This window comes from Phacochoerus africanus, chromosome 1, assembly GCF_016906955.1.
Source record: "Phacochoerus africanus isolate WHEZ1 chromosome 1, ROS_Pafr_v1, whole genome shotgun sequence".
NCBI classification, from domain to species: Eukaryota; Metazoa; Chordata; class Mammalia; order Artiodactyla; family Suidae; genus Phacochoerus; species Phacochoerus africanus.
This window is the reverse complement of record NC_062544.1, coordinates 73,854,379-73,998,557: the sequence shown is the minus strand read 5'-3', so window position 1 is coordinate 73,998,557 and position 144,179 is coordinate 73,854,379. Positions and strand designations below refer to the sequence as shown.

Below are 144,179 nucleotides of genomic sequence, written 5' to 3'. Positions count from 1 at the left end.
GATGCACTGGGGGCTCTTTATCCCAGTGTCAGATCCCAACGCATGGGTGTTTGATGTGGGGCTCAGAACTCTCACTCCTGTAGGTGAGTATCTGTGAACCAGTTAGTTTCCAGTCTGTGGATCTTCCCATCCAGGAGGTATGGCATTGCTTATATCATGTAATCACTCCTTCTACCTCTTGATGTAGCCTCCTCTTTGTCTTCTGGAGTAGGATATCTTTTTGAAAGTTTCCAGTCCATTTGGTCGAAGATTGCTCAGCATTGGGTTGTAGATTTTGTTATTTTTAGGAGAGAAGTTGAGCTCCAGTCCTTCTATTCTGCCATTTTAATCCCATCTCCCTGTACCACATCTTCTTCTTCTTCTTCTTCTTTTTTTTTTTTTGTCTTTTTACCATTTTTGGGGCTGCTCCTGCAGCATATGGAGGTTCCCAGGCTAGAAGTCCAATCAGAGCTGTAGTCACCAGAGCCACAACAACGTGAGATCCAAGCTGCTTCTGTGACCTACACCACAGCTCATGGCAATGCCGGATCCTTAACCCACTGAGCAAGGCCAGGGATCGAACCTGCAACCTCATGGTTCCTAGTCGGATTCGTTAACTATTGAGCCATGATGGGAACTCCTGTACCACATCTTCTTAATCCCTTCATCTGTCGATGGACTTTTAGGTTGTTTCCATGTCTTGGCTGTTTTTAATAGTGCTGCTATGAACATAGAGGTGCATGTATATATATATTTTTTTGTATTGTAGTTTTGTCTGGATATATTCCCAGGAGTGGGATTGGTGGATCATATGATAGTTCTATATTTAGTTTTCTGAGGAACCTCCATACTGTTTTCCATAGTGGTTGTACAAATTTACATTCCCACCAACAGTGTAGGAGGGTTCCCTTCTTTCCATACCCTCTCCAGCATTTGTTATTTATAGACTTGTTAATGATAGCCACTCTGACCAGTGTGAAGCAGTACCTTGTAGTAGTTTTGATTTGCGTTTTCCTATTAGTGATGTTGAGCATTTTTTGATGTGCATATTGGCCGTTTGTATGCCTTTGGAGAAATTTAGATATTCTGCTAATTTTTAGATTGGGTTGTTTGGGTTTTTTGTTGTTGTTGAGTTGTATGAGTTGTTTCTGTCTTTTGGAGATTAAGCCCTTGTCAGTTGCATCATTTGCAACTATTTTCTCCCATTCCATAGGTTTTCTTTTCTTTTTTTTTATGGTTTCCTTTGCTGTGCAAAAGCTTGTAAGTTTGGTTAGGTCTATGGGAGTCTTCTTTTGATTGAAGTCCTCCTGGGCTGTGAATTTCAATTCTTACTTTTTAATTATATGGCAAGATAAAATATCATTTAAATGAAGTAAGTCAGAGATAGACAAATATCGCATAATATCACTTATGTGTGGAATCTAAAAAAATAATACAAACGAACCTATTTACAAAACAGAAACAGACTCACAGACTTTAAAAACAAACTTATAGTTTTTTACCAAAGGGAAAGGTGGGGAGGATAGATAAGTTAGGAGTTTGGTATTAACATATAAACACTGCTATATGTAAAATAGGTAATCAACAAGGACCTACTGTGTAGCACAGGGAAATATGCTCGATATTCTTTAATAATCTATATGAGAAAATAATCTGAAAAAGAACGGATATGTGTATGTATATATACACACACACACATAACTAAATCACTTTGCTGTACACTAGAAACTAACAAAACATTGTAAATCAAGTATATGCCAATAAAAAAATAAAAATTATTAATTTCTTTTGGTTTTTCAGGGCCGTGCTCACAGCAAATGGAGGTTCCCAGCCTAGAGGTCTAATCAGAGCTGTAGCCGCTGGCTTAGACCACAGCCACAGCAATGTGGGATCTGAGCTGCATCTGCCTACACCACAGCTCATGGCAAAACCGGATCCTTAACCCACTGAGCAAGGCTAGGAATGGAACCCTCAACCTCATAGTTCCTAGTCGGATTCATTTCTGCTGTGCCATGATAGGAACGCCAATGAAATTAAATTTAAAAGATATAATATCATTCACTGATGTAGTTTAAATCTTCCTATATGGACCAAAATGGTATATTCCTTTTATCCTTGCTACTGTCCCCATCCCTAAAGTGTACTGTTAGGATCAATGGTTTCCTAAGAGATAAGTGTGTCCTAAACCAACATAATCTAATCTGGCAGCTGCTGCTAACTACATGTGGCTATTGAGCCTGCAGCATCCTTAATTTAGATGTGCTGTGAGTACATGCAGAGTTGAAGGCTTACTATGAAAGAAAAAGTGTATAATATGTCATTGATATATTTTTATGGTTGATTACACACTATATTACCTTTGATATACTGGGTTAAAAAAAGCCTATTATTAAAATTAATTATATTTACTTTTTTTTGGTATTTTTAGGGCCACACCCATGGCATATGAAAGTCCCCAGTCTAGGGGGTTGAATCAGGGTTGTAGCTGCTGGCCTACAGCAATGTGGTATCTTAGCCACATCTGTGACTTACACCAAAGCTCACAGCAATGCTGGATACTCAACCCACTAAGCAAGGCCGGGAATCGAACCTACATCCTCATGGATACTAGTTGGGTTCATTATCACTGAGCCACAATGGGAACTCCAATTTTATTTACTTTTTATTTTCTTTAATGCGACTAGAAAATTTAACACTGTGTGTCTCATGTGTTATATCTGCTGGATAGTGACATCCTGTGAAGAAATGCAGGTCTATGGCAGTTAAGTAACTTGCTCAAAGTCATACTGTAAACCATTCACATAAAGTCCTCTGTTTATGCTTGTTTTCATTCCAATGACCATTGATTGGCTCTGGGTCAGTAACATGATTTTGTGTTAATTTTGTGAAGGCAAGAAGTCATTGTGATGGAACAGGTGGGAACTCTCCAAAGTCTTTTGGATGATGGGTTCCATTTCAAGATGCCATTAATGCTTCCCTTTTGTGCCTCCTGGATGCTCTGCCACACAGCAGCCTTGAGGAAACTTTGCCTCATATGTACCACTTGGTACAGATATGATTAGACTGCCTTCGATCTTCCATTCTTCTCCCAAGTCTCACATGAGTCCTGAAAGCAGAGGCTGTGTTTTAAACCAGTTTTGGAGTTTGTATTGTGTCCTAAGCATGTTTGGTCAAATTGGCTAACATTGATTCAGCAATAATGCCCAATGGTGTACCATGAATTATATTATTTAGTTCTCACAACAACCCAGTGAGTTACATATTAGCGTGGCTCCACTTCATAGATGAGGAAACTGAGGCTTAGAGAGATTATGTAAATTGCCCAAGATGTACAGGCTGAAAGGATGTACACCAAAATTCTAGTCTTTGCTAACTCTTGAAGCCCTGCTCTCGACCACTGTTACGTTTTGCTCTTTCAGTGGAAGACTCACTCTGAATATAGGAATGAGTCTTCTATGCACAAGAGAAATTTTATTCAAAGACCAAGTACTCATATTCTAAAATATTCCTGTATTCAAAGACCAAGTACTCATATTCTAAAATATTCCTGAAAAACTCACAAAGCATAACTGTTTATACACTTTACAGTAATCACACAACATACACCAGCTCTATGGTGTTAGAATCTATGTTAGACTCTATTTAGAATCCTACAGACTTTCCTTTCCTTCAATTCAGGGTGCATTCTTTTCAGGGGAAGTCGTTTGTGCCCGAGCCCTCCCAGAACAATTGTGAAGGGTTTTGCCATGTGAGTTCAAAGCCCTGAAGTTTCTTCATTCTTCTCTGTATTCACAAGCTTATTTAAAGTGATTTGTTTGTGTGGAAAACTGGTGTCCACAATCCACCATTGGTGTAAATGCCTTGGATATCTTGCTATATTCTAGGATGATCAAATATTGGAGCTGAAGAAGATGATTTTCTACTTTGGGGGTGAGCAAATGTTTCCTGTAATGTGCCAGATAGTAAACATTTGAGACTTTGCAGTCTTTGTTGCAAATGTTCAACTCTGCCATTGTGGAACAAAAGCAGCCATAGACAATATACAAACCAATGGGCATGGCTGTGTTCCAATAAACCTGTATTTACAAAAACAGAAGCCATGCTTTGCTGACCTCTGTTCTAGTGAAATGCTTTTACAGCTGAAGGAAGAGGTCTGGGTGGAGTAGCCTGATCAACTTCAAAGACTGGTTTGTTGCAGAACAGGGTCTAGAAATCAGACCCCCAGACTATCAGTATTTTTTTCCTTCTATTTCACTTATCCACCTTCACACAAATTTCCTTCCTCACTTCTTTAAAAATTATGTAAATTTCCAACAATCAATAATACAAGAGTAGTATAAAAATCAACTGCATACAACCATCACCAAGCCTAAGGAAAAAATTGCAAATATGATGGAAGCTTCCTGTGTCCCCTCCCCAATTCCTACTTCCCAGGTAACCATTATCTTGACTTTGGTGTTTGTTAGGCTCTTGATAGTCCTCCTCCTTTAATATATATATATCCTGAAACAATACAGATAAAAAAATCATTTTAGAGAAAAAACAGCAAAAGGTATTTCCCCCCCAAATAACAAGAGGTTATAAACCTATACTACCATTAGCAGAAAAATGGGTAAATTACATTTGGTAAATGATCCAACCCCCCCCCCCATTTCTTTATTATAAAAGGATTGTTTGTTTAGAAGAGAATTGGCAACAAGATACACACAAAATATTTTTTTTTTTTAGGGCCACATCAGCAGCATATGGAGGTTCTCAGAATATTATTTGAATCTAAAGCTACTTGTAAAGATGTGGGGCCAAATTTCCAGCTGAGTGGCCTTGGACAAATTATTCACCCTTCTTTGTGCTTCAATCTGTAACAGTGGAAGGAACAAGTCTACCTACCTCTTGGGGCTGAGAGAGGGGTAAAAATATATAACGTGCCTACAACAGTGCCCAGAATGCAGTGTTAGCTCTTATTCCTTTTAATATCCATCATTTAATGCTTCCACTTTTAAGCTTTCATATTGGGAATGAAGATTCTGGAAATATTCTGGCCCACACTGCAGATGTTACTTCCTTAGATGGAGTTGCTAATTTTCTAGACTGAGAGCCCGCATAATTTTGGAAATGACTTTAATAAATCAGGAGTATTTTTGAAGGAAATATTTGCCAAGGAACATGAATTTAGTACATAGCAAGGAAAAGACAGAATATTAATTACAATCCAAAGACAGACTCTGAGAAGGGAATACAGCACTGGAAATAGCTCAAGACTGGGAACCCAGAGATCCAGCTGCAGGATTCACCACTCAGGGTGGGATTATCTCTGGAAAGTTCCAGAACCTCTCCCAGCTCATGTCCTTTGCTGAAAAATGTAGGTAATGACTGACCTACTACTTTGGGCAGGGATAAGCCAATAGCAATGGGCAACAAAGTTAGATGTTGCTTCACTGATGCTGTTGTTGAGATTATTGCTGTTGGCAAGATGGCTTGGGTGGTGTGGACTCGATCTACGAAATGAATATTCCTCAGAAATGTTGTTGTTCTGTGGAAGAAAGCCATCAGGATGCTGAGATGGCAGAAGTAAAGCAGGAACAGTTTAGGGAAGGCTTTTTTGTGTGTTCTTCTTTTAAGTGTTTCACCTTAGTTCAAACTTTGCTAGAAAACACATTTTTGGGGGTTGGTTTGTTTCTGCTCTTAAAAAAGATGTGAAGAGACCCAAAAATGTTGTAAATGATGACAATTACTCCTGTGAATAAAGGTTGAAGGTCTTGGGGTTGTTTGGCCCGGAGAAAAGCAGGCTGAAGGAGGCTTAATGATGCTCTTTAGATAAATGAAAGGTTTGAGTGTGGGGAATGTGCCCATTTTTTGGTCAGTTTTGTGAAGGACCAAATTAGTGGACATGAAGTTAAATTAAAGAGGAGGGATTTCCCATCCCTAACCGTGATCAAAAGTCACAGCGACCAGCTCTTGTAGGGAGCTGCCAAGAGAGAATGAGAACTGGCCTCGAGAGTTCTGAAGAAAAGCAAAAACAAAAGCATACCATTAAGATGCTCTTTGAAAATCTCTTCCAGGCCAATAGGTCTGCTGTTCTTTGGATCTCACTGTAGGCAAAGAATGTACAAACTAGAGGAAAAAGTCATACCATTTTCTTGTTTGCAGTACAAACTGGTATTTTCTCACTGATATTTCTGGGATGTTTATCAAGTCTGTCTGTTCCTGGAGCCACTTTCTCCTGGCCTCTGTTCCTCTGGCTCCATCATAAGGCTGGGCTTGCCATTAAATCTGCCCCTGCCTGTTTATCTCTGCTTCTCTCCCCTCTGTTCTGTCCTCCTGGGACTCCTCCTCCTGTCTCCTGTCTCCTTCCCCCATTCTCTAAATTCTCCTAGGTGCATGTCTTTATTTTTTTCTTTTATTATTTCTATTTCCAGGGCTTAGAATCAAGAGATGGTTTGACTTACTGTCAGGAGCATTTACATTTTGTTATCCAGACCAGTATGATACACATTTACAAGATGTATTTTCTGTCTATGAAAATGGATAGGCTCAGCCCTCTCATTAAAATACAGTGAAACTTCCTTCTAAAATGAAAACGCTCCTAAGTATACCATAGCATAGTGCAGCATAATATACATGAGCATTTAGCAACCACTGCCGTGGACTGAATCTGGTCCTCTTCTTATTTTTGTACCACCTGTGGGCAAAGAATGGCTTTTACCTTTTTAAAAACATTTGCAGAGAGCACTAAGTAGGAAGCATCACTTACAGTTTTACCTTTGGTTCTCCTGCTCTTTAAAGTGATGCAACTTGAGTTTCTGTTGCAGCTCAGCAGTAACGAGCCTGACTAGTGTCCATGAGGACTCAGGTTTGATCCCTGGCCTTGCTCAGTGGGTTGGGGAGCCAGCATTGCTGTGGCTGTGGCATAAGGTGGTAGCTTCAGCTCCAACTTGACCCCTAGCCTTGGAACTTCCATATGCCCAGAGTGTGGCCCATAATAATAATAATAATAATAATAATAATAATAATAATAAGTGATGCAATCATATGGCAAAAGCAGAGGAAAAGCATATGAAGATGTGCAAGGAGGAAAGTGCTGCCTCATTTCTGCCAAGAAATTAAAATGTCCAGGGGTGGAAATTCACGTGCATGAGGATAGTTCTTACAATGCATTCATACAAATTTAATAAAGCATTTTCCTATGACATATATGCTCTCTGTGGCCGTCTGTGTGTGTGTCCATATTACAAGGCAGAATATATAAATGTGTGATTTGGGGGGGACCATGCCTGTGGCGTGCAGAAGTTCCAGGGACAGGATCAAACCCATGCCACAGCAGTTGCAACACCAGATCCTTAACCTACTAAGACACTAGGGAATTCCCAAATGTGTGATTTTTATAATGTGACTTATGGAACCATACAATGGACCTGGCTATTTAGTACATCACACAATGATCTTTTTCTAGGATTATAGTTCTATTGAGTTGGACAAAAATTTCCTGAGCTCCCATAGTGCCAGGCACTGTGTTGGGTGCTGAGTATGCAAAGGAAAGTGTAGCCTTGTTCCTGGCCTTGGGAGATTGCACACAAAGACTCTGTTTGCTTAGTGCACAGAGTGGGATCCTTCAGAGTTTTGTCTGTGCAAAACCTTAGAATGAAAGCCAGCAACAGGATGACTTCTATTTAGAGAGCGAAATAACAAGCAATAATGGGTTTACTAACCTTCCTAGAGTCAAATACAACTTAATGGTTCTAACCATAGCTTCCGAACATTCTAAGGCCTGCTCACCGTTCTTGTGTCTAAACTAGTAATTTCACTCTGTGGTAGAATATAAAAAAGGCCTCAGAGTGTGCCCTTGCAATGTGACGGTGAGGCCCCTCGCATCAAGAGAGGAAATGTATTTCTCTACGACTTGAATCTGGGCTGAACTTGTAACTTGGCTTTGATCAAGAGTATGCAGTGGAAACCATCTGTATTGGCTCCGAACCTAAGGCCCCAGAAGCAGATGACAACCAGGCATGTGATGAAGCCAGCGGAGAAGAACCAGCCTCCACAGACCCACTGACTGACCTCAAACCAGCAGCTGATCACAGATAGAAGAGTGAGGGTCACAGAGAAGACAGAAGAATCACCCTGCTGATCCCAAACCACATTACTAACCCACACCATTGTGAGCTAAAGAAAGAACTGGATTGGCTGGCACTATGTTCTGGGATAATTTGTTAGGTATCAAGAACTTAGCTAAACAGCTAATCATTGTTAATGATTTCTCTTTAATTTTCCTAATTAGATTAAAATGTCTTTCAATGCAACGCGTATGTAAGTTACCTTGTTTTATACTTTAAACTTGAAGTCTTTTGACTTTTAAATATTTTAACTCATGAACCTCACTGATGGGAATAGGCCTTGTTTTTGTTTTACTGTACTTCTCTTAGGAACCACATGGAGTTTCAAATGGCTTGTATTTTTAAGGGCCCAAAGCAAAGGAACTATGAAAGTAAAGCCTTGAAATTTCCATCAGTTGAGTAGACATTGTGACATCTGTTTTCTTGAAGTTCTTTTAATGAATATCAGTTTCAAATGCAGAGAAAAACTCAAAGCCACAAGAAAGAAGAAATAGACTTTATTCCACAGGGCCTCACTTATTACCTGTCCAAACATGTTACCTGAGAAATGGTTAAGTAGTTTAAAATTAAAAGTAGTTTTCCCTCATTCATCTAAAGAGAAATTATTCTAAACATTTTTTGTGTGTTTTGGACAATAGTAAAAAAGAGTATTTTAGGCTATTGTTCCCTATTTCAGGATATGAAAGTCAGAGTCATTCTATCATGTAGCGGTAATGGACATGAGTACACCACTTACTTTTTAAAATTTGTAGTAAATGAATAAATCGGAAAATCACAATTGCATTTCCCAAATGGCATGAGCAAAGCCTGTTAAGAATGCCAGGAAACTGGGGAGGGAGGAACAACTTTCTTTTAGGAAAAAACCCCCAAACAAAAAGCAGCTGTTTTTAAACATTTGACGTGCCGAAAGACGAATTCCACGCTAACCGTTGTTTCACAAAGTGCAAGAATTTCCCAAAGGGTTCTTTTCACTGGAAATGCTTTTGTCCCCATTATGAAATTGCAGTATCTGCTTATAAAGTATGATTTTAATTTTTATCAAACCTGGAGGCAAAAATGAAAAATATGTAACCCTCTTCTTTTGAATTTTAAAAATGATCATTTTGGCCAGTGTGGTGGGTATTTCCACATAACAGTATTATTTCCCTCATCATAAAACAACATGAAATGAGATGTACTTTGAAATGCCAACCAAAAAAACAGTTTTACAAGAAACACATGAAATACTTGTGCTAAGCTATTGCATAGTAATATGGGGCCAGCAATAAATGTGTGTGGGCAAGTGAGTGACCATGCGTGCATGAGTGTGTGTGCGTGTGTGTGTGCACGCGTGTGTGACCTTTTAATAAATATCCCAAGGCCTTCCATTGAGAAAACACACTTTTAAGCTGACACTTTAACAAGGGAATTGAGCAAAATCTTGCATCACAGTAGAGAAAGAGTTAATGAAATCATTAAACATAAACTGACAGATTAGCAAACTGATTTATGAGATGCTTATTTTCCTCATTTTTTGCTCTTTAGGTAAATGTTCTTCTAACCCTTGAGTTGTCATTCTTTTGAGACTGTTAAGTTATGACTAATGACTTTATCACTAAGCCTGACACCCAGGGAAATCTATGGCTTTATAGACACCTCTTGGGAATAAGATTAGTTTAACAAACAGCAATGGGAATAGTTTGCGTTTCATATCTGAGTGGAAGCGAAATGAAAATCATTTGCAGTCTACATGCATTTATGTCTTTTGGCTAATGGCTGCTTGCCAAAAGCCTATGGTCAGTATATATAAAATAGTCCTTATTCAAAGTAAAGAGAATCTCTTGTTACCCCCAACTTTAATTTCTCATAGTTTAGAGGAATTAAAGGAAGCAGATGATGGAATGCTTGTAATCGTTTCTGCATCATGACCTAATGATTGGGCAACACACTTTCTCCAGGACGTGTTTTACACCAAATTCATCACTTAGAATGACGCCTTCCTTCTCTGGGAGAAAAAGCCCCAGAAGCACAGGGTCAAGGGCCTCCTCTTCTTGTGATCTATGACCTATGACCAGTGCATATTGCAGATTTGTGTGGGAGTCTGCTATGGGTAATGGCATCTTCTAGTTCAAGGCTTTGAAAAACAAATAAGGCAACTTTGGGGTTTAGCCTTTTGTGAAAGTGAAGGGGCAGGATGTTAGTGCTGCTAATGTGACTGTTCATCTGGGGAGAATTTTCACAAAGCGTTTCCCCTGGGGACCCCGGGTCCCTACAGCTGAGAGAGGACTTCCATTTTGGCCACGAACAGGGAGTGCAGGATCCAGTGATTCAACACTCTTTTCAGATCTGCCTGTGTTTTCCCCATTTTAGTCTATTTTTAGTAGCTGGCTACAAGATCATATAAACATCCATGAAAGCCCAAGAATGACGTATGCAGTCACACTCATTTCAGGAAGCATTTATTGAGTGCCTACGGTGTGGAGGACTTTGTCCCGGGTTCTGAATGTAAATTGTGGGTCTTACTTTCTGTGCACAGAGCCCAAGCTCCCTTTGAGATGGGGCCTTCTGGCACGTACACGCAGATGCTCACCCTCAGGCCCCTAAGTGAATGCACTGCTGGCCTGTGATTCACAAAATCTACACACTGAGTTAAAAATCCCCTACTGGAAGATGCAAGTTATAATTTAGGGATGGCCTTGCTGCCCATGTACTCACACTTGACCTTCCAGACATGACAACATGAGATATACACAAGTGTGGGGACTGCTGTGGAATCCCTCTTGGGCTTTGTCTGCCCAGTTGCTCCAACTTACAGGGAGATAAGTTATTTATTTATCTTTTTAGGGCTATACTCATGGTACATGGAGGTTCCCAGGCTAGGGGTTGAATCAGACCTGCAGCCTCTGGCCTGCACCACAGCCATAGCAATGCAGGAGCCAAGCTGCACCTTTGAACCACACCACAGCTCATTGCAATGCTGGATCCTTAACCCACTGGTCGAGGCCAGGGATTGAACCTGCATCCTCATGGATGCTAGTCAGATTCATTTCCACTGAGTCACATGGGGAACTCTTTTTTTCTTTTCCTCTTTTTTTTTTTTTTTTTTGAGACAAGTTTGAGAACAGAGCTTTTGAGACAGAGTTATTACCTGTTTTGGTCTTTTGGCTTCTTCTACATATTTCAATTGTCATAGCAGATAGAAGTGAATTGAGGCAATCAGAGATTCCTCTGATTTAACATTGGTTTATTTTTCTTTTTTGTCCTTTTTTGGCCACACCTGTGGCATATGGAAGTTCCCAGGGCAGGAATCGAACCTGAGCTGCAGCTGCAACCTGCGCCACAGCTGCGACCACGCCAGATTGTTACCTCACTACGTCACAGTGGGAACGCCATAAAACTGGTTTCTGACTTTAGCATTCTTCTTTCAGTACTTTGAGTTGGTGGTAGATTTCTTAAGCTTCAGAGTAACTGGAAGAAAACCATGGATTTCCTTCTTGTGTCTACTCACTGGTATTACAAAACAGGGCAATCACAGGCTCACCACAACCTAGTCTAACATATGGACACTTGACTAAAGACCAGCTCATCACAGAAATTGGCAGTGGGGGTTGGGTAACTGGGACGGAGTAGCAGATTCCAGCCTTTCTGACTTCACTGGGGCAATAACTCTTGTTTCTCAATTGCATGCACTCCAAAGTTATTGTGCAATGTCTTACAGGTTGTATGTAAGGCTTCAGTGGGTTGGGTGACCAATTATCTTGGTTTGTCCAGAACTGTCCCAAGTTCAGTGCTAAAAGTTCATGTATCCTAGGAATGGCCCCCAGCCCTGAGAAAATCAGGATGGTCATCCCACCTTTATCTCTAAGAGGAATCCTGAGCACAGAATGGTTCTGTAGTCAAAAAATTTTAGAAATTGCTTCCTATGGTTTTCACCTTTTAGAGACATAAAAGATAATAATAAATGGAGGTGCTTAGTAAGTTCTCTGGCAAAGACACCTGTTACAACTTACTGTTTTCCAAACTTATTTGGCTGAAGAAACCTTGGACACCTCCTTAACACTGTTGAATATAACTTGGAAAATACAATTATAGTTACAATGATACTGTGATTTATAAGAAGAAATATATTTCTCACATGAATTTGGTCTTCATCCATGGTTCCTTTATCCATGGCTCACAGCTCCCAAAACTCTTGGAATTCCTGAGCAAAAAGAACAATGGGAGGGAGCTCCCATTGTGGCTCAGTGGTTAATGAATCCGACTAGGAACCATGAGGTTGTGGGTTCAGTCCCTGGCCTTGCTCAGTGGGTTAAGGATCCAGCGTTGCCATGAGCTGTGGAGTAGGTCGCATACACGGCTCGGATCCCGCGTTGCTGTGGCTCTGGTGTAGGCCGGCGGCTACAGCTCTGATTCGACCCCTAGCCTGGGAACCTCCATATGCCGAGGGAGCGGCCCAAGAAATGGCAAAAAGACAAAAAGACAAAAAAAAAAAAAGAACAATGGGAGCATCTTTTGTCATAATATTTTGTCTTGTCCTCAGTGTGGGAAATCACATCAGAGCCATAAGGATAAAATGGGTATCTTGTTATTCATAATTAGCCCCTTTGCAGCACAACTGGGTTCATATTAATGAGGTAACTTCTGGAGAACACCTAAGGATGGGGGCTGGTTACCAGGAAAACCGACTGTGAGTAGATGATTAGAACTCTCTGTCCTATCCTGATTCCTGGAGAGGGAAGAGGGGCTAGGTGTTGAATCCATCACCAATGGCCAATGATTTAATCAGTTGTGCTTATAAAGAAGGCTCCCTAAAAAATAAAAAAGATGGGATTCAGAGAGCTCCTGAGTTGATAAACACTTGAATATTTGGGGAAAATGGCCTCTTGAGGAGTTCCCATCCTGGCCGAGTGGTAGCAAACCCAACTAGTATCCATGAGGATATGTGTTTGATCCCTGGCCTCACTCAGTGGGTTAAGGATCTCATGTTGTTTTGAGCTGTAGGTCACAGACGTGGCTAGGATCTGGCATTGCTCTGGTTGTGGTGCAGGCCGGCAGCTACAGCTCTGATTTAGCCCCTAGCCTGGGAACTTCCATATGCCATGGGTGTGACCCTAAAGAGCAAAAAAAATAAAGAAAGAAAGAAAAGAAAATGGCCTCTTGAAAGAGTGTGGAAGCTCAGTACCCTTTCCCCATATTCTGCTCTATGCATCTCTTCCATCTGGCTCTTCCTGAATTATATCCGTTTATAATAAACCAGTGGTCTACTAAGGAAATGTTTCTCTGAGTTCTGTGAGCTGCTCTAGCAAATTAGTTGAACCCAAGGAGGGAGTCTTTGGAACCTCTGATCTATAGTCAGTTAGTTAGTCAGTAGCCCAGATGACAGTCTGGATTTGCTTTTGGTGCCTGAAATGGGAGAAGTCTTGGGGGACTGAGCCCTTAACTTGTGGGATCTGACACTGTCTCCGAGTAGTGTCAGGATCAAATTGAACTATAGGACACCCAGCTGGTGTTTGAGAATTGCTTGGGGATTGGAGGAAACAGCCCCCTCCCCAACCCCTACATAGAAATTGGATACAGAATTTTTAGTTGCCCTTTATAATCTTGTGCAGTGCTAAACATATTGGGCTATGTTTTCTATTAAGTCAGTTTCTGCTTTCTGGAAACATCTACCAACCTTCCCTAATTCTCTGCAAGAGTTGAAGAGAAATGTGTTTCTGGAGTTCCCGTCGTGGCTCAGTGGTTAACAAATCCGACTAGGAACCATGAGGTTGCGGGTTTGATCGCTGGCCTTGCTCAGTGGGTTAAGGATCCGGTGTTTCCTTGAGCTGTGGTGTAGGTCGCAGGCGAGGCTTGGATCCTGTGTTGCTATGGCTCTGCTGTAGGCCGGCATCTACAGCTCTGATTCGACCCCTACCTAGCCTGGGAACTTCCATATGCCAAGGGAGTGGCCCTAGAAAAGGCAAAAAGACAAAAAAAAAGAGAGAAATGTGTTTCTGATTTCCAAAGTTCTCACTAAGAAGGTGTTTTTTCTGTAATAACAAGGAGTTACAAGCCATGTTTAGAGGTCTCTAGAATCATTTATGAGTAGAGGAGTCTTCTGTGCTCTAACCTAGGAAACGCCCCACTGCAGACCTGCTGGTGTCTGGGGATTGACGTGTGATTGGCACACAAATATTTTTACAGAATGGCACTAAGCTTCTTCATTATACTCTTGATGCTATGCAGGAAACTGATTTTTTTTTTTTTTTTTGCTTTTTGCTTTTTAGGGCTGCACCCTAGACATATGGAAGTTCCCAGGCTAGGGGTCCAATAGGAGCTACAGCTGTGGGCCTACACCACAGCCACAGCAATACCAGATCTAAGCTTCGTCTGTGACCTACACTACAGCTCACACAGTGCTGGATCCTTAACCCACTAAGTGAGGCTGGGGATTAAACCCGAGTCCTCATGGATGCTAGTAGGTTTGTTTCTGCTGTGCCACAATGGGAACTCCCAAATGGATTTTGAATTACAAACATTTATAACAAATTTGTTTAAAAATTAGAGACAACCTGTATTTATATTTGAAGGCTGCCTATGGTTAAAAAAAAAGATTTTAAGAGTTGAAATTTTATAGTTTAAAATGTCTTTGTATTCCTCACCAAAATAGTTCCATTTGAGATGATGTTTCAATCATCTGAAGAATGTATGAACAATCTCTTAGAATATCAGGATATTAGAAGGTGTTATGGTCTAGAAAAATGGCAGCCGGTGTTATCTTGTTAGTTGGACCTGGTACCGCAGAGATTGTCTGTCTAGATGAAGAAATTGAGGCCCGAGAAGAGGAAGTTGTTTATCCTCATAAATGCCAGCATGGGGACTAGAATTTTAGTTGAATGAATTCTCATCCTACCTCATCTCAATATTCTTCAGATTATTTTTTCCTCTGAAAAAACACAACATGAGGATTAAATTCCAAGTCCATATGAATTAGTACAAGGCCTTTTCCCTCCCCCTTTGAATTTCTAACAAATGGCATTGTATTTTCTAGAAACCAGCATTTCGCTATCAAATCAGACTTTCTGAAGTTTTATTTTTTCAAGAGGCATGTCATTTGTGGCTCCTCAGAACTCCTGACAGAGATGACACAAAGGATGTTTATCAGGGAGTGTATTTGATAGGGACTTGTCAAAAAGAAAGGAAGGATGCAGGTTAAGCAAGGGAAGCTGAGCTGTGATGCAGTCTGACAAAGGCTTCAGTCCCTCCCACTAGGAGCTCTGAAGCCGAGGAGACCCTCAGAGTTGACTCCTCTTTGGGCAACAGTCATGGTCTTTGTAGCCCTGTGAATCAGTCACTGAATGTGGGCATCACAGGAAGGGGATGGGACTTTGAGTGAAGAGACTTTTTGCCATCACTGTCCTGGGCCCTGCAGCACTGCCAACAGCTGGGAAAGTGAGTTTTCATTCCTGAGGGGACTCTAAGCATGGCAGGGCCCACCATGGGACTCATTCCGTCATTCCAGGAGTCTCGTTTCCTCTCAGACAAGAGATTATTAGATTAAAATGTTCTAAACTAATTTCTGTGTTGCATCAAAGGACGTGGACGGAACCCAATACAGGAGTGGTTACATAGCAGATTCCTTTTCGAAACAAATTCTGGCATGATAATAATGATCCTTTGAATATCCTTTGCTAATTCCGTTTACTTTGATAGAGGAGAGGGTGGTAAAGATAAATTTATTTATTTATTTATTTATTTACTTACTTACTTACTTATTCTTTTTACAGCCGCACCTGTGACATACGGAGCTTCCCAGGCTAGGGGTCGAATCAGAGCTGCAGCTGACAGCCTTCGCCACAGCCGCCAACCTTCGCCACAGCCGCCAGCCTTCGCCACAGCCACGGCAACACTAGGTCCTTAACCCATTGAGAGAGGCCAGGGATCAAGCCCACATCATCACAGAGACTATGGCAGGTCCTTAACCCAGTGAGCCACAATCGGAACTCTGACACCTGAATTTAAAAAGAAGGAGTTCCCGTCGTGGTGCAGTGGTTGACGAATCCAACTAGGAACCATGAGGTTGCGGGTTCGATCCCTGGCCTTGCTCAGTGGGTTAAGGATCTGGCGTTGCCGTGAGCTGTGGTGTAGGTTGCAGACGTGACTCGGATCCCGAGTTGCTGTGGCTCTGGTGTAGGCCGGCGGCTACAGATTCGACCTCTAGCCTGGGAACCTCCATATGCCGCGAGAGCAGCCCTAGAAAAGGCAAAAAGACAAAAAAAGTAAAATAAAATAAAATAAAATAATAAAAAAATAATAAAAAGAAGAAGGAGAAGGAAAGGAGGAGGGAGAGGAGAGGGAGGAGGAGGAAGTGGTTATGGTGCCAGAGTATGAGCATGGGTTGTTTTGTTTTGTTTTACCTTTTCAGTACTTTGTGTATTTTCATGCAGTCATGTATTACTTATGATTTTTAAAAGTTTTGCATGATAGAAGTATAAATTCCTGCCTCCACCTTGGAGAGAATCTTTGGAGCCCATTTATATGTGGGATCTAAAAAATAATAATAATAATAACAGACTAGTGAATATAACAAAAAGAGACAGACTCTGATATAGAAAAGAAACTAGTGTCTACCAGTGGGAGTGAGAAGAGCGGAGGGCAACATAAGGCTGGGGGAGGGGAAGGTACAAACTATTGGGCATAAGATAGGCTACATGGATGCATTTTACAATACGGGGAATATAGCCACTATTTTATAATAACTATAAATGGAGTATAAATTTTAACAATTATGGCTCATTATATTGTATATGTATAATTTATATAATATCATAATCAACCATACTTCAATTTAAAAAAATGAATAAACCTGTAGATTCCAAACAAAAAATACACAGCCTCTAGTCACTGTTTCTCCCCTAATTGCATACCCTTCTCCGTTGACCTCCATTCTAAGCCTTTCAGTTGTGCATCCAGAACTTCCTGTTTTTTCTGTTGTCAAGACTTTCTTTGTACCTTTGGCCCTCCAAAGACTAATCTGTTGACCTCTTAGAGGGACACTGTTTTTCTTGAATTAGTGGAGGCTGCTCTTTCTTCTACAGTCTACATATCCTTAATCTGGGAGAGGGTGTCAATGCTGTCCTCAATCCCCTTTCCTGTGCCTGGATTTTATGCCATGTCCCTTGGGGAGAAATGCTCTTTGTTTTGGGTTGTGCCATCCACCTAACCCACCCTATACCCCTGTGGATCACTGTTATCCACTGGCCTTCTTATCTCCCTCCTACATTATGGAAAACCTTAGAACTTGGTTCATGGTCTCCTCTTGGTCACCATCTACAACATACAAAGTCCCTTTGATGTCTGAATGGATGATCCCAGACATGTGACCTCTAAGGCTTCTTGATCTCAGAACCAAGGAATTTACCTCCTTGGCGTTTTAGCATCCCTCTTTCACTAGCACACCCTGTTCTATTTTATGCCGAACAGTGTCACCTCTGAAACCTTCAACAGCAATAACTTAATGTTTTGGTTTGAGTATCCTAAGAGGCAAAACTTGAAGAAAGATTCCAGTACAGTGTATTGGAAGCTGATCCCACTACAGGCTGGGGGGCAACTAAGACAAGGATGAGAAGAAAGCAGAACATCCCTTAGAGTTAGCGAATCTGGGAGAAGATAAAAGGACCTGGACCATTATTCACTGATTCTCATTAGTCCTTGGCCAAGGGCTGCTTCTGGTGGAAGTTAACTGCTTGGTGTGGCTGAGCTGAAAAGGCGCTGAGCCAAAAGCAGTCTGGCTAGAGAAGGGGACATAGAAGGATGGGACACAGATAGCACCCACCAGTTCAGGTCTCTTAATGCTGCATTTCCCCTAAACATGACTTTTGTCTTTATTGAGATCCCTAACCCCTTAACTTCTTCATCTTCAGGACAGCGATCAGCTTCTTGGTACCAAAATTTCTTCCATAAGGAGCCTGGGATCAAGGACAATTTGAGCTTCTTTCTTGCAAGCCTCTCAAATCCATTGTCTCATTGCTGATGTTTTTTGGATTCTTCCTTTTTTTTCTTTTTCAACCACAATTTGGTATTTCCCAATGAAGTTCAAACTATAATAGCTGGAAAGACTTGCCCACCCAGGCACACTGGTGCCACCACAAATTAATGGAAGTCTGTCTCTCTAGTTTGCTACATATTTTTTTTACTTATTCTAGGTCAGTGATCTCTTTAGTAACTCTCAGGGGCTCAGCTAAACTTTCCCTCTCTCCTCAAGGCATCTTATTATTCTTTATTTATCTGGCTCAGTCTCTGTCGATGATTCAGCCAGATTTATTGGTAGAATTGTCTATATTATTGCCTCCATTTCCTTCTTTTCTCTCTCATTCCTCAACCTGCCCCAGTGTAATTTTCAGCTCCGTTATCACAAGAAAACAATTTTTGCTGTAATGCCAAACACTGTGTCAACTCAATGGACATTTTACTCTCATTTTTTTTCTTAGCACACGCTTGGATATTTTCTATCTCTGGAACTTTCTCATCCCTTGTTTTCTTTTCCTTCCTTCTTTCTTTCTTTCTTTTCTTTTTTGTCTTTTTAGGGCTGCATCCATGGCATATAGAGGTTCCCAGGCTAGGGGTCCAATTGAAGCTGTATCCTCCCACCTATGCCAGAGCCACAGCAATGCAGGATCTGAGCCGTGTCTGCAACCTACACCACAGCTCACGGCAACACCAGATCCTTAACCCAATGAGCAAGGCCAGGGATTGAACCCATGTCTTCAGGGATGCTAGTCGGGTTCATTAACTGCAGAGCCACAGTGGGAACTCCTCATCTCTTGTTTTCTGTGCCATGAAACTACCTTAATTTCTTATATTTCTGGCCAGCTCTTCTTTCTCTCAACAGTCTCATCATCTATGCATCCACGGAATATTTGAGCTCCTCAAAACATACTTATAGTTACCAAAGGGGAAAGGTAAGGGAGAAGGATAAATTGGGAGGATGGTATTAACGGACAAACTATTATATATAAGACAGATAAACAACAAGGACACACTCTATAGTATAGGGAACTATATTCAGTATCTTGTCATAACCTGTAATGGAAAATAATCTGAAAAAATACACATATAACTGAATCACTTTGCGGTACACCCCAAACCAACACGATATTATAAATCAATTATACCACAATATAAAGACAAATTTAAAAAATTCCGTGTTGAGCCCTCTCCTTTCTTATATCATCTTTCTATAAAGAATCTTACTTTTTTTTTAAGCAGAAAAACAAATAGAATTTTAATAACATCTATATACCTCCTATATATATGGGCAATATCCAGGAGAACAGAATAACTCCCTAAAATGGCTCAAGCCATCACCTTAAATATCATCTTCAGGAGTTCCCTGGTGGCCTAAAGGAATCTGGCATTGTCACTCACTGCTGCAGCTGACAATCTTTTTTTTTTTTTTTTTGGCTGCCCCATGGGGAGTGGAGTTCCAGGGCCAGGGATCAGATCTAAGCTGCAGCTACAGCAATGCTGGATCCTTAACCCACTGTCTCAGGCTGGGGATCAAACCTGCATCCCAGGGTCCCAGAGACACTGCCAATCCCCTTGTGCCACATCTGGAACTCCCTACCATTTTTACTCTTGATGCATACACTTTGAGCCACAGGTTAGTCTTTCCCTTTGGGACCCATGCTTGTATGTCCAGCGGTCTATTTTAATATCTCAAAGATGCAATAAAATCAACATCTAGAAGTAAATTATAATCTTTCCCCCAAACCCAGCCCACCTCCAGTGTACTTCATTTTAGCAATCCACTGAGTCTGTGCAGACTGGAAATTTAGGAGCCAGCCTCAACACTCTTTCACCTTATCTTATTGAATCTCACTTGAAATCATCTCTCTCTTTTTACCACGACTACCCCCCTTTTTACTTTCTTGGTTATACCCCTGGTATGCAGAAATTCCCAGGCTAGGGATCAAACCCCAGCCGAGGAGCAACCCGAGCCACAGCAGTGACAATGTCCACTTATGATGCCCATAATGATCCTTAGCCCACTATGCTCCCAGGGAACTACAACCACCATCTTTGTTGAGCTATAGTTATTTCTTCCTAGGATCATAAAAATGGGTCCATCTTGTCTTCTCCTGATTTTTCTAATCTATTCTCTGGGCTACAGCGAAAATCACCTTTATGAGCTCCAAATGTGATCATGTTAGCTTGGCCCCCAGCCCCTTTTTAAAATTCCTTCGTGCCTTCCTAGTACTTTCTGGATTGCCTTCCTGACATGTCCTAGAAGATCCTACCTGATCTGGTCCTATTTACATCCCCAACTTCACCTTTCTTCACACCCTACCTCACTCTCCGGCACACTGCCTATCTTTTCATCCTGGCTCTTCCAATGCTCCCCACTTTCATAGGACTTTTACTCCCCCCTATCTCTTCTCTAGTTGTGGATTGGAGTCAGGTCTCTTCATCAAGAGTCATGTCCTACTTGGGTTATCTTAGCCAAGAAAGCTTTGTTTATACTTTAGTAGGTCAGTTCCCTTTGCTATCAACTCTTATTGCACCATGTACATCTTTATAGCGTCCATCATTGTTGCAATTTTACATTTATTTGTATGAATTTTGATTATTGCCTGCTGCTCCAAAAGACTTTAAGCTCCAAGAAAACAAGGATGATGCTTATTGTGGTGCCAGGGTACCTAGCATGTGCTCAGAAAATATTTATTGAAGAAAAAAAGACAGTTAATGAATGACTAATTTTCTATTCCTAGAGAAGATCAAGTTTATAGATGCGAATGCCCTCATTTTCCAGCCTCTACCCTAATGAGCTTGTAGTTGCAAAAGTTGCAATAAAGATCTCTGTTCTAGATGAACCCCCTAGAAGGTTATCTTAATCATGTGCCTTCCCCAATCTGGTCCCATTTGTCTCATATTGAATCTTTCCTTCTTGCCTTTCTTGCATCCATTTATATTTTCAAGCCCCATCAGAAAAAAAAAATCCTTAAATTTTGTCTTTTTCCTTTACAATGCCCCCACATTAGCTCTCTCCTCTTCGCATTTCCATGTGCTGTCAGCATCTCTAACAACTTTAAAGTCAAATCCACATCTTCTTCTTGAACTCCAGACCCAAATTAGCAGCTGGAGACTTGATATATCTATCTGCATGTCTCAAGGGCTCTTCTCATCAACCTACTTCAACCCTTTCAAATCTGCCCTTCCTCTACTCTTTTAGAACTTTTAAAAAGTTCTGTCCTTCTCTCAGTTACCAAAGTCAGGATTCTGATAGTTATTCCAATCACCTTCAATTTACTCTATATTCTAATCAGTCAGTATCATTTGTCTGCTGCATTTTTTCCCCCTTTTATGGCTGCATCTGTGGCATGTGGAAGTTCCCATGCTAGAGGTTGAATCGGAGCTACACCTGAGGACTATGTCACAGCCTGTCAACACCAGATCATTAACCCACTGAGCAAGGCCAGGGATAATACCTGCATCCTCATAGATATTATGTTGTGTTAACCCACTGAGCCACAACAGGAACTCCATGTTGCATTTCTTTTAATTAATTAATTAATTAATTAATTAATTATTTTAGGGCTGCACCCTTGGCATATGGAGGTTCCCAGGCTAGGAGTCGAAGCAGAGCTTCAGCTGCCAGCCTATACCACAGCCATAGCAATGCCAGATCTGAGCTGCATCTGCGACCTACACCATAGCTTAGGGCAACACCAGATCTGTAACCCACTGAGTGAGGCCAGGGATCAAATCTGCCTCCTCATGTATACTAGTCAGGTTCTTAACCCACTGAGCCACAATGGGGAACTCCCCATATTGCTTTTCTTAAATGTTTCTGGAATCTCTGCACTTAATCAGTCTTGATATTCATCTTTAGCTCTTGGACTAAGGTGAGAGCTTCCAACTACTCTTGAAGGTCAGCTCAGCCCCGCTTTAGTCAGATATTTACACTACTATGTGATCTTTCCAGGGCACAAATATGATCCTGTGTTATCCTTTTCCCCCCAGCTCGCCATACTTTCAAATGTATTGGCGTAGCCTGCAAGTCCCCACCTGATTTTATCTCCAGCTTCACCTCCAGCTGTGTCTCCCATTATCCCCTCTGCTCTAGATATTTCCCATTCCTTGCTCATTTTGTCATGCTAAGATGTTGGACTGTTTTGTGCTTCTGTGCCTTTAATACACTGCTTTTTCTCCCTTCAACACTCTCTCCAGACCCTTGGAAGAATGGAGAACCCCTATTCATGCTTCCAAGTCCAGGTCAATGACTTGCTTTGAACAGATTTCATACTTGGCTATTTTAAATAGTGCTGAATCTTCCCAAATAGATATATGCTCTCAATATACCATGTCACATTCTGTTTAGAACTCATGTTGGCAGAGCTGCTGCCTAGCGTTGTTCAGGTTGTGGACTGCACATCTCTAGGTATCTTGTTCACAAAATCACCAGAGTCATACACACATCATGGCATTATCTTGGAGCTGTTTTTCCATTCATTGTTCTTAAGGATCATAGGAATGGGGAAGAAAGATAAAAAGAAAGTTAAGAATGTAGTATGTCGAAGGAAACCATAAGTAAAATGAAAAGACAACTTATGAAGTTAGAGAAAATATTTGCAAATGATGTAACTGACAAGGCCTTAATTTCCAAAATGTACAAAGAGCTCAGACAACTCAGTAACAACAACAAAAAATCAAATGACCCAATTAAAAAATGGGCAGCCTACCTAAACAGACATTTCTCTAAAGAAGGTATACTGATGGCCTATAGGCACATGAAAAGATGCTCAACATTGCTAGTTGTCAGAGAAATGCAAATCAAAACTACAATGAGATGTCACCTCACATCGGTCAGAATGGCCATCAGTAAAAAGTCTGATATATTAATAATTATTAATAAATGTTGGAGAGGGTGTGGAGAAAACAGAATCCTCCTATACTTTTGGTGGGGATGTAAATTGGAGATCAGTATGAAAGTTCCTTAAAAAATTAAAAGTAGAGTTAATATATGATGTAGCAATTCTACTTCTGGGCATATATTCAGAGAAAACTCTATTTCAAAAGGATACATGCACCCCAGTGTTCATAGCAGCACTATTTACAATAGCCAAGACATGGAAACAACCTAAATGCCCACAGACAGATGAAAATATAAAGAAAATGTGAGATGTGCACACACACACACACACACACACACACACATGCACACACACTAAAATATTTCTCAGCCATAAAAAAAGAATGAAATAATGCCACTTGCAGCAACCTGTGACCTAGAGATTATCATACTCAGTGAAGTAAGTCAGACAAAGACATGATGATGTTGTGGAATCTAAAATACGATACAAAGGAATTTATTTACAAAACAGAAATAGACTCACAGACATAGAAAATAAACTTATGGTGACCAAAGGGGAAAAGAGAGGGAGGAGGGATAAATTAGGAGTTTGAGATTAGCAGACACAAACTACTATATATAAAATAGATGAACAAAGAAAGTTAAAAAAAATTTTAAAAATCAAATAGATGAACAATACGGTTCTACTGTAGAGTGTGGGGAACTATATTCAATATCTTATAATAACCTATAATGGAAAAGAATATGAAGAGAATATACATATTCAGTGTATAACTGAATCATTTTGCTGTACACCAGAAGCTGGCACAACATTGTAAATCAACTATACATCAATTAAAAAAAAAAAGAAAAAAGGAATGTTGGAGTTCCCGTTGTGGCACAGCAGAAACAAATCCAACTGGGAACCATGAGGTTGAGGATTCAATCCCTGGCCTCATTCAGTGGGTTAAGGATCCGGCGTTGTTGTGAGCTGTGGTGTAGGTCCCAGGCACGGCTCATATCTGGCATTGCTATGGCTGTGGCATAGGATGGCAGCTGTGGCTCAGATTAAACCCCTAGCCTGGAAACCTCCATATGCCACAAGCACAGCCCTAAAAAAGCAAAAAAAAAAAAAAAAAAAAAAAGGAATGTCATATGCCGAATTTATATGTGCAGGATCACTATGTTAACTCAAGAGGTGCAAAGGATAAAGATGGGTACAAGTTGAGTTGGGATGCTTATATGTATAAGGCAGGAGATTAAGGAAGAAGAAGTTTGTTAGGCTTTGATGTACATACTTAAGTGGCAAGTTGTGCAAGAAATATGACAAGAAAGAGCTGGCTTAGGGTGGTGATGTTCGTGCAGAACACCAGAGCAGGAAGACCTAGAAGAACATAAACACACTCATTAAAAACGACCAAAAAGCAACTGGCTATTGAACAAGGAGCTGATGACTGGTGTTGGCAGGGGGGATTGCTCAACTGAATCTCCTCCCAGGGCTGCTTAAAAATTCAGTCATGGACAGACAAGGGTAATCACAGCTTGAAGGCTCGTTGGGTCATTTGTTTATATGCTTGACCCTCCCCTCTCTTAATAGATGGAGAGCTTCACTAAGCCAGGCTTTGAATCTTTTGATTTCAAATCACCAGTATCTTAGGTGGTGCCTGGCCCATGATGGGCCCTGCCACCCGCATCCCAGAAAGAGGAGAAGAGAGAGGGTTTCCTTTGTATTAAAGTATAGTTGATTTTCAATGTGCCAATTTCTGCTGTACAGCAAAGTGACTCAGTCACTTTTTTAGTATTAGTTTCCATCATGGTTTATCCCAGGAGACTGGATATAGTTCCCTGTGCTGTATGGTAAGACCTCATTGCTTATCCATTCTAAATGTAATAGTTTGCATCTACTAACCCCAAACTCCCAGTCCATCCCACTTCTTCCCCCTTCCCCCTTGGCACAAGGTTGAGGATTTTAAATAAGGTTTCTGGAGTTTCCTGGTGCCTCAGCAGGTTAAGGATCCTGCATTGTAACTGCTGTGGCTTGAGTCGCTGCTGTGGCTCAGGTTCAACCTCTGGCCAGGGAACTTCTGCATGTCACCAAACAATGGGCCAAAAAAATTTTTTTTAATGTAAAAATAAGTGAGATTTCTCTATAGCCTCAGGCTTTGTATCCCTGAGGTCTCATTACTTGTCTTATTTATTTACTCTTTTGTCTCTCATCCTTGGCAACCCCTATTTGTTAAACAAGTGTGGGCTTTCATGCACTTTCTTTTTTCTCTTAATAGTCCTGGGGGTAGGGGTGGGGGTTGGTGAGTCAGTGGTCTGAGAGGTTGAAACTCTTATTCCAGAGAGACATTGTACTTGGGTCCCCTGGGCTGTCTACCTGTTCCCTTAGGCTGCTTTCCTTTAAACTGTGGAGAAATTTGGGAGATTTTTCTCCCAACATTTTCCTCACTCATCTTTTCATTTTGGTGCTGTTTTCTGGGAAAAGGAGTCTAGGAGCCTCTTTCTCATCTTGGTAAACACGCTGGTTTTTCTGGGTGACACTTTTCAAGGATTTAACATGGGTTTTCCCGCCTCACCTGTTTAAGGACGGCTGATTTTATTTCTTTTTCTCTAGCTTATGCATGTCCTTATTTTCGTCATTGAGTGATTTTTTTTTTGGTCTTTCTCTCTCTCTTTTTTTTTTTTTTAGGGTTGCACCCACAGTACATGGACGTTCCCAAGCTAGGGGTCAAATTGGAGCTGTAGCCTCTGGCCTACACCATAGCCACAGCAATGCTGGATCCTGAACCCACTGAACAAGGCCAGGGATCAACCCATATCCTCATGGATACGAGTCAGGTTCATTACCACTGAGCCACAACGGCAACTCCTTCATTGAGCAATTTCATAATTTGGTTTCACTCTGTCATCTGATCCCAATATGAGATCTGTAAGTCTCAGGTTTTTTGTCTAAAGCCAAAAAAAGGTCACACCTGGCTTACATTTGATGAGGATTTCACATGTTCCATTATCTTCTGTGGCTCCCCACCAGGCTTTTAAACATATATATGTTATATTTCTGTGTGTGTATAGTAATCATTAAGAGCTTTGATTTTTCAGTTCTAGTTCTAAGGGAGAAAACAAGCATTGTGTTTAATCTTCACTGTATCAACAGCAAATGGACAGATGCCAATTCATTCCTTGATTTGGATCTTGAAAAGTATTTAGTTTGAAATACTCCCTTTCTACCCCTCTCCCTCAGTGCTTTCTAATTATGTGGTTGGTTGGCCTAAGAGTCTGCAAATGCTGGCCTAGCCATTTCCTTTATAGGATTTGTCTTCTTGAAGGCATTTGGGGTTCTTAGATTTCCTCTTGCCTAAAAATAGAACAGTATGTGCTTATAGTCATTTAGCCTACACTTATATGTTAAGAACAAAAAGTCCATGGATTTCTGCCCTTAATTCTCTCTAAATTACATTTGGTTTGGTTTTTAAATGGCGTCAAAATGATGCATAGTGGTAACACTTCAGTTTCAGAATTGGGATTTGGTACATTTCCAAGGGTGGTGATAGACCTCCCTTTTGTAAAGAATTGAGTAAAAGTTATTTTTCCAGGATTAAGTTATGTCCTGTTTGGAAGTGAGACTATGGATTAGGTATGGCTGGGTTTCAAATCTAGAGCATTCCAGTCAATTGATTCTATAAATCACTCATACTTGTCAGGCCACGTGCCCTCATTTTCAGTCAGGAAAATATGGTCCCTGTATTCATTTTCTAGGGCTGTCATAACAAAATACCACAGCCTAGTGGCTTAAAGTATAGAAATCGATTTTTTCACAGTCCTGGAGGCTCGAAGTCCAAGATCAGGGTGTTGGCAGGGTTGGTTTCTTCTGAGGCCTCGATGATTTCCTTAGAGATGGAAATCTCGCTGCGTTGTCACGTGGTTTTGCTCTGTGTTCACATAAGTTTGTGTCTTCATTTCCTCTTCTTGTAAGGACATCAGTTGTGTTGGATTAGGACCCACCCATATGACTTTGTTTCTTCTTTCTTTTTTCTTGTTTTTGCTTCTTAAGGCTGTATCTGCGGCATATGGAAGTTCCCAGCCTGGGGTTGAATGAGAGCTACAGCTGCCAGCCTATGCTGCAGCCACAGCAACACTGGATCTGAGCTGCATCCACGACCTACATCACAGCTCATGGCAACTCCAGATCCTTGAGCGAGGCCAGGGATGGAACCTTCATCCTCATGGATACTAGTCAGTTTCATAACCCACTGAGGCACGATGGGAACTCCACCTTGTTTCAACTTAATTACACCTTTTATGACCTTCTCTCCCCACATCACCTTATTCTGAGTTACTGGGAGTTAGGACATCAACGTATAAGTTTGGAGGGTGGGATGATGGGGATATAATTCACCCCCTGACCATCGCTGCATGGCTGGTCATCTTCTGATCCTTGCTAGGTCCTGGGGACCCAACCTTCTTCAGGATATTTATTATTACACTGAAGAATGATGATGTTCTCAGGGTACACTGCTTGGTGGTACCAAAGAAAACGGAATGTTTTAATCCCCCCAAAAAAGTTCGATAATACAAATGTAACAATATATTATTATTGTATGATAAATGTAAGAACCCGAAGTACCCTTAGATAGTAAATTGCTTAAGTTAGTGATCACAGAATCTGAGGCCACCAACTATGATAAATGATGAGTTGGTACTTACTTATTAGTTGAAATTTATAAAGTAAAGCATTAATATTCTTTCATAAGCTATTATGAAGCAGATGCTTTGTTCTGCTGGGAGAAAACAAATGCTTTACCTTCCTGTTCTTGAGAAGTTCCTAGCTTAGGATCCTAAAGTTTGCAGGCACACTGGGGTCACATATTTGAATAAATCAGGTATCAGTGTCTCCCCCCATCCCCCCATCCCACCCCTCTTAGATCTGGATCAGACCTGCTCTAACTCCTTGTCTACCAGGAAGTTCAATGCTGTTGCCAAAATTTCCATCATTCCTGGTGTCACACTGCCAGTCACCTCTGCTTTCAACTTCCAGCTTCTGCTGAATTTTTGTTCTCTACTCTATGTCTTGCAGCTGTTCCCTTATCCTTTTCTTGGAACCAACCCAAACATGGGACACAACCCTGGATTATTTGCTCGTTCCTTTAAAATACAATATCTGATGCAGCTGCCGTGCAGTAGATTTCTGTTGGCAATTTGATGATGAGGAAAATTACATTGCAAGGCTACAGAGCAATTAATTTAAAATGGAATAATCAAATTCCCTATTCTTCAAAACATTTCTTGGGCATTCCCATCAACTCTAATTCCACTCCTCCGCTATTTTGCTGAGATCTCTTTCTGTTCTCTGCCTTCCTTCTCCTTCCCTTCTCTCCTTCTCTGTAGTTGAGGTAGAATAGATATCATACCTGGGAGAGGGTCCATCCCAATCTCTCCTCTCTAATCTTCTTCCGTGGAGCTTTCCCCATCTCTATTTTTGGTGTTCTGTCTCTTTTGCTATGATAGGTGATATTCACTTAGTAATGTAGATATTTCTTTCCTCAATGTACCCCCTATGGTCAGTGCCTTTTTCTGTCATTACTTTGGGCAAGTCACAAAAGCAAATTTCAACCAAATATATGTTCTAGAAGAGTAACACAAATAACCTTCTACTTTATAATAGAATTATACACACACACACACACAAACACACACACACATATATATAGAATAGAATAGAATAGAATAGAATAGAATAGAATAGAAAATAGAAACTTCTGGAGTTCCTGTCATAGCTCAGTGAATTAAGGACCCGGCATTTTCTCTGTGAGGATGTGGGTTAGATTCTTGGCCTTGCTCAGTGGGTTAAGGATCAGTGTTGCTCTAAGCTGCAGCATAGGTCACAGATGTGGCTCAGATCTGGTCTTGCTGTGGCTATGGTGTAGGCCTCAGCTGCAGCTCCAATTCGACCCCTAGCCCAGGAACTTCCATATGCTATGGGTGTGGTTGTAAAAAAAAAAAAATAGAAACTTTTATTTTATAACACACTGTGATCCATACTCACTGTCAGTATTTCCATATCATCATGAAACTGGAGGTATAGTAATTATGAAATTAACAGACAAGATCTTCAACAATTTAAAAATTTTCCCATTATTTCTTTTACACGAGCAGACTGAAATAAGAATCCAAGTCACTGAATGTTGTGATCCTCCAATGGGGTGTGTGTACTCAGAAGATGCCAAAGGTAATCTAGTCAGAAGGGGGAATATATTAAAACTATTTGAGGAATTCCCATTGTGGCTCAATGGTAAACAAATCTGACTAGGAACCATGAGGTTGCAGGTTCAATCCCTGGCCTTGCTCAGTGGGTTAAGGATCCCGAGCTGCTGTGGCTGTGGCGTAGGCCAGCAGCTACAGCTCTGATTAGACCTCTAGCCTGGGAACCTCCATAGGCCATGGGTGCGGCTCTAGAAAAGACAAAAAGACAAAAAAAAATACCCCAAAAAACCCAGAACTATTTTGAGTTTTAGCTTATAATTTAATTAAAATTTAATTTTAAATGTATGTGCAGTTGTATTGAATTTTTTGAAATCTCTGGATTTCAACACACAAACACACATATATATTTGTGTAACCATTGATATAATCAGTACACAGGACAGTTTCATCACCGTGAAATATGACACAAAGATTGTCATATTTTTAAATTTATTTTCATGTGTGTATTATTTTGTAATGTGCACAATATATTATCATTGTAATACATGTTTGTAACTTATGACTGTCATCATATTTTATTTTACTTTATTTTATTATTTATGTATTTATTTATTGTCTTTTCGTATTTTTAGGACTTCACCTATGGCATAGGGATCCAATCAGAGCTGCTGCTGCCGGCCTATGCCAGAGCCACAGCAATGCACCAGATCCTAGCCATGTCTGTGACCTACACCACAGTTCATGGCAACACTGGATCCCCAACCCACTGAGCAAGACTAGGGATGGAACCTGCAACCTCAACGTTCCTAGTCAGATTTGTTTCCGCTGCGCCGCGACGGGAACTCCCAGTTATCATATGTTAGAGGTGTGTGCTCAAAAGTCCTTCCTAACAGAAGTACACGAATGAAAGTGTTTGAGGACAACCTCTATAGAGAGTAGTAAAGAGAACTGTTCATTGGGGAAAATGACATAAGGTGATTTAAAAAAAAAAAAAAAAAGGTAATTGGAGAGCTGTGCAGACACTGGTATGCAGAGAATCTGAAGTTGGGTGGACCAAACAAGACCATTTCGATTATTCAGACAAAAAAATGGCAAAGACCTGGATTAGTTAGTGGCAGAGGAAAAAGACAGCATTTAAGAGATTTCCCTGGAGTGAACTAAGGAGGTGTAGGGAAATGAACGTGGGATAAATTGAGCATGGATGAGGGTTTTGCTGCATGAGAGGCAGGGCTGATGGTAACACCTTTGACAGAGAACTTGACTACAAGAGGCAGAGTTGGTTCATGAGGTTCGAGGTTCTACTGAATTTAAGAGAAACTGATTGAAACCATGTGAATGATGTGGAACAGTGAAGATCTTGGAATACATGTCAGGATTAACTTTGGGATTTATAGCTTATAGTTACAGCCATTTGGAACCAGTTAGAAAATGCATGAGCCCATTTCCTATCTGTCATATAATAGAACTCACCTCACTCTCCAGGATTTAAAAAGACACATTATTTATAATATTTTATCATTATTTATATATTATTTTATTTATTATGATTTATATATTTTTAAATTGAGATATAATGACTTACAGCATTGTGTTTACTTAAAATAATGATTTTGCTATATGTATTATTGCAAAGTGATTTCCACATTTAGTTATCATACATCACTTTACGTATTTACACATTTTTTTTCTGTGATGAGAACTCTTAATATCTACTCTCTGAGAACTTTCAAATGTACACTACAGTGTTATTAACTAAAGTCACCCTGCTGTTCATTATTACAGCCTCAGGACTTATTTATCTCATAATTGGAAGTTTGTATCTTCTCTAAAAGGGACAAGTCTTAATCTTCCTGAAAAGTAGTTCAGACTTCTGGCCAATCAGACCTCAGGCGTGTTCTCAACGGGAAAACAATTTGGCATCTGGCAGTCAGGAACCACCGTCTTTTCTGTCTTAACTCCTTTGCTGCCAAATATTCAGCGGGACTGGAGCGGAGGGCTGGATGGAGGGATGGGGGTGGGGCATGAAGATGAGGGTGAGGGTCTGCTTATCTGAGCAGATACCTGCTAATCTTTAGAGCCAAGCTGGAGGCTATAAGGAGCCAAAAAGAAAATCCAGAAGGACCTTGGGTTTATTTTAAAGTAAAAGCTGACTATCCTATACTGTGAGACTTGAGAAAAGGTCTGATATCATTTCAGAAATTTTGCCCTGGTGGCTGTTGAACCATGTGCTCACAAGTTGCAGGGGAAGCTTATACGCTGAAAAGTATCCAAGAAAATATTGGAAGAAAATGGGTTGCAGATGTACTCTTTTGTTTGAAAAAAGAAGACCCTTTATGGATATTTAATACACTACTTCAGAGTCTTACACGTGTATAATTTATAAGTCAGTGCACACAGATTGGGAATGCCTGCTCAGAAATATTTTACTGAGGGGGATCCAATTACAGACTTTTGCTTTTACTTTAGCATAAACCTCAAAGCCCTTCCAGGTTTCCCTTTCTGTCCTGTACAGGATAGAAGAGAGGAGGGGATGAAGAAGTTGGGACAAAGAGGAAGAAGTAGAGGGGAATGTGGTAACTTAGGATTTGGTGACTGACGGCTTGTGGGTGAATCTTTGATAAAACCCTGGCCCTCCATGAAGAATGTATTGCCTTTCTAACACTTGTACACAATTGCCATCAGTTCTGCGATGACTTTGTAATCTACCTAGTTGTTTACCAGTCGTTTTCCTCTCTGTCTTTTGGAGAAGGATTCCTAGCGATTTAGTGGATGCTAAAAATGACTGTTGCCATGTGACCCTTACATTAAATGTTTTAATAGCGCAAAGACAGAGAGGCTCATATTTTTGAATGAGAGAGTATTCCATAGAATGGTAGGCACTCTTAGCCTTTTGCCTCAAGAAAACGAAACAAGAATGTGTTAGGCTATGTTACAGAATTAGGGTGGTTAACATTGGCCTTATGGGGAGTTCCTGTTGTGGCTCAGTGATAAAGAGCCTGACTAGTATCCATGAGGATGAGGATTTGATCCTGGCCTTGATCAGGATCTGGCATTGCAGTGAGCTGTGGTGTAGGTCACAGATGTGGCTTGGATCCCACGTTGCTGTGGTATAGACTGGCAGCTGCAGCTCCAATTCCACCCCTGGCCTGGGAAACTCCATACACCACAGATGTGGCCCTAAAAAGCAAAAAAAAAAAAAGATTAGCTTTATGATTTTGCATTGCAGGTTGGAAATTACTGGAGTTAGTCACTTGTTGGTGCCTTTGTCTAGAATTTACATGGTGATTAAGGACACCATTAAATATTTGCATTTTATAAACCACAAGCAAGAATAAGAGTCCAAATGAATCATAAAGGTTATTTTTTTCCTTACGAAAATGTAAGAGTCAAAATTAGCCATAAAAGTTATTTTCAAAGCATTTCCTTTCAGAGACGTAAGGAATGCTGACTATTCAACAAACAGTAGTTGCATAAAGAAGATTTTTGGTCCCATGATCTGGCTGAAGCTTTGCAGGAACAGCTGCTTATCTCATGAATGGAATTTCCTGTTAATATTCTTGCAGGCTAATTGTTCATCAAAAGTATAACAAATGTCAACAAATATCACAAATGTGTTACTTCTTAATATTTAAGAGACAGCAGAAATAGTTCAGATGTTTAACTTGGTTGTTCTTAAAAGGCAAGAGACCAATCTTTAGCTTTTGTCATAAACTACTCTTGATGAGATTAATGCTATTCAGAGAAACCATTTGGTTTAAATGCCCCTTTCCTTTAATTTATAGCAATGCATGGCTTAAGATAAGGCAGGCTAAGGGAAGAAACAAAACTGTAACTTCAAACATTGTTATTATAAACACCTTGTTTCAAATGAATTTCATACAGTTTTCATCCCAATGACATATGGATATAAATTTTCTTAGAACGAAAAAACTTCAAATGGACACTTAAATTTCTCGGCAGCAACTGCAAAGATATCTACTTTTTAATGTGAGACGCAAATTGCTTAGGATGGAGGTAACAGATTTTTCAAAAGCATTTCTTTTTTTTTTCTTTTTTCTTTTTTCCCCTTCCTGATAAAATTAGCTTGCACTCAAGAGCTGTTTCAGAAAGATGCTCCTGAGGAAATTTTAGCATAACTCACTGTCCTTCCTCAGACTATTAACCCTGCCCCTTTCTCTTTTCATCACACTCACAGTGCCCAAGAGCTGGGGGTGGGCTACAAGGCTATTTCCCTGCTCTTCCAAATCGTATGACTGTTTGTCCCACTTTCAGAAACAGATGAAGGTGGAGTCAGGTGTCTGAAAACCAGAGCCTCCTCTTAGCTTCCTGTGATCTTCTTTTTGGGAGGGGAGGTCACACCTTCACCGGCCCTGGGAGCTCCTTTAGGGTCACAAGGAAGGAAGCTAAATGACCCCCACCTCTGCTGTCTTGTCCATTCCGGTGCATTTGTAGCTGTGAGTTCTCCATCGTGGCTACTTGCCTGTAGTCCCAAGGACCTCCACATCCATGACAATCAGCACCCATGCATGGCCACCAGCCTCCCCTCACCCTCTGAAGAAGGCTTGGCAAGTGACTGAACACACAGGGCGGTACGGTCTGTAAGCAGCGGTCAATGTTTCTACATAACGTTTCCATAGTTCTGTACAGCTCAATTTTCTGGATTAATTCTTGGAAGGAAGCATTTTAATAATATTGTATATTCATGAATTTAGCAAACACTGAGGGAACCTCCCTTCCCGTGTGCTCTGCCATAGTGGATCATACAGAGATGAATAAGACTTTTCCTGCCCCCAAGATAATGCAGAATAAGAAGCTGACATAAGGAAGGTGTTGGCAAGACCCCAAGGGCATAGCCTGTTTTTGTCCATCATGCTAGGTGAGAATATGAAGTATTACAGACAAGAAGAAGAATATGTGATCGAGTGCCTGTGACTTGCAAAGCCTGCAATATCTACTATCTGGCCCCTCACAGCCAAAGTTTGCTGACCCTTGACATAAGGATGTAATGCAAGATAGAATTTTAAATATTTTATCTTTTAAAGTCCTATCAGGACTGGTTGAAAGGCTATAGGGCTTCAGAGAAGGTAGCTGCTATTTTTTTTTTTCTAGAATTCTATTCTTCGTACAACTGATCCCCCTTTTTTTTTCATTTTTTGAAGTTTTATTGAAGTAGAGTTGATTTAAAAAAAAGAACAAAATACCAGCATTTTTTTTCAACATGGATGGACCTAGAAACTATCATGCTAAGTGAAGTCAGCCGTACAATGAGACACCAACATCAAATGCTTTCACTGACATGTGGAATCTGATAAAAGGACAGACTGAACTTCTTTGCAGAGCAGATGCTGACTCACAGACATTGAAAAACTTATGGTCTCTGGAGGAGACAGTTTGGGGGGTGGGGGGATGTGCCTGGGCTGTGGGATGGAAATCCTGTGAAATCAGATTGTTATGATCATTATACAACTACAGATGTGATAAATTCATTTGAGTAATAAAAAATTAAAAAAAATAAAATTTTACATAGGCAAAAAAAAAATGTTTTGATAATTTCTGCTGTGCAACCAAGTGATTCAGTTATACATGTACACATATCCATTCTTTTTCAGATTATTTTCCCATACAGATTATCACAGAGTATTGAGTAGAGTTCTCTGTGCTGTATAGTAGGTCCCTGCTAGCCATCCATTCCATTTATAATAGTGTGAACATGCCCATCCCAAACCCCAATCCATCCCTGCTCCCACCTTTCCCCTTTGGTAACTATAAGTTTGTTTTTGAAGTCTGTGAGTCTGTTTCTGTTTGTTTTTTGGATTTTTGTTTGTTTGTTTTGCCCACACCTGCAGCATATTCTGGAAGTTCACCAGCCAGGGATACAACTGGAACCACAGTTGCAGTCTACTCCGCAGCTCTGGCAACACTGGATCCTTAGCCCCTGTGCCACACAGGAGTTCCTGTTTCTGTTTTATAAGTAAGTTCATTTGTATCATTTTTCAGATTTCACATATAAGTGATATCCTGTGATGTTTGTCTTTCTCTGTCTGACTTATTTCACTTGGTATGATAATCTCTAAGTCCATCCTTGTTGCTGCAAATGGCATTATTTCATTCTTTTTTATGGCTGAGTAGTATTCCACGGTATGTGTGTACCACATCTTCTTTATCCATCCCTCTGTCGATGGACATTTAGGTCGTTGTTTCCATGTCTTGGCTATTGTAATTAGTGCTGCTATGAACATTGGGGTGCATGTATCTTTTCAAATTATGGTTTCTCTGAACATATACACTTTGACTCTCCTTGACAAAAATAAAACTAAACAAAACATATTCTATACAGTTTTTTAACTTCACTGAAACCTTTGGAAATTAAAAATATGGCAATAGCTATTTTTAAATTTTTTGGCTGCACCCGAAGCATGTGCAAGTTCCCAGGCCAGGGATCAAATCTGAGCTACAGCAGTGACAACATCCAGGCAATAGTTAAGGATATTATTCTTTTGGGATAGAAATTTCTTTACCTCTGAGAGCAGCTGCGGAAACAGTGAAACAAAAGAGAATTTCTTTTTGTCCTCTTGGGGTTTCCTAAAGCATCCTCAGATTTAATTAATCAACTTGTTGAGTCATTTCTTCTAGCACCTGCTGAGTGATCAGTTGTCTTCAATTCCCTATCCATAGCTGCCATGGGAGACGTCCTGAGGAGTAACACATTAGCATTATTATTAGCTTCCATGATTTTTTAAACTGAACAATAGAAATCTTCATCATTTTAAATGTAAGAGACTGAAAAACATGGAATGCTTCACAAATTTGTGTCATCCTTGTGCAGGGGCCAGGCTAATCTTTGTATTTGTGTTGTTCCAATTTTAGTATGTGAGCTGCTACCCTTTTTATTTTTTGGCCATACCCGAAGCATGTGGACGTTCTAGGGCCAAGGATGGAACCCATGCCATAGCAGTGATCACGTCCGATCCTTAATCCGCTGAGCCACCAGGGAATTCTATGAAATGCTATTGCTTGACTGATGGGATCAAAGGAAGGATTTAGAACAGAGGACATGAGTCTTCAAGAAAAGGTGAAATCTCAATAAAGGAAAATGGGAGAGAAGCAATGTCAGGAAGAGGGAAAGGGAAGAAAGGGCCAACAACCAAACCAGAGCCTCTCCACCCGCAGTTGCACCCTGGGACCCACTGGGAGCTTTTAAAACATATTGAGGCCAAGGGAGATGCCGTCCTCCTCAGTGGTAATGAACCCATGAAGAGGGAGGTTCCACCCCTGGCCTCACTCAGTGGGTTAAGGATCCAGGATTGCCGTGAGCTGTGGTGTAGGTTGCAGACATGGCTTGGAACCCATGTTGCTGTAGCTGTGGTTCAGGTCAGCATCTGCAGCTCTGACTCAACCCCTAGTCTGGGAACTTCTATACACTGAGGGTGTGGACCAAAGAAACAAAACAAAACAAAAAACAAACAAAACTGTAATGAATCCAGACCATAAAATGGAAGACAAATGGGAACAAATACAGCTAAGGGTATATTAAGTTGGAATATAACCACTCAGAGGAAGAATTATTCCAAGTGACTTTTTTTTTGATAATGATGATTTTAATTTAAATCTCATGAGGCATCAGTTATTACAATTAAAACAAATTAGAAATGAAAAAACATAATCAATACAAATATAGCAACTTGAAGTCAGCAGTTTTTTTCAGTATATAGTAGTCATTATTGCTTTTGTCCACCCAGCAACTTCTCCTTTTTTTTTTTTTTTGCACATCTCCCCACCCCCCAAACTGTCTCCTCCAGAGACCATAAGTTTTTCAATGACTGTGAGTCAGTATTTGTTCTGCAAAGAAGTTCAGTCTGTCGTTTTTTCAAATTCCACATGTCAGTGAAAGCATTTGATGTTGGTGTCTCATTGTATGGCTGACTTCACTTAGCATGATAATTTCTAGATCCATCCGTGTTGCTAAAAATGCCGGTATTTCATTCCTTTTAATGGCTGAGTAATATGCCATTGCATATATGTACCACATCTTCTTTACCCACTCCTCTGTTGATGGACATTTAGGTTATTTCCACGTCTTGGCTATTGTAAATAGTGCTACAATGAACATTGGAGTACATGTGTCTTTGTGAGTCATGGTTTTCTCTGGATAGATGCCCAGGAGTGGGATTGCTGGATCAAATGGGAGTTCTATTTTTAGTTTTCTGAGGCATCTCCATACTGTTTTCCACAGAGGTTGCACCAATATACAATCCCACCAACAGTGTACTAGGGTACCTTTTTCTCCACACCCTCTCCAGCACTTGTTGTTTGTAGACTTTTTAATGATGGCCATTCTGGCTGGCGTAAGGTGGTACATCAGAGTGGTTTTGATTTGCATTTCTCTAATAATGAATGATGTTGAACATCTTCTCCTGTGTTTTTGGCCACCTGTATGTCTTCTTTGGAGAACTGTCTGTTTAGATCTTCGGCCCATTTTTTGAAGGGGTTGTTTGTTTTTTTGGTATGGAGCTGCAGAAAGTGTTTATAAATTTTGGAGATTAATCCCTTGTCGGTCACTTCATTTGCAAAGATTTTCTCCCATTCTATGGGTTGTCTTTTCGTGTTGGTTAGGGTTTCCTTTGCTGTGCAGAAACTTTCAAGTTTGATTAGGTCCCATTTGTTTATTTTTGTTTTTACTGTCAATACTCTAAGAGGTGGATCTGAGAAGATGTTGCTGTCATTTATGTCAGAGAGTGTTTGGCCTATGTTTTCCTCTAAGAGTTTGATAGTGTCTGGTCTTATATCTAGGTCTTTAATCCATGTGGAGTTTATTTTTGTGTATGGTGTTAGGGGGTGTTCTAATTTCATTCTTTGATATGTGGCTGTCCAGATTTCCCAGCACCACTTATTGGAGGGACTGTCTTTTCTCCATTGTATATTCTTGCCTCCTTTGTCATAGATTAGTTGACTGTAGGTGTGTGGGTTTAATTCTGGGCTTTCCATCCTGTTCTGCTGATCTATGTCTGTCTTTGTGCCAGTACCATATGGTCTTGATAACTGTTGCTTCGTAGTATAGCCTGAAGTCCGGGAGCCTGATTCCTCCAGCTCCATTTTTCTTCTTCGGGATGTCTTTGTCTTTTGTGCTTCCAAACAAACTTTAAAATATTTTGTTTGAGTTCTGTGAGAAATGTCCTTGGTAATTTGATAGGGATTGCATTGAATCTATAGATTGCCTTGGGTAGTAGAGTCATTTGGATAATATTAGCTCTTCCAGTCCAAGAGTATGGTATGTCTTTCCATGTATTTGTGTCATCTTTGTTTTCTTTCATCAGCGTCTTATAGTTTTCAGAGTACAGGTCTTTTGTCTCTTTAGGTAGGTTTACTCCTAGGTATTTTATTCTTTTGGATGCCATGGTAAACGGGATTGCTTCCCTAATTTCTGTTTCTGCTCTTTCATTGTTAGTGTATAGAAATGCCATTGATTTCTGTGTATTAATTTTGTGTCCTGCGACTTTGGCAAATTCATGGATGAGCTCTAACAGTTTTCTGGTAGAGTCTCTAGGATTCTCTAGGTATAGTATCATGTCATCTGCAAATAGTGATAGTTTTACTTCTTCCTTTCCAATTTGGATTCCTTTTATTTCTCTGATTGCTGTGGCTAGTCCTTCCAAAACTATGTTGAAGAGTAGTGGTGAGAGCGGACATCCTTGTCTTGTTCCAGATGTCAGAGGGAATTCTTTTAGCTTTTCACCATTGAGAGTGATGTTTGCTGTGGGTTTGTCGTATATGGCCTTTATTACATTGAGGTAGTTTCTTTCTATGTCTGCTTTCTGAAGGATTTTCATCGGAAATGGGTGTTGAATTCTGTCAAAGGCGTTTTCCGCGTCTATTGAGAGGATCATATGGTTTTTTAACAGCCCACTTACAGCAATGGACAGATCATCCAGACAGAAAACCAATAAGGAAAAACAGGCCCTGAATGATGCAGTAAACCAGATGGACTTAATAGATATTTATAGGACATTCCATCCAAAAGCAACAGAATACACATTCTTCTCAAGTGCACATGGAACATTCTCTAAGATTGATCACATCCTGGGCTACAAATCCAACCTTGGTGACTTTAAGAAAATTGAAATCATATCAACCACAATGCTGTATGACTGAAAATCAACAACAAGGAAAAAAACTGCAAAAACCACAAACACGTGGAGACTCAACAACATGCTACTAAACAACCAATAGATCGCTGAAGGAATCAAAGAGGAAATTAAAAAATACCTGGAAGCAAATGACAACCAACATACAACACTCCAAAACCTATGGGATGCAGCAAAAGCTGTTCTAAGAGAAAAGTTTATAGCAATACAAGCCCACCTCAGGAAACAAGAAAAAGCTCAAATAAACAAGCTAACTTTACATCTAAAGCAGCTCGAGAGAGAAGAACAGACAAGACCTAAAGTTAGTAGAAGGAAAGAAATCATAAAGATCAGAGCAGAAATCAATGAAATAGAAATGAAGAAAACCATAGAAAAGGTCAATGAAATGAAAAGCTGGTTCTTTGAAAAGATCAACAAAATTGATAAACCCTTAGCCAGGCTTATCAAGAAAAAAAGAGAGACGACTCAAATCAGCAAAATTAGAAATGAAAAAGCAGAAGTAACAACGGACATCACAGAAATACAAAGGATCATAAGAGACTACTATATGCAACTATGTGCCAATAAAATGGAAAACCTAGAAGAAATGGACAAATTCTTAGAAAAGTACCATTTTCCAAGACTAAACCAAGATGAAATAGAAATGATGAATGGGCCAATCACAAGAACTGAAATTGAAACTGTGATTTTAAAACTTCCAACAAACAAAAGTCCAGGACCAGATGGCTGCACAGGCGAATTCTATCAAACATTTAGAGAAGAGCTGTCACCCCTCCTTCTGAAACTATTTCAAAAAATCGCAGAGGAAGGGATACTTCCAAACTCATTCTATGAAGCCACCATCGCCCTGATACCAAACCCAGACAAAGATACCACAAAAAAAGAAAACTATTGGCTAATTTCACAATGAACACCGATGCAAAAATCCTCAGCAAAATACTAGCAGACTGCATCCAACAATTCCTTAAAAGGATTGTACATCATGATCAAGTGGGATTTATCCCAGGGATGCAAGTGTTCTTCAGTATCCGCAAATCCATCAGTGTGATACACCACATTAACAAACTGAAGAATAAAAACCAAGTGACTTTTGAACTCAGTACTCTGACCCGCCGTCTCTGGCAGGGAGTATTTTAAGAAGGCAAAGAAAGAAAAAGAAATCTTACACTCTCTTTAGCAGTTTTATTAGTGCTCATACTGGCACTGTGACCTTAATCCTGTCTTATTTGTATGATGAAATAAAGCCGATTAGTAAATATGTTAATTTTATTAATGTTTGGTAAAATGGAAAAGAGATACAAATTAAAAGGTCGAAAATGCTGGAGTTCCCGCTGTGGTGCACCTGGGTGGTGGTGTCACTGCAGCACCAGGACACAGGTTCGATCCCTGGCCCTCTACAGTGAGTTAAAGGATCTGATATTACTGCAGCTGCAGCATAGGACACAACTTTGTCTTGGAACTGATCCCAGGCCTGGGAACTCCGTATGCCATGGGGCAGCCAAAAAAAGAAAAAAAAAATATTGAGAAGACTACAAAAACATAAAGTGTTGAGAAAACTAAATCGTAACAGGGAATATTGATATACATTTATGATTTGTGTATATGTAAATATCTTAGTTATTGATTTAAAGTGTGTGTGTGAGTTCTCCTGCAGTGCAGTGGGTTAAGGATCCAGCATTGTCACTGCAGCAACTTGGTTCACTGCTGTGGTGCGGGTTTGCCCTGTGGCCTGGGAACTTTCATATGCCTCATGCTTGGCCAAAAAAAAAAAAAAAAAGTATGTGAGTGTATTTCTACTGAAAGAACCTAAAGGTGATAACATTTCAGTAGCCATGAGAAAGCCCCTGCCCACTTAGTCTCTAAATATTATATAAAGAAATCAGTCTTTTAGAGAAATTGATGGATGTAGGGCTGGTTCAAGGAAAGTTCAAGGTGAGGATGGGACTCTTATTGTGCCAGGAAGGAAAAAAGTGTGCAAGTTTAATGAAGTCATCAAAAGTCATAGGACCAGCTTGATAGCATTTCCATTAGGCAAATTTGGGACACTTTGGGAATTAAAAAGAAAGATAAGTGTTAATGATTGTAAAACATGGAATAAATTCAGAAGTCCACAGTTATAGAAAAGGAAAAGAGACAGAGGAAGAAAAAAGGAAACGTTGTTGTTCCCACTGGAAGTGATTCCCATAAAAACTTTCTTCTCTAAAATTTGGCAGTTAAGCAAAAGGAATTAGCATTTACTCTGCCTTTGTTAAAAGAGATATAGCTCATCTCAAGTTGATGAGAAAATGTTTTTCCCCCACAGGAGATTGCTAATAAAGAAATCTAAAGGATGATGGAATTTTTAAAATGACCATGTTAACTCGCACATCATGAGTGAGCATGTAAAAGATGGTACAGCCACCATGGAAAAGCCGCTGTGGAAAAACTGAGCATTTTTTATAAAGTTAAACATACACTTACTAAACAACCCAGAAATCCTATTCCTAAGTATTTACCCAAATGAAACCAAAACTTAAGTTCACACGAAGATGTGGATGAGAATGTTTGTATGGCTTTGTTCATAACTGCCTCCAACAGTAAACAACCCATATGCCCCTCACCTTGGAATGACTAAACAAACTGCAAGGCACTCCTGCCATGGGATTCCATTCAGCAATAAACAGGAAAGAACTACAGATACACAGTATGCAGGGGGTCTCAAACACATTCTGTTAAATGAAAGTGGCCAGACTCAAAAGGCTACATGACGCATGATTCCATGTATGTGACATTGTGGAAAATGCAAATCCCAAAGGACAGAAAATGTATTAGAGGTTGTCCATGGCTGGGGTTGGGGTTTATTATAACAGGATATAGGGGACTTATTGGGGGATAGTGGAACAATTCTATACCTTAGAGCTTGTGCCAGTTGCATGAACATAGACATATATTTGTTGAGAACCACAAAACTGGTCAGAAATCCTGTACATGGATTATGCCTTAATCCACAAGCGAGAAAAAAATGACCATTTTGCAACTTCTAGTCAAATAATTCTCTCAAGCAAGTGTCGTCAGTGGATGCTAAAACCCTCTAGATGGAATTTTGTTGGGGAAATAGGACCTTCATGTGCCAGAATACCACCCCACAGTTTCCTTGCTAATTGTGAACAGGAAAATGAGTTTTTATAAAGAGGTATGATGGTCACCCCCTTACTCAAGGGATCAAGGTCAAGCTCACTAGGGTATGATAATTCAACATTATAATGTCACCTGGTATAGTGTAAATAGACACCTCCTACGACTTATTCTTGCCCCAAATCTTGATCGGCATCTAGTCTCTTTAGACTTAAATTTCAGTTGCGGACCAACCAGGAAAAAATGTGTAAGTGAAATAGTGCCAAGAACAGGCAGTCAGACCAATACAGTTTATAGACTATGCTATAAGACAGCTGGCCTGGTTGCTTTAAAAAATCAACATAATTTTTTAAAAGAAGTAAATAAATAAAAGGGAGAACAATGGACTAAGGAGTTTTAACAAGCAAAAACAAGGCATGAAAACTGACTGGATTCTGGTTTGAAAAAAGAGTAAAATGTGTGATTTTTGAGGTAAGCAGGGAGATGTGAATATGGAATGCATAGTATTAGGGAATTGCTGTTATTTTCTTAGACATGATAATGGTACTATGCTTATGCAGGACAATGCCTTTATTTTTGGATAGTTTCATGCTTATAGGTAAAATGTCATTTCTATAAATTATAATCAAATAGCTCAGCTATATGTATCTCTCTGTGTATCTATGTATCTTTCTATGTCTCTATCTGTGTCTATCTGACATATTGCAAAATATTCAAAATTGTGATGGGGTCACAGATTTCTGTGTATTATTTTCTCCACTCTTCTTGATGTTGAAAACTTTCATAACAAAAAGTAGGGGAGAAATTAATACCAGATCCTACTCTAGACTAAATAAATCAGGATGTCTTCAGGGACAGGACCTAAACTACAGCATTTTTTAGAAGTTCCCCAGATGATTAAAAAAAAGCCATAAAACAACCATTTTATTGGGTTCCTGGATTCTGTTGGTCAGGAATTCAGACAAGGCAAAGCTAGTCCATGATGTTTGGGCCTCCGTTGGGGTGTGCTGCTGCCTGGAGGCTGGTGTCACTTGGAGGCATCTTCACACAGGTCAGGTGGCTGGGCCTCAGCTGGGCTGTCAGCCAACGCACCTCCGTGTAGCCTCGCCATGTGGTGGCTCTGCATGGCCTCCAGGTGATTTTAATTTGAAGTCAGCATATTCCCAGACTTGAACAATCGTGAGAATGATCTTAAGCATTTATTAAAATTCAGATTCTCTGGCCCTTTTCCTGAGTCTGGGATGTGGACTATTAATATTTACGATCAAAAGTCACCCAAGTGATTCTAACAGAAAGGCAGGGTTAGAAAGCACTGACATAGGGCATCAACCCTATTTTTCTCTTAAGGTCCCAGATATGTCCAGATACCAAGTCCCAGACATTATAAGAGAGGAGTTCCCATTGTGGCACAGCTGAAATGAATCCAACGATTAACCATGAGGTTGAAGGTTTGATCCTTGGCCTCACCCAGTGGGTTAAGGATCTGGCATTGCTGTGAGCTGTGGTGCAGGTCTCAGATGAAGCTCCGATACTGTGTTGCTATGGCTGTGGCCAGCAGCTGTAGCTCTGATTTGACCCCTAGCCTGGGAACCCACATATGCTGATATGCTGTGGGTGCGGCCCTAAAAAGCCAAAAAAAAAAAAAAAAGGAAGAAGAGGGGTATTGTCATAGTCTTTTGCTTTATTTCTGAAACTTTGTCCCACATTCTTCCTTTGATATCTAGATTATCTGGCCCCCTTCCACTCTGCCTTTTTCCTGTCTGTAATTATTATTCTTTCATGGCTATGTGGTTTTTGTTGACTTAGTTGAAACACTTGTCTCATTTGACTAAGTATTTGGAACTTCTTACTCATGATTTTGATGATGATTTTGTGGGTATAGAAATTGGATGAGTGTGAGTTAAACTGGGAGAGAGAAAAATGAGGCCAGGTCAAACCAGGTCTTGAATGCTGGACTGAGGAATTTGGCCTTAAGTCAATACGCAGTGGGAATCCAGAAAGTGATTCTTGATTATGAGTGCAAAAGGATTAGGAACCTGCCTTAAGAAAGCTAATCAGGGGCAATGAGGGCCTGGAGGCCTGGAGAACAGGTTAGGTAGGGCCAAGGAGAAAAGTTATGCGGGTTTGGAGTTCCCATTGTGGCTCAGTGGTTTAAGAACCTGACTTTGTTTCTGTGAGGATGCGTGTTTGATCCCTGGCCTTGCTCGGTGAGTTAAGGATCTGGTGTTGCCACAAGCTGCAGTGTAGTTTGCAGATATGGCTCGGATCTGGTGTTGCTATGGCTGTGGTAAGCTCACAGGTGCAGCTCTGATTTGACCCCTAGCCTGGGAACTTCCATATGCTGCAGGTGCAGCTGTAAAAAGAAAAAAGTTATAGGGGGCATTTGACAAGAAGTCAGTGATCTCAATGTTAAGGATACATCATTTTCGAGTTCCTTACAGATCATCAGCACATTCTTTGGCATCAGTGTTGGCTTATAAAATGGAATAAACATTTTATCTTTTGAGAAGAAAGAAGACACTGCTGTTAGAAGCTACACTGATCCATTCTAGGTTGGTTATAACGTATTTGAGATGATCAAATGAGGCCATGAGTCTGGTTCCCCTCTTGACCAAGAGAACTGAAACTGAGCTAAACTTTGGATCTGTGGACCTTTATTTCAGTAGCATGCTTTTCCAGCCCACTGAGCCTGCTATTATAATCTAAAACCAAAGAAGACACTCTTTAACCAAACTGGAACCAGAGAAATGGACTGTCTTCTGAGGATGTTCCCTATGGAATCTGTTAAGTGACTACTCAGATGTACTGGTGTGTTATTTTCAATTGCTTGACAAAATTCTGCCAAAATTTAATGAAGGTGTGGCTACTGCTAGTTAGTTAGGAATAAGGAATAACTTCTAGATGAATTTAGGAAAGGTCATCACATTCTAGGCCACAGCTGAATAAGCCTCAACATCTTCTTTTTGTTAATGTCCTTTTAAAAAAGTTTTTGATTATGGTTGAATTACAAATGTTCCATCAATTTCTGCTGTCCATCAAAATGACCCATTGATACATGTATATCCATTCTTTTTCTCATATTACCTTTTATCATGTTCTATCGCAAGTGATTGGATAGAGTTTCCTGTGCTGCACAGCAGGACCTCATTGCTTATCCATTATCAATATAGTAGTTGGCATCTGTTAACCCCAAATTCCCAGTCCATCCCACTCCCTCCCCTCCCCTTGGCAATTGTTAGGTAAGTCTGTTCTCTAAGTCCATGAGTTTTCAATGTCTGCTTTTGTAAACAAAGTGTTACTGGGACATAGTTACATTCATTTTTCTTTTTTTTTTTTTTTTGCTTTTTTAGGGCTGTACCAGTGGCACATGGAAGTTCCCAGGCTAGGGGTTGAATCAGAGCTGAGGCCACCGGTCTACACCACAGCCATGGCAAAGCGGGATCTGAGCCAAATCTGCGACACAACTCGCGGCAACACTGGATCCTTAACCCACTGAGTGAGGTCAGGGATCAAACCCGAATCCTCTTGGATGCTAGTTGAGTTCATTAACTGCTGAGCCATGAAGGGAACTCCTACATTCATTCTTACATGCCATCTATGGCTACTTTCAACTACAATGGCAGAGTTGAGTACCTGCAACCACAGGGCCTCTGGTATTTACTCTCTTGTCCTTCCTAGAAAAAGTTTATTGACCCCCAATCTAGGAGTATGATTTTCTCATTAAATGGTGGTGTGGGGAGTTCCCGTCGTGGCTCAGTGGCTAATGAATCTGACTAGGAATCATGAGGTTGTGGGTTTGATCCCTGGCCTCGCTCAGTAGGTTGAGGATCCAGGATTGTCGTGAGCTGTGGTGTAGGTTGGAGACGTGGCTTGGATCCCGTGTTGCTGTGGCTGTGGTGTAGGCTGGTGGCTACAGCTCCGATTAGACCCCTAGCCTGGGAACCTCCATATGCGTGGGTACAGCCCTGGAAAAGATAAATAAATAAATAAATAAATAAATAAATAAATAAATAAATAAATAAATAAACGGTGGTGTGGATCTGCACTTGCAGGAGGAAGAACAATCAGAAATATGAAATTTTCTGGAGTTCCCGTCGTGGCGCAGTGGTTAACGAATCCGACTAGGAACCATGAGGTTGCGGGTTCGGTCCCTACCCTTGCTCAGTGGGTTAAGGATCCGGCGTTGCTGTGAGCTGTGGTGTAGGTCGCAGACACGGCTCGGATCCTGCGTTGCTGTGGCTCTGGCGTAGGCCGGCAGCTACAGCTCCGATTAGACCCCTGGCCTGGGAACCTCCATATGCTGCAGGAGCGGTCCAAGAAATACAAAAAAAGACAAAAAAAAAAGAAATATGAAATTTTCTTTATACATTTACCATTAGGCCAGGAATGTCTAGTTGGGAGAAACAAATTTAAATCCCTTTGGTGTATATGATCTTTGAACTTTCCCTTCTTTTCCTCTTCCTCCTTCTCCACGTCCTCCTCCTTCTTTTTTGGCAGAACTACTCAGGTCTCATCTGTGATATGTGGTACTGGTTACTCCCTGTACAACTTTGGACGAGTCATTGGACTACCCTGCATTTCAGTGTCTCCTATGACAACAGAACTTGCTGTCTGGTTAAATGAGTTTACATAAGGCATGACCAGGACAGTAGCTACTACCTCCAGTCAACACTCCGTAGATGTTAGCTCTTACTAGTGCCAATTTGACGTAGGGTCATTTACAACCAATGTTGCTGAGACTTCCAGGATTCTTCATGTCAGTGATGGATGACTCATGTCAGGACAAGAACCAATTATCCACTTCAGGGCTCTCTGAAATGTTTTTCCAAGCGGTTCTCAAAGTGAGGTCCCTGGGGCAGCAGAATCAGCCCCATCTGGGAATTTATTAGAAATATACAATCCCAGTTGCGGTTGTGGTGCAGCAGAAACAAATCCAACTAGTATCCATGAGGATGCAGGTTCAATCTCTGGCCCTGTTCAGTGGGCTGGGGATCCGGCATTGCCGTGAGCTATGCCATAGATTGCAAATGAGGCCTGGATTCCACATTGCTGTTGTGGTGTTGGCTGGCAGTTATAGCTCTGATTCAACTCCTACCCTGGGTATCTCCATAAACTGCGGGTGCAGCCCTAAAAAGCAAAAAAAGAAATTTCTTCCCAGGCCCCCTCCAAGATTATTGAATTAGAGACTCTGGGAATGGTAACGAGCCAGTGGTGTGCTATCAAAGGCTTAACTGTTGGCTCAACAGGGAAACTATGCCCTAGAGTTGGCTGATTCTCATGGTTTAACTTCTCCCATTATGACCAATTACAAGCTACCAAAGCAATGTTATCTCTTGTGATGTTATGAGGTTGGAAAGAGAAATTCACAATCAGCTCTCCCGAGCTGACCAGGGAACATGCTCTAGCATGTTCCTGGCCCAGAGAGCTATGTTTCAACAAGTATTCTGGATGATTCTAGAATTTACACACCACACCAAAGAGCCTAGAATTCTGGGGAGAAAGTGAGGCAGAGGGCCTGGGCTTTGCAGCCAAACATCTGGGTGCAAGTCCCATTCTGCTACTTCCCAACCTTAGGAAGATGCCTGGCATATACTTAAGCACAATCTATGTCTATCCACATAGGTGGTTATAATTATTACTCTAACTTCATTCCTGCTGCTGTCCACCAGCACCTTCTCCAACATTAGAGGAGCTCTGAGGACTTTCACTGCTGCCCAAGACCTCTGAGGAAAGCCAAAGCCATTGCTGCATTTTGCACGGAGAACTCTCCTGAGGGCCTGTTGTGCCTCATGGTGATTATGCAAAGTGGAAAATGGTTATTACCCCCATTATCATATAAATAGCCAACCTCAGAGTGGAGATTTGCAGAGCCTTGTTGTTTGGGGTCAGGCTATAGAGGACTGGAAGTTCACTTTTGCCCTTTAGTAACTGAAACTGCTCAGATGGGGTCTACAAGTCCTTCCTGATAATTCCAATTTCCACCACAGTCAAGTAGCTGGGTTCCTGTGTGTAAGGGAGCCTAATTGACAGAGAGGCCAGCATGGTAACTTGAAGTCTAATGTGACTTCTCGACTTCCTGGAACCTCCCCCTACCTCAGAATTGAGGCTCAGAGAGGTTAACTTCCAAAAGTCTCCCAACCTAGAAGCACCAAACCTAGGATTTGAACCCGGACACTGGTGGCAGAAGCTGTGCCCCTCACTGCTGCACCATCCTGCCTTTCTAGAACCAAGAGAGGACATAACCCTGGAACCACCAGTCCCTAGACTTCCTGGTATGCGAGAGGAATGATGTCCTCATGTTTAAGCCACTTTAGTTGGGTTTCCTGTGACTTTCCCCTCAAACATTCTAACTGATACGGTGTCTTTGAATTGGCCTCCTTTGTCCAGAGTTTCCGACCATGCTAGTCACTGAATCATTTCTCCATCAAGGGCTGATTCACAGCAGACATGGATTAGGAAAGCATCTCAATGTCAGTGAAGAACAACGCATTGGAGACCTGGGAGCACCGATGTTGAAATATCTAGATAGAGACAATCACATGGGATTCCATCTGTGTTTGACCCTGGAGCTCATATCATAGCAAAGTTCAGCCTTTTGGCACCTGCTGTCATCTCTGATACTGATCAATGAAGTTTGTCCAGAGGTGATGTGGTCAAGAGAAACTCAAAGAGGAGTTCTCATTGTGGCTCAGTAGGTGAAGAACCTGACTAGTGTCTGTGAGGGTGTGGGTTTGATCTCTGGCCCCTATCATTGGGTTAAGGATCTGGCATTGCTAGGAGCTGAGGTGTAGGTCACCAATGCAGCTCAGATGCCACCTTGCTGTCACTGAGGCTGGTAGCTGCAGCTCTGATGCAGTCTCTAGCCTGGGAACTTCCATATGCCTTGGGTGTGGTCTTAAAAGAAAAAAAAAAGAGTGAGAGAAAATCAAAGAGATGGGGAGCCTTGAAAAACATCCAGAGAAGGCTGCCATGCAAATTCTTTAAGTCTGTTGCCTCTGTTCTTAGGTGGCTAGCATCTGGGTTCCCAGTCTCCCCAACCTCTTTGGTGGTGAAGAATTCAGACTGACTCAAAGGCATATTTCACTGATAAGTAGGGTGTTTGTCTCTTCAGGCTGACGAAAATATGGAAACCTACAAATGTTCGATCCATTGAGTCAGGAGTAAAGACAGACTTTAAGGAACAATGCTGAGGCTCGCTTTACAGGACAGCATGGGGCATGTGGAGCTGGGACAGAGCAGGCTCCCTTTCCCAGGCATCTCAGGAAACCCCCTTCCATCCCCAGAGCCATCCTCCTTTCTCTCCTGCTGCTGGGCATCCCCACCTTCTCCCCTCCCCTCCCCCCACCAACCCTCCCTGGTATTTTTCTTTTACTACATCCCAGGAGTAAGTAGAGCCAGGGCTGCAATGGCAAGATGCAGGGCATGGTCCAAGAGGAGAGAAGAGCAAACCTCAATGGCAGAGAGTCCCGGGTCTATCCCTTGTCATCCTCGTCATTTGTCCCTTTGCTTACTCAGCAAAGAATTGGTGAAATTCCTACTAGGAAAAGCACCAAAGGTACAACAATGGAAAAACTCCTTCTGGGAGAAAAAAAGAAACTGCCATAGGATCCTTCAGTATTTGGTGGATCTAAAGACCCAAAAGGACAGCAAATCCTTGAGATAAATAGGTTAGGTTTTATCATCTGGTTTTCCAGGAAGATGGAAGTCCAGTGACTTTCTCATGGGATGTGGCTAAGTGGCAGACACAAGCTGCGAACTCACATCTTCTGACTCATTTCTTTTCTCAGCAAGACAGCTCACCCCATGTCTAGCCTGGGAGGAGTCAGTCCCTGCAAGGGTCACTGCTCTGAAGCAGACCCTAGAAAGTTCTTTCACCATGAGCCCCTCATTGTAGGAAAAGGAGGGGCCATGGGCAGCCTGTGTGATCCTGCTGGTTAGTCTTTGAAGTAAAAAAATCTTGAGATCAAAGGAAATATTTTGTGAACCCAGTCTTTAGTCCTTGATCTGCTAGAAACCTTAATTGAATTAGCAATATAAACTTTGTGAAGATTTCACTTTTTCAGCTTGGTTTGAACAGATACCATTTCTTTATTTCTTGTTTCTTTATTTATGAAACAAGTTAGGGGAAAGAATGTAAAATATCTCACTTAAGATATGAACTATGCAATACTTCGATCTCATGAGGTTTTTTTAGTAGAACTGATCCAGATTTGGGTAATTTTCATGCCACTATGAGTAAGAAGTTAGAGTAGGAAATATTTTTGACTAAATGATCTAGTTGTGTTCCAGAAAGGCCAGCTTCCCAGATTCCTTGATGTCTGAAATCACAGCATTTTAGGAAGAAGTGTACTAGCATTTTGGCGTATTCCATAGATCAGGGGCTTTATATATGTTTTAAAAAAGTCAGTCCTTCCAAGAACCCATTACAAAGGTGTTCCTCTCTCTGGTTCACAGAAGGAATCAAGTGACTTTCCTTTGGACATAGAACTTGGACATGGGGAGTTAAGGCTTGATGCTGGCAGGCACCAGGGCCTGGTCTCTGTCAACAGTTCATTTAAAGCTGCCTTTGGACCTTCAGAAATCACCTGGGTCACTTCCTCCCTTTGCATTAGAGCTGAAGAATTTAGATCCTGAATCTTAAGTTCCTGACACAGTGCAGAGCACACAAAACCTAACTCTCAGGAGCATGGTCTTTTCTTTTGCATCTCAGCAGAGGGTTAAGAGTGGGAAAAAGTGGGAGTTCCCATCATGGCTCAGCGGTAATGAAACTGACTAGTATCTATGAGGATGTGGATTTAATCCCTGGCCTCACGCAATGGGTTAAGGATCCCATGTTGCCGTGAGCTGTGGTGTAATTCGCAGATGCAGCTCAGACCCCACAGTGCTGTAGCTGTGGTGTAGGTTGGCAGCTGCAGCTCCAATTCAATTCCTAGCCTGGGAACTTCCATACGCCAGGGGATAAGGCCCTAAAAAGCCAAAAATAAAAAGGAGAGCTAAACAGAATCACAAAGTCCATTCAGTTCTAACTCATTTTGTAAGGAGATGTATAAAAATGTTTTCCTGGAACTTGAAAAACACACTCAAAAATGATTTCAATGTAATCCAGCCTGGGAGGGGTCAGAGATGGCAGGAGGACAAGATGGTTGAGAAAGCCTATGACATAGCATCTGTGATTGGTGGGGATATTTTCTAAATAGCAACATGATGGGAAGGTTAGAAAAAAATGGGCTAAAACCAGTGATCCTGAGGTCAGTCACGTGGCTGCTCCACAGAGGATTTTACCTGGGGACCAGAAAAAAAGTACTTCAGTTCTAGGGTCTTCGTGATCGTAATATCTCCAGGTTTTGCTCTTTTGTGTAACTCCCTGTCCCACCCCTTCCAGACAAGCAGAAGCTACAGCTGTGCTTTAAAGTAGTTTGGTCCCTGTTTCAGATTTTCCTGTGGAGAAAGGAATGGATATTAGGCAGATTACTATACCTTCCCTCTGCCACACCAGGGTAAGCTTCCTAGACCAGCTAATTCTCCTTCCTCAGGCCTGGCAGCTCCCAGCCGTCAGCTGGAGGAGCAGAATTCCTTCTTCCTCCAACGCATCTGTAGCCCCGAAGACTCTCCTTCTACCTGGGGCAGCGCCCAACTGACTCAGCGAGAGCTCCAGTGCCCTGGGGGCTCAGAGGACTGGAAACCACTGGATGCTGGTAGGGCTCCTGGTGGCTGGTGAGTCCCATCCTGCCTGCCATTCTGTCGTCTCCAGGGACCACCCAAGGCCTGGCCCTGCTGATGATCTCTTTTACCCCTTGCTGCTCCGTGGGTCTGCCCCATGGACTTGTAACTTCTCTTTGGCTCCCACGCCAACTCTTCCCACTGTACTGTCTGCATCCTGGTTACACGGCAGAAAATCTCTTCTGCATCCTCAGTCTTCACAGGAGGCTTTAAACCGAAATCTGGCTTTCCTGATGTTTTCCCACATTCCATCAGCCAGATTGGGGATTCAGGGTTATGTCACTTGCAAGCCATTGCTCCTCTTTCTTTTAAAAAAATATCACGTGTCTGTGGACTCTTTGACCTTTAGGGGTTCCTCTTCCTTTCATCCTTGCTGTTCCCTTTGGGATCTCCTGGTGACTGGTCCCTCTCATCTCCCCAGTTCAATTAAGATGTGAGTGAACATGTGTGTATCTATATAGTGTAAAGACAATGGCTGCCATTTATCTGATGCCTTGGATTCTAATTTCCACTTTGCACTCACCAGTTTGTGCGACTTTGGTCAGGTGACTGTATGTTTTGCTCTTGTATAAAATGCAGATAAGTACCTCTCACAGGATACGGTTGTGGCAAGGATGAAATGGGAAGATCCAGGTGAAGTGATCGGCATGTTTCTGGCATAACTTAAGAATTGTTAACTATGATCATCTTTGGCTGCTTCTTTTCCTTCCTGAATCCCACCATCGTCTGGAAAGGTCAGTGTCCTTTGGAACCACCCACGCTTTTTCCCACCTGTGGTCTCTAACTGGGGGCCTCCATGCCACACACCTATGCTGTTTCAATGACAAGGTCCTGATCCGCATGTGCCCCCTTCACTGCTGGTGTCACTGCTTCTTATCTGTCCTGTCCTTGTCTTTTTGTCTCACTAGCTGGAACCCTTCAGCCTTGGTCAGATGCCTTACTTTCCCTGAAACCTAACAGGCTGTGGTGTGGATGTGATTTTGCTTGTATGAATGTCATATTTATTCAAAGTTTGCATTTTCATAATTCTTCCAATTTAAGGATCAATATGAGGCTAAACCACTCCCTCTGGAGAGACTCTTACCCTCAATCTCTCACCTCGAGATTGGTGAATAATGGCCTTGATCCAGGGGGTGAGTCCTCTAGGACACTGGCTTGGCAGGGAGGTAGGATGGCACTTTTCACATGATAATGATTCAGTAGCTGGGACACCAGGAGGTCATCTTTGTCATCTGAATTCAGAATCTGAAATCAGATGAGGAATGGGACTGGACCTCTGAGCCCTGGACAAACCCAGCTGTGTTTCTGTGCTTCTTTGATTTCCCTTGAATTTTTCGTTGGTACTTTTGGAAATTCCAGTCTGTCTCAACCCAGCTGAGTCACAGAAAGGATAAGCAAGCGTTCTGTCCTAGCATGGGCTAGAACTCTTAAGATGTACCTCCTCTCTTTTTTTGGCCCTGGTGCACAGCAGGCTGATGTGGGATTTCAGTTCCCTGACCAGGGATTGAACCCGGGCCACAGCAGTGAAAGTGGCAAATCCTAACTACTAGATCACCAGGGAACTCCCTGGTGGTCCCACTCTTTGGGAGGCTGAACAGGGATAACAGAGTGACTTACCAAGGGAGTAGGAAAGCATTCTGAAAGACCTTGGTGCACAGAGCCAGCAAGCCAATGACCTTCCTATCCAGGGAACCTGTGGAGCCAGGAAAGATGGGGAGGTTTAGCCTGGCTTGTGCTTGTTCCTTCCCATTATTCCGAGAGGTGGAGTACTTTCTCAGGGTGGAAAGGGGAGGAAGGGCGAAGAGAGGGAAATTAAATATGGATACTGGGAAATTAAATCACCATAATGTACTTGTACCATATGATTTGAGGTTTTATGAATTCCAAGAGCATCAGACATATTTCTATCCAAAATATAGGAAAGCTCCCCAAAAGGCAATTATTGATTGAGCCCTGATTTTGGAAGATTTATTCACTCTTCTCTTAGAGATGGATAATTAGGAATAAAGTAGAACTTACAATACTTAAAAGAGATTGCAGGAGTTCCCTGGTGGCTTAGTGGTTAAGGATTTGGTATTGTTCCTGCTATGGTTATGGTCGCTGCTGTGGTGCGGGTTCAATCCCTGGCCCAGGAAATCCCACATGCCCAGAACTTTGCCCCCCCCCAAATACATACATACTATACTGCAGTCATATATACATATATATATATATATATATATATATATATATATATGACTGCAGTAACCACTTCAGTGGGATGTGTTCCAAGACCTCCAGTCATGCTTGAAACCACAGATAATAAGAAATGCTATATAGACTACATTTTTTTCTACACTAAAGGATGGGCATACCAGACAAAGGGATGATTCATGGCCTTGGCAGGACAGAGTAGGACAGCATAAGTTTTCATTATGCTATTTAGAATAGTGTGTGATGTAAAATTTTATGAATTGTTTATTTCTGGAATTTTCCTTTTTAATATTTTTGGACCACGGTTGACCTCATGTAATAGAAACCATGGAAAGTGAAACCTCGGATAAGGGGAACTACTATAAACAAGGAGTTGGGGGGTGTCTCCCAAAACCTGTTCATTAACTGAAGAGCTATGGGATTTAGGACAAGATGCTTTTTTTTCGTCTTTTTAGGGCCACACCCATGGCATATGGAGGTTTCCTGGCTAGGGGACCAATTGGAGCTGTAGCTGCTGGCCCATGTCACAGTCACAGCAACACCAGATCTGTGCAGCATCTTTGACCTACACCACAGCTCACAGAATGCCGGATCTTTAACCCAATGAATGAGGCCAGGGATCAAACCCGCATCCTCGTGGATGCTAGTCAGATCTGTTAAACACCGAGCCACGACGGGAACTCCCTAGGACAAGATGCTTAACTTGGCTCTATATTTCCTGAGGTTTATAAAAAACGTTTATATATTAAAAAAAAGCCCAACTCTCCTTTAAGATGTCATGAAGAATAGAGTAATATTTATGTCAAATACTTTTAGAGACTCAAGGGAGGAAAGTGCTTTAAAAAATGCCATCTAGTCTGTGAAGTTTTTAGGTATTCGAGGAGAACCATAAAATGCACCAGGAAAAATAGGACACATCTCTAAAAAGCGTGAAAAGCTGTGCATTTAAAAATAAATTAAAATAATGTTTTATATTTAATTTAAAAAATGGAATAGTGCTGTTGAGTTGGCAGGAAAAAAAGAAAGAGCTGAATTTGGTCATCAATAATTAATTTCTAGGGCTGCAGTAACAAAGTGCCACACACTAGGTGGCTTTAAACAACAGAAACTGGCAGTTCCCTTCACCGCTTAGTGCTAATGAACCTGACTAGTATCCATGAGGTTCGATCCCTGGCCTTGCTCAGCGGGTTAAGGCTCCAGCACTGCCGTGAGCCATGATGTAGGTTGAAGATGCAGCTTAGGTCTTGCTGTGGCTGAGGTGTAGGGTGGCAGCTATAGTTCCAACTCGATCCCTAGACTGGGAACGTCCACATGCTGCAGGTATGGCCCTAAAAAGAAAAAGACAGGAGTTCCTGTCGTGGCGCAGTGGTTAATGAATCCGACTAGGAACCATGAGGTTGCGGGTTCGATCCCTGGCCTTGCTCAGTGGGTTAGGGATCTGGCATTGCTGTAAGCTGTGGTGTAGGTCGCAGATGTGGCTTGGATCCCGCGTTGCTGTGGCTCTGGTGTAGGCCGGTGGCTATGGCTCCGATTCCACCCCTAGCCTGGGAATCTCCATGTGCCGCGGAAGTGGCCCTAGAAAAGGCAAAAAGAAAAGAAAAAGACAAATAAATAAGCAAATCAATAAACAACAGAAATTGGTTTTCTCACAGCTCTGGGTGCTGGAAGTCTGGGCTCAAGGTGTGCAGGGCTGGTTTCCTCTGTGGGCTCTAAGGGGCTCCTGGTCCACCCCTCTCCCAGCCCTTGGGATCTTCCACAGTACTCGGTGTTCCTGACTTGGAGATTTGCCACCCCAGTCTCTGCCTTTCATCACATAGCCTTTTCTCTGTGCGGCTCACATTCTCTTCTCTTCTCTTAAGGACAACGGTCATACTGGATTAGGGTCCATCCTAATGACCTCAGCTTAATTTGGTCACATCTGCAAAGAACTTTCCAAATAAAGTCATATTCACATGCATTGGGGGGAGGGATTAGGACTTCAGTATATTTGGAGAGACACATAATTCAACCCACAGCACTGATTATTTTATTTTATTTTATTTTATTTTATTTTAGTGCTGAACCTGAGGCATATGGAAATTCCCAGGCTAGGGGTGGAGTCCGAGCTGTAGCTGCCAGCCTATACCTCAGCCACAGCAACGAGGGATCAAAGCCATGTCTGTGACCTACACCACAGCTCATGGCAATGCTGCATCCTTAATTCACTGAGCAAATCTAGGGATCAAACCCGAGTCCTCATGGATGCTAATCGGGTCCACCACCACTGAGCCATAATGGGAACTCCCAGCACTGATCCACTTAAAATTAATCATGGCGTTTCCGTCATGGCTCTTTGCTGTGAGCTGTGGTGTAGGTCACAGACATGGCTTGGATCCCCCATTGCTGTGGCTGTGGTGTAGGCTGGCAGCTGCAGCTCTGATTCCACCCCTAGCCTGGGAACTTCCATATTTGCAGGTGTGGCCCTAAAAAATAACTAACTAACTAAATAAATATGGAGTTAGTTTAATGAAAAAGTCACATGTCCTTTTAAAAAAAAGTGTCAGAACACACGTTTCTGGCCTCTGGCCCCCCACTTCATTTTTCTTAGCTCCATTTGCTGTAGTCACAAAGAAGCCACTCTTGACTTTTTATGGCCAGGGACCATGTCTCCCTGGAGATTATGACCTCCCTCAACTGGAGGCAGCTGGTGATCTCAGATGCATTATGAAATTAAATAACTTCTCCTAAATCTAATTTTAAAGCTTCTCTGAGTCCCCTAAATTTTCTTGCCTGTGATTATCTAGCAGGGGTGATGGGGTCCGGGGCAAGGGGGGAGGTGGGGGGAGGACACTGTCAACAGAGCAAGTGCAGTGTGACAATTGCAAGACGGGCCTGTTTTCTGTGACCTGACCTCTTGGTTCACATTCCCATGCAAGTTCACCTACTTTCACCTTAGTACAGGGCCAAATCTGGATATCAAGAGTCAGCTACTTTTTAGCTTCTGCTGCCAGAAAATGGATTTTTTTTTCCTTTAACAAAATGTGAAAATGTGGCTTCTTATTTTGCGAAGGCAATTCGCTTTTGACACCATTAATGAAGTGACTCGAGTTTATCCAAGCTGATCAAAGGTTCGGCGTTCATTCTTGTCCGCCTTGACTGCAGTGTCCCCTAGTGGCTCCTTTGATAACAAAGTTCTCTAGGTTGATTGCTTTACAGAAATAAAAGAATACATTTTAACAAATTAGTTTTCCAAAGTGAGTTGGTGCAGTTTTTTTTTCGGGGGGGGGGGTGTTGCCAACTAAACTTCACTTCAATACATTACCACATTATGCATATATAAATCTTCTGATTGTTCACATGAAATTCTCTACAAATGTGTTCCCTTTCCTTGTTTAAGGAAAGAGGGGAGAGGGGAGGGAGGAATAATAAAATGGTCACAGAACGAAATGAGCATAAAGGCTTTTGAATTGTGGTTGATAACATGATATCTGTCTATAGAAAACTAAAATGTGAAAATACAGCTATAGTGAAGTTTTAAAACTGAGATTATCATGACTAAACAATTTTAAAAGCAGGATAAGGATATGAATTCATTCAGCCAGCATCTGACCTCTCTTTTCTGCCAGACTTGTGACAAGTGTGTGTGGCGGAAACAGCAGGTCCCAGATAAAGGCCACTTTCTTGCTGCTTTGCATAAATGTGTTCTGCCTGTGACTTTATCCCATTTTATTCATCTCAGACCCGGATCTCCAGCTGCCCTGCATGCCCCCTGTCCTTGGGGTGGCGGTGAAGGCCTTGGCCTCACTTCCTTGCTCTGTAGCTTCGAGGAGGCTGCTCAGTGGGCAGCGAGTCAAGGGATTCAAGTAAGGTTTCTCTTGTTCTCGGAAACAGATTTGGGGCTGAGGGGGTGGTTTTCAAGGCTTCTCTGAAGTAATTGTAAAGATATTGCAGAGAGGGAGTTCCCGTCATGGCTCAGTGGTTAACGAATCCAACTGGGGACCATGAAGTTGCGGGTTCGACCCCTGGCCTTGCTCAGTGGGTTAAGGACCTGTCGTTGCTGTGAGCTGTGGTGTAGGTCACAGATGTGGCTCGGATCCCGCGTTGCTATGGCTCTGGTGTAGGCCGGTGGCTACAGCTCCGATAAGACCCCTAGACTGGGAACCTCCACATGCCGAGGGAACAGCTCACGAAAAGGCAAAAAGACAAGAACAAAACAAAACAAAAAAACCCGAGATATTGCAGAGATTCCCAGGTTTCGAGATTTGACAAGCCAAAAAGGAAAGAGTTTTATGGAGGACTTAGGAGTTCCTGTTGCACAGTGGAAACGAATCCTACTGGGAACCATGAGCTTGCGGGTTCGATCCCTGGCCTCGTTCAGTGGGTTAAGGATCTGGTGTTGCCGTGAGCTGTGGTGTAGGTTGCAGGCGCAGCTTGGATCCTGCGTTGCTGTGGCTGTGGCATAGGCTGGTGGCTACAGCTCTGATTAGACCCCTAGGAACCTCCAAATGCTGTAGGTGCAGCCCTAAAAAGACAAAATGAATAAATATATAAATGGAGGATTTTAAAAAAGATTGCTAATTAAAAAAAGTCCCCAACCAATAGCATTAAAAGTAATCATTAAACAACTACTATCCACATTAGTTCACAAAAGAGAGAACAATTAAATATAAAAGATAAGACAATTAAAGCCATTTCTTGCCAGGGAAAATGTGTTTTTTTTTTTCCTGAACTTTTTTAAAATTTTAAATGATTTTTATTTTTTCCATTATAGCTGCAGCATATGGAAGTTCCCAGACTGGGGGTCGAACTGGAGCTGCAACTGCAGGCCCACATCACAGCCGCAGCAAAACCAGATCCAAGCCCCATCTGTGGCCTATTCCAAAGCTTGTGGCAACACCTTAAACCACTAATGGAGGCCGCATCCTCATGGACACCATGTAGTGCTCTTAACCCACTGAGCCATAATGGAAACTCTGAAAATGTGTTTTATATATATGTTTTGTACACACACACACAGAGTTGCTCTTCTTTGTCTTTCATTTCACCATGGAACAGAGGAAAGTTCATCCTGAACTGGCAGCTGTTTGGGGACTGGCTTTTGGGGATGCTGTGGGAATTTTGCCCCTGAACTTTGACACTCTCTGGTGTGGTTTGGAGAGCTCCTCTGCCACGTGATTTTGTTGAAACTGGGACACAGGCTCTACCACCATAAGGAGAGATGAACTGTGAGGGAGAGCGTTTGAGCTCTGTGACTCCAGAACTTGCTCCCTGCTGGTCTCTGTCTTGTGTGGAGGGCACGGGAGAAAGTCAGCCCTCCCAGAACCTTGGGCTCACAGGACCCAGAGAGACAGGCTGGTGAATCCTCCCAGGTTAGTGCAGAACCGCAGGAAGCATCCCAGACAGACGGACTATGCTCATGTGGGTCCAAAGCACCCCTAAAGAACACGGCAGTCCTACCCTCCATGCTCTCACTCTCAGAAAGGAAATCAGCGATCTAGAGCCAGAGTGGGCCTAGAATCCCATGATTGAATTTCCCCCTATCACGGAGTCACTAAAGCACCAGAAAGAGGCAAAAAGACAAGCACAGGTTCACTAACATGCTCTTTGGAGAGGCTGGTGCTGCCCCTCCATGTGCCAACACCCAACACTGGAACCTTGAACATGGACCACCTCTAGCTGGTGGGTGGCAGGACCGGGGTCCCCGACACTTAACCCCACCCCTGAGATGCATCCTTCACCTACTGGTACCCCTTTGAGCCGAAGAAAAAGCAACATCAGAGGCCTTTCTTGAGAGCCTTTTTCTGCTGGTCTTAGATCAGTTATTTTATATTTAAGTGTTCTATTAACCATGCTCATTCTTTATATCCCGTCTCTAAGGCCCTTCTTTTACAAATACTTGTTAGATTTTTTTTTTTTTTTGAATTTAATTCTCCTTTCACATGTACTGTTCAAGATGGGCCGCAATCTCCTAATATCCCATTGACATTGAACATTTACACAATGTATGCATTCTCCTCATCTCTGTGCTTTCTGAAAGTCTATGCTCTGCATACTCTTACCCATATTTTTATTGGCTGTGTGTCTTTCCCTTTGCCTTGTCTTATATTCCCAACCTTCGAATTAGTTGCATATTTCAACTCTTTAGCTCAGTTTGCTGGTTTTGATGATTTCTCATAATGGGCTCCCCCCCCCCCACCGCCCCATCCTAATCCCTGAAACATGTAACTCTGTTCCCTTAATTGGAAAAAGGGACTTGCAGATATGATAAAGTCAGGAGTCTTCAGGTAGGGAGATTGTCTAGGATTATTTCAGGGTGTCTAAATCCAATGACAAGGGTTCTTATAAAAGACCATGGGGGTTCCTGTTGTAGCTCAGTAGGTTAAGAACCTGACAGAAGGCTCAGTGGAAACGAATCTGCCTAGTATCCATGAAGATGAGGGTTCGATCCCTGACCTTGCTCAGTGGGTTAAGGATCCGGCATTGCCGTGAACTGTGATGTAGGTCGCAGATGTGGCTCTGATGCTGCAGGTGTGGCCCAAAAGGACACGCATGGGAGACCCACGAAGAAGGTGATGTGAAGATAGAGTGGAGGCTGAAGGGCTGTGGCCACAGGCCAGGGAATGCAGGCAGCTCCCAGAGGCTGGAAGAGACAAGGAAAGGATTCTTCACTGGAGACGCCAATGTGGCCAACACCTTGACTTTGGACCTCTGGCCTCCAGAACTGGGAGAGATCACCTTGCTGTGGTTTTAAGCCACTATTTGTTAAGGATGCCACAGAAAACTTCGAGAGCCCCCGGTGTTTTAAGACCATGTCCAACACGTCTCCTCTACAGTGCTTATTCATAATTCCCACATTTAATGCCCTTTCCCAGCTCTCCACATTTTACTGCACCTTTTAGTTCCTGAATCTCAGTCATTTGTGTATTCTTTCATTTTTTATTTTATTTTTTTTGCTTTTTAATGGCTGCTCCTATGGCATATGGACGTTCCCAAGCTTGGGGTCCAAGCGGAGCTGCAGCTGCCAGCCTACACCACAGCCGTGGCAACACCAGATCCTAGCTGCCTCTGTGAACTATGCCAATGCCTGATCCTTAACCCACTGAGCCAGGCCAGGGATCGGATCAAACCTGTATCCTCGTGGAGTTATGTCGGGTTTGTAATCCAGTAAGCCACCATGGAAAGTCCCATTTGTGTATTGTAATCATTACTTATTTTGTGTATCCATTTATGAGCTGTGTCTAGAGTTTTCTACCAGTCAACAAAAGATAAATTGGTTTATAGTCTAATCCACAAATTTGGGAACAAAAGCCTGGAAAATTTGTAGAGTTCAATGGTTTGGCATCTCAGAAGGAAATATGTGTCATGAAAAGGCATTTCTGAGCAATTACACTGATTACACTCTTGCAGTAATTTAGTGTGTGGTTTGGAGCTACATTCATTAGGTTGGAATCCAGCTTTACCATTGGATGGTGGGCAAGTTATTTAGCTTCTCAAGGTCTTGATTTCCTCATCAGTGAAATGGGTATGGTAACAGAGAATTTGGTGAGGATTAAATGAGGTAATATGTGTAAATTTCTTAGAAGACCGGTAGGGGCATATGCTGAGTGTGCAGAACAGTTAACTAGTATTCATGCATTTATACCTTAAACATCCAGTTAGGGTGAAAGTACCTTAAAAACAGGGAAAGCCTGAGTTTTCACAGCCTGATGTTATTCCTTAGGCCTAAGAGTGTCAAGAAAATGCTTCTAGGTACATAACTCTAGGTGACCCTGAAAATAAGGTTTAAGCAGAAGATACTTGCCTAGGGACAAACAAGGAATGATACAGTCATAAAGTTAGTGGCATTATTGTGCTTTAGGCTGTTGATTGTTGTATTTACCAGGCAGTGTCATGACAAATGCCCTCCTTTATTAAACCAGTCAGGTCTCTTTTCTTGATCCTTTGCTGTGTTTCTCAAATTTATTCCATCATTTCAATTCAAGGGCTAATAGATTAATCTCATTTAGCTCATTATGGTTTCATGCTGTGCTATTGTAAATATTCATGGGCCCCATACTCATAGGATGAAGTAGTTTCCCTCCAGCAGAATTCTGGCACAGCCTTCTGCAAAGTCCCCAAGGCTCATGGAACTCCCATGTCTACAGCAGTGGCTTCAAAGCTCTTTTGACCCTGCATACAATCCGTAGAGAAAAAAAAATTAACGTGTCCTCTAAATAATACACACATGCAATTTATACTAATCATAGGTGATAAAACACACAACAGCAAAAAGTTTTCAAAGATGAGTTTAAGCAGAAATAGAAAGTGTTTTTAGATGTCTTGTGAATCATGGTGCTCGATCTTGCCATTAGCTGTCCCCTCGAGGCACGTTTCACATTTGGGGTGGGGTTCTTCTTGAATAACAGTGCATGCAAATCCTCATGACAATGAGGCTTCCTGCTCACTTAAAACTTTTTGTCCAGCTTACTGTCAGAGGTGACTTGATTACTCTTAGTTTTACCTCATGCTGAGTACAAGTGGATCTGCCCTGCTATTTGCCTGTGGCTTGTCTGTGCTTGCTTTATTAGTACGGTATTCAGTATGCTGTTTCTTTAGGAATTTGTTTAAAACATGTGTCCTTTTTTTTTTTTTATCTTTTTAGGGCTGAACCAGGGGCATATGGAGGTTCCAAGGCTAGGGGTTAAATAGGAGCTGTAGCTGCCAACCTACACCTACACCACAGCCACAGCAATGTGGGATCCAAACTGCATCTTCAACCTACACACAACTCATGGCAACACCAGATCCTTATCCCACTGAGGAGGCCAGGAATCAAAACTGTGTCCTCATGGATGCTAGTCAGATTCATTTCAGCTGAGCCACGATGGGAACTCCCACTTGTCTGTTTTTTGAGGTTTTTTTCCTTTTCTTTGTGTGCTTTTTAGGGTCACACCCACAGCATATGGAGGTTCAAAGGCTAGGGGTCGTATCGGAGTTGCAGCTGCTGGCCTATGCCACAGCCACAGCCATATCAACTTGGGATCCAAGCCATGTCTGTGACCTACACCACAGCTCATGGCAAGCCAAATCCTTAATCCACTGAGAGAGGCCAGGGATCGAACCAGCATCCTCATAGATACTAGTCAGGTTTGTTACCACTGAGCCACAACAGGAACTCCCTGTTAGACATTTTTTTAATTCTCAAGAAATCTCTCGCTCTTTGATGCTTGCTTCATATCTTCCTGTTCTTATTTCATGAACAAACTCTCTTCTCTTACAGCTCTGGTGGTACAAACACACTCACACCTGTTTCCTGTATTATCTCCATTTCCCCTAGATTCCTTCTTTTAATTCCTCCTCTTTTTTTTTTTTTTCTTTTTAGGGCCACACCCATGGCATATGGAGGTTCCCTTCCCAGGCTAGAGGTCGAATCAGAGCTACAGCTGCTGGCCTACATCACAACCACAGCAATGCTGGAACCCCCACCCATTGAGCAAGGCCAGGGATTGAACCCTCATCCTCATGGATCCTAGTCTGCTTTGTTAACCACTGAGCCACGACAGGAACTCCAGTCTCCTTTAATTCTTGTTACACATTTTCGTAAAACTTGGTGCTCCTTGAGTGCCCTTTTGTAATTAAACAGGGGTCTTGAAAGCGATTTGCAAGCTCTCTGTGGACAGAACTGTGGGTGAGCAGGCTTCACAATGGTGTCAAACTGAAATTTTGGCTAACTGGCCTTTTCATGAGGGAGCTCTCTCGCCAATCTCCTATGGGGTGGGTGGTATTTTCTGGCTGCAGGAATGTACAGGCACCAAGTTCTGGCAATGTTTCTGGCATCGGGTTGTGGGAGTGGGCTGGGTGTTCCACTATCGTTAGGCCAACACTCAGGTGATTCCCCCACTTTCAGGCCTGTGTCTCTTGGGATCAGTTTCTCTAGAGTAAGTTTCTAGCCAAGGCTGGAGGCAGGGAGCCTGGAGGTGGTTGCTTCTGTTGATTGGTTGGGTGGGTTCTACTCAGGACTAGTCAATCAACCCCTGTTCTGCCTCTTGGCCTTTGGATATCTCCCACCTTGAAGTCCTGGATCTTTGAAGGTCCTGTAGGGTAAGCTAGCTTTCCAAGCCTTCTGGACAGAATTGCAGTTTAAGCCATTTTCTTTCTCATTAAATGGACCAGTGGAAGAAGTATTGTTGGGAATGGTCTGACAGGGTGAAATCTGTGATGCTTGATCTGGGTTGAAAGAACCAGCAGGAACTACAGGTCAGAATGTACATGATTCAGGAAGTTGGCTGTTAACAGGCACACACTGAAAGCTGTATTAGGAATAGAAATGTCACCAATTTGAAAGCAGATGTGTATTCTTTTTTTTTTTTTTGGTCTTTTTGCCATTTCTTGGGCTGCTCCTGCGGCATATGGAGGTTCCCAGGCTAGGGGTCAAATCAGAGCTGTAGCCGCCGGCCTACACCAGAGCCACAGCAATGTGGGATCCGAGCCGCGTCTGTGACCTACACCACAGCTCACGGCAACGCTGGATCCTTAACCCACTGAGCAAGACCAGGGATCGAACCCGCAACCTCATGGTTCCTAGTTGGATTCATTAACCACTGTGCCACAACGGGAACTCCAACAGACGTGTATTCTTTGGAACGCTAGAATGCATTCTCGCAGAAACATCAAGGAGATCTAAAAATAATTTAGGAGTTCCCGTCGTGGCGCAGTGGTTGACGAATCCGACTAGGAACTATGAGGTTGTGGGTTCGGTCCCTGCCCTTGCTCAGTGGGTTAACGATCCGGCGTTGCCGTGAGCTATGGTGTAGGTTGCAGACACGGCTCGGATCCCGAGTTGCTGTGGCTCTGGCATAGGCCAGTGGCTATAGCTCCGATTCGACCCCTAGCCTGGGAACCTCCATACGCCGCAGGAGCAGCCCAAAGAAATAGCAGAAAGACAAAAAAAAAAAAGACAAAAAATAAAAATAAAAATAATTTAAATTTGGTACCACACAGACTCTACTTTGTTACTGCCCTAGGACCAGTAGGAGAGTGTGTACTTTCCTTTCCTGGTTGCCAAGAACATATGTGAAGAGAAGAAAAGTTTGTAATGAAATGGAATTTTATTTATTTATTATTATTATTATTATTTTTCTTTTAGGGCTGCCCCAGCACAAATGGAAATTCCCAGGCTAGGAGTCTAATCAGAGCTACAGCTGCCAGCCTACGCCACAGCCACAGCAACACAGGATCTGAGCCACGTCTGTCACCTACACCACAGCTCACCGCAATGCTGAATCCTTAACCCACTGAGCAAGGCCAGGGATTGAACCTGAAACCTCATAGTTCCTAGTCGGATTCAGTTCCGTTGTGCCACATTGGAAACGCCCTAGAATGGAATTTTAAAATCAGAATATCAAAAGCAACTTATTCTCGCTGGATTTACTTAGCAGCCAAAGAGATGTGTACCTTCTGAATGACTGAGGCTGTAAAGGCAGAGTGGCTGAGTCAGGGAAATTAACACTAGTTGTTCAATAAGTATTCTTGAGTAGGTATATCTTCATGGATAGCACTTAATCACCCACACCTTCTATCACGCTCCATGTAGAGATGTCTTGGTCTCTTTATTGGGCTCTGCTTCTCATTTTAAACCTCTTAATGATGCTGACATCTTCTAATACAAGTTAAATAAAGCCTAAGTGTGTCTATATCATGCCCATGAGAGGTAAAAATGAATGAATGAAAATGATCAAGGACACTAATGACATTTATCCATTGCTTAACATACACCATATAGGGGGTTAAGCATTTTATAGGTGGCTGTTCATGTACTCTTACAACCTAAGATATTGAATCAGTCAATTTAAATTAAGTTTTGCTGCAATAAAAAATAGTCTCCAGCTCTCAGACCACACACATTGATTGTTTTACTCACACCACATGTCCATTGTGGGGTTGGGTTACTAGGGACCCAGAAGGTAGGGCAGCATTTAGGTGGATTTTGGTTTCTCAGGTGGTCGACTATGAATGGGTTCTTAAAACTTCAATTCAGAAGTGACACCTGTCATTTCTCCATTCAATGGCCAATGCGATTCACATGGTCACTCCTGACCTCCATGTATCAGGAAGCTTTTTTATTTGTTTGTGTGTTTTTTAAGTTTTGTTGCAGTATAGTTGATTTACAACGAGGGAGGTTTTATTCTACTTCCTGGAAATGCATCTTTTTTTTTTTTTTTTTTTTTAGGGTTGCACCCGAGGCATATGGAGGTTCTCAGGCCAGGGCTCCAATTGGAGCTGTAGCCCCTGGCCTACACCACAGCCACAGCAACTCGGGATCCGAGCCGCATCTGTGACCTACACTACACCTCACAGCAATGCCGGATCCTTAATTGACTGAGCAAGGCCAGGGATGGAACCTGCAACCTCATGGTTCCTAGTTGGATTCGTTTCCGCTGCGCCAGGATGGGAACTTGTGGAGACACATCTTGAATCACATGGCCGTGCCTAACATCAGAGAGTGGGGAAGTCCTCCAACAGGGACAGTAGCAAATGTTTTGAGTAATCCAACCCCCCACAGACAAAACAAAATCAGCAAAACCAAACCAAAACACAACATAGAGGGCCCTGACTATGCAGAAATGTTAGACACAAACCCTGTCTGCCACTTTTTTTCTTTCTTTTTATGCCGCACTTGTGGCATATGGAAGTTCCAGGGCTAGGGGATGAATTGGAGCTGCAGCTGTAGGCTTATGTCACAGCCACGGCAGCACCAGTTCTAAGCCTCATCTGTGACCTATGCTGCAGCTTGCAGCAACGCCAGATCTTTAACCCACTGAGTGAGGCCAGGGATTGAACCAGCATCCTTATGGATACTATGTTGGGTTCTTTGACTAGTATCCATGAGGACATGGGTTTGATCCCTGGCCTTGCTCAGTAGGTTAAGGATCTGGCATTGCTGTGAACTGCTGTGTAGGTGGCATATGCAGCTCAGATCTGGCATTGCTGTGGCTGTGGCGTAGGCTGGCAGCTGCAGCTCTGATTCAGTCCCTAGCCTAGTCCTTATGCCGAGGGTGCAGACTTAAAAAACAAAAAACCCAAAAAGACTATGTTGGGTTCCTAGCCTTCTGAGCCACAACAGGAACTCTCCTTTTTCAAAAAGAGAAAGAATTAATTTTCACCTGTATGTTATTATTCTAGGAGGTAGTTGGGAAAGAAAAATGAAATGTTAAGATAATATCTATGAGGAATAACACCAAGAGATTTATTTATAGAAGGGCCAATCTAGTGTTATTTCTACAAATTAAATTCAAGTTCAAAAATCTAGATTTCAGAGGGCTTCAGTGGTCTCCAAGAGGATTCTGTTTCACTCTGGGGATTCTTTAGTGTTTTATATTCACCCTGTGACGCTGAAACTTGACAAATGTGAGAAATAGCTGAAGTGGTAAATGTTACTGCTTTAAGGGGAAATAATTTAAGAGGAAATAAGTTCATATCACTAGAAGAGTATCTTAAACTCGGGTACCTAGCCAATCTTTGCCTTTTATTTCCTTTTTCATGGTTACCTAAAGCCTTGTCTGTCAAGTAAACACTTGTCAAGACAAGTATATACATACACACCCCCAAACTAGAAATTGTTTTCTAGTTTATTAGAATGTTCACTTAAAAAGTCACCACTTCTCTGTGTTTTGCTTGTCTCACTCTAGAAATTAACCAGGTGACAGTGTTTTCTTGATACTAGCCTGCCACCTTGTGGTCATTTGGAAAACCAAACTTGGCAAAACAAATGTTCTGCAGTAATTTTCCTTCAATAACCATTTCCGGGTGGTGGTGGAGCTAATTGTGTTCTTTTTATTAACTGGGTCAGAATCTACTTATCTACCTCCAGAAAACATTTATTTATTTATTTATTTATTTATCTTTTGAGGGCTGCACCTGCGGCATATGGAGGTTCCCAGGCTAGGGGTCGAATCAGAGCTGTTGCTACTGGCATACACCGGAGCCACAGCAACGACAGATTCAAGCCGCGTCTGTGACTTACACCACAGCTCATGGCAGTGCCAAATCCTTAACCCACCGAGAGAGGGCAGAGACCGAACCTGCAACCTCATGGTTCCTAGTGGGATTCGTTTCCGCTGTGCCACAAAGGAACTCCCAGAAAACATTTATTAACAATAGCATATTTTAAGGAAATTGGGTTGAAATGATTAATACTTATGCTTAATTGGTGAGCCAAGAAATTTTCTGTACAAAAAGCAATTTTTAAGAGATGAACATTGAGAAAAATTCAACCTTATGCCTGTTAAAGGAGGCCCCCATAATTTTGTTCTTTTATAAATGCTTCCTGTTTCACCCCCTCCCCACCTATGTGTGCCACACAATGTGCTGGGCACTCAGCTTAAGACTGTGAATGAAAGGGACTAGAATCTCTGCCCTCCTGCAGTGTATGTTTTAAAGTATAGAGACCTGCATACATAGGTTACAGTCTGGAAATCTGACCCCCTAATGTTCTACCAGCGTGTATGTCCATCTTCCCTACCATTGTTCCTGCTCTGTGTGAGCAAAATATTGCTGCTCAGGTAGAGGTCAGCTCTTTTTTATTCTCTGGATTCAAATGCCTCTGCCCTCTTAAGGACTCAAGGGCTTCTCATCTGTAATTCCCCTTCTCTCCCCTACATCCTCAGTCTTCCTCCCTCTTGCGCATTTCCTTCATACCTACACAGGCTCCAATAGCTGCCATTAATCTTTCCTTAACCCCCAATTGTCTCCAGCTAATGCTGTGTTTCTCTGCTTCCCGTCACAATAAAACTTCTCAATGTTTTGTTTTTATTCCTCGTGCCCACAAGAATCTAAGCCACCTAGTTTATTGCTGAATTCTCAGCTTCTTGTAGAGTTTCTGGCACTTAGTAGGTATTCAGGTATTTGATAAAGGCTTAGTTTGCATACGAATTTATATTGCAAGACCTCCTGGTCTCTGAGTAATCTGGTATTCGGAAAACAGAAGTAGAAAAGGCATTAAATTGATAAGAACCATGCTCAGCACTTGGGAAGATGCTTTAACCTTACCAAAATGGAGTTTATTGGAGATGACAATTACATAGCAGCCTTGGGGTAAGATCTAACTGGCAGTGGCATCTTGGGTATAGTATTTCAAAGAATTTTTTGGCAAGAGGAGATCAGCAATGCCCACCTAGATGTGGGAGGGGGGGCTGGCCATGCATTCCTAGGTCACATGGTTTCCTTCAACTCTAAATGTAAAGTGATTTAAAAAGACAGATTCTCAAAACGTTGTTGCTTTAACTGCATTTTAGATTTGAACTAGACTTAAACCTTTGAACACTTCTCAACATTTAATGATAGAATAAGAATTCAACTCAGGAGTTCCTGTCGTGGCTCAGTGGTTAATGAATTCTACTAGGAACCATGAGGTTGCAGGTTTAATCCCTGGCCTTGCTCAGTGGGTTAAGGATCCGGCATTGCCATGAGCTGTGGTATAGGTCGCAGATGAAGCTTGGATCCTGCGTTGCTGTGGCTCTGGTGGAGGCTGGCATCTACAGCTCGGATTCAACCCCTAGCCTGGGAATCTCCATATGCCAAGGGAGCAGCCCTAGAAAAGGCAAAAAGACAAAAAAAAAAAAGGAATTCAACTCAGACTCAAAATTATAAACTACAATCTCCAGGAATAAATCTAAGATGAATGAAAATGGATCTGCACCTATTTATTTAACCAGAGTTCATCTGATAGCCTATATCACGAAGGAAAAGCATTTGACTGTATATTTAAACTGTTCCTTTCAGAAAAATGTCCTGCACTGTCTGGTATTTATTATGCCTATTATCGTATTTCCCTTTAAGCTGTGTTTTCTTCTCTTCTAGCTGGCTGACTTCCTTTTCCTCCATTTTGCTTCTTTATGAGGCGCTAAGTCCAGACTAGACTGACAAATATTTCAGGCTTCATTTCAATCACAGGGACAATAAACATGAAATTAATGAGATTAAGATAAAATGAACCTCAGAAGTCAGTGTAAGCCCCTTTTAATGGAAATCAGGATTCAATGCAATTTTTCATCACCTTATAGGTCGGTCAGTCATAAATGTTTTGAATGGATGCAAAACCATGGCCATGAAGATTTAAAAGAATATGTAGAGTTTATCTTAGTGAAAAGTCAAGCTAATACTTTTCTTAGCAGGAGGAGAATATTAATGATCTAGACCCGGATGGGCAAACTGTACCTCTTGTGTCAAAGCTGACCTGCCAATGTGTTTTTGTAAATAAAGTTTTATTGGAACACAGCCACACCCACTTGTCTCCTATGTGTGTGGTTGCTTTCTTGTGTAATGGCAGCATCCCAGTGGCAGACAGGAATCTCATGGCTTGCAAAACCTAAAATATTTACTATTTGGCCTTTTCTAGATTATAAGCTTCTCCATTAGACTGCATATTTTTGAAGGCAGAGATTCTAGTTCTAAACTTGGTTTTTAATTTCTCTTTAAAAATGTATCAGGGAGTTACTGTTGTGACTCAGTGGGTTAAGAACCGGACTGGTATCCATGAAGGTATGGGTTCAATCCCTGGCTTTGCTCAGTGGGCTAAGGATCTGGCATTACTGCAAGCTGAGGCATAGGTTGTAGATGTGGTTTGGATCTGGCGTTGCCGTAGCTATGGTGCAGGCCGGCAGCTGCAGCTCCAATTCAACCCCTCGCCTGGGAATTTCCATATGCCTCAGGCGTGGCCCTAAAAAAGAACAAACAAACAAACAAACAAAAGTATCTGTCCCTTTGAGATGATCACAGCTTTAGGAAACATAGTATAAAATATAAACATGCAGTGAGCCATATTTCCCATCAGTACTTACATGTGTCCTAATTTAGTCCAACCCTCTTTTTCTTAGCCCTTAGCCTGTTTTTCTTATACCCTCTGCTTCTCCACCTTCAGCTGGTTCTTCAACATGACTCACCCAGAAGGGCACTCTGCATGGCAGGATGTCAGGGCCATTACCTTCCAGCCTGAATCTGCTCCCAATGTTCCCAAGGTGACACTTGTGGCATCTTGAGGCCATCCAGCTTGATGGTAGGTAATCACGGCCCTCCAAAGTTTTCTTGGCCCAGGCTGCCTCTTCCATCCTCAGGTTTCTAGGCTCTGGAGCATTTTGCAAGCCCTTGAGCAGATTTTAAGCAACTGACAAGGAAATGTGGGGTGTCCATTGTCAGATTTCCATGGCATCCCTTCAGGCAGAAATGGAGCAACCTTCTACCTGGGCCAAAATAGAAGCAAATGTTTTAAGTTTAAAAGAAGAAATGGAGAAGTTCCCATCATAGCTCAGCAGAAATGATTCTGGCCAGTATCCAAGAGGATGCAGGTTAGATCCCTGGCCTTGCTCAGTGGGCCAGGAATCTGGCATTGCTGTGAGCTATGGCGTAGGTTGAAGACATGGCTTGGATCTTGCATTGCTGTGGCTGTGGTGTAGGCTGACAGCTGTAGCTCCAATAAAACCCCTAGCCTGGGAACTTCCATATGCCATGGGTGTAGCCCTAAAAACCAAAAAGGTAAAAATTAAAAAATTAGAAAAAAATAAAAGAAGAAATAGAAGACCTTAGAATACAGATATTTTCTTATTTTTCTGCCAACACAATACTTGAGAAGTCAATATTAATTTTTTTCCTTTTTTTTAAATTATTTTTTTAGGGCTGCACATGTAGCATATGGAAGTTCCCAGGCTAGGGGTCAAATCGGAGCTACAGCTACTGGCCTACACCACAGCCACAGCAACACCAGATCCAAGCTGCATCTGCGAACTACACTGCAATTTGTGGCAAGGCTGAATCCCTAACCCACTGACTGAGGCCAGGAATTGAACTTGCATCCTCATTGATACTAGTCAGATTCTTAACCCATTGAGCCACAACGGGAACTCTGAGAAGTCAAATTTTTTTTTGGCCATGCCCAAGGTGTGCAGAAATTCTCCGTCCAGGGATCAAACCTGTGCCACAGCAGTGGCACATTGGATTCTAAATTGCTAGGCCACCAGAGAACTCCAAGAAGTCAATTTTTATGCTGCAGTGTTTGCTTGAAATTTACACCAAAATATCTGGCATTGAGTTAGAAGCTAAGGGAGAGGGGTAGAGAACTTGCCAGTGGCCACGCCTAAGTGCCCTAGCATCCTGGGCCCCAGGCTGAAAATTTCTGCCTGAGACCCAAGGGGAGAAACGACAGCATCAGAACCTGGAGGTGAAGATGGACACATATTTTAGATAGAACTTTCTTCTCTAGAGGACATTCTTGCTGTCCAAGAAGAGGACAGCACCCTGCTTCCTGCTTGTACCCTCCATCCTCATGAAAACATCTCTCTATGGGCTCAAACACAGAGTTGCTGGTTTGGACCACATTATTTTTGCCCTTTTCAATAAAATGCTTTAGCAAAATTATTCTAAGATGGTTTCTGCAGTTTTCAGGTTGATATAATAAATGACCTCATGAGTAAATTTCCATACCTCCAGTTAAAAATTGTTATTGAAAAATTGTCCTTCATGAAATTCAGTATCTTTTACTGAAAGGGATCTAGTGATACATTCTTCTTAAAGTTGATTGCTAGGAAGCATTGTCCTTTTTTTTTTTTTTTTTTCCTTGCATTTCTTTTTTATTTTATTTTATTTTATTTTCCCACTGTACAGCAAGGGGATCAAGTTATCCTTACATGTATACATTACAATTACATTTTTTTTCCCCACCCTTTGTTCTGTTGCAACATGAGTATCTAGACAAAGTTCTCAATGCTACTCAGCAGGATCTCCTTGTAAATCTATTCTAAGTTGTGTCTGATAAGCCCAAGCTCCCGATCCCTCCCACTCCCTCCCTCTCCCATCAGGCAGCCACAAGTCTTTTCTCCAAGTCCATGATTTTCTTTCCTGAGGAGATGTTCATTTGCGCTGGATATTAGATCCCAGTTATAGGTGATATCATTTGGTATTTGTCTTTGTCTTTCTGGACACACTTGGAATGTATTCCTTCAGTGGAAAAATTAATAATCTATAATATTTTGATTTTTTTTTCTCTTGGCTGCCAAGAATCTTAGAGCTAAATCCTTTGTGCAAACATAGTGTCATACTTCAGCTTTTCTGTACTCCCCCACAGCCCCATCCTCCTATATTCAGTACTTAATTATTGTTATTTTACCCCTTCCTTAATGGTCCTACTGGTGGTGTATTATAAAATTAGCTTCTTCAGGACACATTTTTCTGAATGTGTTTTATGAATTGGCTAAAGGCTTTAAATCAATTTTCTGATATAATATTTAGAACAACCCAATGAAGTTGGTAATTTTTCTACTTTCCAGATGAAAAGACTAAGGATAAAAGACAGGAAGGATTGTGTTAAAACCCATAAAGCTAGAAAGTGAAGGCAAAGTTAGGATTTGAAACCATTATCATCCAAAAAGCAAGCTTGTCAGCTTGACCACTGAGATGGACAAGCTCCCTTAGTCACACTCCAGTGGATTTCAACAGATGCCAAGGAGAATGCAAAAATGGAATCAATTTTCCCATTGAAAAAAATGATAAAAAGATGAACAGTTAGAAGACCTTTATCCATAGAATTGATATTAATGCTTTCATAGGAGACTGAGAATGTTACACTAAACAAAATGCAAGCAGCAAATCAGCACTGAAAAAACAGTCTAATCTTGTTGGTAATTAAATATATGCAACTTAAAACCATTTTGCACCTATGAGAAGTTGTTACATGTTTTGATGTTGGAACTGTGGGGAGACAGGTCTTTTGGTTGCACCAAGTTTGTTTAATCTCACTGAGGGGCAAAAGCCATAAAAATCAGCAGAGCATTAACTGAAATTGTCCCATTTCTAGAAACTGAAACTGAGGAAATATTTTAAAACATAAGAATTTGGAGTTCCCCTCATGGCTCAGCAGAAACAAATCCGACTGGTATCCATGAGGATGCAGGTTCAATAACTGGCCTCGCTTAGTAGGTTAAGGATTTGCTGAGAACTGTGGTGTAGGTTGAAGATGCAGCTCGGATCCCACGTTGCTGTGGCTCTGGCGTAGGCCAGCAGCTACAGCTCCAATTTGGCCCCTAGCCTGGGAACTTCCATATGCTGTTGGTTCGGCCCTTAAAAGACAAGGAAAAAAGAGAGAGAGAGAGAATTATGTGTTCAAAGCCATCACTGCAGAATTATTAAGATAAAAAGCAGAAGGAGATAATTAGTCTTCAATAGAAGAGAAAATGCTTAAGTGATTTTGATTCAGCAACAATGCTGTGTGCTGGAGGTTCAGTGATGTACTGAGGAAGACATAAACAAAAATGTTATATAAAAAATAGAACTTTGTGTTGATTATGGGTCCACTGATCAAAGCAAAAAGCAAGTTAATACGTGGATGGAGTAGAAAGAGCTAACTATGGACTAAAATCTTGTTCCGACTATCACCTAAAAAGCTGGGAGGTGGAGAGAAGGCTTTTGCTTTAGAAGTGGACTGGGAGGTCCTGATGTGGCTCAGCGGTAACAAACCCAACTAGTATGCATGAGGTTGCGGGTTTGATCCCTGGCCTTGCTCAGTGGGTTAAGGATCTGGCGTTGATTGTTGCTTTGAGCTGTGGTGTAGGCCGCAGACTCAGCTTGGATCCCACGTTGCTGTGGCTGTGGTGTAGGCTGACAGCTGCAGCTCTGATTTGACTCTTAGTCTGGGAGCTTCCACATGCCACAGGTGCGGCCCTAAAAAGACAAAAAAAAGAAGTGTAATGGATTAGGACACCCAAAAGTGACCTGGGCCAGCAGCCAAACGTGGAGTGGCAAGGCTGTGGCCACATTCTTCATCCAAAGTGAGCCACTAATTTAAAGGTGAAGAAGCCAAGATGTGAGAAGCAAAAGTACGGTGTTAAAATACAGTGTCAGGAGAGCTGATGAGAAAGCAGTTTCCAAGTAGTGATTTCTGAGCCCAAAACAGGTCTCTTGAGCAACGTACAAAATTATATATTCTGATTCTCAAAGTAATGGGTGGTCATTGCAAAAACATTCATTCAACATAGAACTTTATAACATGGTATTAGAAAGATGAGCAACCCTCTACCCCACCTTGGAAATGACACCAATTCCCAGCAGGAGCTACTATTAACAATTTGAGCTAAAATCCTGCAGTCATTTCCCATGCATTTATTTATAGCATAATATCAGGACACTAACATTCTGCTTATTGCTCAGCAACCTACTTTCGGCACCAGGGAAGTGGTTTTTGACATCTTTCCCTGGGTTTGATTTTGATCAGATGAATATTTTAATTATGACAGTGAGCCAGTTTTTTTTTTTTTTTTTTTTGTTCCAAGTCCTGCAGAAACACTGATGTTTTAACATGGGAACCATGATTTTCCTATTGCACCCAGTACTTCGTCTCTTTACCAGGATGGCCCATTTCATTTTCACAGCTGGCATTTCGATCCCCTTAAAACTACTGACACAATAGTAGCTGATTTTTTTTTTGCTCGGGGCGGGGGTGGGGGTGGGCGGAGGGGTGTTGGCTTATTTTTGGATATCCTCAACTATTTATGCCAGCTCTTTCCTTAATACATTTTAAGTCAGGCTCTCTCCTTTCTCACCATTTTACTTTTTTTCTTTGGGGAGAAATCATTCTTTCTGACATGGAGTTGAATTTGTCTGAGTAGGATATTCCTGGGCTGGAGAGGCAAGAAGGTTACAGCAGTCGGAGTCTCAGGAAGTTGATCCAAAGAGCAGAGTTAGGTTGATCTTGGGAATTTGACAGTATTTGCATTTGGAAAAGTGAAAGTGCAAGATACCACCCCTTAATTAATTTACAGCTAAAAATGTGCACCCTCTGCATTCTGTTTGGCAACTTGCTTTTGGGCAATTGATTTTGGGCACCATTTCTTGCATTGCAGTTAAAATAAAAATATTTTCACTACCAGGAGGGGCTGATTGGAGAGCAGAAGCAAGTGGTGACAAGAAATAGGGCAAGATTTAAGGTTCACACTATTTAATGTTGGAACCTCTGTAGTCTCATTTATGCAAAGGGAAGCCATGTGAAAAATGTCCTACAGCATTCTTTATGCCATTGTAAGGTAACCTGTTATTTGAAGGGTTTAACAGGTGATTATGGGGGAAGGGCAGCCAAAGAATTAAGGAGTATTTTCCCAGGACTAAGGTCGCTCTGTTCTAATCCCCTGTCCTGTGTCTGTAGAAACAGGTAGGCACTGCCTGAAAAAAGCCCTCACTGGTTAGTGAGGCAAACACACTTTGATCCCTGGTGTTATGTATTTTCTTAATAGAAAATGCTGGCAAGTAGAAAAAAATGCTTTGGGATTGAAAGGATAGGTGGGGAAATTCCTGTCTATGAAAGGGATAAGAGAGTAGGGAATGAGAGCTATTCGGGTAGAATATACGATTGGTTTTTGCCCACCTTTATCTTGGGCAAAAATGTTCCCAGCGGGCTGCCAAGGCCAGGTTGCTCCTTGCATTTCAAGTCCAATGCTTTGAGGTAAACACACAATTGCTCAGGTTTCCCAGCTATCCTTTTACAGGACATAAAGAGGAAAAGTGAGCTAGGGGACCCAGGTTAAGCTGTTTCTTCCAGTTACTTAGCGTGTAGTAACAGAGCAGGATTCAAAATCTCTGATGGTAACCTTTGCCATTGCTCTGGAATGACTGCCTAGTCAAGGAAGATGGCTAAGAGGAGCTTGGGGTGTGATGTGATGCAGCCCCTGCTAAGAGGAAAATCTCTTAAATCTTTGCACTCCCAAACCTGCTGCCTGATGCAGACACCCTGAACCATACACAGCAAGAGGCCAAGAAATCAGGTTTTAAGCCCAGATTTCTCAGCTCACTGTTACTGACATTTCAGGATGGATAATTGCCTGTTGTTAAGTCTGTTCTATGTGTGTTGCATGATGTTTAGCAGAGACCCTAGTCTTTACTAATTAGAAAGATGCCAATAGCACTCCCCCGCCAACACACACTCCCTTCCCCCAAAGCCTCCAGATATTGCTACACCTCCTTGGAGCCAAAAATTGAAACAAAGTCCTTTCACTTGACTATGGGAAGGCTGAGGTTGTAATAATGAGGGGGAAGGGAAGAAAGGGAGAAAGATAAGATACACTGATTTCAGTATTTTCCTTTGATTGAAAATTACCAATATATTTAAGAAAGAAAAGCTATCTACTTTCATATGTAATATTAGTTAGTTATCTGGCCTTTGGCTTGCCATTTGCAGAAGAGAGCTTGTAAACAAATTATAGCAATTCAATCTTCCACCAATACTTAGCTGTTGAGGTGAATTGATCAAATTCTCTACCTGGGTGTGGGAAGGTTTGCGGTAATTCAGCAGTCTTGAAACAGGAGCTGGTCAAAAAGATATCAAACAAAGGTGGCTGAGGTAACACTGAGGTGACGCTACTGTCACCACACATTTGCTTCATTCATGTTGGTCTACATGTTTTATTTGGGACTTTAATTCTCTTTTTGCTGTTTAGGAGGAAAGGATGGGGAACTGGGAAGATGTTAAGCCTCAGGGAATGCTATGAGAGGTATCGAGAGAGGAACCGTGGGTGAGATTTGGAGGTGAGATGAGTTCTATATAATGATCTATCATACATGTCTCAATTGACAATAGATACGATTTGAAAAGCCAAACACACATTGGAGTTTTTGTAAACCTACTAATTTAGGTGACAGTGAGTCCATTGCATTGCAAGCAAATTCTATGGCAAATCCTTTAGCAAAAATCAGTAGTCACTGAATCATTCATCTTTTTGATGAATATTTCCACAACGCAGGTAACGCTTCACTGAAGCAAACTGTGTAGGCAATTGGAAATGACATTGGAATTTGTTTTACAAGCCAGGAAGTCTATTTTTGTTATTAAAGAAATTATTTATTCCTTTTAGAGAGGAAAGAAATTTTTATTTTCATAAGTGTAATGTTGAAAGGTAATTAAATCTGCCATAAATTTAACATACATTCCCAAGTTCATTAGTCAATAATCTAAACAGCTAGTGACATCCACAGTAATGTTAAAATTTCTCTAAACTCTCCAGCTTTAAATACTCTCATTAATTACCATTAATTCCCTAAGCATATGTTTTTAAAAAGTTTCAAAAAGAACACACCTTAAAAATGTAAGATATTAGATGAATAACTAAAAATGAGACTAAAAGCATCACCAAATTGAATTTTACCCGGTAATATATTGGGATGTAATACTTAGGGTACCATTTGATGCATGTCTGGAAAAGCTTCTATTATTAAGATCAATAGGACTATCAACCATTATTTCATTAAAGAATTCTTTTAAAAATCTTTAAAATAAACAAACAAATCTGATGGAGGACAAAACTGATTTGATTGGTGTCAGCTTTTGCCTCCCATTTCTCTGGTAATCAGTGATCTATATTCCAATCACACCCTTGTTTTCTTCATCGTGAAAATTTAGCCAGGAGCACTGAAGATACCAAACATTAATTTTTATGTTTTTTTTTTTAAAAAAAAACAAACTGGAAAAAGAGAAAAGATAACACCCAGAGACTTATCCTGCAAACACAATAGGGACGTATATTTACTAAATATTATGTGAATTTACATGCCTGGATCACAGGGCTAAAAACTGAACGCCAAATGAAATAACTATGCAGATACAAGTGCATTCAGTACATGTTTTGAGCATAAAACTGCAAATGCTCATTTAGTTTAATAGGGTAAAAACATAGAGACTTGCTCACAACAAGTTAAAAAAAAATCTATAGCCCTGTAGTTTTCAACCTGGAGTGATTTTTGCCTGCCAGGGGACATTTGGTAATGTCTAGAGATATTTTGGTTGTCACAAATGGTGGCGGTGGTGGTGGTGTGTGCATTACTGGTAGCTAGTGGGTGGGTAAAGGTTAATAATGATGCTGAACAGCCTACCCATCCAACAGAAAATTATCTGCGCAAAAACAGGAGGTTGAGAAACCTTATATCTAGCTTCATAGATAATGTACTGAACTGAGAGACATATGGAGCATATTAAATTATTGAACATTTATGTTCAAATAAATAAAATGCTTTGGAGGAAACGATGGTTGTAACTTGCTTCCCTGCTTATATTTACTCCTTTATTATTTCATTTAAGTGCCAAAAAGACACAAGAAAAAATGAAAAAGACAGCAAAATCCCCTTGCCCCTTTGACTTTAACATGTGCACATTTCCAGCTTGCCTGCCTTTGTCTAACTTGTGTGACCCTATAAACTGTAAATACATGTGCAGCAGGGTAGCCTTGTTTCACTGCAAAACTTCTAGCCTAATTTGGGGTAAACCCTTAACATCTGGCTTAATTTAAATACAGTAATTAAGTTCTGGTAAGAATTTAATTCTTTTATTAATCGAAAATGGACTTACCTTTCCCCAGTTGAAGGCGGATGCACTTGCTTTTGGCGTCTGCCCCCATAAATATGCTTACATTTTGTCACCTCATTTTGAATAACATTTCTACCCTGGAATCCAAGCCCAGGTCAAGAGGGCAGAACCATCCAGGAAGAAAACTAGCAGCTCAATTGGTTTTTCTTTGCAGGGATGTAGGCAAGCGTGAAAACAATCCAGACACAGCCAGAGGGCGCCCAAATGCCGCAAATGAAAGTTCCAAAGGTTCAGATGGGTTTTGCAGAAGATAAAATGGGCTTTTGTCTAGTGAAAAAGCTACGTCGTAAGCGCTGTGGTGTTACAGACGATGTCATGTTATGTTTTTGCATTTGTTTCTTGCCTACAAATAAGCAGGGTGAGCATATCTCCCTACCCTAGTGATTATTTTGTATCCCGATGTTAAACAAAGTGTCAGCCCCCACCCCGACCCCCGGGACACCCGGACACAGCGTTCTTAGCCACGGTTTTGACCTGTGCATTTCTGAGCCGCACTGTGCCGGTTGCCACGCCTAACTCGGTCTTCCTGAGAACTGGTTGCCTCCATTAAAACAGAGACATCAAAAAACCGACGGTTTCTTCCCTGGGGCTCTTGTCTTCCCTCCTTCCTCTCCCAGATCCCGAAAGCATCCTCGCTGAACTTTAGCCCGCCCGGCCCGATGGACTTTAGCGCCGCGCTCGCCCAAAGCCGCAGCCTTCCCGGCTCAGCCCAGTGAGTGCCGGAGTCGCCCGCCGAGCGCAACTCGGTCCTTCGGGCGCCGCCCAAGCGTGTCTGCCGTTGGAGGCCACCCTCAACCCCGCGGACATCGGACCTGATGGGCTGAGGGGAGCCACCAGGTCACCCCCAACCTCGGTGCCTGCCCAGATATAGGAATCTCAGCTGGACGTCCCGGGCGGCGGGGTAGGGATGCTGAGGAGGGGAGCAGGTGGCAGGGGGCGTCGTTCACCACTCTGGCGGCCCCTTGAGTCTGAGCGAAAGCCCCAGCACTTCTTAGCCAACCGTTCGATACCGAGAGCGAGCGAGAGAGAGAGGGAGAGCGAGAGCAAGAGCGAAAGAGCCCACTGACATCTCCAGCACCGCGGGGGAGGGGAGGGGAGGCGAAAGGAGTGGGGGGCAAAGACCTGGAGAGGAGCGGAGCGGGGGTGGGGAGGGAGTGGGAAATCGGCATTCAGGGGTGGCGTAGAGTGGCAGGAGGGGCACAGAGATGGAGGGAAGGGGAAGGAGAAAGGGGAGTGTCAGCCGTTTGGATAGGGGAGATGGGGGGACCCGTGATGGAGGGAAGGAGACGTAGGGAGCGCAGGGGGTTGCAGGGGATTCAGAGGAAGGCAGGCGGGGCATCAGGACTGAGCGGAGTCGAGGGGAGGCGGGCGGGGCATCGGGATGGAGGGGAAGGGAGGGGAGCGAGGTGGGCGGAGTGAGCGGGAGGAGGGAGGCTGGGCGGATGGACGCGCGGGGGGAGGGCGCTGGGCAGGAAGGGGAGGGGGAGCGCGAGCGCGAGAAATGCAGAGGCTGCAGCGGCGGCGGCGGCGGCAGTAGCGGCAGCGGCGACGGCGGCGGCGGCAGCGCTCCAACTCGCTACTTGCTCCGGGCTCCGCCGTCGAGCCGGGGAGAGAGCCTCCGCTAGCAGCCAGGCACCCGGCTGGACGACGCCAGCGACCCGGGCCCCTTGGCGGTACCGCGTTCACCCAGGGGCGGCACAGGCACCCAGACCCGGTAAGGAGGCGCGCCCCGGTGGCCCCGCTGCCACCGCGGACCCAGGGTGACGGCCACCCGGGGGCCTCCGTTCCCCTATTGCACCCGCCCCACCCCCGAGGCCCTTTGTTCTCTCTCGGCGTCGCAGCCCCGGGTTGGGGGAAGCGGTGCGGGGCCCGATTAGAGCGCGCTGGATGTGGGGTCCCTTCTTGAAGGCTCCGTCGCACTTCGGGGATGTGGGGTGATGGGGGCCCCGAGGTGGGTGGCTTCAGCCACTCGCAGGGCGGGGGGGGGGATGGGGAGTTGGTGAGCCTGATAAATGGAGCTGGGGGTGGGGGTGGGTAGTGGGAGGGAAGCAGCTAGTTAAGGAGGAAATTGCCGAATGTGAAACCCTTTAACTAAGCCTCGAGTCCCGAAGAGACGTTTTGTGAAGCTGGAGAGAGAGTATCCTCATCGGTACAGTTCACGGCCGGGAAGAAAGCGCTTGGTGCGAGGGGCGCAGCAGCAAAAGATGGAGGGTGGGGGTGGGGTGTGGCGGGAGTAAGGGGGAGAAAAGAATACGGGGAATCTGGTGTGATCGGAAGCAAAGAGGTGGTTTTTTGGTTTAGCAAATGGGCTTCCTTGACCCATGGAACTGAATCTTGACTTGGGGTGACCAAGGAATGCGAGGTTCACAGGACAACACGCTTCCAGAAGCACATCTGAGCAGACTAAAGCCCCAGCCTCGGACGTGGTTGAATTGCCTTGCCATTAACCTGTGGGCCACATCTGAGCATTTAATTTTTTCGAGTATTCGGTTCAGAGAATGCGCTGGGCGCCTCCTCTCGCGGTCCCGGCTGGGAGGGTGTGAGCTTGAACCTGACAGCGCGCGGCCTCTAACCGCCCAGCCCTGCTGTGAGAGAAGGTTTGGGGTTTAGCAGGTTTTGCCTAAAGCGCTAACACTGAAACCCGACCCCCGTCCCCAGCTCCCCCCTCTCGCCCAATCGTCCCCTCTCCTCCAAGAATAAAAATTGCAGAATCCCTGGATCCAAGCGCACACAATGCATGGCTATAAACCGCATTCTTTTCATGAATATTCATCGAACACTTGGCCAGGCTCCTTATCTGCTTCCCTAGAGACATTTCCGTCTTGAAACGAACTCTGAACAGTCTTTGCTGAAATTTTCACCCTGCTGAAATTAGCATAGCGCATACGGGTGCGTTTTTAGTACCACGAACAGGATTGACACCACACCTCAGTCTGCCGTGAGGCGACTAGCAAGTCTGTGGAGGGTTAAAATCAAACACTGGCATTGAGGTGGTCTTCCGGCTTTAAGGGTGTGGATCAACCTTCCGGGGATTACAACCGAGGCTAATAGATCCTCAGTACTGCGGGCAAAATGAATGAATCGGTACTGTAATTACCTATTCCTTTGTCTTGGCCTCGCGCATGCGCTGGAGAGCAGGGTGTGGAGGGCCCCGGCAGCCCCATCTGATCCCTCCATCACCCACCCACCCACTCCCTTCCCAAGCCCTGGAACAAAGGCGTTTGCCCCAAAGGTTCCTTGAAACCCTTGGACCAAATGACAGTCCCCGCCCCGCCCCGTGTTGTGTGTATTTCTCCTTTTCAGGGCTATCTCATCTTTTGCTTTCTTAGTGATTTCAATTGATGAAAAATAAGATTAGCCTTGATGATGAGGGCAAACTGTGGATTACATATTTTTGTAACCTAACCCTGCTCTGTTCCTTTCTGGTACTGTTCATTGTTCTTTTTCCTGTAACATATTGCACTGCGGTGGTGGTGGCTCTTAATTTGCATCAATTAACCATTTGTCTGACAGATTTTTGCTGCTGGCCATTTGAATGCAGGACATCGGTCTCCAAGCCGGCAGTTGGTATTGGCCCCTAGTGCCACTACTTGGAAAAAATTAAGACATTTTGGCGTTTATATGAACAAGATGGCTTACAAAACCTGAGCTGAGAAAATGGTTACCTTGTCAAGATCTCAACCCTGTCTTTTCTCTTGATTCCTAACCTCATTGTTTCATTCGGAATCCCAAAGACAAACTCCATGGAGATGGAAATCCACTGACAGCTGGGGCTGCTGGGGTGAAAATGGTTAAGTTCTTAATTTTTACTAACCAAAAGGAAACATAAAAAGGATCTAAATACTATATTTTCGCAATGGTACGTTATGCTTGAAAGAATTTTATGCTTTAAGTATTCTCAGTACACTCTGGTAAGACAACACGTGTCAGGAAAATGGAAGTCATCCTTTTGTTCTTTTTAATGAAAAATTTGATATATCGTTCTAGTTTAATATATCAGAGTCTTTACTTGGTAGGATAAAGACTTTGGTTACACTCTACTCCATAGTATTGAGTGGGTTTTTTTTTTTTTTTAATGTTTTAGAGGGCTAGATGTAGGTGTCCCCTCCCCTTTCCTTTAGGTTATGTTTTTGAGGAACAGTGGTAATAGAGACCACATACAATAGCAAATATATATCGATGTGCCTCCAATTCAGTGAGTCTTCAGTTATTGAGCAAGATAATTTTCACATTGAATTATAAATGATCAGTTACCTTATCCTTTTATCCAGCTAGCTTTTGGGCAAGCTTTAGCAGGTAGAGAAAATGAGTTGGGCCTTTTGCTAATGTGCGCCAACAGTGGCTATACTACCAGGAGCATCACTGGTGATTCTTTCCTTAACTAGTGCTCTTGCTTTCATTGTGTGGGCAGAAGGGGACCTTTCCTTTCCCTAGACCACCCTAATTTGAGCATCTAATTGGAATGGAAGAGTCTTATAGGCTTTGGTTCCCTATCTTTGGAGTCTTTATAGTCTTCCTAGATTTACTAGAATAAACCACATAATTGTCTAAGATGTGATGTATTCAGTCTCTTTAATTTCTGTCTTTTTTTAAAAAAAAATTCACCTTAAGAACAACTTCAAGCCATTTTCACTCCATGGTCAAGATAAAGTGGCGAATGAAAAACTAAGGTTTAGAGGCAATTTGGTGACTGTAAAATGGATGTCTGTAATAGTCACTGTAGTTTTATAGAAAACTACAAAATCCAAAACCATTTTGAAAGCAATGAAATTGCCATGTGTATACACACACATAATTTATATATATACTCATGCTATAAAAATTGTATTAATGATATGAAACTAGTTGGTGTAGATTTTTTTTTTTATAGTGAGTGCTTCATAGTGGTCTTAGGAAAAACAACGAATTTTCTGTTTTTCTCAGTATGTGTATAGAAGAGAGAGCCCAGCTTGTCCACTAAGATGCTCATTTTCAATTTTTACTGCTGTACCCCTGAAAAGAATAGATTGCATAAAGCATTATAAATTAACATGTTCATTTACAGGCTTAAACAATCACATGAAGCACTACTAAACTTGAAAAGATGTAATAAATAAAGCTTACTAAATAAAAGATTTATAAAGTTGCTCTGCCTTATTTTTATGGTTGCTTGTAAAATTTTGCTTTGAGAAATAGCCAGAAAAGGCCTAACTATTGTTGGTTAAATTGCCTTGAATGTCTTATTCTGTTGAAAGAAATGCTCTGATTTGCTTAGATTATTAACTTTTCCCCACTCATTTTACACCCTCTTTATCAAAAGATTAACATCTTCTTACTGATTGTTTTAGCCGGTAAACTGGAAACAAGGTAATGGCTGATTATATATGACTTGAAATACTCAAGAGAAATGGGTGTGGAATCTCATTTTATCAGGTTTTCTCATCTCACTGAATCCTTTCCATTTATTCTGACTTAAGACATTGGATAGTGCAATCCAATGCGAACTTTCCTCTTCAGCTTAATTATGATGGATTAATATGAGGAAATAACTGAGGTTGTGACTAGCTAGAGTTTTTTTGTTTGTTTTTTTAAGAGAAAATACTCCTAGGGTGTACTGGAAAAGAGAGTCAGTTTGAAAAGTCTCTAGGCGTTGGCTAGGCTACTTTTGGGCAAATTCCTTCAAAACTCTCAATTCAATTGTAAAATCAGAGTAATAGTTCGTAATTTTAGGCTATAAGAAGGACCACAAATATATGTCTGCATAATGCCTAAGTAGAGTGGCTGGCTCTTAGATGCTCTTTGATGTTGCAGTCTGCATTTTCAACACAGTGTGATTGACATTGGTAACTAATTTCTGTATATTGAGCTGTATTTTTGTTCCATGCTGATTAATCAAGACCGCAGGGTTTCGGTGTATTCGGTCAGAAGTAACAAATATTTCAAACCTTATGTAGATACAGATTTGAGATTCTGTGCAACATTTATGGGAATTGGCTTCCAATGTAGATTGAATGAAGCCAGAATGGCCACCCTCACTGCATTTCCCACGGCTGCTTATGTAACTCAAGAGATGGCATTTAAGTTCTTTTGAGAAAATATAGTCGTTGTCTTAACCACAGAAGCTCCCAGCCTGCCAAAGGAAGATTTCTGTTAAATGCCATTTCCTCCACTGCTATTAAGACAGTTATCTAGGTAAGTGTCATATGAGAAAAAATGTCCAGCGAACCCTATCAGAAGTAAAAGATAATCATAGAGATAATCAAATTCTCACTAGGGTATAGTTAAATTGTAACTTTGAAAAGATACAAGCCTAAAAAACAATGTGATTAAACAACATTCTTCCCTCTGCAACTCAGAAATGGGATGATGGGATGTTAGACAATCTCATAGCATATTTTCCTTCTTCTGCATCCTAAGGATTTAAGTAACTTACAAAAATCAAGCTTTCCAAAGGCAGTAGATTTTTTTTTTTTTTGAATGAAACAGGGAAAGCAGGGATTCTTTTGACTAGTCAAGGCCATCAGGGAAGGGAGTTGTGATTGAGCCTGCCTTGAAGTCTAGGAATAAATTCCTAAAGCTTTAGAGATTTAGAAATGGAAGCCATATGTAGGCATAACAGGGACCCAGGTCATAAGGAAACATTTCAAGGTAATGTAAGAAAATGGTGTTCAGTGGGGAAGGCAAAGCATTTACACAATATTTCCTCCTTATCACTCAAGCGCTTTATGAACTTGTTTTTGAATTGATTTGTTATTTTCTTATTCATTTTGGATGGGAGAGAGAGGACTGGACTTCATCGATTTGTTGATTGAACTATAGGTTTCAACCACTGAAAGGAAGTATATTTAGAAAGCCTGTTGTGGAAGGCTAGGTGTGAGCCAGCTTCACTGGATTAAGAATCTTGGTCTTGGCCGTTTACAAGCTGTGTGACCTTTAGCAAATTGGTTAGCTTCTCTGTGCTTCAATTCTCTTCTATAAAATGGGGCTTACTATTTAGTTATTGTAAGGATTAAGTAAAATAGTTGAACACTTTAGGATGATGCCTCACACCACATATTCTGTGCCTTTTTGTGATGCACATTCACTATAAAGTGGTAGAGGACCAGCTTTCTTTACTTCATACTCTATAGCTGTTTAGATGCTTATTTCAAAGGTCATTATTGCAAGACAGGCTGGTGGTGGTACCTTGGACAGGAGTTGGTAGAACATAGATGTCTGTCGTTTAGAAAAATCCTCCAGGTGTAGCTACAATACCTTGATTATGTGGCCAGGACACTAGTACTAGTTTCTTGGAAATCCAAAGTGGGTAGATTTATACAACCCCAGCCTCCATATTGAATTGGTATTTCAATGAAAAACAATATTGTGAAAGCCCTTGGCACTTGGGAGACCTTGAGAGAAAGGCTCACTGTTTTGATATGTGGGAGATGTAGACTCCCCTGGATGACCTTGGGTATAGATGTAATTCATTCATATTCCTGAAATAACCTGGCTTTGTTGTGTCCTGAATCATGGGATGTATTTGTTAGCATTTGAAGTATCGTAGTCATTAGTACAAAGATGGATGCAAACCAATTTAGATATTTAAAATCCTAAGGATACACCAGGTATAGGTTTGCACTTTCCCACATGCCCGCCATCCACACCAGGAGTAAAACAGAAAGAAGCTCCTCTTACTCAGGAATGTAAAGGTATTGTCACCTGTTCACAGAATCTTTGGAAATAATTATTCCCTTGGCAACCTCAGTCCTTGTGGCCTCCTAAAACAAAACAAAACAAAACAAAACAAAACAAACAAACAAACAAAAAACAAAAAAAAACCCAAACCCCCAGAGTTCTTTGGAATTTCAGATATCTGGGACGGATCATCTTGGAATCATGGTTTTACCTTTCAGGCATTTAATTCAGGGATCTGCCTAAGTGATTTGTTTTTGGCTTTCTGGACACTGGGCTTTGCTTGTGAGTGAAGATAAAATTATTCTCATTTTGGCTAAATTACTTTTTAATTTCTTTAAACAGGGTTTTGAATCTTGTGGAATCAGGAGGGAAATTATATTTTTATTTATCGGTCAGATATTCACTATAGGAAAGAGGTTTTGGATAAGGTAATTGTATCATTTAAGAAATTTCCTCCCTGGGAGTTCCCTGGTGGCCTAGTGGTTAGGGATATGGCAATGTCACTGCTGTGGCTCAGTTTGGATCCCAGGCCTGGGAACTTCTGCATGTTGTAGGCGTGGCCAAAAAAAATTTCCTCTTCAGTTTCTTCCTTCCTTTCTTCCTTTGTTTTCCTTAAGTCTGGAGAAGTCAAGGGATGAAATTGGATACTTTTTGACTATTTATTATGTATGTCTTACACTCTAACTGAATTTCATCCCCTCAAGCATATTGCAAGATGTATTTTATCTGAATAAATGAAAACTAGAGGATTAAATAACATACACAGGATCCTATAGGTAATAGAAATTTCTAGAATTTGATTTCATGGCTGACAGCCCTACTCTGCTGGCCAGTGATACTCTATTTCTCATAGGCCTTGGCCATTTTATCTCCTATAGTATGGATACTTGAGGATAAAGTGGATTACTTTCCAATATATTAACATCTTCAATATTCAGTGAGAGTTGTACTAAGTTATTCAATAAAAAATCATTTATCATAGAAGAGATACAGTGTATAATAAGTATTTAATCTGTCAATATATTAAGTGACCACTAGATTAGAAATGCTTCCTGTCATAGTGAGCATGAGTTGACACCCTTAAATTATGATGATGATGGGATGATGGTTGTTCTTTAGGACTATACAGAGCAGATAAAATCAAATTCTATAAATTTCTTTCCTCATTACACTCCACAGGTGGAAGTAATCACTCAAATGCCTTACCTGTAATTCTACTTTTGAATTGCCAATCAGAGATATTAGTCTGCTCTCTTCGAGCTAGGGTTACCTGATTAGAAATAAACCAAGTCCTAAGTTTGTTACCCCATTTTCATTCTGCCTCTTTGCAGGGTTCATTTACAGAAGGTCAGTGACCCCTTTTAAATACAACCTCAGTCCTTTGTAAATACTTGTGTCATTCTAACAGAAGGTCTGAAAGCTGATGACTAAATACTTCTTTTGGAACTCGAAGGGATTTTAGAAGAGTTAGTGGCTTATTCAAGGTCCCATGAACTGGTTAGTGGCTGAGTAGAAACCCAGGTTATTTCCCAATAAGGCCTCACTCCTACCGCTCCCTCCCTTTTGTCTAATTGAGTCAGACTCTTACTCACTGTCTAAAACTGGGGAAAAAAAAAAAAATCCTACTATTCTTTGACTCTGCTACCATGTTTTGAGACTACAACCCTGATCCTGATTCTCCTTGCTGCCCTGTCTCTTCTTTCAGAAAGAGAGAAGCCTTTCTGGCCTTTTAGACACCACATGTGCTCATGGTCTCCTTAACACTGGTTCCTGCTTTATCTGTGCGACATCTCCGCCCACCCGCTGCCCTCTGCTGCTTCTCTCTTTCGTAGTCTTACATTATAGGCATATGGTATCCTTCATATGCCAGAGAATTTACAGCATGCATTACGATAATTTTGGCCATAAAACATTTTAGTGTCATATATTTGTTCTCCTAAACTAAGCAGTGGTGCAGGGTTTAGAGGCTGCAGATGGAGGGTAGGAATTTGCAAAAAAGCCAGTTTGTTTTAGACCAACTTGGAGGCAGATCAAGTGGTCAAGCATGGTGGGTGCCTTGGAATCTCTTGGAAGATCCAGCAGGCACAGTGCCAGCGAGAGGTGATGGACATGAGCTTTTATGCCCATCACTAGAGTTACCTGACTTACTGGTTTGAAAGCTTCATGAAACATGAGGTTTACTCTTTTTTTCTTTAGAATTATCATTTATAGTGCTTGGGCTGATTGAAAAGAGCTGTGTGTTTTTAAAAGAAGTCATTAAAAGATGGAACTTAAGTTGTTAAAACGCTTCATAACGCTTAATATTCAGATGTTTGAAATGGATTTGGGCAATGTCAACTGCTGATGTGAATTTGTGTCTGGAGAAACTGTGATAAGGTTAGTTTTAGATGAGACAGTTTTAACTTCCTGTTTAAACTGATCTATTTGGACATTTTCAAGAAGTAGAGAATAAGCTTTAGGTGAGGTTATGTTTTTTCCCACAGGAAACCTGCAGTGAAAAGTGACTTTGCAGTTTTTGTAGTGCTTTTAATTATTACAGTTTTGCAGGCTCAGAAAAAGGATATATTCCTAAATTAAATGCAAATTAATACCTCCTTTAGGACACCAGTGTGGCTCAGATCCCACGTTGCTGTGGCTGTGGCGTAGGCCAGCAGCTGTAGCTCCGATTTGACCCCTAGCCTGGGAACCTCCATATGCCGTGGTGTGGCCCTAAAAAGCAAAAAAACAAAAAACCCAAAAACCTCCTTTAAGTTTTATGAAGGACTTTAGAGAACAGCTTTTCCTGGTTGAGCTTCCTAAATTACAAGTTTCTTGGATTGCTTGGCAAAGTGATTTTAAAAAGACCCACATCATTTCCCCGTTGACAGCCATTATAAACACCATTGCCGTGCAGACTAATACAATAGCCAAGTTAAATAGTAACAGGATCCGATTGGGGAAATAGTATATGAAAAGGGAAAACAACAGCAACCCTCTAGTAACTATGAGAACATCCGTATTTCTTAAGGACGTAGAGAAAAGAGGTCTCTTTGGAATTGTTGGGACTTTACAGAGTGCTGTTTTAAGCTTCTGAACTTATCGTGGAAACTTTAGGGGCTGTAGGCACATTTGCTGTCTGTGGCCTGTTTCAGTACAGGATAAGAGCATCTGTATTTGCCTTAGGCATGTTTAAGACAGTTGGGGAAAGGGAAATCAGTGACTTAATAGGTGAGGAGATTTCAAATGACTTTCTCCTTTATTCTTCATTCCATCAGGATGGTAAGGGTGAGGTCATGTGACAATTTGGGTATTCACTACAGACTTAAGTGATTAAATGAAGGATTCATTTTCCTAAGGAAGAAATAAAGAATCTCAATTAACAATTAGTGGTGCTCATACCTCTTGGAACGTCTCATGCTCACCCAACCTTGGTGAATACTTGCCTTATTGACCAGAGGTTGTTGTGGCACTAGGTTTCCTTGGTAGCCCTGGTGATCTTTTGTTGAGACCTCAAGCTTTGAATTCCCTTGGGCTCACCCAGCTGGACTTTAGAAACTTTGTTCCAGAACTTTCAGCCATGTGGTTTTCAGACAAACGGTAACAAGTGTTTGTAGCAGTGTCTCCAGAAGGTTATTGATAACAGATGGATAGTTTCCAAGCTCTGTGCTTCATGTGTCTCACGTCTGAATATCACTCTTCTCCTCCATCACTCCAATCTGGTGGTTGGCTAATGAAAAGTTTCGTTGAAAGTTCTGTTGGTGTAAGAGGTAGAACCAATAGCTCACTCCATTTACCCCCACCCTTTCTATTCTAACTGGTTTTATTTCCACCATCTGGAGAGCTTAGCTTTGCTCCCATCTATATCAAAGTCTCCTGGGTGGGTTGGTATGGGGGCCACTATCTTAGGAGAACTCAACTGGCTACAGTTCAGAGAGAAGCAACTACACAATGGGATTATAACCTATGATTTCATTAAGGTTAAGAGTTGTAGTTTTAAATAGGAAAGGAGTTTTATTAATACTTCTAAGCTATGATGTTGAATTTACTATTATGAGTCCTGAGAATGTAACAAAAAATGAAATTTAAAAAACAGAATTTATGGGAGTTCCTGTTGTAGCTCAGCAGGTGACAAATCTGATGAGTATCCATGAGAATGTGGGTTTGATCCCTGGCCTTGCTCAGTGGGTTAAGGATCCAGAGTTACCCCAAGCTGCAGCATAGGTCACTGGAGGGGGTGGCTTGTAGCCCACGGTGCTGTCATTGTGGCTGTGGTGTAGCCTGGCAGCTACAGCTCTGATTAGACCCCTAGCCTGGTAACTTCCATGTACTGCAGGTGTGGCCCTGAAAGGAAAACAAACAAACAAAACAACAAAAAAATGGAATTTGAATGTCTACAAACTTCACCTCTCCGTGCTTCACCTGCCCCTACGACCTTGTTAATCAGTCTTTCCTGCTTCCTGCACTTTGTGCTTTAAACTTTGATGTTGTCAATAGTAACATTCTTTGACTGTCTCCTTATTTTCGGCAATAGGAATATGCCCGTGTTACCTCTTATTACCATGGTAGGGGGAGAAGTGGTGATTGGAGGAAGCACTTGACAAGTTAGGATTTGTCCCAGATTAGGATTTGTGCTCCCGCTGACCTCCTTTAACCTGCCTTCTTTCAGACCAAGAGCTGCTACTTGCATGACTCTTTCTGGTATTGATCCCCGTGGCCAGGCATGCCACCTAAGGAGGATCCTTTGTCGTTTCTGCAGTAAGTTAGCCAAGAATTCCAGATAAAAGGTAAAGTCCAAAATGAAGTAACACTACAAAAAGTGTTATTGCTGTTTCTAAGGGGAGTGGAAAACAACAACAACGACAACAAAAAAACCCCATCTCAAGCCAGTTTTAAGTTGGGCATGATTCCTGTTGGAAGAGGGTGTGATCTGGGGGAAATATGTCTAAAAATCAAACACCTGCCCCCAAGCCCTTTAGGGTATTGAGACAGAAACATATAATGCAGTTAATGTTAGCAGCACACAGCTTGGCAATCCGGCAGGCCCTGACATGTTAGCCATTGTTTGCATAGTTTACCTGGTAGAGAAAATAACTGCTAGAATAAATGCCTTAGGTCACTAATATGCAGCATGGTTAGTGTGAGGTTTAAGTGGCTAGGGATGAATTTCATTGAAATCTGATTCTGATAATGCACTTAATTACCACCCTGCCTAATTAAAAAACAGCTCCATCATCGAGTTCCCATTGTGGTGCAGTGGAAACGAATCCCACTAGGAACCACAATGTTACGGATTCGATCCCTGGCCTCGCTCAATGGGTTAAGGTTCCCATGTTTCGGTGGCTGTGGTGTAGGCAGGCAGCTACAGCTCCGATTTGACCCCTGACCTGGGAACTTCCATATGCCGTGGGTGCAGCCCTTAAAAAAACAAAAACCAACCAAACAAACAAAAAAACAGTCTCATCTTGAGAGAGGGAGATGCGCTTGAGAGCAATAGCATTTCTTACTTCATACTAAGTTTTGTAAAACATCCTTCTGAAAAGGAGGAAATGGCTGTACTTGAGGGAAATTTCAGCTAGGTACTTTTGCAGCCACAAGTCTGGATGGAGCGAGGGGTACGTCATTTCTTTCTGTTCCTAAGAGTGTCTGATTCCCCTTGTGTGGGCAGGATTTAATACGTTGCAGGAAGCAAAATGGCATTGTTCTGGATCAGTAGTCAATAACCTCCTTTCTAAGCCCCAATGCCTCCTCCTCCTAGCGTTTTCAGGGGAGCAAAGGAGACTAGAACCTGAGGAAGAAGGGGAGGGAGAGGAGAGCAGAGATGCTCACACAGTAATAGGAATGGTAGAGACAAGGATGCTTTGTTCCTGGCTTGTAGTCTGCTAGGGCTCCCCTATCAGAATACCCCAGACTGGGAGGCTGGAACTTCAAAATCAAGGTGACAGGTTTGATTTCCCCTGAGGTCTCTCTCCCTGGCTTGTAGGTAGCCACCTTCTTGCTGTGTCCTCAAGGGTCTTCCTCTAAAGAAGGGTCTTCTTCTTTATGTCCTAATTCCTTTTATACAAGGTCATCACTTCTATTGGATTAACCACCTTGATGACCTCATTTTAACTTAATTTACCTTATAAAGGCTCTCTCTCTAAATACAGTCCCATTTTGAAGTACTGGAAATTTGAGTATGTCAAAACATAGGAATTTGGAGGGATACAGCTCAGCTTTTAACAGATCACGTTTCATATTAGGAAAGCTGGTTTATAGTGAAGAACATTCGAACGAATCCCCTTACGATGTTCTCTGCCCTCAGGAAGAGTGTAGAGGGTAGGATCAGCTGTGGTGTAATCTTCATGAATCCAGCCTAAGTAGTGTCTTCTTTTGACACCATGAGATGCAGAGAAGTTAATTTCCTTAAGATTCACCTCACTAGAAAAGGTAGAACCTATGTGGGAGGCAAAGCCCATTTCTGTGGCTCCCTTATAGTGGGATGGCAAAGGATATATGCAGGTACCTACCATTCCCTCTGTTGTGCTCATGATGGACGTGGTGGATACGTGGATGAGGTCTTAGAATCCTTCCTAACAGTGTTCTAGGCAGTTGCCACCAATCAGTAGGCATTAATAAGTGGTGAAACCTATTTTTTCCTTCTAGCATGACATTATCGTGCTTTCCCTCTGCTTGAAGGCTTTCCTTTTTGGTTTTCTCTATACCCAAATATGGCAGGAGTGAATAAAGAAAGAGAGAAGAAGTTATTTAGTCCCTGTTATGTAAAGCACTAGCCAGTCTTGAGTAAATTAAAATAGGCTTATTCTGGGAAAGCCCATTTAAAAATCTACCAGTAGTGGCCTTGGTAAAGAGCCTCTCCTACTCTAGATGGAAGGGTAGACCAGATGGCAAGGCCAGTTTAAAATCCTATTCTAGCATCCATGCTTATTAGGAAGGATTTACCCGCACAGTATCTTACTATGGGGCAGGTTTTATTGGATGGAGACTTGAAGGCATTGGAAGATACAGGCTTTAAGCAAAGGTGGTTAGAATGGTTGGAGTTTTGGTAATTTTCTATACAGTGGGACACTAAGGATGGGAAGTTAGTGTCAGGAGTCACATGAGGGCTTTGATGAAAATACAAGACAAGGCTAATGGATTTTGGGGCCTTTCCAAGTAATAAAATAAGTAGTGATACTGAAGGGGATTCTTTGAGGGGCATTCTCAACAAATGTGGATGTGGTTATGTTTTCATTTGACTCTTTGAGAGCCTCTTTTTCAGAAAGCAGTTTACAACTTTTGAAAGAGCCCTGTCACTTGACTCAAACATTGCCTTTCTGTTTCAAGCTTTAGGTCACATCATGTTAACTATGGCAATAAAAATATTATCTCATTAGTCCATGGTCTAATTGAATACAGTAGTTCAGTTTGATGATGCTAGATGAACCACAAGCCCTAAACTCATTGAAATTTGGTACTATTTAACACCTTTCATAAAAAATGTCACTGGTGAATTATTTTCTGCATAAAACCTGCAATGTAGGTTACTGTAGAATTTTTTATTTTAACTCTTTTAACTTAGGCAACATCTGTTTTCAGGCCAGTTGTCTAAGGTCTTTCAGTGCACGCGTTCTGGTCAATAACCTCTTCTTCCATTCATTCCAGAACACTGGGCTCTTTAGAAAAGCTTTATCAGGTCTACTTTCTAATTACCCCTCACATCCATCCATTTCTCTCTACATTAAGCCATGAACCTAGTCGAAGTCTTTATCCATCCCCTCTGCCTGATTACTACTGTAATATTCTTGTAAATCTAAGCATGGCATGCCTGTGCTGAAGACTTTGATAGCATGATTTTCTGTTACACTTAGAATGCAATATCAGAACCCTTTTCTATGATCTGTTAAGTTCTTGCGTGTTCACTTTCTGTTTTCCTCTTCAGACTAATCTCATTCTCACTCTAACCTACTCTCCGTTCTCACCCACACTGCTTGCCTTTCAGTTCTCCCAATGCTCCAAGCTCTTTGCCACCATTTTTCTGCCTGGAATATTCTTTTTCCCATTGTCCAAATACTCCTCAGCTTAAATGCCACTTTCTCAGAGCTGCCTTTCCTGCCCCTATACCTCTTAGAGTACTTGGTGTTTTTATCCTTGCACTTCTCAAAACTGATGTGATTATTTAATGTCTCTATTCCTCTAGATGGAAAGACCCAGAAGGCAGGGATGTATGTGTCAGTTTCATTGACCCATAACAATACCGGACAGCAGTTCTGGGACTTGCCAAGCACTCCATATTTGTTCATTGTCAAAGGCTGTCTACAGTACATTATATTCACGGAGGGCACACATCGTCTGAAAGTCACCTTTGTCAGCTGAGATGAGATAACTTCCATTTATGGACACTAAATTTCACCTCATCAGTTGTGCTAGTTTACTACGAAGATGATTGAATAGCTGATGAACTCCAATTAGTGTAATTATTCTGTTTCCAAGCAGTAACCTTAGTGGTAATTGTTCCAAAGCCCTGTGACATTACAGAATAATTGGTACTAATGGCTCATGCATCCAAGCTTCCTCCTAAGGTAGAGTCTCCAAGGAAGAATGAAATTGTGTTATTATTTGGGAAACAAATAATGCTACACTGTGAGGTCTTTTCAGAAATAAACCACGATGAGTGAAAGCCAGGACTGATTGTGGTTCTGTTTCTCACCCATTCTTCAAAGTCATTGAACGCCATGGGTCTAATATGGATCAATCATGTTGAACATCTTAACCAATGAATTTTTGTAACATCTTTGTGAAGTCAAGAGTATTAGGGCCCAATATGAGCATCTGGTTTTAAACCTTGACACAATAGTGGATTATAAACCTAATGGTGTGTAGATGAATTTAGCCCTGGTTCTATGCTGTGACCACTTATTCTAAATTGCGAGTTCTTCTTTGACAAGACTTTGCCTCTTTCATCTTTGGATATGAGTTTCTAGCATAAAAGCTATGGTCTGGTATGGGCTGAATGCACAGAAGGGCATGTTTTATGGCTATTTGACATCATGCTATACAAATAAGGCATATTTCAGAGTGTTGGCCTTTGCTGTGCTTTCATATCCAGGAACCTTTAGCAAATATCACAGTAGTTTCTTTGGGGGAAGGGGTGAATACAATTAAGACAACTTTTTATTTTTTTTAATTACTCAATGAATTTTTTTCCCATTTATAGTTGTAAGTGATCATCACAACCCAATTTTATAGCATTTCCATCCCAAACCCCCAGCACATTCCCCCACCCCCCAACCTGTCTCATTTGGAAACCATAAGTTTTTTTAAAGTCTGTGAGTCAGTATCTGTTCTGCAAAGAAGTTCCGTTGTATCCTTTTTTTAGATATCACGTGTCAGTGATAACATATAAAGACAACTTTGTAATACACTCCTCATCCCCTAGTTTACAAGCACTCCTTGATGGTCAAGATTCAGCTTTCATTGTCTCATCCCTGAGTGTCCTTGGCCAGGGATGGAATCTGAACCACAGCTGCATCCTGAGCTGCTGCAGCACGAATCCTTAACCCATTGTGCTGGGCCAGGGATCAAACCTGAGCCTCAGCAGCAACCCAAGCTGCTGCAGAGACAACACCTGATCCTTAACCTGTTGTGCCACAGGGAGAACTCCTGAACTAAGATTATTAAAATTTAAGTATTTTTGTGATAACCTTGTAATCTCTCACAGGACAGTGTTTAGTTTTTTAAAGTTGACTCTTGACGATTTAATTCTTAATAAATAAAAAAAGTTCATAGCTTTTTACAATGAAAGAAAATTGATGTCCAAAGTAATGTGTAGTTAAGAAATAATAATGCCAGCTTCCAGTAAGCAAGTCTAGTCTGACAATATAATTTATTCATTCTAAAGCATTTTTAGCTATTGACACTTTATTTGCAAAATTTTAATTTTAATTTTTATTTAATTTTTAATTTAATTTTTATTTAATTTTAATTTTTATTTACATATCCTAAGTGCAGCTGTAGTTGAGGTGATGGCCAGGTCTTTACTCTGTGATCTGTGTTGGGCTGTAAGACATTTTTATACCGTCTACATCATTTGTACCATAAACACTTGCTCCTTTTATTATTAAATCAATGCTTTGTCTTAAAATGGAACTAGCTATCAGAGGAAGGGAGAGCATAGCTGTGAATCACCTACTTCATAGGGTCAAATCAGTTCAATTTAAATTGGGTAGCAGGGAGTTCCTGTCGTGGCGCAGTGGTTAACAAATCTGACTAGGAACCATGAGGTTATGGGTTCGATCCCTGCCCTTGCTCAGTGGGTTAGGGATCCAGCATTGCTGTGAGCTGTGGTGTAGGTTGCAGACGCGGCTCGGATCCTGCGTTGCTGTGGCTCTGGCATAGGCCAGTGGCTATGGCTCTGATTCGACCCCTAGTGTGGGAACCTCCATATGCTGCGGGAGTGGCCCAAGAAATGGCAAAAAAAAGACAAAAAATAAAAAAAAATAAATTGGGTAGTAGAAGGAGTTCCATGTGACATAGCCGGTTAAGGAACTGGCTTTGTCACTGCAGTGGCTTGGGTCACCACTGTAACACAGGGTCGATCCCTGGCCTCGGAGTTTCCACTGGGGCCAAAAAAGTAAATAAATAAATTGGGTTATAGAATAAAAAGGGCAGTGACAGCTCTTTGCAGTTAATTTTTTAATGTTATGCACTATGGATGGTCCCTATCTCACCAGACCAAGGGCTATTTCTCACCAAACTTGTGTTTTGTTTCGGAAGCCTTGAAGTTGTAGATTGCATACTTGGAAAATGTAATTAGCTGCAATGACATGGCCTTGATGCTTGAGTTTATGACAAATGAGTAATTGAATGGCTGATATATACCTTTGGATGTGTATTTCTAAGCAGCTGACTAGGTATTTTCCTTCATTAAAAAAAAAAAAATCTTCTCATATGACCTGCTAGGGTAAAGGTGTCATTTACATTGAAATTGAGGAATATACACAGAAAATTGCTGTGGCTACAGTGAGGAAGCCCAAGGTATGATTGGTTTAGGGGATTTTTTGGCCCACCCATGGCATATGTAAGGGTAGTCCCCAAAGGGCATTCCCCGGGCTGGGATGGAACCTGAGCCACAACAGTGACAAACGCTGGATCCTTACCTTTAGGCTACCAGGGAAGTTGGCTTAGTGTTTTAGATTCCACCATCTCCCAAACCCAGGAAGCATTCTGTGTGGACCTCCATCTTCAGCTCTTGTGGGTAGTATGTTCTTCATTCTCCTTTAATTGTGTGAAGATTGTCCTTTTTCTGCTCTATAAATGCATTATTGGGTTCAACGCACATGATGTACACCAATGACATTTGAAGACATAAGTTATTTCCTGTAAGGGGAAGTTACAAGTATTTTTTGGTCATGAATTCATTCTTTAAAGATCAGTAGTCTTTTTTTAAAAAAAATGAAAAACAAATTTAAAAATTTTTCAAAAAAATCTGTGGTTTCCCTAAGCATATTTCTATGACTATGCTTTCTAAAAGCAGTTCAAAGTTCAAATGAGCCACTCATGTAGGAGTTTTCTACTCTGTTAAATACAACGTGGGAAAATACAAACCACATTAAAATCTTGTAAAGTGGATGTTTGTTTACTGAATGAGCTGGAAAAGACAAAGACCTGTTACCTTGTTTTTAAAGGAGCTTGCAGTTAGTGAAGGCAAACAAGTACACCTGTAATTACAGCAACACAAATGCTGGTCTCTGGATACACAGGAAAGACTGGTAGAAGAGAATCATTGAATTAACAACACGGATCAATCATTACCTCTGTCCTTCCTCTGTTCTGCTCTCAGAAGTTCTATCTCTTTCACTTAACTAAGCCATGTGGGATATTCCAAGTTCAAGTGGCTATTACTTAAAGAGTTTTGTGTAACTATCATTTTTGAGAGTGGAATTCAGTCTTGATTTCATTTAATTCAAAGGTCTTAATCACTTTAGTAGAAAAGTCATTTACGTATCTTACATTGTCATCAGAAACAAAGTACTTGGGGATTATAATGGCAGAAATAGCCTTTGAGAATAGTTAAAACACAGTAGGAAAATGTCTTAGATCTCTTAGATATCACAGTCATTAAAGGATCTCTGGGGGAATGTCCCCAGCTGAAGCCCCTCCTGCTAGCCTAACTGCTTTAAGACAGGCTACTCAACCTGAGAGACCCAGGGAAGAAGTTCTGGTGTTTGTCTTTGAGAGCCTAAGAAAAGTGCACAGTGGTTTGCGGGATCCTTCGAACCTTTATTCTCTTTGTTCCAGAGAGATGGAATCTTTAGGAACTCAAGAAGAGGTGTGTGGAAATGACTCTGACATGTGACTAAGAGGTGTCTCTATACAAAGAAAACATTTTGTTTTGATAGAATGTGCTTTGGAAAATGTTAATTTCATAGTTTCTTCTTGGATTGGGTTAATTAGCAGTGCTAAAGTCGAGATATATATGCAGAAATTCCTGGGCCATGGATCAAACCCACACCACAGGAGTTACCCAAGCCACTGCAGTAACCATGCTGGATCCTTAACACTGCCCCAGGGGACTCCATATAGTAGACTGTTTTTCCATTAATGTTTTGTCATAGGAATGATAATTCTTTCAGTGTCTAGTCCTTTTTGCCCTAAAGTGCTGATTTTTCTTGACTCCTGAATTGCAAATAGCTTACAGAAACTCATGAATGTGACTTTTTTTTTTAGCCAATCTCTTGTTCTTATGCCTTCTGGTCTGATTTGTGCAACCTACCATCTGTACTGGCTGCTTGACAAATGATTATTTCTCAGCCTCACAGGGAAACTCCTTGGACCTAGGAACCCTGTCTGCTTGACTGTTGTTCTCCTAGTAGTTGGCCCAGAATAATTGCTCAGTGTAAATCCACGTATTCATCTTTGAGATTATTCTCTCTGCGGGAAGAAGAGAAAAAATGATTATTTTTTACATTTAAAATTTTTATTATATATATTTATATATGTTTGGCTAAGTCTTCATAGACTCTAATATGTAAAGGTTGAGTAGGTCAAATGTTTTGATGTAATGCACAGTTCTGATTAGATCCATCTTCAGGCAAAAACTCTTATTAGGCAGTCTTGATGTAAATAAATCTTCACAAGCTACTGTGTAATTCCTCTGAAATTTTCAAGAGCTAGAATTGTTCTGTATACCTTTGCAAGCTTGTTAAAGGAATGTTCCAGCCTACCTTGCAGTAAACAACCAAGAATTCTTGCTGGAGATGTTGTAAGGAAGACAGATAAGGCTATCTGATAGGAAAGCAAAGAACCCTCCTTGAGTTCCTCTGGAATTCTCTTCTGGATTAAAACACAGACTGAAGATCTGTTTTTAACCTGAATGACTTGGATAATTTTCATTTTGAAGAAGGAAAACTGCCTAAATGTGGGGTTGAACTTGCAGGCGTGACGAGTGTAGACCTCTGAAAGTGATGCATTTAAATGAAGTTTTCAAAACCCGGCTCTTCCTAGGTGTTCCTTGATGTCACTTTCTAAAATCAGTGTACTTGCGGTGTCACCAAACCAGTGCACTGTAACGTCTGTGAAGAGGTTGTTATTTATCCAAATGCTAATCTGGGGGAGTCTCTCCTCTTTTGCCAGTTCTCAGTCACATTCTCTTGGATGGATCTAAGCAGTTCCACATTCTACTAACACTTCATTGGGTTTGTGAAATATTTTTGTGAAATTATAGCTATTCTGTTGTCTAGCTGCCTTCCTGTTTTTTTTTTTTTTTTTTTTTCCTCATCTTCTTTATTTCAATTGCTTTCTCTTTTTAGAACAGCTCTGGACTTCCCTTCTCCCTAAAGTCATTCCAGATCCATTTGGTTCTATGGGACATCTTTGTCTTAATACAGGGAAAGTGATCACTATTTTCAACTAACTCAGTTTACCTAGCTGGCGATCTCAGTTTTTATTGAAAGCAAAGTAGAACTTCAAAGTGACTGAAGAAGCTTGGGCATCCTTTCTCTCCCTTCCAACTTACACCTACCAGTGTTTATCTTGGTAGTAATTTGATGTTTATTTGATGAAACATGTAGTTAAGTGTTGGGAGTTCCCGTCGTGGTTCAGTGGTTAACGAATCCAGCTAGGAACCATGAGATTGTGGGTTCCATCCCTGGCCTTGCTTAGTGGGTTAAGTATCCTGCTTTGCTGTGGCTGTGGCGTATGCCGGCGGCTACAGCTCCCATTCGACCCCTAGCCTAGGAACCTCCGTATGCTGCGGGAGCGGCCCTAGAAAAGGCAAAAAGACAAAAAAAAAAAAAGCCATAATGAAACATGTAGTTAAGTGTCAAGCTTCAGAACAGTGTGCAGAAATCTTAAATATTTTCTGTTGCCCATTTGAGACTCTGTGGTCATGAGTTTCTATGGAATCCATGACAGCTAGGAGTAAAAAATGCTTGCCTGGCTCTCCTAATGTGACAAATTATCAATAATATTTAGATATGGATATGATGGTGATTTTTTCAAAGAATGTGTGAAAACTTTCTTCTTTTTTGAGTGTAAATTATTAGCCACTCCACTTAATTTCTATTTAACTTTTATTGGTTATCCTTATTAAATTTTAATGACCTTTCCACTGAGATGAAGACTGACCAGCTCTCTGGTAATACCTGGAAAAGGTATTGGTTTAGTGCTTGCTCATTTCATTAGGGGAAGAAGCCAACTTAGCTGGCTTGCGCCAACAGAATGGGTAAAGGAGTAGCGGGGATAAAGCCATAGGACCCTTTATTCTTACCCGAATAATCAGTCAGCACTCGATTGATGATTTCACACTCTTTTCGAAGTAGGGCATATGTGCAAAGTCCCCTCACTCACTTTCGGTTTTTTTTGGAAGCCATTTTTGAAGTTGCCAAATTGTCTGAATAAAATTTGGTCCCACACTCACTCTGAAGCCTAGGCCTCTGTGTCCCTGTCATGAAGGATGAGTTTAGACCAGGTAGTCGGTCTTAATTACAACTCCCATTTCCTTCCTTCTAGGACCTTGCAAAGTAAGGCTGATCCTGGTTCGGATCCAGTTAGGAATTTAGATGTGCATGTGTGGCATGTTTGCATCAGCTAATGTCCTCTAAGGGTCGAAAACAGAAGCTTTACTTAGTGGAGCAAAATCACTCGTCTGAATTTCCCCTCCCCTATCTGTGAATCTGTACCTCTTCAAAGCCCTCTTAACTGGTAACCACTGGGTGGTGGTGGTGGTGGTGGTGGTGGTGGTATCATTGGAAAAGTCACCCAAGAGTATGGTGATGTTTGCTTGTTTTTCAGTCTGTAGTCCTGCCTTTGGAATTGGTCATAGAGATGCAGTGTCAAAGATTCTTCTAAATAGAAGGCCTAGATTGTGGTGATTTTGATTCTAAGTTGATAACCTAAAACCATCCTTACAGGGAAGGCAAAGCTAGACAAAGATCTATTTTTTAAATGGCATTTCACAGCCTTTTGTAACCTTTTAAAATGATGTTATCATAAAATAAAACCTTTTAGGAGTTTGCATTGTGGCACAGCAGAAACGAATCTGACTAGGAACCATGAGGTTGCAGGTTTGATTCCTGGCCTCACCTCACTCAGCAGGTTAAGGATCAGGTTGCTGTGAGCTGTGGTGTAGGTTGCAGATGCGGCTCGGATCTTGCATGGCTGTGGTGTAGGCTGCCAGCTGAAGCTGCGATTAGACCCCTAGCCTGGGACTCTCCATATGCTGTGGATGCGGCCCTAAAAAGCAAAAATAAATAAATAAATAAATAAATAAATAAATAAAATCTGTCTGTTGAACATGAACTTAGGTGCCAAGCAGGCAGTGCTCCAAGCTTTACAAAGTTGGACATTTTAAGACTTGATGAGGGAAGGTATTGTTATTCCCATTGCACAGATGAGGAGACTGAGGCACAAAGAAATAACAGGTCACATGGCCAGTGTGACTAGCCCTTCTTTCTACATTCCATGCTTTTAACTTTCCAGAAGTGTTTCAGTCAATAGAAAAACTTCATCTGTTGCTTCCAGCTTGGTCCCTTCTCTTTGACTTCTTGAAGGAAGTGCCACACATTAAGTTGTAGTTGTTGGAAATGAGCACTATTTTGAAGCTTTCCTCTGTTCCGGGACCAGAGTCCACAGTGGTCCCTGTGCCTGTGGAACTGCAAGGACCACTTATGTCATAGACTCCTCTCCTCCAATCCCTTTGGCTGCAGTAGGTAGGATTCAGACCTGTGGGTCCATTCACCAAAACAAAACTGAGGCTCCAGACCCCCTGACTGACCAGGAGCTGAGGGATTTGGGACAGTTTTGCAAAATTAGTACATGGAGCCTGTGTGCAAAGTTGGGATTTTCTGAGACTCAAACTTAAAAACTCCTAACAGAAATGTTGACCCGTACTGTGATCTCCTCAAAATATGAGGTGCGCTGCAGTTTAAGGGAAAGTGGTTATCTCAGAGAAAACACCTCATTCCCTCCCATTCTGTGTGTTTTCTCCATAGAGAAAGGAGTAGAATCACAGTAAGGAGCCATCTTAGGCCACGCCCTAGAGTGGAAGGCGTTCACCGTTCATAGTTTTGACAATTACTGTCATCTACAGTGAATTCATAGTTCCCGTTGGGGCTCAGTGGTTAATGAACCCAACTTGTATCTATGAGGACTCGGGTTTGATCCCTGGTCTTGCTCAGTGGGTTAAGGATCTGGCCGTTGCCATGAGCTGTGGTGTAGGTCACAGACGTGGCTCGGATCCTGTGTTGCCGTGGCTGTGGTGCAGGCCGGTGGCCTCAGCTCTGATTTGACCTCTAGCCTGGAAACCTCCATATGCCGTGGCCCTAAAAAAAAAAAAAAAAAAGATGAAAGCAAGGAGAGGGAGAAGTTTAATATACATCCATATCAGCAATAGATGGGGTTGATTGGTTTGTTCCTTTGTTTTTGGCTGCATGTTGAAGTTCCTGGGCCAGGGATCCAACCGGTGCCACAGCAGTGATTCAAGCTGCTGCGGTGACCACACTGAATCCTTAACCTGTGCCACAAAGGAGTGGGGTTGAGAGCCTGTGGCTCTGTCTGCCTGACTCTCTTAATATATTTTAGAGCAGTTTTAGGTGCATAGCAAAATGGAGCAGAAGGCAGGGATTTCACATAGACCCCTTGCCTGCACACATGCATAGCCTTCCCCAATATCAGTACCCCTGCCAGACTGCTACGTTTGTTCCAGTCCATAAACCTACATCGACATGTCATAACCATCAAAGTCCGGAGGTGACATTAGGATTCGTCCTTGGTGTTGTATGTTCTCTGAGTTTGGGCTAAATTTTAATGACATGCATCCACCATTATAACTTTGTCTCTTAGTAAACATTCAAGTCAAGCCTTCTTACTTAATTTAAGGGGGATTCATTGATCGTAAATGTGTGTTATACTATTATGACTATTAACTAGATTTAAACATATTAAACCTTTAAACAACCAAAAATAATTAATGTTATTTACCATAACACATATTGCTCAAGTTATTAATTACCGGTGGAATGGAAATTAAGGGAAAAAAAATCAAATTTTTTTTTTTTTTTAAAGGTAAGCATCTTTTCCCTTCTAAAAGGAATATTTGGGGAGAGGAGGACATATCTTTAAATAAGTAAACATGTGCTTATAGGGCTTTTTTTAAGCCCTTCTGTCCCCAGAAATTTACTCTTTTCCTTAATCTAAGGGTAGACCATGTGTATAAAGGGGAAATGAACATTCTGGAACACCTGTAGCCTATGTCTCTACCAGGTTCATGTGGTAGATGATGAAAGGGAATCGATCAACCCATCCAGACTTAAGTCTTTGTTCGATGCCTTATTTATATCTACATTGACTTAGGTCAGTTCTTCCAATCTTCTTAGCTTCAGTTACTTTGTGTTTAATGGCACGGTATCTGCCTCATGTTGTTATAAGGATTCTTCAGGCACTGGAGTTATCTTGCAAGGAGTTGCTGTTATTCCCCTCCCTGCTCTAATCTAGATCTTTGTTTCCTTATAGCACTTATGACATTGAGTGATTATTGTGTTTGGGAACTTGTTTTTTGGGCTCTGTCTTATCATTTGATCTTATTGTTGGTGGTCCTGTCTTGCCTGTGCGTGATGCTATCTCCTTCCTAGTCAGTAACATAAGCTCTCTGCTACCAGCCCAGGTCTGTCTCCAGCACTCTGTACCTGGCTTGTCCTCAATCATAATTATCCACTGCCAGCAGAAAACAAAACGCTGGAACTCTTGCCAAAGTGTTTATCGGGCACCATTTCTCCAGTGTAATACATGCTGGGTACTGTGTGAAATCAGGTAAAACTAATTCCCTGCAAATACAGCCTTACACTGGAAACGTAAGATAAATACATTACATATTCCCAAGTTATGGAAGACAGAATAATTAGGTGAAATCATGATGCTCCAACATCATGCTTTAAAAAAAAAAAAAAGTTATTTATGTATTTATTTTTGTCTTTTGTCTTTTTAGGGACGCACTTGCGGCATATGGAAGTTCCTGGGTTAGGGGTTGAATCGGGTCTGTAGCTGCCAGCCCATGCCTCAGCAATGCTAGATCTGAGCCTCGTCTGCGACCTAAACCACAGCTCACGGCAATGCCGGATCCTTAACCCACTAAGCAAGGCCAGGGATCGAACCAGCATCCTTGTGGATACTAGTTGGGTTCATTAACCACTGAGCCACAACAGGAACTCACAAACAGGTAATTTAACTTATGCTAAGTATAGCTGGATTTATGCTTTTGAGTGATCTGCTTTAACTTCAGACTGAATTTGGTATGTTAGTTTTTGTTTGATTTGCTCTGTGTCCAGGTAAAAGTTACATTGAATCACAAATGTGGATAAAACATCAGTATCAGGAAGACACATAATAGCCTAGGTGTATGTTAGCCATGAATATTTGGGGACCTACTAGTCAGTAACTCCTGCTGAGTTGGGGGTCTAACATTGAATTCTGGGAGCCATTTCTCTTCCTATTCTCCCTTTTAGGGGTGAGCGAACTGATGACAAAAGGGTCTATGCATAAGCATAAGCACACTGGTATTGTGTATACTGTTGACATCTAAAGTTATGTTTTCACGTAAATGGGACTTGATTAGGTGTATAGACATGGAATGTATATTTGTGTTTATGAACTGTCATTATTGATGCTATTTTATCTCATTGGAGCTATTTGATGAACACTGCTTTCCCTATTCTAATTGTTAACAGACATTTTATGATAGTAAAATTTTTATGGCTGCACCTGCAGCATATGGAATTTCCCAGGCTAGGAATGGAACTCATGTCACAGTTGTGACCTGCACCACAGCTATGCCAATGCCAGATCTTAACCTGCTGAGCCACAAGGGAACGTCCTATAAATACTAAATCTAAATGCCAAATACACAATGTTTATATATGAATTATACAAATCTATAAATGACACTTTGCCTCCCTTATTAATTTTATTTCTTCTAAACAGTCTCACCTCTACAATTTAATATCTGAGATTCTCAGATGAATGATACATTTATAATTCTGTAGGCCTTTAAAAATTACTAGGTTCCTCATAGAAAGTTAGGTATTCTTTTCCCTCTGGGTAGAGAATCTCCTCAATCTTTACTGTTTATGTCATTTGGAAAAAAAATACAGAGAAAGTTCGCTGGGGTGGAAAAAGGTAAATATAGAAAAGGGGACAAGCAAGGGAGGGAAGACAAGAAAAGGAGCGATGGGATCACGGTGAATAAATTAGTAGCTCAGGGTAAACTCAGCTGTTACATGGAAGCACCAGGACTCACAACCGTGCATGTGGTGCTTGAGCTTGTGTGTTTGCTTTCATAGAGTCAAAACGAAATGGGATGGGGGAGCCTGTGGTGAAGTACTGATAACGGTGATAATCAGTGAACTGTATGGATAGAAGGAAAAAAATGTGAAGACTCTAGGAAAGGAAAGGGAATTTCTCTCTTTCTAAATTGCTCTGGAATTTTCTAGAATCATTGGAGAAGGCTTTGGGGTAGAGCTCCAGCACACTCAAAGGCAGTTGAAGGAAGTTTTTCAGCAAGACTTGTCCCAGCTTTGGGAATGGGCTTTTAGCCTCTTCAGAGGACAGTCTCAACTGCATAGACAAGAACAAAAGACTCTGTAAAAGACCCTGGGAAAGGGAGAGATTCTGGGAAGACAACCCTTAGAAGTAGGTGGAAACTTGGGCCTGCAAAAGGGCAGTGGGAGTTAGACTGGTAACTGATGGAGCAGCCGTAAATTTCCAAAATCTGTGCCCTCCAGTGCATTACATTGTTACATGGGAAGGGGAGAAAGATACTCACATGCTGGGGGCTAAACTACATGCAAACTAGTAAACTTGAGAGAGCATTTTAGAGTGAGAATCTGGCTCTGGTTATTATTTCAATTATTGCTATTTAATACAAACCTTGTTAAGTACCACTCATTAGGGAAATGGTGCTGTGCTTTGGGTCAACTCACACCTCTGTGACTAGATATGAGCTCCTACGGGCCTTTGTCACTTGGTGAAATTGAAGGAGGGGTCTTTTTCAAAATCGCATTTTTCTCCCTCTGAGCCTCTTGGGGATTTGAACTCTGGCCGTGACTGTTGAGAATTACCCTGTGTTCTAGCATTTATGAGATAGCACCTTACAAAAGTTGTTTGGATTTCTGAATGTTGGATTCTTACTTGGCTTGAAGTTCTAAACACAAAGGATCCAGGAGCCCTCAGCATGGATATGTGCTCCATGGATGTGGATTCTGACTTCATAGGTACAAACTCCTGCTACTGTGATGTTTTTATTTGGCTTAGAGAATCAGAAAACATAAATGTTACCATGTCTTCATTCAACTACGGAAGAAATCAGGTGAATATCATGCCCAGTGGGCGTGTGGTCCATATCCCGTTGGGCTTTTGGGATCTGAAGCTGTAACTATCATGAATGCTGCTTCTTCAAAAGGTACCTGTGGTTGGGAACCAACTTTGATGTGGCCTGTAAACTTCCCAGGCTGGCACTTAAGTCTCCTTTGATGCAGTCACCCCTCAGTCAAATTCTGCTCTGTGACTGAAATCAGATCTCTTTGAATATTAAAGACGGCGGCAGGAACATAGTCCATGAGCACGTCTGAATCAATCCTCTGTTACTTCCAATGTCCCAGATTTAACTTAAAAGAATCGGTAGATTTCGTGTTAGGAGAATTGGGGGGGTAAATGTATTGCAGAGGATTTGGAAAATAGTTAGCATTTTTGTGGTCTCTTTAGCAGTGCCCCACTGTTTCCTGGAAAAGGGGTGTTAGTGGTCAGAGGAAATGTGACTCTCTTTGCCTCTGGGCTACCACGAGACTGTCTTAGCCCTAGACTGGCCGGGAGCCCCAGGATCATGAGGCTTCGTCTATCTTCTCTCAGTGGCTTATGATTATTTCATCTCAGTTCAAACAGTTAAATATTCCAGATCTGGGATAGTGAACAGATGGTTTCCTGCTAGTCAGTATTCTAGTGACTATATTTTAGTTGGCTGCCTGTAGTCACATTGCCAGAATTCTCACTTGGGCTATGAAGGCGACAGTGTCTCTGGCACACACTTAACTTTCAGCCACTGCATGTTAACTATTGCGGTGAAAGGACCCAGCTCACACCCAGTGTCTTATTACCCAGAGGAAGTGACCAGCAAGTGTGTTTCAGAGCAGCCTCTGTTGTGACCTTAATCTCTGGATTTGGTGTGAAAACAGTTAGCTCATGCTTTAAAATAAAAGGTGTTTTTGTCGCCTAGCTGTTGTTGTGTGTGCCGGATAAGGATTTTGTAACTAAAGGGTATTTATTTCTGAACGTCAGTGCGTATTGATACTCAGAATTCAAAGGGGAGGTCGCTTTAGCAGAACCATCAGAAAAACCCCTGCTTCAGTTTAAGTGGGACATGACTGTGTTCAGTGTTTATTCTGCAATTGAACATTCCCATTGCATAAACAGAGGATTAGCACAACTGAGGTCAGTCACGGACGTGTCCTTTCAAACTCAAAAGGAAGGAGGAGCATGTTGTCCCATAGAATGGGAGTAGCTTACAGCCCATAGTAGAGCACAGTACCCTAAAACAAAACTGTCTATGGGGGTTCCATCAAACAGGAGGGCACAGGATGACTCCAATACCATAGCACCTTGATATAAGTACATGCAACATTGCAGCTGGGCTTTTTGCTTTTAAGCACTTTTAGCTATACTTCTTTTAGTCTCCTGGAGTACCTTTTTCTAGTTGCATACCCCCATTCACAAGTTCTAGCATCTCTTAATTATGGAAGGTTATTCCACATCCCCTTAAATGTTGAGACACTCACCCCCAATTAAATACAATTTGCATAACCTTAAATCTCTGTGTTGAGTTGTAGAAGCTCATTGGTATAACTGTTACTGTAGACCTATAAGTCCATTTGGGCTGCTCTAACAAATGGTACTGTAGAGTGGCTTAAACAATAAATATTCATTTCACTTAGCTTTGGAGGTCAGGAAATCCAGGATCAAGGGACCAGAAGATTTGGTGTCTGGAAGTGACAAGGAGCTCTCTGAGGCTTGTTTTATAACAGCATTAATCCCATTCATCAGGGCTCTGTCTTCATAACCTGGCACCTTGAAAAGACCCTCCGCCCCCCGCTCCCAGATACCATCCCATTGGGGGTTAGGTTTCAACATGTGAATTTTGGTGCAAGTGGTGGGAGTGGGTGGGAGGACTAACATTTGGTCTATAGCAACATGTAAGATTAATTTAAATTACAATCTGGAGGTCTTTTTGTATTTTGGAGACGCTATTTTATTTCTTCCAGATCTCAAACTTTTAGACTTTCCAAAGGAGAGCTCAGACAACTTTGCCCTGTACCTGCAGGGCCTGATGTAAGAACCATCTGTGTTTCTGGTCTGTATTGCTTTTTGTCTTGATGGGTGGGTCTGATCTGTGTGAGGTGTCTTCCTGAAGCTCTTTGTTTTTTTCCTGGAAGAAAATGTGGTCACAGGTGAGAAGCTATCTGTTCCTGTCTTGCATGGGCCTGTAGCAACACGTCAGAGCTATCACCTTGAGTTGCTGTGTTCAGGCCCATCTTCAAAGGAGTTTCCTCCTGAGCTGAAGGGCTGGCAAAAGTCTAGATGGATGTGATGAACTGATGTGGAATTTGAAAAGCCAATTTTGTTCCTGGTTCTGAGAGACCCTCTCAACCCTGTTCAATCAATGTCAAGGCACTTTCTCATCATGCATTGTTTAAAGCCCTACTTACCAGTACTTGCTAAACACAGTCTCTCTCTGTCTCTCTCTCTTTTTTTTTTTGCTTTTTTCTGCACCTGTGGCATATGAAAGTTCCCAGGCTAGGGGTTAAATTGGAGCTACAGCTTCCAGACTACACCATAGCCATAGAAACACCAGATCCGAGCTGCCTCTGCAACCTACACACAGTTCACAGCAGGGCCAGGGATCGAACCCAAGTCCTCATGGATACTAGTCAGGTTTGTTTCTGCTGAGCCACGAGAGGAACTCAAACACAGCCTCTTTACCTTTTTAAAACTTCAATTTATAGTCTATCATGCTTTCTATAAATGGTGCTTTTTTCATACTTACACTTTTCTACTTTTGCTTGCTTTTGTCCCTTCCTGCTTTATTAATTCTTTTCAACCCACACCTTTTTTTCTTGATCATCCCTAAGACTTGTCATGCGAGTATGTTTTTAGGGCTCTTTTTTTGCTTTTACTTGTTGCTGAGACTCACCCTTCCTAAAGCTGTTTGGTCCATCTGTACTAAAATACATGCACTTCAATTTGATATGTGTTCTGCTTGACTATTAAAAGTCACTTTGTTCTTCATAAAAACTTTGTACTTTACAGAAAGTGTCTTCTTGATTAACTTGTTTGTTCTTTGGTAAGATTAGCTGCGTTGACTTTATACATTAAAAAGTATTTTAAAAATAATTACAATTTTTGTTACTGTTTTATTTTTTATAGCATCAATATTTATTTTATCAGAACACACTGAGCAAACTTGGTATTTTCAGATGATATCTTATTCTGAACACTAATTACTTATAACTGTATGTGTTTGAGAGGTGGTCATGGTGGGGAGGGAGTTATGATTTATTGCACAATGTGTTGAGTTTTATATATATTTTTTGCCCATGCCTGAGACATGTGGAAGTTCCCAGGTCAGGGATCTAACCTGTGCCACAGTGGGGACCCAAGCTGCTGCACTGACCATGCCAGATCCTTAATCCACTGCATCATAGGAGAACTCCTTAATATTTCTATATTTTAACCTGAACTTTTGGTGCTTCAGGAGTAACTTTGACTAGTCTACTTGTTAGCATTAGATTTTGTTGCACAGAGAGAACAGAAAATCCATAATTATAATGACTGAAATGACTGGGAAGTTGAAATTGCAGAGATGGAAGCATTAGATTTTGCTGCATAGAAAGAACAGAAAATCCATCGTTATGACTTTAAATGACTTGAAAGTTAAAATTCCAGAGATGGGCTCCAGATGGGCTGGTGGCAGTTCGGTGATGTCATCGAGATTCCAGGCTGTTTTTCTGTCCTCATGGTTCAAAATGGCTGCTGGTGCTCCAAGTCATCTTTCTTCAGAAGAACATAGAATACTTTAGATCATGTTTTGTTTGTCAGCACTTAGCTGTGGGATTGTGAATAGTTTTTAAGCAATTGAATGTGAGGGTGGTGGTGGTGGTTCAGGTTGGTCCACAAAGACCTCATGTTTCTGCCTGTGCAGTGGGATGTATGGAGTGGATGGCCATTCTAGTCTCTCGATGGGGACACAGAAGAAGGAGTAGGTTCAGGTAGGTGGGAAAGGTAGCAGTGAGTCACGTGGTGAGATCTTGAGTTTGAAATCCCCAAGGGGCATCCATTTTGGGTCAGTAGTATACACTGTGCATGAGTCTGAAGCTTAGGAATAAATAGTAAGCTGTAGATGCCAGGCAGAAGGTGCCTCAGCATCCCAGAAGGCTCTTGAAACTGTGCAAATGGGTGAATCTCCTGGGAAAAGCAAGACAGCTAGATTGATGAGGATCAAGAGTGATGACCCCTGTGGACCTTTGAAGGAGGTCATGGGCAGGAGAGAGGAACTTGGGTGGAGACTTGAAGAAAGACAGTTCTGGGAAGAATAAAAGGAAAGCAACGTATGTGTTTCCTTCAGCTTCACTTTCACTATTATTTGATATTATAGGAGGATCAAAAAGATAAGCATTTTTACTTCTGAGAAGTCCAGGCAGGATGGAATCTGAAGGGTGTCACAAGACCAAACCCTCTGCTCAAGAGGAACAATGAGTCTTTGCTGTCTGATTTAATTGTTATAGTCCTCTTTCATTTTTATGCTTGTGAAAAAAGCAGGCTCACCAAGGAGAAGAAACTTACTGTGTGTGTCATGCAACAGAAAGGAATGGAACCCTGGCTTGGAAACCAAGTGAGTTTTTTAGTTTTTAGTTTGAGTCTGGAATTTGTGCTGTGACACCATGCCTTCTGAGAGGTTTGGTGGCTTGTCCAGAGTTTTTTGACCTGGAAGTGCTGTGTTGATATAAAAGTCTCTGTGCTCTTGGGCAGTCAGAATTCAGAGTAAGTGATAAGAGATACCCCCCACAAAAAAAAAATTACAAAAAAATTATCTTGTTTCCCAATCTTAACATTCCCATGTGACATTCTTCTTTGCTGATAATATTGTAAACCCAAATGGGCCTGATTAATCTTTGTAGCATCTTTTAGGCCTGAATCACACTTTTCATCTGATAGTAGAAACTGAGTCACTGGTGAAGTATGTTCACCCAAGACTCTAGACAGGGGTCAGCAAACTTTTTCTTAAAGGACCAGACAGTAATTATATTAGGCTTTGACAGCCCTACAGTTTCTGCCACAACTACTTAACTCTGCTTTTGCTGCAATATGTACATGAATGAGCATGGCTGTCTTCCAGTTAAGCTTTATTTTCCCAAACAATCTGATGGCCCAGTTTATTGACCCTTGCTCTAGAAGAAAGCTAAATTCTAGAATTTCCCCTTTTAATCCTACAGGTAAAATCATCCGCCACAATTGTGAAGCTAGGCAGTTGTTCTTTTTCATTTCCAGAACTCAAAATATTTTAACTAATTTTGTTTTTATTTTAATTTTTTTCTTTTTCCGGCTGCCCCTGCCTCATATGGAAGTTCTCAGGCCAGGGATTGAATCCCAGCTGCACCTGGGACCTAGACCACAGTTGCAGCAATGCCAGATCCTTCAGCCACTGTGCCACTGTGGGAACTCCTAATTTTGTTTTTAACATTAACTTATCTCTAATGATCTTTTATAAGTGTAATGACAGTTTGAGGAGAATGGCTGCAAAGTGTGAGATTGGATTCACTATTCTGTTCTGTTTTCTCCTGGGTAGTCTTGATGGAATTCTGTTATCAAGGTCCTTCCTAATCTCTCAAACTGATCCCTCTCTTTCAATCATAAATCATGGAGAGCCTTGATTTCCAAACTGAGACATTGTTGGGTTGCCTTGACCATCCACGTGTACCCCAACATCTGTGGGGTTAGACTGGAATCTGTGCAACAAAGTTTGGATACTTGAATTATTTAGCAAAGTTTCATGCATTTTACTCAGCAGTGATAAAACCACTAGCACTTTCAGGGAGCTTTATGGAGCAGGGAAACCTTCGAACATCCCTTACTTTATCTCCTGTTTTTTGTCTATATTATGCAGATGTTCATCGCTATCTGAGAACAGCATTCTAGGTGGAATTTGCATGTTGATAATTTTCTGGTAGGTTCAACTTGCAGCTCTGCATTTGTATTGTAGTTGAAACTTTTTGTCAATGTGAACTAGATGAAATTTTTAAGGGAACTATCTTTTTCTCGTGAAAGAATAAACTAGAAAGTCTCTAATATCTTGTGTGCAGGTAAGTACTGATTATGACAAAGGAGCACAAATCATTTGTAAAAGAATTGTTAAGTAGATTCTTGATTATTTTTAGTAGTTGGGTCTCATTTATTTGTAATTGAAAAAGCATATTTTTGCTAAAGTAGTTGTAATTCATCCTTTGTGTTTATTTAAAAGTGCCCTCCCAGGCCAGGCAGGCTGCATGCAACCTAGTAATACATATAGGTCACTCCTTCGTGAACCTCGCCCTCACTGCTGTTGAGTACTGTTTATTATCTCTTTGGCCTTCGGCTCTCATCATGACTTGTGAGAAATTAAATATTCCTCCTCTTACAGAAGGTCTTTGAAATTAGAGTGTCCGAGGGAGCTCAGAAGACCTGCAGGGTTTGGGGAATCCTCTGAATGTTATAATCACCCATGACTGTCAAGTTTCACTATTTCAAATAAAAAAGGTGGTTTGGATTTTAGCATAGTCAGCTTTCAAAGATAGTTATAAATGGCATAAATCTGTCTGAACAAGTAAAGCAAGGTGACAGAAATTGATAGAAATGTTCCAATTTGCAGAGCTCAGTGGTTGATGAACCCGACTAGCATCCACAAGGATGCAGGTTCGATCTCTGGCCTCGCTCAGTGGGTTTAAGGATCCAGCATTGCCACGAGCTGTGGTGTAGGTCACAAACTCGGCTCGGATCTGGCGTGGCTGTGGTGTAGGTTGGCAGCTGTAGCCGATTCAACCCCTAGCCTGGGAATCTCCATATGATGCAGATGCAGCCCTAAAAAGCCAAAAAAAAAAAAAAAAGTTTGATTTGCAGTGAATCTTCAGTATGTAATGAAGAATTCAATACATTTTGAATAACTGTATTCATTTCTCAGATAAGAATTTAGTGAGAATTGTAAAAAGCCTGTGTTTGCGTCATTACAAAGGGTGAATCATGTGATCTAGAATAAGAAAGCTTTACTGCCTTGGTCATGAGCCTGAAGACATTTTAGGTTTAAATTAGTAAGAAGTTTGATATTAAAACAGAGGAAATAGGAGTTCCCGTCGTGGTGCAGTGGTTAACGAATCCGACTAGGAACCATGAGGTTGCGGGTTTGGTCCCTGCCCTTGCTCAGTGGGTTAACGATCCGGCGTTGCTGTGAGCTGTGGTGTAGGTTACAGACGCGTCTTGGATCCCGCGTTGCTGTGTCTCTGGCGTAGGCCAGTGGCTACAGCTCCGATTCGACCCCTAGCCTGGGAACCTCCATATGCCATGAGAGCGGCCCAAAGAAATAGCAAAAAGACAAAAAAAAACCCCAAAAAACCAGAGGAAATAAGTCTTAAAGCACCATTTATCTTGAATGCTCTTGTTTCAGTAGATGGTACCTTGGACAGCCTATTTCAAGTGACATAAAAGGAAATAACAATGTTCTGACGTTGATCTCTATCTTAATAGATGCTCCCTCTCTTATGGATGGTCCTAGGTTATTTTCATTCACCTGTTCTTTTTAGCCTTCCGGCTGAAGGTGTAACTTAAATTTTTTTCTTCATGTTACATGATAATTTATTCTAACAGGCAACATTTATTTACGTATTTAGGATCATTTTTGCAAACCAGTAATTAGTTTGAGACGTTAATACTTATTGCAATAGTATTTTAGACACATGGAATTTTAGGGATGAAATAGCTCGATGCCTTTGTCATAGAGAAAAACCTTTTAGGTCCAGAGCTGTGTGGGGTGGGTGGACATTCACTTGAGCTAGAAGATGCCATCCTCACAAAAATTCTTCTTCCCTTTGGTTCAACTTCATCTATTTTTGCTCTCGTGGTAATGACATAGTAAAATAATTTACCCACTTAATACTATAATACGTTCACTAGGCTTTTCGCATTAACAGACTCATGAGTCATAGCATAGTACTACCTTCCAAGCTTTTATTCAATCCTCTCCTTCTAAGAGTCACATGGAGTCTGTGGTACCTGTGACAGTCTAAGACTGTTGTGTGTTTTGAAATCTCTTGCCACACGCGGATGCCTGGTGTCAATCAGGAAATGTTGTAATCTGTTACCCATCACCCAGCTGGTGTGACAGGGTAGGAAGTTGTGGGAGTGCAAGGTTGGTGATGGGATTGAGTTAAGTAGAACCCTCGGGATCTTTACCAAGACTTTGTTTTTCTTGCTTATTTAAGTTGGATAAACTTTGTCATGTTCAATACATCTTTTCTATCACCTCTACCTTCTGTTTTCAGTGGATGCTGTGTTTGCCTTTGACTTTCTTATTAAGACTATCTATCACAACTCTAGGATTGCTTAAGACTCAATGCTGTCATCGGCATGTTCCATTTAGCAATGTCCTACAGATCAGAGTACATTGACAGTGAACTCCAGACACCCACACATAGGAGCCGTAGGTTGAGTGCATGGGATAGGGCCTTTGATCAACTAGCCGGAAGGAATCTGTGTCTGACTAGTAGACCAAGGGGACCAAGTCACCTCTTGAGGTGTCTCTCCTTGACACCTGAGGTGTCCCTTTCCCTCGTTTGTTTGGTATCAGTATGCTTTCCCACCTTTGCCTTTCAGCACCCCATTTTTAGCAGCTCCCACCTTGGGCCGCATCTCAGACAGTACTTAGAAAATTTGAAGGATGCCCCTCGTTAGCAAAGATTTGGGCCCCCACCTATGTAATTTCTTCTCTAATTTTTTCCAAATAAGTTGACTTTCTCTTGTAGTATATTTGTTAAAATAGGTAAGCCGAACCATCAGAATTCATCCCACAAGCTAGCATTTGCTGTTACCTTTGACCTGTTTAAGAGGCATAATCTTCTCTAACCTAGACTTGAAAGAGCTATGGGCTCTCAGAGTCGACCTGGGTTCCCATTGGGTGCCCTGCAGGTAGCACAGTGTCTGGACATTAGTGGCATTTCTGAAATAAATGTGTAAGAGGGTTTGAATGCTCAGGAAAATCTAATTATATACATATGTTATAGCATATTTGTGTAAAGATGGAAACTTAGAGATCTGAGGGATATAGGTCTAGTCATTAACATTACAAATTCAAATAACCAAGCCCTGGAGAGTTAAAAGCTGCTTGTTAAACACAAGCAGCTGGTAGTGGCCTTGGTGAAGCTCAAGCCCAAGTGTAACAGATGCTTATAAAGATTCAGGTTTACAAAACCTATGCAAGGAGTGGTGTTAGTTCCTTTTCGAAGGGAGTTATTCAGGTGAGTTATTGTGTGGCTTGACCAAGCCGAGAGGTACTCCACTGAGCCATTAAACGGGTGCCCTGTTTTAAGTTCCACATGTCGGGATGGTATTTAGCACTTGGTCAGCCAGCTGAGTACTAGCCTGATGTTGGTGTGATTCAATGCAGTGCTACATTCCCGAGTAGCTGCCTAAGTCCAGGAAAAATGCTCATGGATTCAGGCAATGGGGTTTCTTAACTTGCTTTTCTAAGGCTATGGGAAAAAACTAGGAAGTGGCTGGTGGCTGGCTTCTTGTCTGAATTTTTTATTTTATTTATTTATTTATTTATTTTGCCAAGTTTGAGGAAGGATATCTGGTAATTCTTTCCTTTACTTTGTGTTTGTGAATTTGAGTTTGGCACTTGCCATCTGCCTCTACATGGATTAAATCACGAGCCACTGCACCTGCTGACCCGCAGCAGCCCCCGAGCAGTGGAGCTCAGGGTGGAGACCAGGAGTTGAGGCACTCTGTGCTCTGGGAAAACTGGAAGAGTGGGGCTTCAGATAATTAGATATTTTTAGGAAAAGATTTTATGAGCCCAAGCTTGCATCTCGTATCTAGAAAAACACTAAAAACCTTCGCGGTGGTGTCTGTCTGCTCCTCATGACTGAGTAGTAGTCACCTTCACAAGACCAGCAGCAAACTTCTGTAAAATGGGTGCATGGCTGCCTGCCCCTCCCCCTTCACCTTTACAACTTAATATCTTGATATTTCCCTTTTCCCCTTGGGGTTGTATTTCAGAGGTATCTATCTGAAATACTGCCTCCTGGGCTGTAGTTGAGTGGAAAAAACAAAAGATGTCAGGGTCATCTGTGAGAACAGCCACCCCCAAGGGTGGGCCAGTGAGCCCTGAGGGAACTCAGGAAAGAAATAAAGAAGACTGGCCCAGAGCTGAGGTGCATATCAAAGCAGTGATTCCAGTAAGCCCAGACCTTTACATCTTCCCATAGGAGCTGGTTTTCTGTAAATCTGATTATCTGTAAACCTTTTGTTCCTACTACCTTCCCTTTGTTGCAAAAACACATCCTAGCTCCCCCTCACTTCCTCAGAGGAGTCTCTCAGGGCTACCTGAGATGCTGTCTCCCAGGCTTAAGTCCTCATTTTGCTTAACTCTCGACTTTTTTAAGTTGACATGTTTGCTAGTTTATTTATTTTTGTCTTTTTAGGGCTGCCCCCCTGGCATATGGAGGTTCCTAGGCTAGGGGTTGAATTGGTGCTATAACCGCCGGCTGGCCTACGCCACAGCCACAGCAATGCAGGATCCAAGCCTTGTCTGTGACTTACACCACAGCTCACGGCAATGCCGGATTCCTAACCCACTGAGCGAGGCCAGGGGTTGAACATGCAACCTCATCGTTCCTAGTCAGGTTAATCACTGAGCCACGACGGGAACTCCTAAGTCAACATGTTTAAATGTATTATTTTATAGCTGTAAATGAAGCATAAAATAGTCCCAAGAAAAGGGTTTATTGGTATTTCCATTTTAAAACTATTATAGAACTCCAAACAGGTGAAATGGACAAAACAGCCTCTCAATTTAAGCAAGTAAGATGGAAATACAGTTAGGAAGGGACCTTTCCCTGGGTTGCTTTAAAGCATGTTTTAGGGCCCATTGTCCCTTTTGATTTTCCCTGGAGTATTTTCCTCATGCAGGGATCATTTGGTGTTCCCTGTTGGCATTCATCGTTTCCCAGTGTTACTGAACTCTGGCTCTGCTGTTCACTCCTTGAAAGCTAATACTAGAGAGACACGTATTGGTTGGAAAGGGAAGGTTGCTTTAGTCTGGAGGCTGGCAACCTGGGGAGAAGGCAGACTTGTGTCCAAGAACCAACATCTGTTCTCATCCTTGTAAAATTTTGTCCATTTAGTAACACTTCCTTGCTTTTAAAATCTACAGATTATATCGTGGATCTTGCAGGCTTTAATCAGGAACTTAAACTTTAACAAAAGTGATTGTTGGCCCGTTTTGAATACAGTCATTTATTTGTTTCACTTCTCTTTGACTTCATTTTGAAACGCAAGATGAAGTAATACAAGATACTACCTATTACATATTAACGGGGCTGCGAAATGGCTTTAGGTAAAGAAGTAAACAAATTTATTGAATACCTACTGTGTGTCCTGTGTGAACTATATCCTTTCCTGCAAATCCTCCATGTAAATGCTATTAATGACCTCCTGCCCCCCTTTTTTTCCTTTTTATGGGTGAGGTGAGGTTTGCTGAGGTTAACTTTCCTGCCCAAGTTCATGGAGGTGAACTTGGCTGTTGACCCCACTGTCCATGTTTTCTCCAGCAAAGTAGGGCTGCAGACTTGTTGGCAAGCCATCAAAGTATGTTTGGATTAGAGAAACGCCAGTTTTCTGAAACGTGAACTCTATTTATATAAAATGGATGCTTCTGAAAACAGTATTGTCTCAACAGGGTGGACATAAACTCTGAACAATAATTGAAGCCTCACTTGTTATATAAGAAGAGTGTTTACAAAGCCAAATATCCATCGTGCTGTGCTGTGTCTTTCCCCACCCTGGGGGTGGGGTTGGGCGGGGCAGAAGTTCCTGGGGTGACAAGGGACCCCCACAGCCTGGTATAGGTGCAGGGGCTTCTCTGCAGCTCATAAAACTGCTCTGGTCAGGAGCCTTGCTCTTCTAAACTGGTTGCTTGGGTGGTGCTCCTTCTGTGGCTACACAGTGGCATGGATGAGAGGATTAGGTGGGAAGGATGGTGAGGAGGGTGGGAGCAATGGGATGCTGGAGAGTTTCAGGGAAGGAGTCTAAGCCCTGCTAAGTCTCATTTGTGATTCTGGTAGCAAAGAGAACTTAAAGAGATTTCCCTGGGGCTAACACCAACCCCTTCTGTCCACTCTTACCTCCAGGGTAGACCCCAGACCCCAGCTAAGTGTTCTGCCATTCTTATTTTTAGCTTTGTAACCAGCAGTAATCACACTGGTCTTTGGGATTTTCATGTTTCAGTTTTTTACAGACAACCGAAGATCATTAACTGACTCTGTGTCACTTCAAGAATCCATGTATTTCTCAACCTGTGGCTCCTGAGCCACCAGCTTTGGCTCTACCCAGTCAATCTGAAAAACAGATTCTTATGGAATGGATATTTTTATGTGTGAAACTGAATCACTTTGCTGTACACGTGAAACTAATACAACATTGTGAGTCAACTATTTGCAATAAAATTAAAAGATTCTTGGGATCCACTAATTAATTTATGTAATGAGACTGTGGATCTGTGTCTTATAACGGGCTCCTCAAGTGATTCATATACACAAATTTCACTACTACTATTTGAAACATTATATCAAAATATCAACCAAAAAGGAAATTTGAGTGCCTTTGTTCCAAATGATATCATGAATAAGGAACAAATTGGTATCAAATTCTAGATGCTTCAGTTAGATAGAACTCATTTCCACTCATTCATTCATTACTTGAAAAGCTATGTATCAAGCTTTTGCCATATGCCAGGTCTGGGGATAAAGACAAGCTTTTCTTTAGTAGTTCATGGTTAGGAAGAAATATACCCCAGGTGTATTTTTAGATCTCACAGCTCTGTAGGACTCAAACCTTCACTGTTTCTTCATTGTTCAGTGCCTTAGTAAATATCCAGGATACTCAAATTTGAAGAAGCTGAAAGCATGGCAGAAAGTGTGAACACAGACAGCTTGGGACAAACCTGTTGGTTGAGAAGTTTTGAGAGATGTATTTGATTTGTAAGGAGAGGCTGGGTTACAAATGTCATTAATTGTCACTGTGTTGCTTAAACTCAACATCATAGTAACCTCTTGAAGACTGATACAACATGTACTATTTACCTGTGGATTTAATACACTGTTTTTTAATTCAGCATACATTTACTGAATCCTTCTTTGTGCTAAGCATAACACCATGGGAGAAAAAAAAAATTCTTTGTTTAAAAATGAAGGATTTGTGTACAAAATTTTGGAATGGTTTTCATAAAAAATGATTAAAATATGTAATAGCTTTGGGGTTGGAAATACTATGTTTGCTGTTGGTATATATCTTAGCTGCTGTAAGTTTTTTTCCCTGTGCTTCATTTTAACTCTATGTTGAGGGTTCAAAATTAGTTGTGGTGATAAGACATAATAGTTTCCTGGCTATGTGGAAGAGAGGAAGAGTTTAGAAGTTATCTCAGTAGTTTGCATTTCCTGGGCTAGTTGTGGTTCACTTACTAGCTTTAATGACCAAAAGAGCAGGTGATTCATGTAAAGTCCTATGTTAGAATGCTGTAACCAGGGCTTTTGAAAGGACCATCTCACCCGTTAAGTGCAAATAAATAATGATGTAAGTGTACAGCAGACTCTAAAAAGCATACTAGACTATTGATGAGAATGAATAATACATGTTTTCTGATAATGTTTGCTGTATGTGGCAGGAAACATTAAAAGGGGGAAAAACTCTGCATGAGGTCTGCATTTAGATAACCTTTATATTCAAAGACAAGCTTAATTGTCATCTGCCATATTTATAGCAGCACCATCAGTTCAGAGTTTTATGCTCAAATCTTGTAGACTTAATTAGGAGCTATGTTTTGAAAAAGTGATCTGTGATATGCACATAGTAACCTAAAAAAATGTCTTGTCAATGTCTTTGCAGTGATTTCTGTGTGTACTTGTTTTAATTATGTGATGCATCCTGCTTTAGAGTTTGACATTATGGATGATCCCTGGAACTTGGCCATGTCTCATTTCTGGAATGGAAATTTTGGTTCTAATTTAGCATACTTATTTCTACTGCTAAGTAGAGGCCATTTACTTAACTCAATTTATATGGTTGTATAGACTCTTTCATCTACTGAATATATAACTTGAAAATTGCATGTTTCAGTGGATAGTGAGTCTGTAATATTTTGTGCATTTACCAACCTTAAAACAAAACATTTGTTCTGACGTTATACTTTAGGTCAGTGTTGAAGGGGGGTCAGATACATTTTACTGCTAAAACTTCCAGCTCAATATGGTACAGTATAATACAATATAATATAGTTTAGTTTAGTATAGTATAATATAATATAAACACAAAAGGGTTAATTGGAGTTACTATCATGGCACAGTGGAAACGAATCTGACTAGGAACCGTGAGGCTTCAGGTTTGATCCTCGGCCTTGCTCAGTGAGTCAAGGATCTGGCATTGCTGTGGCTCTGGTGTAGACTGGCAGCTACAGCTCTGATGAGACCCCTAGCCTGGGGGCCTCCATGTGCCTTGGGTGCAACCCTAAAAAGACAAAAAAAAAACCAAAAAAAAAAAAAGGAAAGAAAAGAAAGAAAGAAAAAGAAAAAAGAATCTGACTGGTATCCATGAGGTTGCAGGTTTGATCCCTGGCCTCACTCAGTGGGTTAAGGATCCAGCTTTACCGCAAGCTACAGTGTAGGTCACAGCTGCAGCTCAGATTCAGCCTCTAGCCTGGGAACTTCCATATGCCACACTTGTGGCTGTAAAAAGAAAAGGGGGGGGGGTGATATTATCAACGATGATACAGATAAATAACCAAAGATGGAGGCTTATCTAAAGACCAAGATTAGATGGCCTAGTAAGGAAAGAATAAGGATAGTAATTAGTTCTGAAGAACTAATGTCCTTTTTATAGTTATTATGAATACTGGGCTAGATATTGGCTATGCATTTCTTATCTGAGAAACTCTTAACCCCTTTGTAATGCAGTGAGCTTATTTGCTCTACTTTTGCACATCAAACTCTTTCACAACAAGACCTCTCCTGGTTTAGTGGTCACTATGTTAATTCTTCAACATTTTAAAACATTTTAGTTGATGAAATATCTGTTCTTTTCCTCCTAGTACTTGAGAAATCCTGACTGTTGTAAGAAAGAACTGAGAAGATAAACGACTATTTCAAAGATGCATGATCAAACATTTACTATAAAGACATCTTATTGAGGAGTTCCCATCGTGGCTCAGTGGAAACAAATCTGACTAGCATCCATGAGGACGCAGGTTCAATCCCTGGCCTCTCACAGTGGGTTAAGGATCTCTTGTTGCCATGAGCTGTGGTGTAGGTTGCCGATGTGGCTCGGATCTGGTGTGGCTATGGCTGTGCCATAGGCAGGTGGCTACAGCTCTGATTTGACCCCTAGCCTGGAAACCTTCATATGCCACGAGTGCGGCCCTAAAAAGACAAAAAAGAGAGAGAGAGAGAGACCTTATTGAGTCTTTGGTCAGGAATAATTTGGACTTGACTGCATGCACTTGAGAGTGATGCTAGTGCCCAGTCTTGGAAAATCCTTGGATTTGGATTGTACTCCCCCCTCAACCTCTCATCTGTATAGTAAGGGTTCTTGCTTACCAGCCTTAATCTTGACAGGCCTGTCTGAATCTTCCAAAACCTTGCCCTGTCCATGATTTCTCATGGGTCTTTCCACTTCTCTCTTTATTCTTTGTCTCATCCCATCTTCCCATATATATTTTCAGTGCTTCCAAATCCTTATAAATAAATACACAGAATTTGACAAAATTGCAAATTCTTGCCTTGATGGTGCTTTCACTCCCTATAACAACTTTCTCTGGGGACCTTGGCGAGTATCTTTGCTGGCTCTTTGCGTGCTCTTTGAGCCCTTCCAAAGAGGCCTATATCTTCACTCCTACCTGAGTCACTCCAGGGTCAGCAGTTAATAACTCATCACAAGATCAAATTGCGCAATTTCTGTTTTTTGTTTTTTTGGTTTTTTTTCCTTTATCTTTTTGCTGCAGAGTATAACTCCTCCAAGCTGCTTCCCCAAATTCTCTCCTCTTCTGATTTCTGAGACTTTTTTTTTTCCCCTTTCTGGAAAAACACAAACACAAAACTGATTTTCTGCTTTCTGCCATCTAAATACAAACATTCTATTAGGCAACCTTAATACATTATATTTCACCATCCCTCCAAGGAGATGAGTCCTCACCTACCTCCTAAATGTAAATAGAGCTTTTTTATACTCTTCACTGGGTTCTTCTTGTTTGTTTGCTCCAACATGAGTACTTTCCACTTCCTCATCTTCATGTCCATGTAGCTCAGTTCATCTTTCAAGGCAGTTTATCATGATGGTTAAGAGACCTCTCAGCCCCACCACATCACCAGACTCCTAGTTGTGTGATCTTGGGTAAGTTATTTGGCTCCAACATCTCTTTGTTTCCTCATGGTAAAGTGGAGGTAGTAATGGTTTCCTTCTTTGTAGGATTGATGAGACAGTTAACAGGTTAATAGATGTAGTGATTAAATAATAAGACAGTCCTAGACAGAGTAAGTACTGTGTGTATAATTATGTACCTTTTACTGCTGTGGCATGCACAAGTTAGTGGGCTAAGGATCGAACCCAAGCCACAGCAGTGACAATACCAAATCCTTAACCCGCTGAGCCACCAGGGACTTCCTGTGTATGAGTGCTTTTGCTATATCTACCACCTCAAACTCCAACTTCTGTATGAGACTTTTCTGATCTCTTCACTCCAACTGAAGGTCATCTTTTCTGGAGAAACTAATTTTTTTTTTGTCTCTTATGAGGTTTAACAAATTGTCTCTGAATGTCTTAACCCTCTTGCTAGACTAGAGTAGGTTTTTTGTTCTTAGGTCCTTTGCCTTGTCTTAACTTCAAAACATTTTTCTTGAATAATTTCTGAAGATTTAAAGTTCTTAAGGCTACTCTGCATGTCGGATTTTTGATGAGAGATCCTCAAAGATGCTTTTAAGGACGTTCCATGAGACTAGTCTGTCCTTGGTGAAGGAGATCAATGGAAGTATTGCTTGTGATTAATTTCCTTTCCTATAGGAGGGCTTTTTCTGACTTTGAGGGTCTAACTCATTTTAATCATGTCTTTGAGAAAATTAGGGAGTAGCAGTGTGAGTGTATGTGTGTCTGTGTGTTTTCCAAATATTTCTTGCCCATTTTACAGTACATTTTTACAATGTTGAACATGTGTATTGTGACAAGGAAATAAATTGTCTTTGAGAGTTTTCTCTAAAATTTTACTCATGGTATTTAACGGGTTTGCCTTAGAAATTTAGACATGGTTTGACAACTCTTACTTTAGTTCCCTCTCCCCAGAGGACATCCCATCCCCTAAATGTTGAATTGCTGAGTAGAAGCTTTCACCCTGTTAGATACTGACAACACTCATTCTAACAAAGAAAATTCTCACCAGGCATTGATAAAACCTGAGCAAGTCATTATGACAAAGCACATCCTGGAATACCAAAATACACATAGGCTACATTTTCTTTATTTCCTTTTCCTCTTTCAGAATAAAAGTTTTGGCATTCTCTTATCCCAGCATTGACCAACAACTTGGATTCTTTCAGCCTGAGTCATTATAAACCCAGTTTGTCTGGCCATGTTTGTCTGCAGATGCAACATATGAGTCAGTTCTAACTTCATATGTTACCTTTAAAAAATCAATAATGGAGTGCCTTGTACATATATACTTTTGCAGCCCTGAATTTGCAGAGTGACACAATTAATATACTATGGCCACATATTTAACTTTGTCAAGAAACATTGATTCATTTCTCCTGATTCGATCAAAACAAAAATAGTCTTTTGATTCTGTTTCCATCTTATAATCAGAAGAAAATAGATCTGCCTCACAGATGGAAACAGGATCAAAAGGAGACTATTTCTTGTCTTTGATCACACCATGAAGCAGCAATGAAACCAAAAATAACACTTCAGTCTCTGACACATACTGTTGCATATTCATGTTGGGTTTTGCTAGAGTCATATGTTTCTTCGTAATCTAGTTAACATCATCCTTAACTTTAGTCCCCTGGTTCTCGATGAAATGGTTAATTAATCCAAATTTGTATTTTCAAAACAGAAAATTAGCAGTGAGTGGGACCTTCGTGTGCTTCAAATTGTCCGATATAGAAAATGCCTGGATGTTAGCTCAGAGAAAGAAGATATAAATAGAAATAGCATGTGAAGTCATAATACAGTAACTTTCACATCATGTCATTTTCTTATTTTGTTTTAATACACCAGTTAATATATACCAGTTATTTTCATTGTCACAGAATTGCATTATTGTTTATTGACAGTGAAAAATGTAGAAATATGCTAGTGAGAAATGGAAATGGGAGATGGTCATGGAGTGTGTACTATTTGCAAGAAGAACATAGTGCATTTAATCCCCATAGTTTGAGGACAGCTACCGCCTGAAAACTGTGTCATTCTGCAAGATTGCATTTTCTGAAGAGGGACAGTGCTATAATTGGGGCTTGCATTTTTCCTCTGAAAATGTGGACAACACTAACTAATGGATATAACCCAACAAAGTGCTGCCTAAATGAAAATTCATCAGTCACGAATGGTGCATATCAAAAACATCAAATTCAGTACCTGGGCTGAGATGAACATTAACATTTAATTGTTAGTAATTTTGCCTACCACCAGAATGCAGAATTGTGTTGAAAGCTGTTTTGAAGACCCAACCCTCTAGAGGGATTCTGCTAGGATGTATGATACCATGCTACTACCTAGATCTGCCTCAAAGGACTGAGATTTTAAAGTTAGTGGTAATAGTTCTGTTGTTGTTTGTCCAACTCAAAACTACCTTTGGCCCAACAATTTCCCCTTTCTCTCTCACCTACACCCAACCAGACTACTTAGTGTTTTATTTCAAAGACTAAAGAAAGGAAACTGTAAATGATACCTCCTGGAAATCTCACATTTTATTAGAAAGCCAGAAAAACATCTTCCACAGTGAATAAAATATGGATTTGAGTCTATCCTGGTGGGTAGGATTGTGCCTTCCTATGTCTAAAAACACTGACATTTGTCTTGACCAAAGGAATATATAGGCAGAAGGGCTGTGTTTTCACTTAGTTACCAAAGGATATGGGAACTTCAGTTACTGGAAGGGACAGAACTTCTAAGAGACTACTGAGGTCAGCCCAATGGCTTCACTCACCTCAGTCTGCCAGACAACTCCTTTCTTTATGTTTTTTTTTTTTTTGGTCTTTTTAGGGCTGTACCCCTGCCATATGGAAGTTTCCAGACTACTGGTCGAATTGGAGCTGGTGCTGCCAGCCTATGCCATAGCCATAGCAACGCCAGATCTGAGCCCCCTCTGCCATCTACACTACAGCTCATGGCCACACTGGATCCTTAACCCACTGAGCAAGGCCAGGGATTGAACCTGTGTCCTCATGGATACTAGTCAGTTTCGTTTCCACTGAGCAACCACAGGAACACCTCAGCTGGCTCCTTTCTTAGCCCTGGGGAACAGGGAAACCATTCTAGTGGGCTTCCTGACTCCTAATACCATTGCTTTACCTTCAGTGAAGAATGAAATCAAGGTTTAAACTCTTTATACTGCTAGATTCTTTTTCTTGCCTCTGAAGGTCCTGCTAGGGAAGCTTATAGGATAGAATATTTGACTTCAGGGAGTTCCTTGGTGGTCTAGTGGTTAAGATTCAGCTCTTTTCACTTCTGCATGCCAAAGCAAAAAAAAAAAAAAAGCCTCAGTTTTTAACATAAAACTAATCAGGTTCTGAACATTCGAGAAAATCCAAAGCGGGCCATATTCAACAAGTGAAAATTTTTTTCCTTAGAACTAATATTGCATATTTCTGCACTCAAAACAAAACAAAAGATTCCTCCCAAAGCAAGTGGTATAATCGGCTGGTGGTAGTAGTGCTGGTGACTGGTGTGGTCACTTCTTCAGACTTATTGAAGGAAGGATGTCTGGGATTTGATAAACATTTGGATGTTGTTTTTTAAGTTTTTATTTCTAATTTCTAATGAGTTTCATATATGTTGAGATTATGCACAAAGAAATAACAACCGTTGCCGTGAGCTGTGGTGTAGGCCGGCAGCAACAGCTCCGATTAGACCCCTAGCCTGGGAACCTCCATAGGCTGCAGGTGTGGCCTGAAAAAGACAAGACAAAACAAAATAGAATCATAGCAATAAACCAACTGGTTGTCAATTTAATCTTCAGGGTGCAAGATGGTATAAGGTTTTTGTGTAGGTGTGGGTTTTTTTTTGGGGGGGGGGTCACACCTACAGCGTTCGTAAGTTCCCAGGCTAGGGGTTGAATTGGAGCTGCAGTTGCCAGCCTATGACACAGTCGCAGCAATAGCAGACCTGAGCCACATCTGCAACCTTCACCACAGTTCACAGCAATGCTGGATCCTTAACCCCCTGAGTGAGGCCAGGGATCGAACCTGCATCCTCATGGATCCTAGTCAGGTTTGTTACCAGTAAGCCACAATGGGAACTCCTGGTCTAAGTTTTTATGATAACAATGGTCAGGAGTATAGAACTTTATTGTTTTCATCCATTTGAGCTGGTGTAACAAAGTTCCATACCCCTGGGTGGTGTAAATAAACAATAGAAATTTATTTCTTATCGTTATGGAAGCTGTAGAATTCTAAAGCTCAGGGTGCCAGCATGGCAGGTTTCTGGTGAAGGCCCTCAGGATAAGGGTTGCCATCTTCTTGCTCTATCCTCACATGGTGTAAGGGGCCAGAAAGCTCTATGGGGACCCTTTTATAAGGGCGCTAATCCCATTCATGAGGGCTCCACCTCTTGACCAAAGGTCCTACTTACTAATACTGTAACCTGGAGGGTTAGATTTCAACGTACTTTTTTTGAAGAGAAAATAAATAGAATTGATCATAGCACGTTTATCTCACATATACCTTTTGGTTTAGTACTATAAACATCCATACATATATATGTAATTTTTCTTTTTTTCAGAAAGAGAACAAGCCCTAAATATCTTCAAGGGGAATTTGAGACCCAGATGGGAGGTGACTTATTATCTCTGTCTATTATAGTATCTTTATTATAACATAACATTTAAAATTATTTTTTGTCCCTAACCCCTCCCCCAATTTATTTTAGGGGGGCTATAGTGGCAATATATAGCATCACAGGTTTTTTTTTTTTTTTGGTAGGTCTATCTTAGTATTCAACTTGGTAGTTGAACATTAGCTTGTCAACAGGATTTCCTTTTACAAAAGAAAGGCTTGTTAGCTCCAAGACTCAGCACAAGCCTCCAAATATTTGCTTTGGAGAAAGAATGAAAACCTAATACGGAGGCCATTTATTACTTTACTTCATGTACTTATTTTTGAGGACAAAATAATCCTCACCTTACCTACCCTCCCTGCTAGGAAGTTAAGCTCTTATGTGCCTGGAAGACACACCTTTAGTTTTGTATAGGTTCATAAATACACACTGTCATTTATTAGCAAGTCATTTGCTGCCAATAGACAAAGAAAAGTTGTGTCAGAAGTGACTGTAATGTAGTAAGCTGACAACACTATGAAGTCAGTCTGCAGAGGTGGTAGGTGTATGACACAGATGCGCTTTCTCTCTGAGTCCCAGATGGAGGTGCAGGCAAAAGAGACCCAGGCTGGGGGGCTCATGAACGCCATCCATCTTCCCTCTAATTTTCATGACTTCTCCCCTGTTTTCCCACGTCCCATCCCTGGTTGCTTTGATCACCTAACCATTCTAGAATGTCCCTTTCTCTCTTCACTTAAAAGCAAAATTCTGCATTGTTTATAGCCAAGTGGGATGAATCAACTAGAGAGCGGCTGGCTTTTATAAGATGGGGCGGTGGGGTGGGGTGATAAGTCACGAGATAGCTATGGGAGATTGAAAACACTTTTTTAGTATCTTAAAGATAGTCAATGATTGGTACTTGATAAAAGAAAATTTTCCTCTGTGGAAAGTTGGAAAAAAACAGTGAGCGGCATTTGACTGTTACTTTCCCTCATAAACTTTGCATGTTTAATTTCTTAACTGGGATAAGGTGTAGCTCAAGTTTTTTGCCTTTCACCTATGTATATAATAAGAGTCAGTAAATCAGTCGTAACCAAGGAATTGGATTCTGTTTTCATCCTAATAACTGAAAGGAAGTTTTTCTTGTTTCTTTGGACCATGTGATGAAAAGGTGGTGGGAAGATGAGATGGTATTTCTTCTGTGATCACTCTAGTATCAGCTCAAATTGAGAGGAGATAAATTTGATAACGAGTCTACAATATTTACTTATATCTGGAAAATGATTTCTCAATGTAATAGACTGTTTATAGTTTTAAAAGACTGTAACCTCAAGAATCTTAAGTATATAAGAGATTCAAACCAAAGAAGTAGACTGATTTTAATATTCGCAAGATGGTGACAGCAGATGATGGTACTTCTTTTCCACACATACCCAGTCCGCAGGAGCATATGCTTGGGACACATACCTAAAATCTCCTTGATGCCATTTGAAAATTGTTTTTAAATATTTCAGTGACAGTGCTTCTAATTCCTGATTCTGTGTGTATTTGTGTGGGCCCTTGGTCCTGCTATTCCTTTGGGCTTTTACAAACACAGCATTATCTAAGAACTGCAAAAGTAAATGATGAGGAAATGAACTAATATTTATTGCAGGCCCATGAAATGTCAAACATTGTACTGATGTCTCACATTAAATTTTCTTAAGATTGACATTTCCTATGCTACAGGAAATGAAAGGGCAATGAAGTTAAGTCACTTGCCCAGGAATTCAGGGCAGGTGTGCTGTGCAGATGTGATTCATAACAATATCTTACTGCGTCTACAATGACACAGTGTGCAAAGTCTCAGTGAAATAAGTCCTGTCCAACATTTTCCAGAATAAACACAGTGAAGGTCCTCTATTGCGGTTGATTAGTTGTTTTCAATGCTAATTTGAAGCCCAAAGTCTATAAATTTGGCCCTGATAGCATAGAATTCTCCTATGATTTTAAAGGATGACTCTGAGTGTGCTTTCCTTTGAGATGTTTTACCTGATAAATCAACTTTAGTGTTTGATGTTGTATCAACACATAAAGCTTAGTTCAGTACATCAGCATGGGTCTGACTGTTCTTGTTCTGCCACTCAATGACTAGTGAATGTCCCCAATGTGAAGAGATACAAGCCCTTAGCTTAGATTTGGGTTTAAGTAACTTCCAGGGTGTATTACTATTTGATTGCTTTTTGTGGTTGTTTTGTTTTGTTAAACTTAGAAGTTCTAACTTCTGGCTTTCTACACCACCTGATCTCTTCCAAAATTAGAAGCAATAGAAGTGAGAGAAATAATTAGAATATATACCCACCGCTCCTTATTTCTTAAGGATCTTGGCAAATGGGGTAATAAAAAGTTTAGGGGAGATAGAGGACCTGAAATTCAGGTTTTGTCCTTAATCTTGTCGACAGCTTGAGTTAATAGATTTCAAGTTGTAATTTATTTTTTTATAATAATTTTTATTTTTTCGGTTATAGTTGGTTTACAGTGTTCTGCAATTTTCTACTGTACAGCAAAGTGACCCAGTCACACACATACACACATACATTCCTTTTCTCACATCATCCTCCATCATGCTCCATCACAAGTGACTAGATACAGTTCCCAGAGCTACACAGCAGGATCTCATTGCTTATCTCAAGTTGTAATTTTAATTTATCCCTGGATGTAGGCAAGGTTTTTACCCATAATGTCTTGGAATATACTCAGATTACTCTGCTTTTGCAGGGTTCTAGTGGATGCTATTAGCCCCCCTTTGATATCTCACTATAACTAACACAAGAAAATTAGCAAAAAGTAGGAGTCCATTAACTTTGTGTTTGAAAAACAGAAATGGAGGCACACTTTCTTAGAATTTGATTATGTGTGTTCAGTTTACTACCCGGAAACAAAGAATAGAAAGTGGCCCTGCTGGAGTTCCTGTTGTGGCACAGTGGTTAACGTATCCGACTAGGAACCGTGAGGTTGCGGGTTTGGTCCCTGGCCTCGCTCAGTGGGTTAAGGATCCAGCGTTGCCGTGAGTTGTGGTGTAGGTCGCAGACGCGGCTCGGATCCCGCGTTGCTGGGGCTCTGGCGTAGGCCAGCGGCTACAGCTCCGATTCGACCCCTAGCCTGGAAACCTCCATATGACGCGGGAATGGCCCAAAGAAATGGCAAAAAGACCAAAAAAAAAAAAAAGTGGCCCTGTTTCATAGCACCTGTGTTAGTAATGTAGATTTTAGGTTTGTAAACCAACATGACCTTGAGCCTCTGGGGACAGCTGAATAGAATTTCATGCTATGGGGGTTAAAAAGGAGCATTCAGAAGTTCCTGTCTTGGCTCAGTGGTTAACGAACCTGACTAGGAACCATGAGGTTGCAGGTTTGATCCCTGGCCTTGCTCTGTGGGTTGCCGATCCAGCGTTGCCATGAGCTGTGGTGTAGGTCGCAGATGCGGCTTGGATCCCGCGTTGCTGTGGTTCTGGTGTAGGCCGGTGGCTACAGCTCCGATTGGACCCCTAGCTTGGGAACCTCTATATGCCGCGGGAGCGGCCCAAGAAATGACAAAAAGACAAAAAAAAAAAAGGAGCATTCATAGGTTATGTTCATACACACTATATTTGTATTTTGTCTACTGTTCTGTAATTTTCAAGTTGGAGTATGGGTTTCTATTATAGAACTGGGTGAAGAGCCTAAAGGCAGACCTGTCAGATTTTTTGTTTCTTAGCTCTAACCTAATGTACCAAAATATCCTGAAATATCAGAGCTGGCATTATTTTATTTTTGACATGCACCATTCATGCATAGTGGGTAATTAAGAATTCAGTGAAAGAATTGTAAACTGTGAATTTAAAGCACTGCTCTGGTTTACTTCTGTGTTTTCATTTGTTGCTGTGTGATTGCATAGAGGATAACAGTACATTTAATAGTATTTTTACCACTTAGTTTGCTCCCACTTCTGAGGGAGAAATGACCAAAAATTAAGTCAGAGCCCACTGGATGCCTGAAGTAGGTTATGACCAAAACCCACTCTCTTTTTTTAAAAAGCATGAGAGAAATTCTTACTTTGATAATGTGATAAAGGCCTTCATTGAGAACAGGAACAGTATTTTTGTCATCTTTTGGTTTATTGCTTTTTTTTCTTCCCCAACTATTAAAGTCATTCCAGACAGGAAATTCACACGTAGAGTGGCAAGACAAATTTTGACTGATGAACAGTACTCTCCTACCCAAAACTTGGCTTTCAAATACAATAAATGTAGGTTATTCACTGTCATCATGATTCCCAGGAATGGAATGAGTAAGCAGCCAATTTTCTGTTATAAATGAATAATATTTTAAAAAAAAAGAAAAGACTGGTCAAAGAGTACATTATATTATTATAACTCTTCCTGGAGTCAACCCTGCCTGACCTAGAGCAGAACAGAACCAGGAGGTCTCTCACCTGCTACACCTGTTTGTGGGGACATGGGGCAAGGCATATGGCTCTCTTCTCTTTCTCCCCCTTCCCTCACCCCTGGGCTTATTTAGGTCTTCCTAAGGACTAAAGGGCATATTGGCATGGAATTGCTGCCATGCTTCATCAAGGAAAGGCAAGTGATTTTTCTCTAAGGAACAACGTTTCAGTGGATTCCCACTGATACATGATGCTAATAAAAATACACGTGAACAAAAAGAAATGCAGCACCTGTTTAGCTACAACAATGGTTCTGGACTTAATTTATTATCTATAAATTTATAATTGATCATTGATGTGGATTCAGTACCAGGGGGGAAAAATTCAAGACTCAAATATATTCACAGGTTACTATACCCCAATCACATCAACCTCCAGAAAGTTGGAAACTTAACTTTGAGTGAAAAAGCCTGTTGATGACCATGGAAGTTGTGTATCTAGTTTGGATTCTCATCAGGAAATTGATAATGAAGGGCATGTGTACATTACTACAGAACTATTTCTTATAAGCCAAAAACACCTTGAAAGGCAGTGAATGCATGTCTGATGCAACTAACAAACTAAATGTAACTGACTGCACCATTGCTTTTCTTTTCTTTTTAAAGATTTTATTAGAGGAGTTCCTGTTGTGGCTCAGTTGCTAATGAACCCAACTAGTATCCAGGAGGATATGGGTGGGCTGACTCAGTAGGTTAAGGATGTGGCATTGTCCTGAGCTGTGGTATAGGTTGCAGACACAGCTCAGATACCATGGTGTTGTGGCCGTGGTGTAGGCCAGTAGCTGCAGCTCCAATTTGACCTCTAGCCTGAGAACTTCCGTATGCGGCAGGTATGGCCCTAAAACGAAAAAAAAAAAAAAAAAAAAAAAGAAAGAAAAGAAAATATTGGAATATAGTTGACTTACAAAGTTGTGCTAATTTATTTCAGGCATACAGTGAAGCAAATCAGTTATACCTATACACATATCCGCTCCTTTTCAGATTCTTTTCCCATATAGGTTATTATGCAGTACTGAGTAAATTTCCTTGTACAGTAGGTCCTTGTTACTTCTGTTTTACATATAGTAGTGTGTGTCTATCAATCCCAACCCCTAATTTATCCCTCCCCACCCCACCCCAGATTTCCCCTTGGTTTCAAAATCTTGGACCCTGTTTCTGTTTTGTAAGTTCTGTTGTATCATTTTTATTAGGTGCCACATATTCATGATCTCATGACACTTGTCTTTGTCTTTCTGACTTCACTTAGTATGATACCATTGCTTTTCATTTCTTGGATGATAGTTTTCCTTTAATGGGTCCTACTTAATAATGAGATAGACCAGATTCCTCCTTGCCTTTGGTCTTTAAGATATGTGTGCTTATATGAATATGTGTGTGTGTGTGAATAATGGAATTTGAAAGGAGTTTGAGGTTGGAGATTATTTTCTTGAAACTTCTAATTTGTGATTTTCCAGCTGTGCCATTTCTCTAGAAAGTGTGTTAAAATTATGAAGCCTTTTACTAACTATACTATAGACCTAAAATGGCTGTCACTGCCATTTTGTGCACATTAGATGTTTGAGTTGGACCTTGGAAAGCAGATGAACAAATACTGCTAGCTTCTCTTTACAGTCTTAGCCTTTGAATCACAGAGTCTTTGTTGACTTTTGCTTGCAGCTTAGTATGTGCTCAGCTTGCTACAAGTAGATACTTTATAACAGAGCTCTTGACTTTTTTATGGCTTACTTAAAATTTTTTTTTTAATTGTGGCAAAATACATGTAGCATAAGATTTACTGTGTTATTTTTTGGCAGCCCTGCAGCATGTGGAGCTCCCAGGCCAGGGATCAGATCCCAGCTACAAGTTCGACCTAAGCCGCAGCTGCTGCAACGCCACCAGATCCTTAACCCACTGTGCCCCACAGGTATCAAACCTGCACCCCAGCACTCCCATGAAGCCACCGATCCTGTTGAGCCACAGTGGGAACTCCTGTGTTAACCGTTAGTGTACAGATCAGTAGTGTTCTGAACTCCTTACCCTGTAAAGGGAAGTGTTTTTCTTTCTCCTTTTTCTTTTTAGGGCCTCATTGATGGCATATGGAGGTTCCCAGGCTAGGGGGTCCAGTCAGAGCTACAGCTGCCGGCCTATGCCACAACCACAGCAATGTGAGATCAGAGCCATGTCTATGAGCTACACCACAGCTCACAGCAACCTCAGGTCTGTAACCCACTGAGCCAGGCCAGGGATCAAACCCGCATCCTCATGGATACTAGTCGGATTCATTTCTGCTGAGTCACAATGGGAACTCCACAGCTCTTAGACTTGACACTGAGGCTGCCCTCAGTTCTGCAGGCTGGGAATCCCAGATAAAGGTGCAATAGATTTGGTGTCTGGTGAGGACCTACTTTGTGACAGTAGATGGCTGGTTTCTGGCTCCATCCTCACATGGGGGTAAGGGGTGGGAGAGCTCTGTGATGGGCTCTCTCCTAGGAGGGGACTAATCCCATCCATGAGCCCCCCCCCCCCCCCCCCCCAATACCGTTGCCCTGAGAGTTAGGATTTCCACTCATGAATTTGGGAGGACTCAGGCATCCGTCTAGAGCCCCAAGTAACTCTTTCCTGTTTTGTGTTGTGTTGTGTTGTGTTACAGAACTCCAAGATGGGAGGCAAGCTGAGCAAGAAGAAGAAGGGGTACAATGTGAATGATGAGAAGGCCAAGGACAAAGACAAGAAGGCTGAAGGAGCCGGGACAGAAGAGGAAGGAACCCCGAAGGAGAATGAGACCCAGGCGGCTGCAGAGACCCCAGAGGTGAAGGAGGGCAAGGAGGAGAAGCCAGAGAAGGATGCTCAGGACGCTGGCAGCAAGCCAGACGACAAGGAAGGCGAGAAAGATACAGAGGCGGCCAAGGAAGATGCGCCGAAGGCAGAGCCCGAGCAGACGGAGGGAGCCGAGGGCAAGCAGGAAACCCCAAAGGATGCTGAGCAGGAGGCGGCAGCCGCTTCGGGCCCCGCGGCCGGCGGTGAAGCCCCCAAGGCTTCGGAGGCCGAGGCAGCGGAGCCCGCAGCCCTCACCAAGGATGACAAGAGCAAGGAGGCAGGGGAACCCACAAAGACTGAGGCTCCCGCAGCTCCTGCCGCGCAGGAGACGAAAAGTGACGGGGCCCCAGCTTCAGACTCAAAACCCAGCAGCACTGAGGCTGCCCCATCCTCCAAGGAGACGCCAGCAGCCACGGAAGCACCCAGTTCCACGCCGAAGGCCCAGGCCCCCGCAGCCCCCGCAGACGAGGTCAAACCTGCCGAGACCCCGGCAGCTAATTCCGATCAAACCGTAGCAGTCAAAGAATAACAAGGACAGCCTCTGGAGAAAAGAATACCGCTTAACAATGATCTGTCTCTCTGTCTCTCTCTTTCTCTCTCTCTCTGTCTCTCTCTCCTACACTAACTCGTTTCAAATTGGAAGTAATGATACGTATTGCCCAAGAAAAAGGATGTGGTCCCATCAAGGGAGGGAGGGAGGGGGTGGGGAGAATCCAAATAGTATTTTTGTGGGGAAATATCTAATATACCTTCAGTCAACTCTACCAATCAGTCCTGGAGTTTAAAGCGCAATGTCTGAAAGTACAGTACATCTCTTTGTACCTGAACTGCTGTTACATGCACTCCACCACTAAGATCCGAAACATCTTGTCTTCTGCAAGGGGGAGTCGGGGGTGATACGTTTTGATTCTGCCCGCAGGGCCTGTGCCAAGGCAATCAGATCTTTATGAAAGCAGTATTTTCTGTGTTTTCTTTTTGATTTACAGCCTTTCTTATTTTGATATTTTTTTAATGTTGTGGATGAATGCTAACTTTCAGACAGCCCACTTAGCCTGTCCACATGTATCTCGATACCAAGACTCCATTCTTCCTCCCCAGGTATTTTTGGGAGGAACAAACATTCTCTCATCCTACTTAGCCTCCCTAGATTTCTCATGACGAGTTAATGCATGTCCGTGGTTGGGTGCACCTGTAGTTCTGTTTATTGGTCAGTGGAAATGAAAAAAAAAAAAAAAAAAAAAGTCTGCGTTCATTGCAGTTCCAGTTTCTCTTCCATTCTGTGTCACAGACACCAACACACCACTCATTGGAAAATGGAAAAAATAATAATAATAAAAAACAAAAAAAAAGTACAATGGATGCATTGAAATTATATGTAATTGTATAAATGGTGCAACAGTAATAAAGTTAAAACAATTAAAATGAAGTGATGAGGACTGCTGGTTTTGTTTTACCACCACTCTGTCTCCTTGGTCATTGGCTCAGTAGTGAACAGAACAATGTATTGGGTATTTTCTTGGGTGTGTTTGGACAGAAGTCTGGAGCAGGATCCTCAATGTCATCTGTTTTAAAAATCAGCTGAGTCAGTGTCAGTAAATCTTGGAAGAAAGTAAACTGGAAACTTAACTATGTCTATGGAGATATACCCTTTAAAAATGTGGTGTGATTAATTTAAAGTCACAAATACATTGAGTAAAAGATAAAATTATAAATGGACTGTGTCTTGAAGGCTGGGAAGAAGAGAACTATCAGTTCTTGTAGAAGTGTCACATGTAAGATGTAGGTTGTGAAACCACCCAAAATTGCGATAGAGCCCAGAAAAGGGGATCTGAGTATAGGCCGTGCTTGAGATAGCAATGGAGTGAATACAAGCCTGGACCTGACTTGTGAAGTGAACAGATTACTGTTCAGGTTTTGCATTAGTGACTTGTATGGCTTTTGAGTCATGTCCAACCTGCAGACTTCCCTGCATCACCTACAGAAGGGTTAAGGAAAAGACTTTTTCTCTTCTGAAATATTCAACAGTTGGTGTATATGCCTGGTGATGATCTTATAAGATCTATAGCTAGTACCAACATGTGACATCACTCCTTCATCTTTTGATTCCTCCCCCAGTTCAAGTTCCATGTATTCTGTAGATGAGGGAAGGGGTTGGAGGATTGGTGTTAGCAGTGGCTTTTATGGAGTGGCCAGTCGTGTGCATCAATTCTGTAACGTAAGAGAATAAGGAATTGTCTCAGATCTCTTGTAGTGGTTTGAGTCTTTTCCAGTTGGATATTAGAAACCACACCTCACACATAAAACACTTAAAAGTGAATTTAACCCTATCCACTACAAAGATTTCTTGTAATTTGTTTTCTTTTTGGGGGGCCACACCTCCAGCATATGGAAGTTCCCAGGCTAGGTGTAGAATTGGAGCCAGCATGCACCATAGCCACAACACTACCAGATCTGAGCCCCATCTCGGCTTGAGGTAATGCCAGATCCTTAGCCCGCTAATTGAGGCCAGGGATCAAATCCACATCCTCATGGATCCTAAGTTGGATTCGTTACTGCTGAGCCATGAAGGGAACTCCTGAGGCCTATATTCCTGTTGGTTACAATTTATGATCAATTTTTTGGCACTTTTGCTTCTTGTTTCTATAGTGAAATAAATTTAAACTCTTGATGCTTGAAAGCACAACAAACAAGAAATATGTAAACATGTTAACCACCAAGGCACTGTTTTAGGTAAGAAAAAATACCAGAGGAATGTCCAAATTATTATTAGTATGTTCTTGCATATATAAAATAGCTCAGGGGTGGGTTGGTAGTGACGGCTGGGACATAACAGATTCTATGAACCATGGAGGACATTTAAATGGTTGCTAATATTAAGTACTATGCATTTCTTGCAGATAGATGCAACTAATGGAAGTAATAAATTCACTCTTCATCCCCCTTTTCTAATAAAAACAGTAGATTTTTGGAGTGATTAGATCAGCCTTCTGGTTAGTGTATATCACAATTAATTACAGCTTAGGGATTAAAGAAACTAATGAGACAGTTTTCTTAGTTTATTTACACTTAAAAGTGTGTGAGAGAAGTGAAATCTGAGCTACTTTTCTAACTCAGGTGTCCAAGCAGTTAAAAATTTGAGAGGTGTTCCCTTGTGGCACAGTGGGTTAAAGATCCACCGTGGTGACCAGTGGCTTGGGTTGCTGCTATGGTGTGGGTTTGATCCCTGGCCTGGAAACTTCGATATGCTGTGGGCATGGCCAAAAAAAAAGTATGAAAAATGTGGTTCCCCAAATATTTAAATCAGAATTTTTAACCTAACCATGGCTCACGATATTTTTTACCACACTTAATAAAAACAGCTTGAGTTCCCATTGTGGCACAGTGGAAATGAATCCAACTAGGAACCATGAGGTTTCAGGTTCGATCCCTGGCCTTGATCAGTGGGTTAAGGATGTGGTGTTGCTGCCGTGAGCTCTAGTGTAGGTCACAGACTCAGCTTGGATCCCAAGTGGCAGTGGCTCTGGCTCTGGCTCTGGCTTTGGCTGGCAGCTGTAGCTCTGATTTGACCCCGAGCCTGAGAACCTCCATATGCTGCAGGTGCAGCCCTAAAAAGACAAAACAAAAACAACAAACCAACAAACAAACAAAAACCTGAGTTTGAAACTGTACATTCAGCAGAAAGTGTTTTATGTGTGGGAATGATTGGGTCAGCCAGGAAGGGACAATGTTGAGCATCCATTTTGATTTTGGATTAATTAAAAAATTGCTCCCTTATCTTGAATGATCTTAAGTAAAGGGAAGGTGATGCACAGACTTGTGCTTAACTGGCAAGTTATTTGAGGAGTCACTGCCTGTTTGGCTCACTAACTCATGTGTGTTTAATATCTCCTTTACCAAGAAGAAAGGGTCCCAGGGCCTAACACTTGCTGGAACCTATGTGTACACTGCAAGTAGGAAACTAACAGGAATGGAAATGAACTTGTCCTCGGTGACCAGCTTTGCCCTCCACTTTGAATGTCCTGCCCAGCAGCCGAAACTGCCTCTGCATGATAGGGATGGACCCAAGTCCCCAAGAGCTGGAGTGTGCCATGCATTCCATGGTGATCCTATCTGGCCTCAACCCTAAGAGTGGACCAAATTCAGCCTGTCCCTAGCCATTGAGGCAGAGGCCTCCATGACCATGATCCAAGAACACCATCTGCCATTCTTGGATGGTCTCCTTCCTTTCAATGGGGTCAAGACCCAGGTCCAGTGTACATCAGGGAGTTGGTTGTCAACCGTTTGGAGCTGACAAGATCTAGACAATCTTTCACTGCCTAAGTTGGGGAAATTATCAAGTGCCAGCAACTAATAAAGTTTGTTCTCATAAAGCATCCTGAAATCTTAATTTTCTTTAAATGAAATACCATGTTATATTGAAATACATTATATTCGTTGAAACAGTCAACACATCAAGGTCCATTGTTGGAGCCAACTTTGGGACACCCATCTTAGATTGTTCCTTTACAGATAAAAATCTTTGACATACACAAATTTCATTCGTTTCACTTATGGGGAAAAAAATCTACTATTTAGATAATGTACTATTTTTTTGTTAATCGAAATTCTTGTCTCAAGATTGATGATGAACGAGGCCAGGAATCGAGCTGCATTCTTTTGATTTCTATTTTCCAGAGCAAAAGTAACTGCAGTTATTTTGATCTTTATTTTTAATTCATTTGCACAATAATGAAAATTGGATGCTTGGAAGATAATCTTAAGAATATACCAAATAGGAGTTCTCATTGTGGCTCAGCAATAATGAACCCAACTGGGGATGTGGGTCGAACCCTGGCCTCTCCCAGTGGGTTGAAGACCTGGTGTTGTGGTGAGCTGTGGTGTATGTCACAGACTCGGCTGGGATCTGGCATTGCTCTGGTTCAACCCCTAGCCTTGGAGCTTACACATGCCGCACATGTGGCCCTACAGAGACAAAAAACAAAACCAAAAAAAAAAAAACCCAAATAGGAGTTCTCTTGTGGGGCAGTATGTTATGGATCTGGCATTGTTACTGAAGAGGCTTGGGTCGCTGATGTGGCTTGGGTTTGATTCCTGGCCTGGGAATATCCACATGCCATGAGCAGGGTCAAAAAAAAAAAAAGAAGAATGTATCAAATAACAGTGCCGCTAATGTTTGAATCAGATGAGCTTTTATATGTATCCTTATAAAAAGAAACAAAAGTTGCTTCATTTACATCTGACACTCTTTTTGATCAGCCAAGTAGATCATACTTTAAACATTTAGCTCAGAGATGGCTATTTGTCCAGGATGTCACTTTTGCTTTTGTTAATCTTTCTGCTCATGGAAAAGTGAAGAGAGTAATGCAGAAAGTTTTTCATAAACATGTATGTCTTTAATTTTGAAAAGAAGGTATTTCTTTTTGTGAGCCTATATGCTTTGTGCCTTTTTTTTTTTTTTTTTTTGTCTTTGTAGGGCTGTGCCTATGGCGTATGGAGGTTCCCAGGCTAGGGGTCAAATCGGAGCTACAGCTCCAGCCTACACCACAGCCACAGCAAGGTGGGATCTGAGCCTCATCTGCAACCTACACCACAGCTGTGGCCAACACTGGATCCTTAACCCACAGCGCAAGGCCAGGGATTGAACCCGAGTCCTCATGGACACTAGTCCAGGTTCGTTAACTGCTGAGACATGTGGAACTCACACTTTACGCCTTTTTAAGGATAGAAACTTTATTAGTGTATGAAACCTCAAAATTCAGGAACCATTGGTTTAGTACATTTCTCAAACTTTTTCTCAGTCTTCATTTTATTAAAAGCAGTTTTCCTTCTGAAGCTGTATACTTCATTCATACACATATTTAAATTCCTAGAGGCAATATCTTTTTGAAAAAGAACCATGCTCTTGAAAAAGAATACTTAGTACAAATGTTCACATTGAAATAGAAATATCAAATAGCAATATCTTACATCTAGCTCATGGAACCTTTACTTTCATATTTTCCTAAAGTCCAAATATCGCGTTTGTTCTTCATTTCATTTTCTTTGAAGGTGGTTTTATGTTTCCCATGTTTCCCTCTGAGTCCAGGAAAATTCACGTTTCATATCACTCATTTATAAATTAATTGGCCTTCTAGAATGCATCTAGTTCTTTTAACTATTTCAGGTCCATGTTTTTAATAGTCAAATGACAAAACGATGGAGCAATAAGCACCAATTTAGAATTATTCCCGTCGTAGCGCAGTGGTTAACACCTCCGACTAGGAACCATGAGGTTTCGGGTTCGATCCTGACCTTGCTCAGTGGGTTAAGGATCTGGTGTTGTCCTGAGCTGTGGTGTAGGCTGCAGACGCCACTCCAATCCCGCGTTGCTGTGGCTCTGGCGTAGGTCGTCGGCTGCAGCTCAGATTGAACCCCTAGCCTGGCAACTTCCATGTGCTGCGGGAGCGGCCCTAGAAAAAGCAAAAAGACAAAAAAAAAAGAAAGAAAGAAAGAATTATTTAGAAAGCTTTTTCTTTTCTTTTTTTTTTTTTAAATGGCTGCATCCACGCATATAGAGGTTCCCAGGCTAGGGGTTGAATCAGAGCTACAGCTGCCACCCACAGCCACGTCAGATCCAAAGCGCGTCTGCGAGCTACACCAAAGCTCACAGCAATGCCTGATCTTTAACCCACTGAGCAAGGCCAGGGGTTGAACCCGAGCTCTGGATGCTAGTCAGATTCGTTAACCACTGAGCCACGATGGGAACTCCTGTTTGCTTTCTTCACTTATGTTTTTGCTTATACAGCCTGAGATTTAAAACAGAAAAGGAAAAGTGTCTCAAAATTGCTGTATTGGGTATGCTGATTTTGAAAATGACTTTAGTTGTATTTCCCTAATTCTGAGGCAGTTTCAGATAACAAGAAGGTCAGTCTGGCTGTGTGCTTCCCTGAAGTGGTGGGTGTAGAAAAGTCTACTAAAGCTTAAAAAGAAGTCTGTTTTTAAAAACTCACGTAAGTATTCTGATCCATTAAAAACATATACCTTAAAGACTGAGTTTCAATCACAAGAAATGCTATTGGCCATATCACTATCTTTTGGCTTTTTTAAGCTGTGGATTTATTCAAGTAGAAAATATGTTGATAACTTGATCCCCATACTGTACAGCTGGAAAAAAAATAAATTAATTAAAAAAAAAGAAAATATGTTGGAATAGACGCCAAAGAGGCTTGCCTTATAATTGACTCAATTAATCCTAAATGTTGATTGGATTGGATGGAGTATTCACATCCAAAAAGTCAGGCCCATCCCCTTGTTGCTCAAAGGGAAAAGGCACATTTTTAACCTAGAGGAGAATAGATTCACTTATAATATGCTTTTGTTAACAAAAATAACAGTGCAGAGAAATTGAAAAAAACCATTCTTAAGCCCCTAAAATGAAAGCAGTCCTCGGGAGTTCCCATCGTGGCCTCAGCATAACAAACCTGATTAATACCATGAGGACAAGGGTTCGATGCTTGGCCTCGCTCAGTGGGTTAAGGATCTGGCGTTGCTGTGAACTGCAGTATAGATCACAGAAGAGACTTGGATCCTGAATTGCTGTGGCTGTGGCGAGGCTGGTGGCTGTAGTTCTGATTCGACCCCTAGCCTGGGAACTTCCACATGCTATGAGTATGGCCCTAAAAAGAAAGAAAGAAAAAAAAAAGCAGTCCTCTAAATGGAAGGGAAAAACTACATTTTAGCATTTTACTAACGGAAACAATATGAGCAGAAGGGGATGACATGTCTGAATACAGCTGTCTTTTAGGCAGGTTTGGGAAGTTGGATCTGGCAGGTGAACCCCATTAAAACACTGACTAG

General features: G+C 41.5%; 1 protein-coding gene and 1 pseudogene across 1 annotated transcript; one reads left to right on the top strand and one right to left on the bottom strand.

Moving 5' to 3' along the window:
* Positions 1-35,886: 35,886 nt before the first annotated feature.
* On the bottom strand, positions 35,887-35,987 carry LOC125114153 (uncharacterized; annotated as a pseudogene).
* A 45,221-nt stretch (positions 35,988-81,208) lies between these two features.
* BASP1 (brain abundant membrane attached signal protein 1) lies at positions 81,209-137,769 on the top strand. Its single transcript, XM_047767769.1, has 2 exons — positions 81,209-81,334; positions 136,177-137,769. The coding sequence occupies exon 2, from the start codon at positions 136,186-136,188 to the stop codon at positions 136,870-136,872; it is 687 nt and encodes a 228-aa protein (XP_047623725.1). The 5' UTR covers positions 81,209-81,334; positions 136,177-136,185; the 3' UTR covers positions 136,873-137,769.
* The last annotated feature ends 6,410 nt before the right edge of the window (positions 137,770-144,179 follow it).

Bases quoted from the DNA above. Each gene is read 5' to 3' on its own strand.
- BASP1 (XM_047767769.1), top strand. From the start codon at position 136,186: ATGGGAGGCAAGCTGAGCAAGAAGAAGAAGGGGTACAATGTGAATGAT.